The sequence below is a fragment of the Excalfactoria chinensis genome, chromosome 1 (assembly GCF_039878825.1).
Source record: "Excalfactoria chinensis isolate bCotChi1 chromosome 1, bCotChi1.hap2, whole genome shotgun sequence".
Classification (NCBI taxonomy): domain Eukaryota; kingdom Metazoa; phylum Chordata; class Aves; order Galliformes; family Phasianidae; genus Excalfactoria; species Excalfactoria chinensis.
In genome coordinates, this window is record NC_092825.1 from 66,772,360 (window position 1) to 66,916,538 (window position 144,179).

General features: G+C 39.0%; 2 protein-coding genes across 5 annotated transcripts in view; one reads left to right on the plus strand and one right to left on the minus strand.

The window, feature by feature from the left end:
• The first annotated feature begins 8,327 nt into the window (after window positions 1-8,327).
• On the plus strand, window positions 8,328-83,239 carry ARHGAP8 (Rho GTPase activating protein 8). 2 transcript variants are annotated; one of them, XM_072346018.1, is made up of 13 exons: window positions 8,328-8,460; window positions 28,208-28,319; window positions 30,829-30,966; window positions 41,305-41,392; window positions 43,215-43,370; window positions 46,109-46,195; window positions 49,256-49,354; window positions 50,499-50,609; window positions 59,736-59,809; window positions 71,392-71,469; window positions 72,122-72,250; window positions 75,446-75,549; window positions 82,790-83,239. In XM_072346018.1, the coding sequence occupies exons 2-13, from the start codon at window positions 28,283-28,285 to the stop codon at window positions 82,985-82,987; spliced, it is 1,299 nt and encodes a 432-aa protein (XP_072202119.1). In that variant the 5' UTR covers window positions 8,328-8,460; window positions 28,208-28,282; the 3' UTR covers window positions 82,988-83,239. The 2 variants fall into 2 exon arrangements, with proteins under 2 accessions (XP_072202119.1, XP_072202127.1); XM_072346026.1 differs by having other exon boundaries at window positions 43,215-43,346.
• Window positions 83,240-92,421: 9,182 nt separating this feature from the next.
• Window positions 92,422-144,179, minus strand: part of PHF21B (PHD finger protein 21B) — a 158,272-nt gene continuing 106,514 nt past the window's right edge. For all 3 annotated transcript variants that reach the window (XM_072326395.1, XM_072326394.1, XM_072326393.1), the window contains 11 exons: window positions 134,799-134,891; window positions 121,341-121,691; window positions 119,044-119,166; window positions 114,039-114,090; window positions 107,584-107,660; window positions 104,969-105,023; window positions 101,845-101,867; window positions 100,336-100,494; window positions 99,270-99,345; window positions 98,237-98,340; window positions 92,422-95,028 (listed from right to left, as the gene is read on the minus strand). In XM_072326395.1, the coding sequence (XP_072182496.1) occupies window positions 94,804-95,028; window positions 98,237-98,340; window positions 99,270-99,345; window positions 100,336-100,494; window positions 101,845-101,867; window positions 104,969-105,023; window positions 107,584-107,660; window positions 114,039-114,090; window positions 119,044-119,166; window positions 121,341-121,691; window positions 134,799-134,891 (1,338 nt within the window). In that variant the 3' untranslated portion in view covers window positions 92,422-94,803. The remainder of the gene's footprint in view (window positions 95,029-98,236; window positions 98,341-99,269; window positions 99,346-100,335; window positions 100,495-101,844; window positions 101,868-104,968; window positions 105,024-107,583; window positions 107,661-114,038; window positions 114,091-119,043; window positions 119,167-121,340; window positions 121,692-134,798; window positions 134,892-144,179) is intronic.

The window sequence follows — 144,179 nt, forward strand, 5'->3', positions numbered from 1 at the left end:
TATATGTATTCCAATGGTCTATGAATACCTCTTGTCTTCTGAAACCTGTTGTTTGTTTATGAAGATAAATCAATTTAAAATTAGCGTGATGTAGGGCATTGCAGATGAGGTCCAAACTTGATGCTTGTGTTCTAATGTGCCCTCTTCATGGGATGCTGGAAACTCAAGAGGAGTTGAGTGGAGCAATGGGGCGTTGGGCAGCTTCTGAGTCTCAGCTTTGTCCTTTTGTATGATGTTTGCTGCCTAAGCATACCAATTTAAGAGTATGGTAATTCAACTTTCTAGAAATTTCTGGAGTGGCTCACATCTTCTCTACAACTGCCTCATCTTCCTTCAACTCCCTTCTAAATGATGCTTCTGCTCTCTGTAATTCGTGAGAGTACTGATTTTTTCTTCCTGCACCTCAACTCCTTTCTTTTCAGCTTGTGGATGCGTAGTTAAAAAAACTAGTTCCGTATGCATAAGCATGTCCAGAAAGAAATGCTATCAATACCACTGGGTAGCAATTTGTCTTTTTGCATTCTTTTTGGTGATGCCTTAAAGAATTTGCATGAAGAGAAGACAGGTAGGCATTAAATGGTGATGAATGGATACCCTGGCTTGAACACGAAGCAGTAATCTCAGCCTGAGTGATGAAGCTGGGGTGTTAAATCGATTCCTATAGAACAGTAAGATGCGTGCTCCCAGGGTACCTCTTCAGCCCTGACTGATATTGCTGTTAGGGATGCATTTGCAGGGAAGTGCGGTGGATGTTTAGGACCTGCTTCAGTCAACACAGCCCCATAAGTTTCGATGGAACTCTGCCGAAATAAATGAAGGCCAAGTTTTTTACACCACCATTTACAGCATGCGCTGTTTGGATGAAAGAGAATCACAACTGTACACTGCCTTTTAAAAATATTTTCATTCTTGAAAGAAGCCTGATTGACAAAGTATATGAACCATTGAATTATAAAGCAACAGATTTTATTCAGAACACTCTAAATATGCAAATTTATGGGAGGGGAAGCAATATTCTTATTCCTATTTAGGATGGGCTTGATAGACAGAAATAATTCTCTTGTCACTCGTTACAGAGAAGAATTATTAATTTTGCTTTGTCTGTGGAAAGGCAAAAGCCAGCAATCATGTTACAAAGTAGGTTGCATAAATTGCTTGACTTTCAATGCCTCTCTCTCTATCACATCTTATGAAGAAGAAAAGATTTCTTAATGGTGCCAGGTTCCATTATAACAGTAGCACAACATAGTTTTAATTGACGCACACTATGTCTTAGGAAAATCACAGGCAAACTCCCTGACCATTCAATTACCATATAAATAAGAATGCACGTATCTCCTCTCATATCAGCATCTTCCTTTTTTTGTTGTTGACAAAAATATGTTAATGGGTAAAAGCAGCTTTTCATTTGAATAATGACTTAATGCTTCTGTGAATTTCAGATGGTGGATTAAGCCCTTTCTTTAAAAGTTTGCAATTTCCCTATAGTTCACCAGCTGTCTTTGCTCAAGGAAAAAGAAAAAAAAAAAAGGCAAATGAGAGGCTTCAAACCTCAGCACCTGCTTGGGTGATGCTGTGGTTATATATCTGTTTAGGGAAATGAAGCACACAAGTCCTTTGCTGTCTTTTGTCCAAAAGCCTATCATGGATGTGAGACAGGAAAAAGAGAAATAACATGTGCTTTATGGTGTAGGCTAATTTTCTCCTTCATGCCTAGCCAAGAGGAGCTTATTTTGCATGTACATGCTTCAGGTTTACAAGATTTCCAAGGAATCATGTTACTACTATCATCTGACCTTATGAAAAAAGAGGAAAGAGGAAAGGAATTACATGCAGGGCAGTTAGCTCAAAATTCAAACAAGCATTGCTGCTCAAGTCACCTTCCTATTTAAGGAAACAAAACAAAGACAACACCATGCTCCCCACACCTCATTTCTGAAGTAATTTAACCTTGCACACTGAGTGTTTAGTAGGAGTTTTGAGCATGCCAAGGAGGGTTAGAAGCTGCTTTAAGGCTGAGCCCTGTCTGAGTGGAGCGTCAAATCTGAAGTTAAACATTGCAATATACAGTAAGTAGCACAGGCCTTTGTGAGTGGTGATCAGATTAAATCCACTGTTAAGGCTGCAGTCCTGAGTCAGCTGTAAACAAGAAAGCTTCCACTAGATGGAAGGCTCTTCTTTCTTCTTTCTCCTCATCTCTTCCCTCTACTCACTGAGGCTCAGACCTGAAATCCACTGTGCTCTGATTGCACACCCATGTCACTTGGGAAAGCACTGACATTACATTGACAACTCACTCTGCAAGGGCCAACTGATTTTCAAAAGGTGTACTTAGCACATCTACGTGAAAAATCCAATCTGTTAATTATTAGCTCTGAATGATGTCAATATATATGCAGGTTGAAAACAGGAAAAACTCTGGCCCTTGCAGAACAGTGATTTGTTCCTCTCAAGTGAATTCCTTAATGAGTCTATCCATCTGATTATGGGAATAAGAATCTATGTTCTTTTGTCTCGCTAGGGAGGAAAATAATTTACATTGTAGTATGCGTAAGGAATGGTGCCGATGAAGGAAGTTGTAAACAGATACCTATACTTGTATTTGCTGCTGTAGGCTTTGCTGTGTTTCTCTCCTGAGGATTGTTATTGTAATAGTTGTTCTATAGTACAAGGACATCTTTCATTAGTTTAGCTAATCAAAGGGCTCTTTCTCAGGTCTGTCCTGGCTGTGGCATAAGATTTAGCTTACTCACCATCCTCAACAAACAGCAAAAATAAATAAATAAATAAAAAAGGGTAGGATTCAAACAAGCGCAATATTGATATATATATTGATATATATATTGATATATATATTGATATATATATTGATATATATATATCTATGTCTGTAAATTTCAATTTAGGTTATTTTTAGACAAGATCTGAATTTTTGGTCCACTGAAAATATACTTGTATTCCTAATTTCATACATTCCACTCTAAAAAGCAAAACAAGATACTCCATGATAGCACACACTGAAGATGCAGCATAATAAATACAAGTCAACAGAAGCCATATGGAACATGAATAGGATTGCCTTGCTTTGCTGCCCATTATTATCTTGGTCTAGTTCCATATGGTGACTGAGCACTGTTTACATGACTTTGATGTGTAGGCATCTATGTTATTGGAATTGTTAACCAATTAATAAAAATCTATGGCCATATGTGCTGATACTACTGTTTGCTGTTTTATTTGCATTGGAAACTGATTTGGGAAGAACTCCATCCTCAGTTCTGTTCTGATGATAAAGTCCTTTTAAACAGAGATTCTGCTCACGGTTGAACTTTTAATTTGTGGTTAGAGAGCTCTTGATGCAAACTGATGCAAAGCTCTCGGTAGAAATTCAGATCCAAGTTGTTAATGACCTGAAAAATCCAGATCTTCATGGTTCATAACTTGGGAACAAATTCTGATTAATGAATGCATGTCAGAAAGTAAAGTGTAAGTCATCGCCTTGCATACAATTTAGAAAGGCGTTAAATACGAAGTAGAAGAAACTCATAGGATTCTGAACAAGTGCTGAAGAAATTGATAAACCAAATCTGGTTTCAAGAACATTCATCAGCCATTGAAAAAAATTGGAAGGGGATTTAAATCTCACATGTTGGTAGAAGACCAGCTCTTTCACTGATGCCATTAAAATCTTCATAAGAGGTAGATTCTGTCATGTTTTCCCACCAAAAAGTGAGCAACTGTTTTGATGCGTCAGGTTCACACTGTAAGTCAGTGCCTTGGCTGGGTGAACCAATGTGCTTCTTACAGAAGTCTTATGGTTGCAGAACAAATTTCTCATAAAAATCAATATCTGTGATCTTTCTTCATCGGCTGTTATTTATCTCTTCCCTCCAGGAATTTTCAGCGCTGCTCACTTCACTTTTTGTTTACATTATTTACTAAAACAACAAATGTATTTGTACAGCAGCAGTTCAGCAGTATTTGTGGGTCATCCAGCACTACTTTGCAGTTATTCTATGCATCATAATATTCCATGCATGATTTGCCAGAATAAATAGTTTTACTGCTTAATTCAGTAACGCTAACCCAGCAACTGAGAATTTGGCCCACATTAGCATTTATCTCCTATAAAAAGGAATGATACTGAAAAGAGCCTGTGAAATCACCGAACTGCAATCACCATAGCTCACTAGTGCTAATTACCATGGAATTTCCTGTTTGAGGAAATCCAACTGTGAGTTCATAAACATGTGTGAAAGCAAATGGAGAGGAAAAACAAGATTCAGACAACTCTTCAGTCGCTTAAACGTTGCTTTCAAATTGCAGCTTTCTTTTTGCATTCCGTTCTGTTCTGCAGCAATGAAAGGCTCTGACAAGCTGCAGGAAAGGGGGAAGTATGAAAGAAACAAAACCTGAAAACAAGCAGTACTTTTTTTTAATGACGTGTATTTTATTTTTACTCTAAGTGATATAATGGGAATTTCTTCTCACTTTTCAAATTATGTTTTTGCTTTATTACTCTTACAGTAGCGCTGCACTGCCATTGTAGAAAGTGCAGATAAATACAAAGATTACTGCTGAATATGGAATTTGTGTATTTATGTTGCATTCATTGTGGTAACTGACACAATACACATCATAAATAGCTAACAATAAGAGACATGGTGCCCTGTATTAAGTTATGTTTTGTTGTTGGAAGGCTCTCATTTGAAACAGTCTCTAAAGGAAATTTTAACAATAGTGAATTATATTCCTTAAGTGAACTTGTATATAAATTATAGATTTACAGATGACAAATAGCATACATTTTGTTCTTGTTCACATGAATTAAAAGGCTGGGGTGTATATATGCATTTAAGAGTCACATTGGTTACATTCACCCTTATCATACTCCCTTATTTTGAAGAAAAAAAAAAGACTGTATGACTTAGTAAGCTTAGCCTGGTAAGATGTCAGAGCAATACTCAAAAACATAACTTTGCTGGCTTTGTTGATCTTTCCTTCAGTTGGCGTTAAGTCAGATGCCCTCAGGGCTGAGATTTATCTTAGAGATTCACAATGCAAACCTGTTACATTTTGAAAGGAAACCGAGGATGTCCCTTACCAAGTAGAACCCTGTAGTATGATATTACAACAATATATCATCAAATTTGCCTGCTCTGATGAAACTAATTCTATACTTTGCTTTAGATCCTGGCTACAGAATATTGATCACCTACTAGTGCAGTTAAAGCAACACAAGTGATATACACCTTACAAAGACATTCAGCCAGCAGAAGATGATGAACGACTGAGTTAACACTAAAGTCTTCCAGTGATGATCCTATAATCCTTGCAGTTATCACTGCTCTGATTTGAACTCTGCTGCTCAGGAGATCTCAGGGACTGGAAGTTCCCCTCTTCAAAATTTCTAGATAATCTTTCTCTAAAATTGAGCTCAGACTCAGAGGTGGGTGCCCATCTGATGCTCTCTCTAACCATCCTATTTACTCAAACACACAAAAAGGCTTAGAGGAGAATACATACATGTCCGTATTTGCCTTCCTTCCATCCTGTTTGTACTACAGTTCTGAAGAATTAAATATCACTCCCAGCAGGGACCTCACGATGGTTTTTATCATCTGAAAGAAAGCAGCCTGGAGTCTCATGTCAGTTGGGAAGTAACTTCAGAAGTGTAAAATCCATGGAAAGAGATCTCTAAGACCAAAGTTATGCAAGAGAAATAACTCTCTTTGGGCTCTGTAGGACAAACAAACTATACTTTTACCCATGAATTTCACTTCCACACCACATTTTGTGACAGCAGTCGGATACAATTGGACACAAGCAAAATGATTTGCTTTAAAATAATAAGTTTTATTCCACATCTATTAATTGGAGGTGTTCATAAAGAAGAGACTAGAAGCATTGGTTTTCAGCTGCTCTTTTGTGATTACAGACAAAATGTTATGCATTTGAAACATATGCAAAGCAATCTTAGGGCATTCAGGTTGCATGCATAAATCCACAAAGGCATGATGGTAAATAAATCTGGGCACCATGCAATTTGAATGCAAGGTTTTGCAAAAGAGACCTCTGAGGCTGTCTTTGAAGCAAAAAACATATATAACATTTGGCTTTTTCAGCCCGAGGAGTAAGTCCAAAATCAATCACAAGCATGCTGAGCTTTAATTTTAGGTCAGACCTAGAGGACACAACAGCTCAGGAAAGACTTGGAAAAGTCTGGAGACTTTTGGGGGGACCTGGTGAGAAAAGAAAGCAATCGAAGCAACTACAGGCTCTTTTATCTGAACTTATTAGTACACAAAGCTTTAGAACGAATGTTGAATGAAAAACTAATTAAAGATGTGGAAGTAAACACAAAACTTGTTAAAATGCAACAGGACTCCACCAAGGAAAGAATATACCAGACTAAGCCCATATCTTTCTCTGATAAATCATTTTTTCAAACAATGAAAATACAGTAGATCGAATCTATCTGGACTTCAATAAAACATTAGAGAGGATGCCATGCGAGAAAATATTAATTAAGATGAAGAGATGTGGATGAATGTAAGAAATGAAAAGTAAGGACAATAGTGTGAGCTGAAAGGGAAGCTCTGGATGGATGTTCCTATTGCAGTTCCATAGGGACCGATCTCAGAACTAATCTTAGTTAAAATTTTATTAGTGACCTTGGCACAAAAACCAATGAACGCTAATGAAATTTGCTGATGACATGAAGCCAAGACCTACTGTTACAACAGAGAATGACTGAAATACCCCATGGAAAGAATTCTAGGAATCTGTGGATAAGAGAAAGAAATGATATGTAATCTAATGGCAGAAATACAAAGTTGCACACTTAGCAGAAGTTCACAATAATTTTAACTTTGTGGGGTGACTACTGAGAGGCAGATATGAGTTCACAGCGAGCTGCTTTTTGTTTGGAAATGTGGCAGAAGGGACATACAGTGTAGCTGTAGCCATAGGGGGATGTTGCTCTGGCTGTACCCAGCCTCTCCTCTACAGTGGCAGCAAGGAAGGGGAGTCCAGCAGCATTTTCCTGGAATCATGGAAGCATCTGGAAATTTGTGACTCAGTCAAGTGGTGTCTTGGTGCCTCTTTTTGTGTCTTTTTTTTCTCCTTTGATGTATTTCAGCTCACTTCCTAAACCCCACCCTCTTTCTGGCAATGACCACTTCTCATCATGAGTACGAGGAAGCACTTTGAAAACAGAATGGCTCAGGCAAAACTGGGACAGTTTAAGCTTAAGTCTTTTATCTTTATTAGGATGCTAATGGTACTTTGGTATCTTAATGGCATAGAGATGTCTGTTAGATGGCTAACAGACCTCCACTACATCATGACCCTGAGCACATCCAAATGGTTTTTAAACACATCCAGGGATGGTGACTCAACTACCTCCCCAGGAAGCCTATTCCAGTGCTTAACAACCCTTTCTATAAAGAAGTTTTTCCTGATATCCAACTTAAACCTTCCCTGTTGCAACCTGAGGCCATTTTCCCTCATCCTGTCACCAGTGAGAATCATAGAATCATAGAATCACCAAGGTTGGAAAAGACCTAAAAGATCATCCAGTCCAACCATTCACCTATTACTAATAGCTCCCACTAAACCATGTCCCTCAACACAACATCCAGTCTTTCCTTGAACACCCCCAGAAGAGACCAACCCCGCTCTTGCTGCAATCATCTTTCAGGTATTTGAAGACAGCAGTAAGGTCCCATCTCCCCTCAGCATTCTCCCCAGACTAATCAGCCTCAGTTCCTTTAGTTGCTCCTCACAAGACATATTCTCCAAACCTCTCACAAGCCTTGTTGCCCTTCTTTGGACATTCACTGCTCCCTACTGTACTCAGATGGCAACTCCCAAAAACTAAATATCTGATTTTTATTTTCCCCTCAACAACAGAGGTATTAAAATGAGATTAATTTCCATATCTTGCTTTTGCATCCCGTTTTATTCTCCTACTCCCCTCTGGACTAATACAGTTAAACTCCAGGCTATGTGAGTGTGGATCTAGTACGGTGATTGACCCTGAGGGGCAGCAGCAACCTCAGCCTCAGGCCTCTTGCCAAATCCCGCAACAAGAAGGGAAAGCGAAAGTCCAGGGCGGATCTGAGACTTTGCTGTACCTCTGCCTACCCCTCGGCCACACTGGCTCTAAGTCGCCCCGGGCAGACTCTCTCCCCGCACACCTCCGCGGGGCACGCTGCCGGCCTCTCCCGCCCTGCGTGCCTGAGGTGAGGGCGGCCGCCTCGAGCTTCGCCTCCTCCAGGGGGCTGCAAGCTCCGTGCCCCGGATCCGGCCTCGCTCCTCCTCCGGCCGCCCGCAGGTGAGGCCGGCCCCGGGGCGGTGCTGCTCTTGCTGCTGCTGCTGCCGCCCGCCCGCTCGCCTCGTCCCGTCCCGGCCTGGAGAAGCACCTGTAGTGCCCGCCGGCCCCACCGCCGCCGCCAGGTACGTGAGGCCGGCACGGCCGCCCGGGATCGTAGGAGGCGTGGGCAGAGAGGCTTTGAGCGGCGGCCCCGCCTGGCTCCTGTCCTCGGGAGCCTGCACTGGTTTTCCCCGGGAAGGGCAAAAGCAGCCGGGAGGGAGAGGGCTGTTCGCGTCGAGCTGTAAGGATCCGCGGAGAGCTGTGTGGAGCCTCATGTGGGTATATGTGTGTTCAACCAATCCCTGGGTGGGCTTCTCTTCCCAAGGACCTGAAGTGAATGTGCTGTTCTTCGGCAGAAGGTGGATCGACGGCCAATTGGTCTGGGATTTCCTTCCAGCCTTCTTCCTTGTGTGTGTGTGTGTATGTGTATGAGTGTGTGCTGTGCAGTGTCCCATGTGCCCCTCGGGGACACGCGAGGGGATGTTTGCAGTGAGAGCTCTGCCAGGGAGCTGAGGAAGTGCTGACTTTGAGCCAGCCTGAAGTGGAGGTTTGAGCACATCCCTTCTGCAGGGCTCTTTCATTTTTACAAGCTCTCACAGTAATAGGATTCAAAGGTCACGATGAGGAAGGGGGGTTATGCCCTAACCTCCAGTGGGGTTATGCCCTAACCAGCAATATATGAGGCTGTTGGCTCATTGGTCTCAGCACTGAGCTCTGTGGCTGTTTACACAGGGATATGACTCAGTTTGGGAGGATTCTGTACTTCCAGAACGTGTTGTCTGATGGTTGGGGGGTGAGTTTGTGCTCTCGTGGTCATGCCTGCTGATTTTGTGGGAGGACCAAACATTCTGCATGTGAGACCCATTTCAAGCCTGAAGCTCACGTTGCTGTAAAACATCACTGGGAAAGGGAAAGCGCTGGTAAGATTGCAGCGTCAGATGGTTGTCTGGATACCGCTTAAACTGTGGGTGTAGAAACCTGCAGCACTGTAACTAGAAGCCATAAAATCTCATACAGGATGTCTCTAGCTGTATATGCTGCGTTTTTAGGGTTTTCTTTCCTCCTCGTTCTACCAGCCAATTGAAAAACTGATTCTTCTTCATTGCTACCATAAAATGTGTATGATTTGTTTGATTTTTCAGTGTCGCAGCATATTTTTCTACGAAACCATAAAGGCTGCAGCCTTGAGTGACCAAAAAACATGATATGCCGTTAAGATCTGTATCATTGTGCATGTGCACAAGGGGCTGAATTGCTCTTGTCCGTGAAACTTCCATTCTGACATGTCCAGCTGTCCCAGTTGGTGGTCCTGCCACTTTATTGCCTGGTTGGATTTGCAGGTAGGAGCAGGGCAGGGTTTAGCTGAGGCTGACCGAAGCTCACAGGAGCTGCGGTAGCCCAGAGTGCAGTCTGGAGCTGGTCCAGCGGGGAGCTGCTGCCAGCATTCCTGCAATTCCTCCCCTACAGCTGCCCTTGGGAACGCACCCTGGTAGAAGTCATCCATCCAGAGGCCGCAATTCAGCGCAGACAAAAGAGGCCAAGCTTCTCATCCTGTGCCTGTGCTGTAACTAAACAGTTTGCCCCAAATCTGAGGGAAAAGCCCATTTCCAGGTGGATGTCTTTCCCCTTCCCACAGATTTCAGATGACACCACCAAGGCATTGCAGTGCACATCAAAGAGTCTCCTGTCCTTTTTGATGTGTGTTGTGTGTCCTTTTTGATGAGCTCTTAGTCTGTTACTCGGTCCCTGTGCTGAGTGATCACTGAGCTGCTTTGGTCTGGTCTGTTCCATGCTGTAAGTCCAACCTATGTGGCTGGGTACAAGAGTGAAAGCTCTTTCCTGAGCAGCACTAAGGGGCCAGAGGCTGTAGGGAGCTCTCCTCTGTCCCTACACCTCTTCAGAAGAGAGGTGAGCTGTGCTTCTGTAAGGCATTTTAGGATCAAAGTGTGACTTTTCTCACAGACTTGTTACTAATCTTTGGCATGTTTTCTAAAAGAACATGCCGTTTTATCTCAAATTCAGTGCTTTGCTGAAGAGGGTTTTAAAAAGAACTAAAACAGACGAAGATTCTGTAACAAAGTAAGTTCCTTTTAAAAGTTGCTTTAACACAAATAAGTTGTTTGTTTCAGTGGCTTCAGATAAAAAAACATAGCAGTAGAACTGACTTTGAAATGTGAAATGAAAGTGACTTCCCTTTTTCATTGTTAGAGCAGGAATTCAAAAAGTAAATAGCCACAGTGAGATCTAAACTGTGCTTTTAAGTTCTTCTGGTTTGAATAAATGTTTAACAGTAGTACAGCTACAGGGAAAACGTGTAAGCGGTACTTTTATACTGCTCTTACTAAACCTTAAGCTTTTCTTTAAGTATATGGATTGAAGTCATTGTTTGGTAGAGCTGAGTATATATTCTGTATGCTTACATGGATTTTAAATGTAATGTAGTTGTGGTTTTTTTTTTTCCCCTTTTTTTTTTGTTTCTTTATATTTTTTCCTTCAATGTTCAAAGTCAAAACTGACCTTGATAAAAAGTGTTTGTGTGTAGTATAGCTGTAAGCATTTATACTGCTCTGACTGGTTTGGTTTGAGTTTGAAATTCAGCTATAATTGAACACTCATTCTTTGGTAGACATTATTGCAATTAGAACTCCAATTTTGTTTAAAATGTATTTTTTTTCTTAAAATTACAGATGTTTCACGTTTTTGTGGGACTTAACAGACTCTTATAATGATGAAAATAAAGACAGGATAAATAATGTTGCCTCCAGACTGTGCAAGTAATAGACCAAAATGTTATTGTGACTATGGATGCACCTCAGAGAGGTGGAAAAGAGGGGATCCAAGCAGCCTAATGTTCACTGTGTCTACAGTTGAGGTTTCGGATTTAGAGTCATAGAATGGTTTGGGTTGAAAGGGACCTTTAAGAACATCTAGTTCCAACCCACTGCTATAGGCAGTGACACCTCCCTCTAGACCAGGTTGCACAAACCCCCATCCAGCCTGGCCTTGAGTGCTTACAGGAAGGGAGCATTCGCAACCTCACACTGCAGTGTCTCACCGCCCTCACAGTAAACAATTTCTTCCTGATATCTAGTGTAAATCTACCCTCTTCCAGTTTAAAACCATTTTCACTTGTCCTATTATTACCTACCCTCACAAAAGGTTGCACCCCAGCTTTCCTGTAGGTCCCTTCAAGTACTGGAAGGCCACTACAAGGTCTCCTTGAAGCCTTCTCTTCTCCAGACTGAAGAGCCCCAACTCTCTCAAGCTGTCTTCATGTGGGAGGAGCTCCATCCCCTTAATCATCTTTGAGGCCCTCCTCTGGACCTGCTCCAACAGCTTCATGTCTTTCTTGTGTTGGGGGTTCCAGAACTGGACGCAGTACTCCAGGTGGGGTCTCACGAGAGCAGAGTAGAGGGGCAGAGACACCTCCCTTGACCTGCTGGTTACACTTCTCTTGATACAGCCCAGGATATGGTTTGCCTTCTGGACTGCAAGCACACACTGCCAGCTCATGTTGAATCTTTCATCATTTCTTGCCAACTTCTGCACCAACATAACCCTTTTCCAGGCAAACAATGCAGCCATTATAGCAAGACACACCTCTTACAACCTTGTGAGCCAGGCATGTCACACAAGCTGGAACTCCCTTTGCTTATGAAGGAAAAAATAAACGATGTTTGTAACTGGCAGCTTTCTTGCGCATCTCCTGATTTCATTGGTGCAGCTGAGCTGCAGAAAAGAACCAGATATTTTTATGCCCAGGAATGTGAAAAAGTGTAGGTAGGATTTATAATTAAAAAGAAAAAACTTAAGATTTTTTGTGGGGGAAGAAAAAAAAAGAAAGAAGAAAGTTGTTGGGGCAGTATGAACATTTTAATGATAAAAAAATACTGCAAAAAATTAATTTGGAAAATGTGGGTCTTACTCTTTGATTTATTGTTTTTATTGTTGTTGCTGTTGTTGTTTTGTAAGGAAAAAAAAAAATAAAGGAATAACTTCAGAATATGTGAGTGAAAGTACCGACCAAAGAAATGTTGGAGTCAGCAGTGACTAACCAAAAGGCAATAAGAGAGCAGAAAAATTGTTAAACTAATGCCAAAAGACCTTCATTTTAGAATCATTGCTGGAAATTACTGTAATAAGGCACAAATTCTATTCAATATATACACTACTTAAGCCTGACACTTTAAAAACTGGCAACCGCCTTTTCAAAGAGAAAATTATAGGAAAAAAAAAAAGAAAAAATAAAAGCTTTTGATTCATCAAAAGAGGGGCTGGCAGTCAGTATTACCAGTATGCCCTGACTGAAACTAATATAAGCTCTTCCACTAATGCTATAAAAGATAAGGTATGTTTAAAAGAGACCTAAATGTAATAACTGACTTACAAAAGCTGATGTAAGAAACAAGAATACTTCAAGGAAGGAAAGTATTTCTTCTCAGCTTTTTCTGGAAGTCTTACCTTGTTCATTCTTTATTACTGAATGCACTTTATGTGATATTGATGCAACCAATATTTTTTGAGATTTTCTTTTCCTCTTCCCACAGTCTGTCTTCTGGAGGCATAATCTTTGATCTATGATGACAATAATTTTCACAGCATATGCAAACAGTGACTAAAGATGGTGAGTAATAGCAAGAGCAGATGATCATGTGAGAAATAGCAATCCTCTAATCTTGCGAATGTGGAATATGATGTGTCAAAGCACACATTCATAAGAAATTTAGGATCCAGTGAGTGCTGCCATTTACTATCCCAGAGACTGCAAGTGCCTCTGAGAATCTGGGACTGTGTGTCCAACAGGCTCTGGGAATTAGTGGCCTGCACTGAATTCTATCTTCTAGCAATTATTCTGTGTTTTCATTAGAGTGGTGACTATACTCATTTTTATTTGATTCTCAAGCCAATTCTTTATGTCACGCTACTCTCTGTATTCTTAGTCCTTTGAAGAAAAAATCATCTCTCCCTCTCTGCCTTTTGGAAACCCTAAATATATAGTCACTCCCTTGAGATCTTTTTCTCATGCTATATCAGAAATGAAGGTTGTATTTGTTTTAATCATTCAAAGAACATGGCAGATCATAGAATCATGGTATGGCTTGGGTTAGAAGAGATCTTAAAGACCGTCATTCCCTTGGCCTGTACACATATCTGGGATTGCTGTGATCCAAGTGTAGCTCCTTGTACTTGGCCTTGTTGAATCTCACTAGACTTTCAAGATTGCCCAGGTCCCATTGAATAACATTCCTTCCTTCTGTTGTATCGGCTGCACCATTTAGCTTGGTGTCATCAGCAAACTTGCTGAGAGTGTGCTTGATTCCACTGTCTAGGTTGTTGATACAGATGTTGGAAGAGCAATCATCCCAAGATGAACCCCTGTGAGATTCCACTTATTACCAACCTCCAGCTGGACACAGAGCCATTGACCACAACACTGTGGCTGCAACCATCCAACCGGTTCTGTATCCACAGAGTAGTTAACTCTTCAAATCTCTTCAACTTAGAGATAGAGATGTGGTGTGGGACCATGTCAAAGGTGTTGCAGATCTATCAGTGAAAGGGAGTAAGCTAGAATTGGTTCTGAGGGAACCATCCTGTTAAATTTCTTACAGATTGTCCCTCAGTAAACTTGTAGGTAGTCTTGAAATTGTCTAAGTAAAGCTTTGTTTCATGATCTACAAAGTGTCTCATTGGAAATTGTTGCCAGAGGCAAAAATAGATTTCAGATCTTTGATATTAGCTCTGAGACAATGCATTCTGCTCACCTCTGTGCACAAGCCTTGTCTCTGTGAGTACAGCAAGGGGGAAGGGCAATCACCAGCAAGGAGGGGTGGTTATTCAGTGCCCGTGGATAATGTTTCCCTATGCAGAAGCCTGTAATTAAAAATATATCTTATATACAGTAAATTTTTAGCCTTACATTTTATGTATGCTGTGCAGTGCTTGTATTTCTCTAGGCTTTTCAAACTCTGAAATCAAGCCTACTGGAGGCTTTGGGCTTCCTCTTTTCCCTGGCTGCCACAACCATTGAGGATTATATTGCCTTTGGCACAGTGTTGCAGGATCATGCTCATAAGGGCCAGAGCTTCAAGAGAATTATTCACCAGGAATTTCTTGTAGGGGATAGTTGGTGTCTGTTCTCACCACAATTATCCAAAACACGATGATCTTGAAGGTCTTTTCCAACAGAAATGATTCTGTGATTCTCAGGCATTTATGGTGCCACTCAGCTGGCCACCACAATGCTCATGCAGATAAGAAGGTGAAACTTCGGGTAGGTTCAAACAAAGGATGCCCAGGAAAATGGTACAAGGTCATTCCCAACTCCCACTCCTTCTCCCCCTTCTGTATTAACAGTGTTCTGTAGTGTCACTTTAGGCTCCAATTCTGGAAGCTGCCCCAAACTTGAGAAGCCACTTGCTAGAGTCTGAGGCTGAAATTCCTAATTTTGGCATGTATTCTTCCAAGGAGGCTTTGAGCAAAGTTTTTACAATGCAGGCTGATCATTACAGCTTCAGAGGATACTGAAGGTCCCAGCTTCTCATTTATTTCTGGCTTCGATATATGATAATCTGGACACCACTGTAGCTTTAGATGTACATCTGTTTAATATTGCTATGTACCTTTGCATGGATATCATGCTTATTGTGACCTATTGGATGAAAAATGAAGAAAACAAGGTTTTGTTTAATTTTGCTGTTGTTTTTTCCTGAAAACTATTCCATTGGTTTACTGGGTTTTACCCTGTGTTTAGAAGCTGAGAAATGAGTTTCAGCCTCTGCTGAGGCTGAGTGCCACAGGGAAAGAAAGGTGACTCACAACAGAAGGTGGACAACTTTTGAATACTTCAGAAGAGAATTTTATAGTAAGAACTGATGCTCTGCTTGGGACAAAAAAAAACAAAAACAAAAACAAAAACCAACCTAAAAAAAAAACGTTGAATGTGTGATTCTATCCCTGCTTAGCTTGAGGTCAGTGTGAGTTATGGTGCTGACTGATTTCCCTGGGGATGAAACCTCATGTTGTCTATGCAGGAATGTCACTAAACTGGTAGGTGAGCTTTTAGGTTAAACTTGTAAGCTGGGGAAAAAAAGCAGTGCCTGAAGGCTTAATATTATCTTCCCTGTTCCAGTGTGTCCACTGGGTGATGGGAGTGTTTTTTGTTGTTTTTTTCTTTTTTTGAGCTTGCTTGGTGGTAAGGAAATTCTTTTGAGACAGTTTGGGTAGCAGAATAAGTTGCGGTTCTGTTTGCAGCTTTATTTGTCTCAGCATCTGGATTTATTATACATACTGTTTTGCTTGACAGAAAGATTAAGCGGACTTGACAAACTCACAGTTGTAACCTTATCTTTGCAGTCAGAGCCCTACTAGTCATGATAAAAGGTATGCTGTTAAGATCTACAAAGGAAAATACCGAAGGAAAAATGGAAGGAGGGGGGGAAGAGAGAGAGAGGAAAAGGAAAAGAAGAAGAAACCCATTTAATTCAATAGGTGTCTGCAAGTAGAGCTGTAGAGTTTGGATGTAGTATCATACTGCATACTAGTGTTATATAAATTCAAGTGATATAGGTCTTTTTTTATGAGTGTCATAAGTTTTGTTCTGCATGTGGTGGCCTCACTGATTGTTTGCTGATACCTGATGGCTTCCCATCTATAAATATTTAGTGTTACACTACAGTTAAATCGGGAAGATGAACTGCATTTATAGGAACAAAAAAATGAGTAATTTTGAAGCAATCAATTATAACTAGCTTCACATATCAAATTTGTTTCTTATTCCCTCTGACTACCTGGCATGCTTCATTTTCTTATCACTTAAAAAAAAGCTTATCTTCCTTTTGTGTAAGACCAGTGCAAAGGAATTAGTTATGTACTGAAGAGACAGTGAGGATGTCTAAATACAGAATAGTAACATCTAGGTACCATTAGAAGTATCACCTAAAAATAATTGTAAACTAAGGAAAAATCTTATGCTCAATTGGAAGGGGCAGTAAACACTGTCAAATGTTTTGCTATGCTGATGGGATTTCCAGAGTTAACACTTGCCTGTCACTGTAAGCGAAAACTTACCTAGTAAGTGGGTGAGAATGTTCTGTATTTTGCTTTGTTTGGTGCTGCATACTTTTAGTTGACCTTCTGAGAGAATGGAAGGACTTTTCATGCTGGCTCTGAATTCTTTTCAGGATTGACATCTAAGCCACTTCTAAAAAAGGTAAAGCTGGTTTGAGAGACATCTAGAATAGCTAATTCTTTAACTATTAATTTATTAATTTATTAATTGTGGCCAATTAATATTGTTTACAATTAATTACAGCACAAATACCAATCTAAACAAATTTTTTTCTTGCCAACCAAGTTGGTTTTGTTTCATAGCATTTAAGTTAGGTGTTTGCATTGCTGGGAAGAGCTATTATTTATCTTCAATAAAGACTATTGAAGAAAAAAATGGAGATTTACTGAAAAGATTAAGTTTTAAGCTATATTAAGTTATGACAGCTATAGAAGAAAATTCTTGTCTGACAACATTATCTATGTCCTACCGTAGCATTTATTTGTAGTTTGTATATTCTTCTCTACTGTATGTACTTTCTGCTTTCCACAGCTGACTTAGCTTTGTCCTCTCAAATCTTTCTCAAACTCTGCACTTTCTTGTTTATATACTTCTTATCAAATATTTATTAAACATATCAGAGAGAATATTGTTTGAAGGTGCATAAAATGATAAGTTTCTGGGTGCACAAACTTTTCTTTGAGGTTACTTGAAGGGCTTACAGCCTGAAAACTTACCAGGTTGTTTTTTCTTTGTCTAATAGTAATAATAGCAATAGTAACAGTAATAATAAACAGCAGCAAACAACAACAACAAATACATAAGCAAAAATCCATCTTTCCATCTATTCCTTGCTTCACTTCAGACCTTCACGTCGTTACTGTTGCAGTAGTTCTTTATACTGTAGCAACACAAATGAATACTTCAACATAGAAATAATATAGAATTTCTCAAAGTTTTCAATTTTTGTGATGTGCTACAGGGAAGAAGAATAAATAAACAGTATGGCCTTGTTGGGTAAGTGTGTGTAAAACTGATGCATTTGTATCTTTAGATTTATGTAGCAGTTAGCACACATATGCTTGAAAGTTCAAAAAGATATGGATACCAACGTAATTCAAAAAGATGTGGGTACCAATGTTGTTAAGTCCATCTTATGATCCTTTAGTAGCGTTTCATGCAGTCTAATGGACTAGCATGCCTCATTCCCTCAGTATCATACAGTTGTTAGATTTTGTACATTAGAAGTAGGATTTTTTATCTTCCAGATGTTTAAAATGTTGATTATGTCTCAGGATGATGCTTTGTGCATGCTTGTGGTGTGCAGCTAAAGATATATGGATATAGAAAAAACCTTTAGATAAGGTGATGAAGTGTTCAGGGTGGAAGCCTTCATAATGATGCAGTGGTCTCACAATCATTTCTTACCAAATATGCATGCAAGCAAACTGCCCAGCAATAAAAATTTGATCTAGCTTATGCAGTGATGCACAATCCCATTGCTGTCAAGTTAGTCAAAGTACACGGGGGCAGCGAGAAGACATAAATTCTTGTTTATGTCAGCATCGGGAGGGCAGGAGATACTAGATGTCAAATAAATCTTTTGGATGAAAAGCTAACCTGCCAGAATTTTTTGAGCAAATTTGAATTCATAGAGTTCATTTATGCTGGATAATTTCTTTCTTTCATGTGACCTCAATTTTTCTGATCTGGTACAGAGAAGTTGAAGGTCACATTGCATCACTGAACCGTGCTATGAGATGTTTGCCATGCAGATTTTAACTAGGATTTCGAAGGTCTGTATGCTATATCAGGCAAGGGAATTAAATCTCTATAAAGTATAGACATAGTGAATAAGAAGGAAAAATGAACAGGAAGCTTTTTAGCTACATTTCAAACTTCAAATGTTACCTACTATATTTTTTACCCAGCTGTTACAATTTACTGTGGAAAGATCTGACTTCCCCAACTCCCTCCCATTTCCTTTTATATTTCTCTTTCTTCCTCTAGTTTTCTGTACTTCATAGTCTTTGATAAATGTATTATTTTGCAGTTTTTCACCTACAGGAATTCTTCATGTTCTTCCATAAGTGTCACCTCTCACAAATTAATAGCTTTGCTCATAAAAACTGGCAAATGAAGTATTTGTGACCTTGTAGTGAGTTTCAGTAAACATTTTAACGTTGTCTTTCAAATTCCAACATTACAAAAACAGTAGCAACTCTTGAGAGATAAAATTATTTCTCATTTTTTGTTCAGTTATAACTCCAAGACATCTAGCAGGGGAGATGTTTTAAAAAGTAAGATTATGTGGGTAAGATGTGCTGATGTAAGTAAAGGGGAGCATTGAGGTGGACTAAAAATGAAAGTTACAGAAAGAGTTGGGGATCAAGGGTAGAACTTATCAGCTATTTTTGCAGCTTGATTATATTGATATTATAGAATATGCAAACTGGTCTGAGACCTATAACCTTCCTTTGCACAAGCTTGATCAATGAGTGACTTCTCATTAGTAACATCTGCTAGGCTGCTTGGTCAACTGTGCTGACATCAAGCACTGAACACCTTTGATAAAACACTACCAGGCTTTATGGTTCTAAATTTCCTGCCTTTCAAAGGTAGTTATGATAACTTACAAATCTGCTTGGAAGAAAGTGTTTGATCTTATTAGTTGTGAATTAGTGGAGAAATAATTATTTCAGGCAAAAAAACCAAAACAAACAAAAAAAAACAAAACAAAAAACCAGCACTTTAGTGCTCAGATGAAGAGCTGGTCCAGTGTAAACAGCGAAACAGAGGAATGTTATATGCTGTTCTCATCATTTTACTTGATTTTGAATTGAGATTTGTAGCTAAACATGGTCCCCAAATAAAAAGGCTTTTGGAACTCTTCTCCTTTGCTGTAAAGTCCTGTTTCATTTTGGGATATCTAGGTTATGGGAGGGATGGTGGTAAATTGGGTGAACTACAACCACATCTTGACAAGGACTGGAAACACTGGCTCTGTGTTATTTAAAAACAGGAAGAATATTAATTTATTTTATAAGCCCTAATTTATTCCAGCTAGAGAAATCCCTGGTGAATAATTATGCAATTAAAAAAAACCAAAACCTTTTTATCATAATACACCAACCCTTTGTCCAGTAAGTTGTCAGATTAATTTAATTATAGAATACAGTCTTAAAAATATACTTGTCTGCAATTGAAAGTGTTTAATCCCTCGAGACAGAAGCTCTGGTTAAACATGAGTTCAGCCAACATAATTCTGCCACATTAGCGTGCATTACCACTTACTAATTCAGAAAGCAAGTTCCATAGATGACTGATCATTAATGTTTATTATGATTACATTACAGTAATTTTGTTTAGTCAATAAACATTTACACTGAATCAAAACATGGTGTTGTAGTGTGTCACGTTGCAACCACTTATCCATGTTCAGATAATTTTGCTTTAACAATACAGCAGGCATACATGGCTTTCTGTTAATTGGTTACACATTAGGCACTTTTTTTCCATGTGCTTGCTCTGTGCCAGATGAACGAGTGGATGCGATAAGAAAATAGCTGCAGTGTTTCAACCACAAAAGAGCATTTCCAGAAGCTCCCTGCTAGTAATGGGTAGAAATAATCCCTTTACTTCAGTGCTTTTAGAACTGGGAATAGCTGATACATGCAGATATTTCTACTCAGTAGAGAAACAATTTATATTTCTCTCTGACATGCTTAATTTTTCCCAGCAGGGAAGCTGAGGGTGGAGGGTAGGGGAGGAAAGACTTTGCAAAGGAATGGTCACAGCAAGTGTTATACGGGCAGGCACTTTGCAGTACATTTTGGGATTATCCCTAGTGTAGATCTGTGAGAAGATGTTTTCTTAAGTTAGCAAGACCTATGTGACATCCTTCACTATTAATTGGGAACTATAAATAGTTCCCCATTTTGGAGGAAAGACGGGAGGGAACAGAGTTGTTTTAACAGCTAATGGGGCAGTCTGCGTCCCAGAACAACCTGTAAAGGATGTTCCAAGTTGCACCATTGCTGCAGTAGGGGCTTGATTGTCCTGCATGAGGCAGTAACCCTGTGCTTTCATATCTCTGTCCTACTCCAGCATCTGTACTGTATTCAGTAATTATGTTCTAATTTTGTGTGTGTGTGTATTTGTAGGAAAAAAAAAAATACTTTGCTCTCCCACAGGGTTCTGTCTGAGGGGAGAAACTGTTGCCAACAGCATCCGGACTTCTCATTTCAGGAATGTGCTACCCTGCATTTATCATCCTCCTAGCTGGAAATATGCTTTCTTACACAGTGTAACAATTTTACTTTATCTGTTTTGTATAGAGTGGATGATCGTTGTAAATGAATGCAGTGTTATTAAATATTTCACACTGAAGACATGTAGTCTGATTGATCACTGAAGTAAGTGCAACATTGCACGTAAGCATCTCCCACCTTCAACATGATTACGTTTGTGTTCTAAACAAGGTCAAACCAATTGGGGTTAAGAGTGTTTCAAAATTACATTTGCCATATTTGATAAAAATGTTTACATTTACCATATTTGATGAAAATATTTACTGTTTCTGTTATTCAGTTACTGGTCTCTGCTATCTGTACTGCTACACACCCACTGGATGAATGTAGAGTAAGCTTCATATTCACTCTGCTAATAAGAGATGCAAACTGTTTGCATATCAGGTTATGGAGCCATTAAGTGTCACCAAACACTATATCACAAATGAAAACTGTTTGTTGATTAGACAATTGCAGCTGTGGCAGCCAGTATAATTGTAAGTGCTAAGGAAATATAAACAAATGCATTTACTCATTCAGTCAGGTTTCACCATTAGCAGGTGATGTAATGAAAATATAGAGGGATAAATGTTTAAGCTTCAGACATGCAAGAAGCTCTAAAATAAGAGAAGATCTTCCTGCAAACTTCAGGGTGAATTCTGCTCTAGCAGATAACAGGATAACTGTAAGTGATGTAGAGAACTAGAGAAATATTTTACTTGTGGTTACAGGCTTGTCTCCCCTTTGTTCCTGCAGCTTAGGTAGTTCACTCATTCATGTACAGCCCAGAAACTCAAAGTCTGCCTGTGCTGGGAGAGATGAGGAGAGAGGAGTTTAGGCAGAAGAACCTGCACATCAATAGAGAAAAGAGTGAGTTGTGGAGAAGAATTAGGCCAGGATAAAGGATCTAGGAAAAATGTGGAAAACAAGGATTGTGGTTAAAGAAGGGAAAACAGGGATGAGCAAAAAGGAAGGCTGAATGGAGAGAAGGAAGAATGAGGATCTTGGTGGATGGGAAGACAAAAAAGCATGGTGGGAGCTAAAGAAAATAATCAAGAGCAACTTGAACACACACAGGCACTGTAGGTGACTGTGTGTCATGCACCATGGAGTTGAGGACCACCAAAGTGTCAAATAATAAGCACACTCTTCACACTATTTGCTATGCCAAGATGGGACGTCAGCTGAAATTCCTATGTGGAACTGTGCTGTGCTGGGGGCTCTGCTATGTGGAGTTGTTTTCTGTGATCCAGGACAGTTGCATGGATGTACTCTGAGTGTTAGAGCACAGTCTTACTGTCAAGGTGGCATTAAAAATCCAAAGAAACAAAGCAGTTCAGTTCATGGAGGCTTTAGACAGTTATAGAATAATGCTTCAGTGTTTACCCCAGAGTAAATCCTGAAATGAAAAGAAAAGAAAAAAGAAAGGAAGAAAAAGAAAGAATGAGTGAAAAAAGTAGCTGCATGAACTTGTGTTTCTTTCCAAATCTAGGACATTTAACATCACAAAAAAACACCATTCTCCTATTTTCAAGGCACTGAATGAATGAGACTAGTAGAAAATTGCTTTCAGAGAAATCAGCACTGTTCGATCAGTATGTAACTTGGTGTGATAGAGCACAGAGACATGTGACAGCATGACTGTCTTCCTTTCTTTCTGATTTTCAAGGCTGTGTTGAACCCTTCCATCCTTCCTTCCCTCCTTCCAATTTCTGAACTGCTTTTTCCCTTTCGAATGAATTTTTAATGGAAAGTTTGGAATTTGTATGTATTTATCCTCTCTTCACCAAAATCAATGGAACATATTACAACAGTAAAATTAATTTGGGAATAGAATCCAAATGGAAAACATAATAAATGAAAGCTGTTTAAATTTTCCTGATTTTCAGGGTTCAGCACTCCTTTTCACCAGTTCTGATGTGTGGAAGTAATAACAGCATATTTGCCTTTCGCAGCTTCTAATTATGCTCACTTTGCACAGAATATCTCAGTGCTGTGCAAAGCCCAAGACACCACTAGGAGGCTCTGTTCACTGCAGGTAATGCTGGCTGTGCATCTGGCAGCCTAGCAGAGCACTGCAGCCCAGCTGCAGGGTGAATCTCTGCTGTCTCTGTGGAAGAAGTCACTGCAGTGAGCAGGAGATTCAGTTTACTTTAAGTGATTTTAAAAGCAATTCCAGCCATCTCTTCTTCTTTTTTCTTTTTCTCTCTTTTATTCCCTTCCCCCCCCTTTTCTTTTTGTTTTTCTATTTTATTTTATTATTTTATTTATTTATTTAATTTAATATATTCCATACTCCCCATTTCTGCTCTGGTTAGTACAATGCAGTTGGATTTTGCTGTATTTTCACCTGCAATACAGATCTCAACTCCACTGTTAAGAAGTGGTATTTTTAAACTGTGTGCTGAATTTCTCCAATGTGTTGCCTGTGAGAAATGATAGGTAGATAAAAAATATGAAATTAAAATGCAAAATACTTGTAACTAATTGCTGATGAAAAATATAGACTTTGAGTTTAGTACATTGTGCAAGGAGCACACTAAGAGAAAATATGCAGTGCAGATAACATATGAGAAGGAAAGCAGAATGTTTTGAATACGCTTTCCACAAGTACATTATGCACTCAGTTCCTGTGGTTTTGTGTTTATAAATTCCATAGCAAAGTTACAGCAGCATTATAAATAATAAAATAACCTTCTGACACGACTTCACCTCGTTTTGTAGGCTCTATTTCTCAGCAAATACTAGCATATGAATATGTCTTGTCTCATCAAAATGTAAATTGCATCCTGATGTTACATGATGTGCTGTGTCACACCTTTTAAAATAAAAAAAGAATATCCATGGGAGGAAGGAACATCAGGAAAAATATGAAGAAAAGTTCCACTATTTAAATTTGAAGAACATTTCTGAGAGCTGAATGAACAAAAAGTATGAGCATGAAAGGCATCTGTGCACTGTCAAGTGTTGTGAGGAATCCCTCACCTTTGTTTGGGCTATGTGTAGAAGCAAGCTCATTGCCAAGCAGTTTTCCTTGTGGCTGCCTTCGTTTAGGATAAAGTGATGCTCGTTTAGGGTTGTCAGTGAGTAGAAAACTTGCCTGTGGAGGGATATAGGATCCAATGTTTTGTAAAATGCATCCGAATTTCTATTATTAATAAAGTACTTGTAGTTTGGTTCTTTTGGGGGGCTTTTTTATTGCCTTTCTGGTGGGGTGAGATGAGGGAAAGCACTAAATCTGACAGCTTGCTGGGAACGGGAAGGCCTTGTGAGAAGGGCTGTTAAGGAGATTACGTTATCTCCCCAGAACAGAGAATGCTGTGGTCAACGGGAAATCAATTTCCGAGGGTGCTACAGTAAATTTGTCTTGTAACTGAAAACTTTCTAATTGCTGCCCCAAGGGAACAGTAAGCTGAAAAGCAAGCAGATGGTTTCTCCTCCTTTTCCCTCCTTTGATTCTGCCTAAATTACTTCTAGCTTCTCAGTAACTTTGTGAATTAAACGTTTGCAAATGCTTAATGCTATCTTAGTTGCTCTCACTTGTACAGTAACTTTGCTGCTCAGAAGCCAGATGTTGTTCTGCAAGTTCTGGGAGATGGAGCCTCTACTCTTAGCTGTAGCATTAGTAATTATTACGAAGGAGAAAATAAGTTTTATTCCATGCTACACAGCAGAAACGTTACATCTTATTTCTTGCTGTTTTTTTTTTTGTTTGTTTGTTTTTGTTTTTGTTTTTGTTTTTTCCCTTCAGTTCACAGAATCACAGAACCGTAGAGATTGGTAGGGACCTCCAGAGATCATCGAGTCCAACCCCCCTGCCAAAGCAGGTTCCCTACACCAGGTCACACAGGTAGGCATCCAGGCGGGTCTTGAATATCTCCAGAGAAGGAGACTGCACAACCCCCCTGGGGCAGCCTGTTCCAGTGCTCCGTCACACTCACCGTAAAGAAGTTCTTGCACACATCTGTGCTGAACTTCCTATGCTCCAGTTTCTGGCCATTTCCCCTTGTCCTGCCCCCACACACTGCTGAAAAGAATCTGGCCTCACCACTTTGCCCCCCACACCTCAGACCTGGATCAGGTTTCCTCTCAGTCTTCTTTTCTCAAGGCTAAACAGTCTCAGTCCACTTAACCTTTCTTCACAGAGGAGGTGTTCCAGGCCCTTCACCATCTTTGTGGCCCTCCACCGAACTCTTTCCATTGAGATCCATTGAGACTTTTGATACTTGTGGCATCTGAAAACATCCTAACGCCAATGATACAGCCTAAATTTTTGTCACTTACTGTTTTATTTATGATTTGTGGATAATATTAGAAAGAATGAAAAGGCCTGGCATAAATACTACAGAAGTAATGCAGAGATCCATTGTGTTATTAGGGCTTTGGAGTATATCTGGTTTTGATTAAGGGACTACAAAGATTAAAATGTGATGACGGTTTTCTTTGTTCTGAAAGTTTGTCTGTGTGTGAGTCTGTGAAGAAGGAATGGCAAAACGTAACAACCTTTGTGTTGTTACAAAGATCTTCTTGTGGTCAAGCTCCAGCTCCAACAAAGTGCTAAAAGGCTGGCTGGAGTTCGAGGACATAGATGAGTGGAATAGTGAGTGGAATGTGGGCTGTGGTTTTAATGTGGAGCCTCCTAAAAACTTCTCTGTGTTGATACTATGCATTCCTTTGTAACGTAGTTAAAAAAATAATAATAATAAAAATAAATTTTAAAAAATTAAAAAAAAGACAAGGAAAAGTTCAACTTTCCTGACCATATTTTGCAACTGTATTTTGCTCCAAAAACACATTTTTATTAAGTTAGATTATATACTGATGTACCATTTGCTCCTTGCCAGCACTGGTAAATCTGATCAGATACATAGATCACTCTGGAAGTAATGCCTCCTACTTGTTTTCATGGACAATACAGCAGATGCAAAAACTACAATAATACTTTGATAGAGCACGTTCTCTGCTCCTAAACACTGTTTTTCAACACAGTCACCACCATTAGCGATGCATTTTTGCCAGCAGTGGAGAAGAACCTGCATACTGTGCTCATAAAAGTCTGCACCAGCAGATGATCCAGCGTCACTGTCACCACTGCTGCATTGCACTACTCACTGCTTCACTCACATGCACTGTTTGGTCTCCATAAACATTCAGCAAGTGTTGATGATTGTCAATCGGTGCATTTTTTTCCACACAGAAAATTTAAATGCCACACTTTTGCTTCATATGCACTTCCATGTCAGACACCAAACTGCCCCTCTGCTGCCGTCCGTCAGATGGCAACAAAATGTAGTAGAACACTGTTAGGAAGGTTCGACTTCTATTGCCATGCTACCAACATCTGCTTCTGGTGTCATGGGCTAACATAATAATGTAGGACGCATTACTTTCGGAGCAGCCCTCATGGTACATCAATTACACGTAAACTGCATGGATTAATTACTAAATCATCTAAAATGCCTGTCACAAGTTAGTTGCTAAACAAAACACACAGTATTCACACTAGTTACTAATATTTAATTTTAGTAATGTCTAAATACCACTTCAAGAAGCAATAAACACATTAATCACTGTTTGGAATATCAATCACAAAGTATTTAATTGCAACACAATTTAAAATTGACAACAGAGTTGTCATTTTGAATGTCATGTGGTAAAATTAACATGAAATAAAATATATCTGGCCCAAAATTTCTTGCATTTTTCGAGAAAGTTCTTTTTTCAGTGAGAAAATGCAAAAATTTCTCTTGAACTTAATGGGAGATTTTCCTGCGTGTGTTCTCTTAATTTGAGCATTTCCTGTAAGTGAGGATAATTATTTTCAATAAGAAATAATAACTGTAGTATAAAATAGTTGCTTGGTGTTTTAAAACGTCAAAGTGATAGAACCATATTCGTATTTTATCTACAGTGAAAAAAGTTATGGAAATGCACGCTTGCCTATTAGTATTGCATTAGTGTAATTACATTGGATCTGTGAAATGTGTTCAAAATTTATAGAAAAGCTCCTCTAACCATTATAAGCTCTCATAACGATTGTGATGGCTAACAGGTACTTGTTTTACTGTAGTAACTGCAAATTGCAGTCATATACAGGATGCAAATCCATTTCCTTTTTAGAAACCCAAAATCAAAGGATAGAATTAGATAGTGAAAGCCAGATTCTATCCAGTTCATGTACTGTGGTCACTCAAAAGACTGATCCTTCTTCAGCCATATAGATAAAAGCATCCCTATTGTTAAGCAGATGATTGTTTGTTTTGTTGATGCAATCGTCTATTTTATTTCTTGAAAACTACTTTCATATCCTTTCTCTGGCTAGAAGTAAATGGTTGTCATCTAGCTTTCAGGCTGGTGGGTCTGGAACAAACATCCTTAAGCTGAAGGATGTACAGAGTGGGCAGGCAGGCAGACCAACCTTGTTGTTTTGGTGTGCTTTTTTTTTGGCCTAGGATGATTTCCCAGTTTCAGTTCATTGAAGCAGTGGTGCAATACATAACCTCCTGACTGAGAAGAATGTATTTGTGTATGCATTTTCTCAACAACCAAGCCATAAATTCACCTATGGTCCTTTTAACATGCTTAGATGGAATCAAACTAGTATTTAACAGGTTTTTGCAATTAAATTTGATGAGTTTGAAAAGCTCAGTTTCTCTCATACCTCATATCTGAGTCTGTTTGGAGCAGCTGCTTGGGAAAACAGACCTAAGTTGTATTCTTAGCTCCTGATGCACTCTTTGGGTTACTTATTATTCTGTTTACAAAATGCTTATCTAAGTATGTGATGAAGAGCAGTGATTAGGTACAGGAAGTGCTGGCATGGTGGGTTTTTTTTTCAGTTTTATGTATGTTAATGCTCACTTGCAATTTTCATGAAGCCGATGCGTGTGCAATGTGAGGTAGGCAGCACTATCCTGTAATAAAGCACATGCCTGCAATAGAAGTGACTTTGGTGTGAGAGGATGGAGTATATGTCTTTTGCATCAGAGAAATAAAGAAGATAGAAGGATTCATGTTGTTTCTAGAAGTGAGGTAATCCTAAATTCTGTTGTTAGTCATGAAAATGTGTAAATACGTTTTGTAGAAGAATCCCTCACTCCCCAGGTGGCCGAAAGTCTTATTATGTGTAGCCTTCTGGTTTGAACTGCTGTTTTAAAATACTTTTCTAATGCTCTGTGTTATATATATATATATATAACACATTACATATAATTATATAATCTATCTATATATAATTATATAATTTATATATATAATAAAATTTATATATAAATATATATATAAAAATAAAAAAATTTATACATAAATATAAATATAAATATATATATATATATATACACATATATAAAGGTGCACTAATGCAGACAGCCTTGTTCCTCAGCAACAACTGGGCAGGAGGATTTGTGTCATTTTTATTCTTTTCTTTTATATCTGTGTACTGTGTAAAATGCACCACACTGTGCTGACAGCTTCTTTTGTTTATTTTTTTAGGCTTGACCCGAGGACGGTTTCATCCCACAAGAATCAGCTAGCAGGATCTAAACAGGCTTCTTCCTGAGGGGAATCATGACTGAAATTGACTATGAGAAGTTAGCCGAAATAGGTAGATATTTTTTATTATACTTTAAATGGTTTCTGTGTAGAGTCACAGGTGATTTAATAGAGCATCTTGAGTAAGGAAGAGGCTTCACCAACGTTTTGTAATGCTTCTTGAAGCCATCCAATATGAGTTACAGCCACTGTACTCATGTGTACCCTATTAAAGCCATTAGAGTTGAAGGTTAGTTTAATACATGCAGCTTTTATGAATTATTGGTAGATGTTCCCAGTGCAATTCTAAGCTATTGGAATATCACCATCTTCACATATTGTGGCACAAATGGGAGTCATTACTCCAAAGAGACAAGTATTGAATGGGTATAGAGATTGCTGTATTGCATGTTATTTCCAAAGATGTTAGTTGCAATGAGCAATATGGCCGTGGCATTAGAGGGCGTATCATTTTGAAAGATCGGTGTTGTGTATGTTGGGTTATTTTTTCCCCCCTGAGTTTTGGAGGATTCCAGGCTAAATCCCAGAACAAGAATCGTTGTGTTGTTGTTTTTTTTTTCTTTCCCTCCCTTCCACCTCAGTTTCCTGAACTTCTACTTAACTCTGATCTCTCTACACCACAACTTTCAGCAACAAGCAATTTTCCAGTCAGTTTTGGAAGCTCTCAGTCAGGCCCTTTGTCATCTCTTCCAGCCAGGGCTGAACAGCAGTAGCAATGTGCGTGGTAACAGATGATCCTCTGCTATGGCTCATGAAGCAGGGCAATAAACTCCTGGCACTGAGTGAGAAAAATGGAGCTCAGGTCTCCCTCAGTCTGGAACACTGAATCTTCTTTTTTATTTGTGTATATTAGGAATTGTCTCTTGAGCTTCAGTCCTCTCATTTGCTCATGTGGAGAGGAGGAAAAGAAAAAGAATAAAGAATTATTTTACTAGGTTAGTGTTAACTAGCTTTTCAATGGTTAGTGACTGCTGCTGTGACTATTCTAGTCCCCGTGAATAACTGCAGTAGAAATGGGCATGAGTATCTTGCTTCCCTAGCTCTTTGCTGCATCTCAAAGGCAGGTAACTTTCTGGAAGCACGCCTATTGCTATGCATAGTACAAAATGAATTTTTACAGAAGGGATTGCCCCCAGCCTCTCTGCACTGAAGACTATAGATAGCATTTCTGTTGTTTTTGCTGTTTAATGTAAATGCGCATTTCACTTTTAATAAAACTTGTCAAGTTTCATTGGATTCTAGTGAATAGTTCACAGCTCTTGCTTTATAACCCCACCTACCCACATTCTCTATGTTCTTCTCTCTCTTTGTTTTTGCTGTTTCTTACCTTAAGTGGTTAAGTGTCCAGAAGTGAAAATTTACTAAGCAAAACAGCATTTTTCTTTTTCAGATTTGTAGTGTGACCTTAGAGATATAAAAATGAAATAAAATAAAATAAAAATTTGGGTATGGGTTGTGTTTGTATTATTAATCCTGGTTCTTAAGGAAATAGAAGTCCTTCTTTAAGGTGAAAGTATACATTTATATATATATAAGAGGTGGATGATGTACAGGGGGAGCTGCACCCTATCAGAACATTAGTTTTTCTCTTTACATGTATGTTTTCCTCTCATAAGACATCAAGTCATTTGTGTGCCAGTGTGACAGTATAATGCTATTTCAGTCAGTTTTTAGAAAATATCCACTTGTGTAGTTCAGCAACATTAAAGACAGCAATTGTCCCAGAGTCTGTTTGTTTGGATTGGTACTTTGTTTTTTTTTCCTTATTTGTACTGAGCAATGGTTTGGAAAAAGCTTTGGGAAAACAAACCAAACCAAGCTCTGGATCAAGACTGAATAACAATGAGTTGATAATTTTAGTGTGAAACAGATTTAACTTGAGAATCTAGTCCAGAAATAAAAAGATGTCCATGGATTTCATTGGGTTTTTTAGCTGGTTTTTATATCTAACCTTGGCCTCTAGCCAACGTATGTGATGGATAGAGATTTGACTGTCTCACCTACTGCAAGTTTGGAACGTTGAATTCACACTGGCTTCAAGGAAATTGTAGATTTTGATGGAACTAAGATGGAAGTTTGTTGGTTCTTCAGCACCTTTGTGCAAGGTATCTTCATGCAAGTTTGCTTTCAGAGAGTGTTATGGAACAGCTATCAATGCACATTAGCATACTGAAACTTTGACTTCCCCATTAGGACACCCTAGAAGTATAAGGGATGATGTAGATGGATAAAGAAAGCAGATTGTGAGAGTGTAAGAAATGACAAGACAACACTAGCAGTCGTGAATAGCAAGGTCACAGCATGCCAGCTGTTCAGCCGTTGTCAAGATTTTTATGACTATCACAGCAGATACTATTTTTAAGGAAGACGTGAAGGTTGTTTTGAGTTATTAAAGGGTTGTTTTTCCCACACATGAAAGTGGGGAAGGAAGAAGAAACTGCTTTGAAAATATATCAACTGGTGTTTTTGTCTGAGCTAAAATTCAAGCCTTCAGTAATTAATCAGAGTCAAAAGTTTTTCTTTGTTCATTAGCACTTACACATTCTTCCTTGATTCTTTAGAACTGCAGAAAGATGAAGCAGAAGATACACAGTCGGGACAAGATAAAACATTTACACCTCTACCACTTGAGGATCCTGAGCTAGATATCAGTCATCCCTACTATGATGTTGCAAGACATGGCATCATCCAGTTAGCAGGTACCTTTGGACAAAAAGCATAACTTCAACACAGTAAACCCCTTAACAATATTTTCTCACTGTACTCCTCAAGGTGATGCATTGTAATTGTACTGATGGTTTCAGTCTTCATCCTGAAAAGCAGCTGAATAGTAAAATGTGATCCCTGGCTTTTCTGGAGACGACTCATGAGTGAAATGCTTGAGCTTAATCTTGTTTTAAAATATAATTGTAAAAATATACCATAATTGAAGGCCTAACTGTGGCTGCAACAGAGCTGTACTTTGTTTTGGTGATAAGTTGTTTTGTTTTGTTTTTTAAACAACCTGAAGTGTTATGAGGCCACACACATAATCATTTTTCTAGCTTGCTCAGGAAAGGGCATGCAGCTGAAGAGATATGGACTACTGCATAAAAGCTAATAAAAGGCAAAAAGAAAACCACTGACAAAAATTTTAACTGCATTTATCACTAGACTCTGTTGTGATATGGAAAGTAACTATGGTTAGATAACATATTTGAGTATTGGTTCATTTGGTCTTTACAGTTCTTTGTATTTAGAGTATTTTGGCAACACAGAACATGCAGATGCATGAAATAAAATGCATATGTATGAAGTGTATGCCTGTAAGTATATATTGCATGTCATTTTACCCATTTGATTTCATTTTGGCATTAATGCTTTTATTAATGTAATATTAATCACAATACTCAAATACAATTAAATTGCACAGTAAGATGTAAACAACAATATTTAATATGGCTTATCCTAATTAAGTCTAAGATTGTGTTATATCACGCACAGCTTTTGTCTAGGTTTTGATTTTTCTGGAAAATGGTGAACTTTGGTTATATGTATTTACCTTCCTGAATTTGAACCGTAAACAGGATGCCATCCAGGTCAATATGAACTTCAGCAAAACCAGTTCTCAGAGGAGGTTTGATTGAATAGGGTTGTGCAAAGAGTTGTAAATTACTTGTGATTATAGGAGAGTTTTACTCATAGTAATGTCTCAAAGCTAGCTATACACAGGATAACAATTAAATTTTACCTTCATCAAAACTAATTCTACAACATAAGATTAATATCCATAAACAAGGGAATAACAGATTCACATTCTTGCAACTCAATAGCTGCTACCTTTTAATCCAGTAGGATGTTTCTCACTGAGGCACAAGTTTGGGGATGAAGGAAATACTAATATGAAAGTTAGTAACAAAGTCACTGAAATCAAACTGACAGAGTGCGAAATAGATGTGATAACAGACACACTGGATACACCAGAGTTACTGTAACTGTCCATCTAAGAACCTCTCCCATCTGCTGTATCAGGCAGTTCTATATGATCATAGCTAGTGTTAATTCTAAAGGGTCTTTGTGTGCTTATCGTGCTTGGAGTAATCACTGTGATTTTTGCAGCTGCCAGGTGACAATCCTAAGCCTGGGTCTGTATTTTGGAAGAGCTCCTTTTCTCTGCCGGTCTATACTGGAGGAAAAGAGGGCAAATTAGTAGCCTTAATATGCTCAGCCTGAATCACCAACCCTGCTGATTTTGAAAAGAAAATAAGTAATAGTTTACAATTCAAATATATATTTGAATACAATTCATATATATATGAATACAATTCAAATATATATTCAAATAGTTTTGAATACTGTGCTATTCAAAACCGGTATCTTTGATAGTCTTAGACTTACACTACCATTTGTCTCAGAGGAGCTAAAACAGTAGGGGAACTCAAAATGCACCATCTCATTCATTTTTTAATTAGATGGTGAAATATACTGGAACAGCAATTTTTAATCTTTTCCACACTTCTACTGCTGGTGAAACAGAGTACACATGGTGGGGACGAAGTGATAATTACCCTGTCCTTTCCCAAACAGTCTCATCTGCTTTCATTTCATGTATATTCCTTCTCCTTAATCCTGTATTAGAGAATGGAAATGTGCTTCAGTGCAGTCTGGAGTGGAAACCACAGTGGTTTTTAGAGACCTTCTGGTAGTGGTAGCATCCATTGATCATTTTGGAACTTGCTCTGTAACAGTGTTTGTTTCTACTACTGTATTCTAGCTGTATTCTAAATTTGCTGAAATGTTAGTTTATCTGTGTTGGTTTTCTCCTTACTACTCTAGTCTTTTGTAGGGAAAAAATGTCCTCCAGCCTCTGTCTAAGCTTAGAAAAGAGTGACTTTTGCTGCCATTTCAGTCAGAAACAAGTGATGGGATTTTGCAAACCTACAGGACAATTAAAATGTGAAGCACAAACCAGGAGCCATTCTTCAGAATGCAGTGTGTGCCCATTTAAAATAATTCTGATGGTAGAGTGCAAGATGGGAACACAGAGGTGTGCACATGAATGCAGAATATAAGAAAGGTAAAATACTATCCAAAGATATGCTTCACCTCTGCAAAAGGAGACCTCCTTGTCCCCACTGTTAACGAGTGGAATCAGGTTTGGATGCTTTCTGGATTTACATTCAAGAGAGAAAAAAAAAGATGAGTTCTTCAGATCTCCTTCTTATCTTAGAAAAGGTCAAACAATGCTTTTGACATGAGTCACTTTAAGGTAATTTGTACCTAGTTTATAATGATTTCAATAATCTCTGAATAAGATAAAGTATAATTTCAGCACTTTGAATGCTTGTTTTAGAGGAATTCTGAAAGCTGCTCATTCAGGTTTGGTTCTGTGATTGAAAGACAATGAGATTATTGTTTGAAGTGAAAAAGAAAAAAGAATTTAGGTGAAAATATTGGCAGTGATTTACCCATCTCTTTCTGTGATCTAATTTCCAACACTTATTTAAAGGAAAAAAAAAAAACAAAAAACAATGATTCCTCTTCACTTCTCATAAATTGACTTCTACTTGCTTTCTATAACAATAGCTTCGACCATATGCAAAGGAGATTTCTGTGTTGTACTTATACAGTGTGAAATCCATCACCAATAGTTCTCACTAAACCATGTCCCTCAACACAATGTCCAAACATTCCTTGAACACCTCCAGGGTTGGTGACTCCACCAGTTCCCTGGGCAGCCCATTCCACTGCCTGACCACTTTTTCAGAGAAGCATTATTTCCTAACATCCAGCCTGAACCTCCCCTGGCGCAGCTTGAAACCATTCCCTCCAGTCCTATCACCAGTTACATGAGAGAAGAGGCTGACCCACAGCTCACTACAACCTCCCTTCAGGTAGTTATAGAGAGCAATAAGGTCTCCCTTGAGCCTCTTCTCCAGACTGAACAATCCCAGCTCTTTCAGCAACTCCCCATAAGGCCTGTGCTCCAGACCCCTCACCAGCCTTGCCCTTCTCTGGACATGTTCCAGTGCCTCGATGTCTTTCTTGCAGTGAGTGGCCCAAAACTGGTCACAGTACTCGAGGTGCAGCCTCACCAGTGCTGAGTACAGGGGGACAATCACTTCCCTGTTCCTGCTGGCAACACTGTTTCTGATGCAAGCCAGGATGTCATTGGCCTTCTTGGCCACCTGGGCACACTGCTGGCTCATGTTCAGTCAAGCATCAATCAATACCCCCAGGTCCATTTCCTCTACGCAGTCACCCCAAGCCTGTAGCATTGCCTGGGTTTGTTGTGGCCAAAGTGCAGGACCCAGCATTTGATCTTGTTGAACCTCATCCTGCTGGCTTCAGCCCATCTATCCAGCCTGTCCAGATCCCTCTGTAGGGCCTTGCTACCCTCAACACTTTCAGCCAACTTGGCGTCATCTGCAAACTTACTGAGGTTGCACTCAATTCCCTCATCCAGATCATCAATAATGATATTGAGGAGCACAAACCCCAGCACCAACCCCTAAGGAACACCAGTCATGACTGGTTAGCAGCTGGATTTAACTCCATTCACCACCACCTCTTGGTCTGGCCCTCCAGCCAGGTCCTTACCCAGCCAAGAGTGTACCTGTCCAAGTCACAGGCTGACAGCTTCTGCAGGAGAATACTGTGGGAGAGTGTCAAAGGCCTTACTGAAGTCTAGGTAGACCACATCACCAGCCTTTCACTCGTCCACCAGACAGGTCACTAGATCATAGAAGGAGATCAGGTTGGTCAAGCAGGACCTGCTCTCTGTGAACCCGTGCTGGCTAGGCCTGATCCCCTGGTTGTCCCAAACATGCTGTGTGATCTCCCTCAAAACAATCTACTCCAAGGATTTGAAAGACTGGTTCTTTGAGAAGGACTGGCCACGCTCTTCAAGCTTCCGTTCATTTCCTTTTCATTTATGATTTCCAACCAGTGTGTTAGAAATTGATTAAAATCGTGTTGTGTCAATTAGACTGTGGAAGAAAGAGTGATGATGTAGTTTTTGTGTCTTAGTGTCATTATGTAATTCACTACTGTTTCTTCTTAAAGTCACAAATCTTTATAATTTTCAGTCCATCTCAGTGACAGCTTTCTCACTTCCTGCAATACCTCCAGGAGCAGACCCATTGTGTGTAAATTGCAGTGCCAAAATAAAGAGCAAGGTTTACGGCTTTTATTCTTGAAAGAAAATAAAATGGACAAAGTCTTATTTCCAAAAGATGTTCCTGTAATCAGGAGGTTTGGTGTTATTTCATAAATTATACCTTCTTGTGGGAAACAAGGGGAGAGACCTAGGACTTCCAGGTTCTCAAGAAGGACTGAAGGCAGTTTTCAAGAAGAAAACTGAGGACTCTGTAACTTATTTGCAGCTCAAGAGCAGACATTAATGTGGGCTTTGCACTTTAGGAAGCCTGTCCTAACCATTTGGGTGTTGTCATTTTAGAAACATGGGTTCAAATCCTCCAGGTAAAAACTGAAGTTGACTTTTTCCCCTTGGAGACAGTTTTCCTGTTGTTTCTTTCTCCAACTATTTTCTTCAGAATGTAAAATTAGATGTATTGATCTTAATGGCATTTCTTGCTTTTGAATGTCAGGCTGCAAGCAATAGTGTCACTTTTAAAGGCAGGACATGGTTAATTGCATCAAAGTATCTGGAGGTGTTTTCATGTTGAGTCTGAGAAAATGCAGACTGAGCCAGGCATACTTGAAGTTAGCGGTTGGCTTCAGGAATGGAATTTAACTGAGCTATATTTCAACAAATTTTATATACTTAATGAAAAGTATAGAGAAATGTAAATGTTTTATTACACCAGAAGCAAGCTGTCGCTTCACTGCCAGCTGGCCTGAAGAAAATGTGCTGTGGCAAAGCATTTATCTTAGGCAAAAGTGAGGAGAGAGAGAGTCCATGAAGGAATCTCTGTTGGGTTGTCTTTTTTTCTGAAGGGAAGGTGCAAATGTAGGAAATCTCTGAAATACAATTTCTTCTTTTAAGGAAATCATGTGATCATATACTTGATTTTAATTACAATTTTTGCACCTTCCAGAATTAACGAGGTGCAGTGTGGGTGCAGTCCTCTCACAGAAAGTTGGTACCTAAATTATTGGGTGAACAGGAAGGGAACCGAGTAATGAACACAAAAAGAAAACGGTGTGAAATCAAAACAGGTTGACTTTTGGCACATAGAGTTGGTGTCACTCCCATTATATATTTGGGAAATCTAATGTCTATTCTAATGGAAAATCAGTCAGCTCATTATCACATTTTTTCGCCACTTTAATGTTGAAGTATTAAAATATCCATTGTAATGTGCTTTCATATGATCAGTCAAGGTAATCAGTGCTAGAAAAAGAGGACTCAGATCTCTACATTAGCTTCTACTGCTAGTGTTGAGACTCAGCTGTGTCATCAAGGCTATGTGCTTCTTTGCTGACTAAGAACTTTGCCATTATGGATGGGCAGAGACCTACATATCATTAATTGTGGGCATATTTACTATCCATTACTCATACAGTGCGAAACATAGAATGTTAGTAATTGCTTTATTGTAACCCCTGATTTCCCCAAGTCACAGAGGACAGGAGAGACCTTGAAAACACAGTTTATCTCACCATTTAACACAGCACAAATGAAGTTTAAGCTTATTTTCAGTAACTTAAATTCTAAGAATGAAACGTATGGGAGTAAATCTTTTCACTGTTGTTGCAAGTCCCCTGGATTTTGATGCAGCTTCTACTCCCATTTCTCACTGAAACCAAAGGCAGAAGTTCATTCACTGTTCATGTAGGATCATTCTGTGCTTTCATGTGATAATGACAAGCTTCAGTGAAATAATATATTTAATTTCTCTAAAATAGTGATGTTTCGCATCATTAGAAGAAAGGCTTTTAAAAACTCACAATAAAATTAAAGCATTGAAAATCTCTCATTTTTAAATTGGAATGAACTGTATGATTAGAAAAAACTTTTTGTTTGCAAGATGAAGTAAGTGCTGTGCCATCCAAATTCTTAATTAAAAAGCAGAACAATTCATTTTCCCACTTGCCCTCTGTTTCTTACCATATCTTTTTTTTTTTTTTTTTCCCTTGGCAATGCAATGTTTGATATCAGAAGTGATGTATGAATCATATCTGCTTCAGAGAAATGCACACAAATAATATTCCAGTATTTTGTATTTTAATGGGCATAAATCCTGTTCTGGATTCTGCATTACACACACCCCACTTTACTCATGAGGTGTAGAGAAGGAGGTTGGCTTGGAAGAAATGATCTTACAGGAGTGATTCAGCAGAGAGCACAGCTGATAATGCTGAGGCTGAAGTCATCTTTCTATTTACATACTTTACCTATGAATGTGGCTACTGGATACCAAGTGAGGCAATATCCTTGTACCCATAGGCAAATGACATATCAGACAGTTTTTGTCTGTGAGAGAAGGATTTCAGCCAAAGGTTGTGTGAAGAAGATGAGAGCACAAACATAGAGTGGGCTGGGGGAGTTTAGGTGCTCAATCAGTTAAGGAACTCTGTCTTTGGGAATGCCTCTGGGACAGCTGGAACACAAAAGCAGTGTAGAAAGATAAGGAGGAGAACACAGAAGCATGGAACAAGTCGTCGTCTAAAGCTTTTCAGTAACCTGGAATAAAATATATTAATATGAAACTACATTTTTTACCTGAAAGTCAATCCCCAAGGGGCAAAACTGAAATTGTTGTGGGTTGTTTGTTTGTTTGTTTTGTTTGTTTGTTTTGTGGGATATATGCATGCATGCTCTATGCTGATTTAAAATCAACATGCTTTAAGTAATGCTCTTTGTTAAATGTGTAGATAACTGATCTTCCCACGGTTCAAATTACACTTTCATGTGTTTGGGCATAAGTTGTATCCTCAAAATTCTGGGCTTCAGCGTGTTTCAAAGTGTGAAGCAAATGGACTAGAGTGATGTGAATTTTGCAGGGTGCTCAGTCACAGCCCTTCTGGTAGAGGGCAAGGCAAACCTACTTAGCGATGGATCAGCACTACATGTGCCATTTAAAAACTTTTATGCTTATCAAAGAATTATTGATGCCTATGTGAAAAGAACACCCTCTTTTATCAGTTGTCATCATTAATGGGAAGCTAGCACTACTTTATTTAGCTTTTAGTCGAGCTGAGGTTCTCATTAACCATTTTTTATTGTGGCTGTTGCACATACAGGTATATAGAGTTGCAGAATAAGGTTCTGTTTCCTGCTCTTCTCTTAGTTTTGGCAAAGCTGTGATTAGCAGAACTAGAAAACCTTACATGTGTTCTAAGCATATCTGTTTACACTTCTTTTATAAAGGTAGTTATTTTATTCTGCCCTTTAAATCAGGCAGTGGAATGTAACCAACAGTAACAATTAGTGACTCATTTAGTAATTTAACTGGAAACATTTTTACATTTATTTTGCCCATAAAAATGATTGCCTAGCAAATAAAATATTCCACAGTGTACTGTAAAACATCAGTTTTTCCACAAACAAGTCATGATTTAGAGAACAATCTTTTATTAATGGTTTAATTTAATTTTAGTACATTGTTCATATTAATGCCTTTCAAATTATAATGCCTTTGTAAGTGCTCTGAGAACATCAAATAAGACATTTTAAATAACTTCAGGAAATGAAATTATTGCCTGTTGAAGAACAATATACACACTTACCTGAGTACGTATAATCATGTTGTTGTGCATAACCTTCCTTTAGCAGTGCTCAAGCACCTTATTTAATGTGGGAATCAGAATTTATTATTAATGTGGTAAGAGGGCATCAAGCTATGGTGAGTGAAAAAGCATGTTCAAGAAAGATAGCAAGAATAAGTAGTAAGCCTGAAAGGAATGGAAAACAAGAAGCAGCCAGCAGAGAAAGATACATTTTGGAAGTAAGAAATACAGAACTAAAGTGATAACTGCTGAAAGACAAGCTGAGTTAAATCTTTGAAGGATGTTAAAGCAAATAGCAAAAGGTTCTTTGATTGTATGAAGAGAGAAAAAGGAGATAAATGATCTGTGAAATCGGAGTGGAGTGGATTTTAGAGATAATCCAGCTATAGTTGTCAATTTAAATGAATAGTTCATCCCAGTTTTCAGTAAAGATGGTGTTGATATTGTGTGCCCCCAGTGGCGCAGTGGTATAAGCTGCTGCTTGCGGCACTGGAGGGCCCGGGTTCGAATCCCCCCTGTGGCGCAGGGGTAGAAGTGCTGCTTCGCTGCACAGGGGGCTCGAAACCCGGGAGTTGGACTCGATGATCTCTAAGGTCCCTTCCAACTCGCACGATACTATGATACTATGATATGATGATACTAGAAAATCTTTGAGTCCTATTTCTGATGTTCATCTGCGATTCATTATCTAATTCTTGTCACCCATGTTCAGGAAAGAGGCATTCAGATTGGAGTAGTGTAGAAAACAGTGGGATTGGAGAAGGGAAAATTTTAAAAGAGATAGAAGATGTAACATGTTCATAAGCAGTAAAATAAAGGCTGAGAAGTGATTGTTGCCTAGAGATTCCATCAGAGTTTTAAATAGTAATGGAGGAGAAGAATGGTTCCAGCTAGATGACATTGTCACACAAACAAGCTGGTACAAACTTGCTACAACTTTTAGAACAGAACTGAGGAAAGGAGGTTGCAAACTATCGTAGCAGTGAGCAGTAGGGAACAAGAGCTGGAAAAATTAACTGGTTTTCAAGGTGGAGCCTGACAAGTCAGGAAGGGTTGTGGGCACAGTTCCTGGTGATGACTCAGGCTTGGAACTGGTAATGCAGAAGATGTTTCCCAGTCAATATTCATAAGTCAAAAGTTATTGAAAGTTAATCTTGTCTCTTCTATCCTTCTTCCCATATAAAACAAAACAAAACAAAAAACAATGGTATACCATCATGACCTCTGTGTACGTGGGATAGAAACTGGGTAAAGCAAATGCAAGAATGTTTTTTTCTTGATGTTGAATCTATTAGCTGAGAGTAGCAGTCTTTTCCTAAGCAACATAAGGCAAAGAATATTTATATAGTTGGTGGATTTTCATAAAAAAATACATGTTTCCAAGCTGGCAAATATTTTCTCATTCAGGTTGTATAATTTGATCATCTTCAGCTGATCTAGTTGATAATACTGATGTTGATTCCAACAGCTGAAGCTGTTCTACCCAGTTTTCATAGAAATGTTCATATGTTTTATCTGTTAAGTTACTCTGTTAAATCTTTAACTTTCCTCCTTTCACTTCTTTGCTTTTTCATTCCAGCTAGATACCTATATTTTAAGATTTTAACATCTCACAGTCTTCAGTGCAGTTACCCTCAATATGATCATCCTAATACTTCTGAGTGTGGCTTTCTAGATAGCAGCATTTGTTCATAGGGTGGGCACTGGCGTCATCACCAGCTTTGTCCATACAAGCAGTGGGTAAAGTGTCATGAGCCAAAGACTGCAATGAACTTGAGTGCCACAATACATGCTTTGCTGAAGGGATTAAGGGATGCAATCTTGGTGAATCTTCAGGTTATGAAAAGCAAAGGTGATTGCCCTGTTTCTTGTGTTTTAAATGAGATCTGAGCATAGTGGTGCTTTTGGAAAATTATCTAAGAAAGCTTAAGCTGATAAAATAAATAAATAAATAAATCTGACTGTTTGACACAGAACTTGTTTGTTGTGGAACAGCAAGGCATGACTTCTGTGACTACTCCAGAAAGAAAGACCTAGATTCTTCCATGGTTAAATTCTACAGAAGGATTTAGACATTCCTTTTCAGGAACTGCACGCTACCAGCCATGTTTTGAATAGGCCTTTCTCGGCTTAGTTGGCCTCAGTTGTTCAGCAGTCACATCATTTTACTGCCACAGTGGCCAAATTTATTTCTGTAGGCAGCATGTGATTTGCTTATGAAGTTTCACAGTGTGTTTTGTGTAAAGATGAGAAACACAAAGATTACTCCAAATACCAGAAAATATAAACTGCTCCCTCAGATCAATGAAGTCTCACTGCATGAATAAATGAGTGTTGTATTTACTGTCTGTTTTGTTCACCAGGTGATGACAATTCTGGAAGAAAGGTGATTACCTTCAGTTGCTGCCGTATGCCCCCCTCCCACCAGCTCAATCACACCAGATTGCTGGAGTAAGTTTCTCTCAATCTCCTGTGTGGACTGCTTTGCATTCACAGAATCACATTTATATGTGAACCTCCTTTAGCTTGTTTCCAGATGAATGAGTTTGCAGAGAGGGAGAAGCAGGAGGCAGCGAGTGAAATGGAAAAATGATGCACTTACTAGTGTTAATATTAAGTCAATGAGATGTGGATGAAACTGTCAGTTACTTCATCTGGAATTTTGACTAGAGGAAGTAATTCACTGTGTACTCAAATTAACTTGTTGTTTTGATTTTATTTATGAATTCTGGTGTTTTAAAACAAAGAATTTATGATGAAGACCAATGGAAAAGGACTTCTAGTATTTTAGCGCTATTTATATATGCTCTCATGGATGACAAGTTTGACTTAGTTTGCTATATTTCATTTCCTAAATCACCTAGCAATAACATTTTGTTATTTATGTTACTGTTTCCTTTTTTATAAAACAACCTACATCAAGTGCAATATTATTGTTTAAGTCTCTTAAATCTCACCTTGTAACAAGCAGCTGATTGTACAAAAATATTGGTTCCTTCAAAACACCCTGAATTATTTTTAGAAGTAAAGGCTTTCTGTAGGCGATGTGCCAAGGAATTTGCATGCTGTAAAATAAAACATGAGGCTCTCTGTATGTCAAAGTATCCGTTTAGATATATTTATATTTTGATGACACTCTTTTTGAAAGTCCTGAATTACTGTTGATGGTAATAACATTAAAATACTGTTTAATACTCAATCTGAGTATCAAAATAGTATTATATAAATAGCAATGGCATTCCTTGTCCCAGACTATCAGCAGCCTTAAGGTTTTCAGTATGATAGATGAGTAAGCAGATCAGTAAGACTGTGGGAGTACAGCATAGCAGTGAAGTTATGTGCTTTTGCATAGGTGAATACTCAATGTGGCCTTGATGCTTTCAGGTGGCCACAGCCTAGTAAGTGTCACATGAAACTGTCTATTTACTTGAATGAGTGAAGAATAATATCTGGGGATCTGTCGCAGAATAATAAGATAGCATTGCGAATGACATGAGAAAGTTGAAATCTGACACAGCGAGAGATGAGGCCAGATTGTACTCCTCCATCATTGCTTTATTTGAATCATTGAGCTGTGTAATAGACCATACAGTGTTCTCAGTTGTAGGAGAAAAGGAAAAGTGTCTTACACTATACCATAAAAGAATCAATGCACAGAAATCTGCTTATAAAACATATACTTTATTTATATACTTTTATTTCAAGATGGGATAACTAGAGTAGTTCTTTAAATTAGTTTTAAAGGAAATGATCTATGAATGTAGTCCCTACAAAGCAAACAAGAGAAAGGTGAACACATTCAAGCAAAGTTTACAGTAGCCAGTTGTAATTGGCAGTAATTAGAGTTAATGGATTTTTCCAAGAATTTAAAATCTTTTAATTTGAGAATAAAAAAGACGATGTATCCCTTATTATTTTGAAAGGTCAAAATGACTGTGTTTATTTGGCTAATAGAAAGGAATTGATAAAGACAAGAAGAAAACAAAATAAAAGCTGCTGTCAGTTAAAATGTATCCTTTAAAATATTTGCTGAACAACACAGTCACGTATTGCCTTCATCTTTTAGTGATCTGTGAGTACCATTGTTTTTGTAACTGTGGTGAAATTATTGGTAACGCTGCCTCTAAAACAAGATGAACTCATTTGATAAATAGATTGAGGAAAGCATGAATCTTCAGTCGTGAATGTTCATTGCAAAAACAGTGCATTTGCTTTCTCAGTTAAAAATCCCCATCCAATACACGGTCTTAAAACTAAAATGTTATCTTTTCAGGTACTTGAAGTATACTCTGGACCAGTATGTAGAAAATGATTATACTGTTGTCTACTTTCACTATGGCCTGAAGAGTCTGAATAAACCATCGCTGAAATGGTTACAAACTGCCTACAAAGAATTTGACAGGAAGTATGACTCCAGAATATTTGGTTGGTGTGTGTGTGTAAAACGTCTGTAGCTAATGGCTGAGTTAATTTTACCATTACAAATTCTTGTAATGGCCTCAGTCTGTTGGTTCTCTTATAAGTGTCTTCTGTGCACTACTAATGAGTGTTGTAGGTGCTGAAATGATTATCCAAAGTTATACAAAGACTTGGGAGCAAGAACTGAGCCATCATCTCTCTGTGCGCTATTTATCAAGAAGCCTGTGACACCTTACCAGCCATCATTCTGGATTATCTCACAATTCTTTTTTTGAACCTTAAATCTTCTCAACTCTAGGTTGTATATGAAATAGGGGATCTTAGCAGACGGTTTCTCAAAATACTTGCAGTATCCGCTGTTTGTTATATGTGAAGCACGAAAATGACCCCTGTGCTGGTATATGCCAGTCCTTTGGGGTAACAATGATTGCTGCTGACTAATATGTGGTTGGATGGGTAGTTGACTAGGCCAGAACTCCTAGATATATAGCTTTTCAATAGAGGAAATTGAGTTCTGAAGTTTGTTCTTTGAAAACAAGCATTCATCAGTAGAGCTGGAAGTTTCTATTGAAATCAGTTAGGCTTTTACTTGTTGACAAGTTATTAGTTGTTTCACTTGTTTTTGTAAGTTGGCCAAAAAAGGATGACATAACTGGAAGTAGAAACATTCATAAATGGCTTTTTCCTAAAGTGGAAGTGTAGATGTGCCTCTGTGTGTGTGTGTGTTGGGGGGATGAATCATATGTGCCTGATTTTTCCAATCTGGGAGCTGGAACAAGAAGAAAATCTCCAAAAAGACACTGTGGAAGAGGTTAATGGGTGTTTCTAGATTAAAGTGCAGTGTAAACACACAAGATGTAACAGAACTGTGTACCACCCTGCTTTGAAAATGGAAATTCAAATATGCAAAACTACTTTTGGTTATCTAGTGCCTGAGCTCAGAGTATTTTGAATTTCACCCAGTAGCATCCTGAAACCCTAGAACACACTATGCAAGAAAACAGCAGCCATCCGAGCTGCAGAGATGAGCTGTCATATGAGGTATCTAACTGCTTTAATGAGAAACTGATATTGGTTCAACAACTGATAAAGAAAGCTTGTTTTTGCTAGTAGGCTTCTGTATATGTTTGCTATAATGCATTTCTTGTTTGTGGGACAGAGTAAGGAAAAAAAAAGAACAAAGGATCTCCTATATTTTGTCTTCAGTGAAAAGTTTGGGCTATAATACTGTTTTTTGCAGTACTTTGACTGTTCCTGAAAATAAATCACTCTGTGGAATTGAAAGCCTACCGTATCATATTATTTTCCTTCTGGGACAATCCCAAGCTTAATTTACAGTAGCTGTATAGGAGAGGCAGTATGAGGGGCAATATCTTCCTCAGTTTTGTTGCCTTCTCTCCTGCATATATCTCAAGCACACAATTACATCAGAAATCTCTTTTCTTCGTTTTCACTCTGTCCCAGAATGCAAGAGAACCAAAGACGATCAGATAATCGCACGTAGCTTTAAAAAGTAGGCAACCTCGCACCCATCATTTTACTCACAGCTGGAGTTCACAGCAAGCAGTCACTGAGAAGCTCACAGCAGTATTTACAGTCCAGCATATATGTTTAGCTATACTAGCCAGAGAGAAAAAAAAACAAACAACCGCCCCCCCCAACACACACCCACAAACACAAGAAATAGTACCTTTCAGACCTGTTTGTGTATTTTGAGGGTCAGAGAAAAGAGGAGAATACAAAGGAAGATTACAATTAGATAGTATCATGAAAGGAAATGTTCAACTGGAATAATTTCAAGGTAGTAGTTCTTGGTTTTAAGGTTTACTGCAGGAATTCAGTGAAGTTTTCTGGGCATTCGGTTGTAGTTCAAGAAAATATGAAGTATGTAAAATTCCACAGACGTACAGGCTTATGCCTTGTGCTTTGAGATGAAAAAAGACTTCAGTAAAGTAACTTAGTTGCTTGGCTTTTTAGTTTTTATCACTGAATTTGAGTTCTTATTACAGCAGTACCTGTTGTGCAGGAGTTATTTGCTTGGAGCTAACTTTGCAAAGCACCAAGCAACAGTTTTTATACAGAATATATGGAGACACTTGATTGTGGGTTTTCTCAGTTTCATCTTGGAGTAAGGTTGAGTAAGATCAGCGTGTTCCTGTGCTGCCTAGTTTCCATTTCAGTTTCAGCCTGCTAGAATCTGTTATGTTCTGTTATATAACAACATGGAATCAAGCAATGGAGAAAGGTTTTGTTTTAAATAAAGAGGACCGTCTGATATAAAACAATGGCTTCAACTTTAGAAACGACTACCAAGACAACATAAAAGTAGTGAGAAAGAAGATTAGGTCTTAATTTCACACCTGAAAATATATACATTTTCTCCTGTATGAAGCTCCTTTATGGAGAAAATAAAGAGATGGAGTCTGTTTTTAAGACTTCCTTATTCTCTCAATTCTTTTTCAGGTTGTTTCTTCTCATAATTTTCTTCCTTAAGACAAAAGATATTGGTTAGGTTTATAATAGTGTTGGAATATTGTTGTATCATCAAAATAACCTTTTTTACATTATTATTATTTTTAATTAAAAAATCATTTTATGTTGAGTTTCTCCTGAATTGTCTTTTTAATGTATTTGAATAAAACAGTATATGATATTCCTGTAACAGTACCTTCCATTCAGTTGTATCTATTCATTTCTATGGTCTATGATATTCGAAAATTTTCTAACAATTTCCTTTTCTTTTCCTAGGTATAAGAAAAACCTTAAAGCACTCTATGTTGTACATCCAACCAACTTCATCAAAATTCTGTGGAATATTTTTAAACCTCTTATAAGGTACTTGGCAGTTTTCCTGTCTAGTTTAAAGATGATATGTTCTCTTACTGGTTGCTTTTAAAAAGTTTGAGTTAAAATATATCAAGTTACAGCACAACACTCATTTAAACTGGCTTGAACTAGTTTGTATGATGCGCTCAAGCTTGAGTATGCATAACAGGGTAGAGGGTTTTTTTCCTTCTAAGATAATGCATTCTTAATTGATAAAAGGTTCAGTGGTATGTTAAAGTAAATACTACTTCAAACATAGTTATTCTGTGGACATGAATGACCAGTCCATGACTGGAGTTACTAGGTGATATGGTAAAGCAAGTAATAAATGGGTAACCTTTGGTCTGATCTCAAGTGTTGAGATGAATAGGATTGATACTACTAGTGTGTTCAAAGTTAATGAATAAGCCCTGAAGTGCTCATATGAATTTGAGATAGGAAGTGTAATGATAGTTATATTTTACTAGAGGATTCTTTTCATTCTAAAAACTAATGGTAGCTACAAGAAACCAGCGATGATGGATGGACTGGAAGTTGGTTGGACTTTAGGTTTTTGCTCCTGAACTTCAAAGTAATTCTACTTTCAAAGTAATTCTAATGTATTGCAGATTATATTATGAATGTCCTCAGAGTTGAAGGAATAAAGCAACTCCTGTCATCTCCTCATCAACTCCTACATACCTAGTTATTCTAACTCACGCTTTCTGACTATTTGTTTAATTAATTATAAAGGGGAATTTTAAATTTTAGACAGATCAGAACATGCAAGAAGCATGTGAAATTTAAGGAAATGCAGTTAGATCTCATTCTGTAACGTCTCGTTCGTTAAAATAAGAATGACTGTAGATATTTATTGTAACTGGAAGTAAGATAAGTGTCAATAATCCAAGACATCCACTGGTGAGAAAACTGTGACAGAAGCAGGAGGTGCAGTAGGAATCCATGCAGTTCAGGAACTGTATGGATTTTCTTTGTTCCTGGTTGGCTGTAGGATGGCTACTAAGAGTTTTGTAGAAGGTTTCAGAAAAAAAAAAAACAACAACCCAACAGTCCATAACCACAACAAACCAGCAGTCATGACCTGTTTGAAGATGACTCAGGCACAGCCAACTTTTTTCTAAGAGGCAGTTGACAGTGATTTGTGGGGTGCTGAGAAGTCAGCCTCAGGCCAAGGGAAGAAGTGGAATAGCGAAGGACAGCTATTGCCTGAGTGTAGTCAGCCTCTGATCATACTGTGATGTGGAATCTGTGCTGGCTCCAGAGTTCGAATGCACTTGTAACCCTCCTTGCACTTCAAACTTTCAGAGTCCCTTCAGTGTTCATGATCTTTGCAGGGCTATAAGGCAGATAAACACTGCTGCTAATTCTTAAGAAATGTAGATACTTTTTTTTTTTTTTTTTTTTTTTTTTGTTGGAACACTATGATACACTGGCATTTAAATCCTTACTTTATAGGGGAAATGGTTTTAAGTTGAAAGAGGGAAGATTTAGGTTGGATGTTAGGGGGAAGTTCTTTACTAGGAGAGTGGTGAGGTCCTGGAACAGGCTGCCCAGGGAGGCTGTGGATGTCCCGTCCCTGGAGGTGTTCAAGGCCAGGTTGGATGGGGCCTTGGGCAACCTGATCTAGTAAATGTGGAAGTTTGGTGGCCCTTCCAGGCAGGGGGATGGAGCTTCAGGATCCTTGAGGTCCCTTCCAACCTGGGTCATTGATTCTGTGATTCTTTTGGATGTAAAAATGGGTGCCCTTGATAAACTTAAGCATGCATATACAGCACAGAAAATTGAAACCAACATTTGTCATCTTAGATACATGATCATCTTGTCCTTCGTAACGTCCTGTTTTCATAGCAATGTGCAATTTGTGTCGTACTTGACTTTTAGTACTGCGTACCTGGATACTTGGGTCTAACCTGATAGCACTCTACTCCTTCTTTGTGTCCAACAGAAACAAAATTGTACATTGGTAATAATAGTATTAGCAATTATGGCATAATAATAACTAGTATTATTATGACAAAATAATTGAAAGAATTAATTAACTCTGAAAAGGTCTTTAAGTCAATTACAGAGAATTCTTCATTAGCTCATGGCTTACGTGTGATGTTGAAAACCCCTAAGAAAGACAAGCTGAAAAATCTGTAGTTCTATGCAAGTGGACTGATATCTATCAGTCACAAAAGCACTTGTCTGTTGGCAGTGTTTTGCACTTTTGACTTGAGAGCTTCCAAAATACCCAAGTGACTTGCATTTGTGTCATTGCCCACTAGAGGGAGTGTGCGTATGCTTGTTTGACAAATTACTGTTGAATTCATTACTGCGAGAGATTTTTTTCTCCAGTTTTGCTCTCAAAGTAATCTGCAGCGAAGTACAGTTTCAATCAGGAACGCCTACTATTTGTATTGACAATTCATTACAGGACAGACGCTTTGTATAGCAGAAAAATATGAAATTAGTTTGGACTGTGCCTAACTGAAACTCAAAACCTAACTTGCGATCCTCCTTGCATCAAATTTGGAAGTCCATTTTGTTCGGCTCATCAAGAGAGCTTTATTGTTCAGCAGCTATCCAGCTCTTTTCAGAACAGATAGATGTGATGATCCTGCACTTCAAGGACATACGCTATGCATTCTTTGAATATCTTGCCTGTCATTTGATACATTATGGTCTGTGTCTGTAGTCCCATTATTTTGTGTTTTGGTAGGAAGGTACCTAAATAACATAACCATTGTGTTGGCCAGGCAACAGTTTCTCCAGTTAACAGTTATTTTAGTGAGCTTCCTAATGCTGTGTGAAAGCTGTTTTTCAGTGGCTTTTAAAGCAGTGTTTTTCATATCTATGCAAATCAAAAAACATTCAGACTAAAGTCAGTTATTTTTATTCAAATCAGACTCTCAGGCATGCACTGTATATGTTTGATCATACAAAATGAAATACATCTCATGTCTCCTGCTGCTTCAATTACAGTCTAATTTTGAGTTGCGTCAGCACTTACATTTTTGTAACAGAAACTAAAGCCTTCATAAATGCTTCTCCCATGCTGATTTTTACACTTCTTTGTAATTTTTTTAGCCATAAATTTGGGAAAAAAGTCACCTACTTGAACTATTTAAGCGATCTGAGAGAACATCTCAAATATGACCAGCTTAATATTCCTCAAGAAGTCATCCGGTACGTGGCAAGTTTCAAATACATTGTCTCACGTTTTCTCAGGTACACTTGTGTTATGTTCGCTGTATTCCAAGCAGAATCTAATCCCATTTCTTCAGTGTTTGAAAGTTTAATTTACCTTCCGTGATTGACTGGATTTAATTCTGAAATTTGTATTGCCATGTAAGATGTCCTGGAGTGTGTCACATGTTTGCACAGGGGAACCCTATGTAGGTTTTTACAGGTCTGAAGCCTCCACATCTCAGTTGTGGAACATTTACTTTATATAATTGCAGCCTCAGTGTGAGTGTTAACAAAACCAATCCACGTGTTGCTGCTTCTTATGTGTATTGCATAATGGTCATGGGCAAAAATACAGTCACGACTTCTTTGCTTGCATATTGTAATGGATTGAGTGACTTCCATTTATGAAGAGCTTTCACAGTCAGCAAGGAGTTAATTGATTTTGAATTCTATGGATATGTCTTGTTATCAGATCCACTACTTTTATGTGATATGTGTATGTGTGCTAGGGAGGAGTAATGGAGAGAGGTGTGAGAAGGAAAGATAAAGAAGTACATTGGGCTGGGATTATCAAGTGCCAGTATTAGTATCAATAACAGTCTTTTCGACACTACTATTTACATGGAAATGCTTTGATATACTGACAGGAAATGATTTTATGTCAGTGCTGAATGAAAGTAACTGGAAGCTTTGATTATGACTTACCGATGCCAGGTGGGTTTTTACACACCATCTGAGTAAATAGGGAATAACTGGAAATACCTTAGAGCTCTGAGGTTATAAATTATATTGCATGGTTGAAAAAGAGAGGAGAACTGTATTATGAGTAGCAAAGAAGCTAGAATTTTGCTTTTAAATTATAGAGTGTTCCTATTTTTTGGACACATTTATTACTGTACTCCATTGGCTACAGCAAAAAAAAAACAAAAAAGCTCATTTTTGTCTTGCTTAAGAATTCTTCAACAAATACTGCTTAAAAATTTCCCTACTACTTTAATTATAGTAAACGTAAATTCTGTAAGGCCTGTAGCATATACACTGTTGTCAGGAGTTCAGCATCACAAACAAAACTGGTAGCTGCTCATATATGTAACTTGTCAGCTGTGATGCACAGAAAATCAATGACTTTTTGTTTTTGCAGACATGATGAAAATCTTCGGGGGAAACACAAAGGAAAACCGCCACCTGTGGTTAAGGTTCCTCCACCAAGACCACCTCTACCTACTCAGCAATTTGGAGTCAGCCTGCAATAGTAAGCCATGAGATTTCTAAAATATAACTTTTCTATATGCTGCAGCTTTCTGTAATGTGCAGGTTCACTAGACACAAAGCATGCAGACATTTATTTTAGTATATGTTTAGTTTCTCATTACCTTTGAAAGCCATAAAGCTATGGGGTTAGGCAGTAATATTTATGAATTTGGGACAGGTCTTACAGTCCCTGGTACCTGCCTGGTCTTCGTGTTTGCAGTATCTTTGGGGTAATTAGTGCTACTACTGCTGCAGTTTTTCTCTCCGTGGGCAGAAATTTGCTCATAAATGACAGTCCCAAGCTCACCTGTTGCCAGTGGTTGCTGAAAGATAGGAAAGTGTTTTGGAGATACTGAGGTGGATAGCAAAGCTTCAGAGTAAAAAATGGCTGCAGAAAGTTAAAACGGATGCGTTAGCCTTTATATATTTTTGCTTTGTTGCCCAAGTATTATTCTGATCAGAGCTCTATGAAATAAATACACTCTTACAGAAGGGCCCTCACAGCTGTTTATGTAAATTACAGCACAGTATCTGGTATAAAAATGATTTACTTAACACAAGGAATGGAATAGCAATATACTTTCAAAAGGCAATTTTGCTAAAAACAACAAGAACAAAACACAGGAGCAGACAACAACAACCACAACAAAAAGCAAAGAAATGAAGAAACATGAAAAGTAACAACAGCAACGAAAACTACAAAATCTTCTAGCTTCCGACTAAGTCATTTCTGTCAAAGACATGGAAAGCTATCTCGCTATGGCTTCTTTCTCAAGAGCAGCTGGCAAATGTTCACATTTAGAAAAAAACAATTTAGTCTGGTTGACTTATGCACATTTGGATTTCCTCCCACCCCAAAAGTCTGCTTATCTCGTGCTAATGATTCAGCTTTAAATGAGATATAAAATATAATTTTCCCCTGTTAAACATTAAACATTAGTCCTCTGTGGAAGGCTTGATATTAGAACGATCAATATCTATCATATAAGAGCTGCTATGACATTAACTTTTATGATACCTCTTTAGAATCCAACCTAACAATTGAGACATCAGTAACTCGCTTCCTTAATTCAGAAGATATCTTTTAGGTGGACTCCACTGGGTCATTAAGAAGGACAATGTTTTATGCTGCTGCTCCAGTTGTAAAAGTCGGACAGCTTACTGGCATCAGGGCATGTAATTTCTTGCTTCCAGTCCATCCTTGAAGTCCAGTAAGTTCTATCTAACCTTTCACAGCAAACAATGTCCTTCTCATATGCCTCAGCCTTCCTGAGTATAAAAAGAATGGTAATCCTCTACAACTTCAAAATGAGAAATAAATGAATTAATATATGCCATATTTATGAAGAAGGTAAAGCCAATGGAGGAAAGAGAATGATATGTGTTGAAAGCTTCTAAAATCTGAACCAGAAAGAAGTATTAACTATTCTCTTGATGAAACAGTTGCTTTTACTTGTTCCCTCTCCTTTTATGAGTTCGATAGACCGTAATGACAAAATTTGAATGACATCCCAGGTATTTAGCAAAGATACAGGTTTGAAGCCTTCTCTTAGGTAGGTGAGGCTCTTTCTGTTTCCTGAAAAGGCTGCAGAGTGACCCAGATTTTGTTTTGTATGGGTTTATGGGAATATGTGTGCTGTGTGACATGTATATCAGTACTGTCAAATGGAAACAGTATTATCAGTGATGCTATTGAGAGCAAGTTATTGCCACTAAAGGACTATTTCTTGTGGGCTTCTGTAGTTTAAGAAAAAAGAACATTAAGACTCATCAGTTTCAGCACCTCTGGAATGATAATCTTTAATTAGGCAGTTAAAAGATGGTGAGTGGATTACCCATCCAATAGCCTAATTTTGATCAGATGATAGACAATGTTATCCCAATGTCTTCTGGATGTGGAAAGTAGTAAAACCCATATCCTTTTGAATGTTCCTCTCTGAAAACATCAGGCAATGCTGTTGTCTGGACCACAGTTAGCAGCCACTCATAAGGAGTATGGGTAGAAAGAATATTTGGTCATTCCAATCGTGTGTGTGTGACTTTATAGCAGCACACTCTTAGGCATTTAACTTCTGTCTCATAATGTCAGGTAGATACTTTAGACATTTTCAGGGTGTTTCAAAAATTTGTGTGTACTAGTTTTTATGTATTCTGGTTATTATATTTGTAGAACAATAGAGGGAACTTTAGAAATGAAAACATTTAAAAGAGCTTTTTCTGTGAGTCAAGGTGCTGTTGTTGCATGGTGCAGTGAAATAAATGAAGCTTTAAAGAGGAGCTCTGAATCATGTGCAGAGAGGAATTTGAACAGTCAAATCACTGTTGGTACTCTCTGTAGGCACAGATCAAACACATGCTATATGCAGAAAGGAAGATAGATTACATAGTTATCTGCCTGTAGTCCCAATTTTACGAATGCCTATTAACAGAAACCTGTGAAGGAACCCTGGATCTTGTGCAGGAGAGGACTTAATTAGAGCAACTGTTTTTAAAGGGAAACATTTTTTATGATAAATGCCACTGATTCTCTCAGCCTGTTCCTAGATGGTATGTTTGAACCTTACCTAGGAGAGCAGGACAATAAGATATGAAACAGATGCAGTAGATCAGGGATCTGTTCTGGGCTGAGTCACAGGAATTCATTATCCCATTCCAGCTGTTCACACTGTGCTTCCGCAAAGATCTTAACCCAACTTTATTTCAGTTTAGGAATTTCAGTGTGTAACTTGTTACTGGGAGATGTGAATTTGATGCCTGTATTATTGTGAGCTCCTGTGAGGATTCTGTTGTTTGTTCTTCTTAACTGGAACTGTTTGTTTTTTAACTGGAACTTAAGCTCATGATAAATGAGCTTAAAAAAGGCAGTTAGATAATTAAGAGGTGGCTACAAGATTTATTTAAAGAATGGGAGACACACAAAAAAAGGGGGTGCTCTTCTGAGTTAATCCTTTGTGTCTATGTGTACAGAGCAGACTTGTCCACTTGGCTGAATGTCTTTCCAGGGTGTTTTTTGCCTCCATCCTGGTTTCTCTGAGTGCCGAATTCTGCCTGTTTCAGTGGTCCAAAATACATTTAAATATTTGATCTCATGTGATCCTCTTAAAAATGTAAAATAAAGCAACTGATACTAATGTTCATCTTCATGGGCATACCTTGCGAACACTCCTGAGGAAATTTTGCCCACCCTTGTTTTTTCAGTCATAATTTAATGGGAAACCATGCTTCTGTTTGACAAGAACCAGTTGGTAAAATATTTTGTGTGTTTATTGTTAATTATGTCCTTTTGCGAACTCAAGCTTCTCATGTGCAGAGAGAGCAGATAAAGAACCATGAGGAAAAAGTTTAAAGGTCTATCAAGCCTCACATCCTGCCTCCAACAGAGGGTAATAGCAGAAGCTAGCAAGGAGTAGTGTTAGAAAAGGGCAAGTGTACAGGGATGCACCCTCTGCTATAATGCTGTAGTCTGTAGTTACTCCTAACTCACAGAGAATAGCATTGCAGAGCTATGAAAATTACTTTGTTGCTCACCAGTAGCTATAAGTTTTATGAATCCAGACATTTAAAGAAGTGCTCATGTGTTGTGGTCATAAAGCAGGATTAGTTTTGTATTCGTTCTGCCTGGCTATCTTCACACAAAAAATGAAGAGCAGCAGGAATTAGCTATTCATAGTACATCCTCACTACTTTGCACTGTGAGTCAAGGTAAGAAAAAAAAGTCATTTGTAAAATGTTGTGTTTAAAAAGGCAAGAAAAAAACTGGGACATCCTCTACTTGTGGTGTTGAGAAAAATATGGATCAAATGCACAAATGAAGTTTCCTGCATGTGCAAAACTTAAAAAGAATTAACAATTGACTGTGTGTGCCAAGCTGAATCACCATCTTCCTCTGTATGTGCAGTGAGCTCCTGTGAACCTCTGTTGCTGCGCACTATTGCCTCTGTAATCAAGGATGGTTACAGCTGAGCTCCGGCATGGAACACAAAGCTGACCTTGACTAGCTGTTGACATTGTTCTGTTTTCTCTGATTGGTTTTAAAATCTAAAATGAAATATCATTTGTGGGGAGACAAGGAATGCTTTATTTTTGTATTTATTGCCATGGATGGGCAGAGAGGGCAGAGGAAAATGCACAAAACTGCAACAACTGTGCAGCTTTTGCTTGTTAAATTGTTGTCATAAACATTTCAGGGAGCTTTTCTTTTGGGCATAATCTTTCTGCTTGTGCATGCTGGGCATGCGTGACCACGGAGGAAGAATGCATTCGAAACTGAATCTCAGCATGTCTCAGCAGGGAAAAAAATGAAAAGGAGAGGAAGAGGAGAGAGAGAGAGAGATTATCAACCAAGAATACTTAATGGCACTTCAGAACAATGTGTAGAGGCCTTTTGTGATAACTGTCCACAGTCTAAAAATGAGTCATTGAATGTATGACATTGCAGTAACTGATCACATATTCTGCAGTGAAGAGTACTCATTCTTTCTAGCCATTGTGTTTACTGAAATATATCCCTCTTGAATCTAACATATTGTTGCAATATGATTCAGATTTGTGAATCAGTTACAGAAGACTATACTGTACACTGAAATGCTCTGTTTTGTCTTCCTCTCTTAAGAAGAAAGCATAAGAGATCTCTCATTTCAAACTGCCTGATCTCTAAAAGCAGTTTGCATTGTCCATCACAGAGCACAGCTGCTCATCACACCATCCTGAACGAAGCAAGAAAAATGCAGGTTGTTTGACAGGATCCACAAAAGGGAAGAGAGAGGTGTAATTTCATTGACCTCTGGGCTGCTCTGATTTACATTAACTGAGGTAATGCCCCTATTATTTTCTGTCACCTTAGGTCCAGTAAGCTGAACAGTATGTCCCACATTATACAATGTTGTGAAAATACACATTCTGGCTTTCTCAGATGTTGAAAAAGCAGAACAAACCTTTGCATTTGATTTTCAGTGAATTTTCTACTCTATTTTAAAGCACACTTTATCCTGAGATCCTCTTTCATGTGCTGAGATGTTTCCTTCAAGAGAAAAGGATGCTGCCAAAAACAGCAAATGTGCAGAAACTGGATTTTTATTTTTCCTAGAGAAAGAAAAATGATGCATAGGTTTTATTATTACAAATCATAGCTCAGTTATTTGTTTCACCTCTCTGACAGATAGGCTAGTGCGCAGCAGGAGAAAGTGCTGTAAATAATCAGTTTGCTATTTATACACTGAAATGAGGAAATGCATTTATAGGAAACAATAATAATTAGAAAACATTTATAAAAATCTGCTGGGTTGCTATTTGTTGTCTCTGGAGTGAGCAGCTGTAAGAAAGCAAAAACAATCCAATCAGTACAACTTCAGAGAGGCTGAGAATGGGTTCCATGAGCTCAAATTGTCAATAATAAAAATGTAACAGCTTCCGAGCAAATTAAAGTCTTGATGATGTCCCCATTGAAGTGATTTAAGCTTTTGACTGATTTTAATAAAACTTGCCCTATAAGTTTAAGGTACTTACTTGGACACACAAAACAAAATTATTTGATGGACAAGGAATGTGTCTTAACTGCCGTATTACAAAAGCTATAGTGTTTTTTCCTCTTGTCTTGATTTGCTGCAAGCTTTTTTTTAGTGGTATCCCAAACTTGACCTTGAAATTGGCCTCATATCCCACATCCTTTTCTTGTTTAGACACTTTTTGGGGGTTAACATTTCAACCTTGGGAGTTTCAACTTTGCATGCAGTGCAAATAACCCTCTGAACCTCCTTGTTGTTTATTAGTGGCCTGTGGAAAAATTGCCTGTGCTCTTCTATTTTGGGTTTGGTTTGTTAGGCAATAGCAATCTGCTGCAAACAAGAGAATAAATGAGTCATGAAAGAAGCAACCATGGCACATGGCTCATGTGTTCTGTGCTTAGATGTCTGCATTCCTTCTGTAGGGGATGAGAGCTCACGGCATTGCAGCACAGATGCTTTTAGATTTTTCCTCTCTGTGGTCTATATGGATATCAGAGAGAAGCATAACACAGGTTTCAGAGCTGTTCTTAGAGCACTGCAAAAATGTATGGTTGTAGCACTCAGGCTGGTTTTCCACTCTGAAGTGTCACCAGCACATGTGAGACTGCTCTAAGCTCACTGAAGGTAATATTGGAGCTGGAGGGAGCAGGAGAAGCGTGGTACTTTGGGAGTGACAAAACTGGTATCCTGAAAGTGTCTGGGAGGATTTTGCTACTGGGATGTAATTTCACTGAGGTACCTGATTGTCCCTGTGGGGAAGACGAGGATGCTGCACTGAGGACTAGGCCATAGATGTGGACCTAGAAGCATTTCAGACAATGATTGTCTCTAGTTAGTGATTTTTTTTCCTAAGATGCTCATGGCCTTTGGAGTAGCGCTCATAAGAAGTCTGTGATAATGAGAAAGACTGACATTGGCCTTTGTCTTATAAGCCAGGTCATAAATCTTTCTTCTGGCCATTGCCAAGTTATTATGATACAGCAGAGAGTGATTACTCCAACTAGTCCAGTACTGTTTTAGATTGAAATTAATGGCACTTTGCCAGCGTGTAAAGACAGCAAATTGTAGCATTCAATCTGAAGCTCCTACTCGTAAACTATAGCAAATTATGAGAATTTCTAATATATGAAGGTCAAACTTCAGGATTATCCAAATTAAACTCAATTCTTGCCATTGGTCTTTTACCTTCCACCAGTATGTTGGTCAAATGACTAAAACTATTCTGTTACAAACTTAGTATGTGACACTGGATTGTAATTTCTAGCAGAATTCCTATATCTGCCTACATTAAAGAAAATCCCTCTTTCCTAAATAGTTTCTGTTAGATGTACTTACAGTGATGTTTCCACAAATTAGTATTAATACGCATAGAGTGGTATGGAATTTTATACATTTCGGTGTCTGGTATAGATACTTTGTTGAGTAAGAGAGGGGAAAAATGTTGAATTGATTGATATTTTTAGTCATATTTTATAGGGAAGCTATGGACTTCTGTCAACAAAATTTACGTAGGAACAGGGCTCTCAGAAATGCTACTGCTACTCAGAAAAACTACTGCTACAAGCTTTTAGAAATCATTGCCTGGAAGGAGAAGAATTAAAGCATAAAATCAGTTTTGTGTTGTTTTTGATCTGCTGATGCACCTGTGAGAGTTTGGATGGTGATTAATTATGAGTTATCCTTAACATTATAAGGAAATTTGAGATAAAGAGGTGAGGAGAAGAGGTGAAAGTACTACGTAAGAGATTGAGATGACATAGGGAAAATGATCCAGGACTACTTGGTGAGAAAACAGAGGACTTAGGCTACAAATCCATAGCTTATCAACTTTGTTAGTTCTGCAGCTGAAGGAACAACTTATTCCCTTTCCAACAGCAGGGAGGTCTAGGTCTTCGAAGTAGTACAAAAAATGGCACTGATGGCTCAACACTGTGCCTCTGCAGTGATGAGTGAGATCAAACTGCTTGGTGGCGTATTAATTCCCCTGTCAGTTTATGAGTAAGAGAGGTAAAACCGTAGGGCAAGTTGGTGACTAAGTCAGGATCCTGAAGCTTCCCTTGCGAGGAGCTCCCCCACCAGCCCTGTGTGTGAGCCTGGGGTGGCCATCCTCCTCAGATGAGTCTCAAAACTAAACAGTCTGCATGTCTTCTTCTACCTCCCTTCTTAGGCACAAGGAGAACAAAGACAAAGTAGAAGAGCCAAGGGCCCCTCACTCAACAATTTCCCTACCCCTTCACACTGATGTTGCTGTAACATTTATTACAAATTATGTTTTTACGTCTAATATAAATGCAAAATAAAATCATTGATGGCTCATTCCATGCAAGTGTTGTGAAACTGTATCTAATACAGGTCAGTTAGTCTCAGCTGTTTTATATTAATAAAATATTAAGTGAGCCTACACAGAAAGAGAAGAAATCACACTGCTTTGAGAAGAAAAACTCTTAAGACTCATCCTCTCAACAGTCACAACCACATCCAGGAGTGCTAGGTGTGTTTAACATGCTGTGTGTATCGTTTTGTGTGAGCACCTTGCGCACTCTGTGGAATAACCACAGCAGTTGCAGCCTCTCATAATGCAGCCTTTGTGTTGTTTTGTGCTGGTGCTTTAGAGCTCAACAGTGAAGCTGGTCACCTTTTAAGTAGGACATTAATTTTTTCACACAAGTATATTTGATTTTTACGTTAAAATCTGAGATTCATCCTATATTTTGTTGTTGATTCCTATAAAAATGTTGCAAAATGCTCGACAGATGCTGTCTTTTTGTTATACTTTTGAAACTACTAGAGACATGTTTTTAGATAATTGTGGAATTTTTCTGTGCTTTCTAGATTAAGGAAACACTATGTTCGATTTTTTGCCTCAGCTGCTCCCTCATGAAAGGAAAGGAAATCTAATTTGTGAAAGTCATTCAAAGCATTTGTAATCTCAGTCTCACTGCATCACTTTGCCTTCAAAATAAATGGTGCAATATCCTTTTATTTATACATACTCTGTGACTTAAAAAGGGAGAAATGACAAAGAAAAATCTGCATGATAAAAGGCTTTTAAACTTGCAGCTTTCCCCAAGTCTGTTATAAAGCACTCCATGCAAGCTTTTTGTTTGGTCTGCTTCTGAGCTGCTTTCAAACCACTTTCCAGCAGCAGCAGTGTGCAACTGAATGCAGGCAGCACCGTCACTGCTGTGTCACCACCCCATCACTGGGCACCAACCAGGGGAATGAAACTAAAGAGGAAACCAACCTTGACTGGAACATCTTACTGCCACTCTGCCTTCTGCTCCTATTTGGTGCAGCAAACAGCCCTTCTTTATATGCGTTGCCTTTGTGGTTGTACAGTTTTTCTAGCAGGAATAAAGCATTTAGGAATGGCTCTTTGAATAAATCTCTTTGGCTCTTTCTGCACCTCTTGCAGTTGTGGAGGACTATTGTGTTTGGTGCAGGCACCAAGAAGTGGGCTCCTTGATTTTTGGAAGGAAATGCATGCTTTCAAAGTCCCTTAGTTTCTTCCTGAGACTGTTCTGCCTTGTGTTTGATTCTTTGTCTGCCAACACTACTTAAAGGCTGTTACTTTTTCTTTTTTTATCTGTTTTATTTTTATTTTTATTTTTTATTTCTAACAGTATCAAGGACAAAAACAGCGGAGAACTAATTCCCCCAGTAATGAAGGAAACTGTGTCCTACCTGAAAAGAAAAGGTGAGTTCTCTGTCAAAAAGGGGTGTGTCTTTCAGAACAAAGATAGCAGTAGGTAATCCTCACTGCCTGATTCAGCAAAGTTTATAGCTGCAAGCTCAAAATGAAGGATGTACTCAAATCCTGAAGATCTGGGTGGCAATTGAGCATTGCCGTGAGAGCTTTGATTGGTAGAGAATAATTTATTGTCAGGTTATTGTCTCAATACAAAAAATAAAAAATAATTAAAGAAAAAAAAAAGATTATGGAATAGCAAGTGAGAGAAGATGTCTTGAAATACACATCGCCAACCCATTTCATATTGTGGCTTTTAAATAGAACTCTCAGTAAGAACCAATAAGAACTTCTGTATTTATGGAACTCATTGAAGATAATGCACTTTGTAGGAGTGTTGTAGGCATTAATGGGGCAGAACCTTGTTGTATTTGGAGGGGGGGAGATGTTGTAGGCATTTAGCGGGAAGTCTTCCCTTCACAAAAGACTGTTACTGGCATTTTCAGGCCTTTTGACTGCAAGTCATATCTATGGTTTCAATGTATAGGGATACAGTTTACAGCAACCTTTATTTAAAATGAGAACATTCAAAACTTATGTTCAGAAATCACCTTCGCATACAAGGAAAAGAGGAATGTACTTTGTACTGCCGTCTATATGGTGGTCTCCCTCGTGCATACCCTACCAACACAACGGAGGAAGGAAGTATCAAGTTCTATCTGTAGGGCAATCATGCTGTGTTCCCAAGGCAGGGAGAAAGGGATAAGGCTACTGTTCTGACCTTCTTTTTTTCTATATAATATGATTTCACATTTTCATCCCCAATCTTGAGGGTGATAAGAGTAACATTTTTATACTTCTTCCTACTCCAAGGTGTTAGAGTTTCAAGAATGTTCATGAAATCTTACAGTACCAACTCCAAATATTAGATGCATTTATGTTACAGGTGAAAGGAAAGAAACCAGGCACAACACAGCTATATGACTGGTGCAACACTACTGAGTGCTAAAACTGGGATTGATTCCTATGAAGTACGGTGTGAATTTTTAATAGATGTGTCAGTAGAGGCAAGTGAAGAAAATCAGAATGTTTGGTTCTGGAATTTTTTGTGGGGATGCAGGTGACATTGTTGTTTGTTTGTTTTTTAATTGAACATCATTAGTCCTTAACATGCTATTATTTTTGGTCAATGTTTAAACAAATGTTAAGGACTAACATGATTTTTCTTAAGACAGAAACCAGGCTCGCAGCTCTATATTCCTGTTGTATCTGGTAGTTTCATCTGAGGTTTTCCTTGTTTAAAGAACTGTTTGTATTGACAATGCACAAATACAGAACACAAATTTTGAGTAGGTTATTGTCATCCATAGAGAGTCCCAAACCTATACCCCACAGTGTTCCCCATCCTTAACTGCATTCTTGAGCTGCTATTCTGACAAGGTATATTTTCTTTTAAAATATGTTTAAACGTGTTCGAATGTGCTCGGTGTTGATTTCTGTTTGTTTTAACTGTTGTCACTAGAGTTTGATTTGAGTTTATTTGAACCTTAAGAGAGAAATATCAAACATTTTTAAAACATGCACTGAATAGGCTTCACATTTGTGAAAAGAGAGAGGAAGGAATGTGAAGAAAAACATTACTTTTCAGCTGTGTTGCAGATTCTTTTGAGAAATCTTGGCTTCATTTGTATCAGTGCAAGATCACACTGGTTTAAATGAGGACAAACTACACAGCATCTTTCCCTCATTGTTGGACTGTGCTCTTCCATATTTTAGTTTCTCCTGTAGTAAATAAGAACATTTTATTGCACATTTTATTTTTGTTTGTTTTTCATACCTTGCATGAAGATTAATTATGTGTATAGGAGGTTAAGAGGGAGATCCGTTGCAGTGGATACCTGCTTTCAGTTCACAAACAGCGGAGCATAGCTTTTGTAGGCTTCCTTGTGTACAGAACAGCCGGCTGCTAGCCTACTGAAATTGGTGATTTATCTTCAAAATACCTGTACCAACCAAAGGCCAAGGATTGGAGTGGCGCCAGTTTTGCTATTCAAGGTATCTACTGATCAGCGGTGCATGAAGAGTCCCTAAAAGACTTAGTTGAAGGCCTCTAGGTCCTAATTCAGCGTTCCACTAAAGCTCATAAATGTGTTCTGGTATTCTGTTTGTGCTGCTTCAGGCACCCTAAAGATGAAAACTTTTCAGATGTAGCTTGTTTCAAATGCACTGTTGTTAGATGTGTGGAATGTAAATAGTTCACTACTAAGAATGTTGAAGGCAAGTGACTGGCAGCTTGAGACAATCCCTGTAATTATAATTCTAAGTGGATAATTAGAATGTGTCTAGTGGATCAGTGCATGCCCCATCTGCAGATGAAAGCCAGGTTTTTCATGCTTTAGATTGTTATGAAACAATCATACTTACGTACATTTAGCTTATCTTAATAAGCAAACACTTCTTACTCACTAATCCACAGGAGTCAGGAGAGCAAAAACAAGGGTGAGCATGCACTGATATCACTACTTCTTATGGCTGTTATTGAAAAATTGAGTGAAAGTTCAATCACTAAACATGTCAATTGATTTAAACTTCTTTGTAGAGAGAGGACAGTTTGCTTATCTTGCACTTCCTTGCACCTGTTTTAAGATTTTAAAGGAGCTGTATTTTGCTGATGACCAAAGTTTCATTAGTAGCTTGTTATGATTGATCAAAAAAGGTCTACTTCTTGTTATTATTGATGTTTTTCTTGATGTTTTGCCTCAGCAATTACAGCAGTATCAGATACTTCCATCCCATCATTTTTTGGGTCCAGCTTAGTTTTCTGAAGCCACCATTCCTATCACACAATACAGAAATTTAAAATAAAAACAAAACAAAAGCAAATAATAATAATAAAAAACAAAAAACAAACAAACAAAAAAAACCAACAAAGTTTCAGTTTTCATGGTTGTGATTAAAAAGAAGATTTGGCTCAAACTAATCATTGCAGAATGTCACTGAGAGGAAGGCTTGTTATTCTGAAAGCAGTAATCCTTGGGTTTTCTCAAAACATCTTCTTTTTTTTGGCTAAAACTCCATCTATTCAGTGCAATATCAGCACAGTTTGTGAAGGATAGTCTCTGAGGATATTTCAGAACAAAAGCCCTCGTCCTACTTTGTGCATTTGTGCAAGTTAGTAGCACAGTGATGCTGAGCACTGATCTGTAGTTCAGTCTCACTCTCCACTAGCCAGCCTGTCTCACTTTTCCCCTTCTTTTTGGTAATTTTTGCTATTGGTATTCCACATCATAATATCATGTGGAGCACAGAGAAGAACTACATGTCCCAAGGGACCTCATGGTCAGAGAGGGAAATACATCACGGAAGTGATGCTCGCTCACTCTCTCACTGCCTGGCAGCAGGTATTGGGTGTGCTTCCAAGCCATACACCTTCAGTTTCAAAGTAGGCTTCTCAGTCTTTGAAATCTCTCTCTCTCTCTCTTATTTTACTTGATTTATTAGCCTCAGTTTCAACTAGATTATATTATATTGTGTTATCTTGCATTCCGATATCACAGTTAGTAAAATAAGTTTTCCTCCTTAGATTGTTGCTGCTGCTCTGTTTGTTTCTTTGAGCCCATCTCCCATCTCCCTACCCCTCTCCCTTTTCCCTTTCCATTTTTTGGGGCCGAAGGTCCCACAGGCCTACTGTCCCCCTGTCATAGACATAGATTGATCTAGATAACTCCATGACAATCCCTTAGCCAGATTTCTCAGTCAGGGAGACGGTTTGTCAGGTAGAGCATGTGCTGACATTTTCAGCCAGCTAATGCTTGAAAGCCAAGTACCTGCCATGCCAAGACTGTTAGCAGTAGGTGATAGACATGCATTTTTTTGCACTTGTTTATAAGTGTGCAGGTATCTGTAGTACTTGCTGTCTGCTCTGATTTAAACTCTTTATCTAAATCTGGAATATCTCAGTTCTGCCATCAGCCTCAGCGCATGTTGGTTCTGGTGCTGACAGCCCTGGAGGCTGACTGGCAGCATTCTTTGCACTCCAGACGCAGCTGTGAGTGCAGTGAAAACTTCAGCTCATCTTCCAGAAGTGGCAGAAATTCACTGTCATTATCTTTTCCATTCGATTATTGGCATAGTTTCCATCCCTGTAGAATTATCAAGGGTTTTTGGTTTTGTAGCTGAGAGCTTGCTCTATCAAATAGTATTATCGTGGTCTTTGTATCTGTTGTAGTTTCCATGGAAATAAATAGGGTGCATTACTTCAGAGTGACCTATGAAGCAAGTCACCCAATACTACAAAAGCTTAGCAGACAAAAACCTTTGCATCTGGTCATCTTCTGGACCAAAAAGAAAGAAGTTTTCTTAATTTCAAAAGCCAGCTGATGATTTAGTTAGGCCTTAAAGGCAAGATAGGTTTAAAAGAGCTCATCTGTGAGTAGATCTTCATAGTAACCAGCAAACCAGAAAAGTTTCTTTCCTGCTCAACCTCTTAAAAACTTGCTTGTCTGTCTAGTTTAGGTTTGGCCTGAGCTTACACTAAATAAGATTTTTGTGTACTACCCGATCTCTACTGTGCCTTGAGAAATTACCTTGCTTAATGAAATATTCACTCTCTTGTCAGAACAGTTCATAAGTGTTCATAACCTGGTGTCATTCCTTTGGTGGATATAATCTTCATGCTTTGCCCACAGGTCCTTTTCTCAGACAAACCCAGTTTATGTCACATGGCAGTCATATTTTCTGTGGCTAATATGTCTCCACATGTCCTCAGCAACCTACTTAGTTCTGAAATGTGTTGCTGATGGGAGCTGTCTCTTCTAACTGGCTGTTTTTGTAAGCAGGGATGTAAGTAATAATGTGCTGTGGAGGCTGCACCTTTACATGACCATAATGCTTGGATATGAGAGTGGCTGCAGCCACTGGTGCTGCCTGCAGCATCCTGGCAGGACAGAGGGGACTCACAGGACAGAGGGGACTCACAGCCAAGTGCATTGGGGGCTGTAGGGCTCAGATGTGTGTTTTTCCTCTATGCTTAGTTAGGTGTCTCACCACTTCCTTTCATGCCCTTTACTTATGTATCTTTTTGTTCTAGTGATGTAGTTAACTTACTCTTTATTTAAACGTATCATGAGATATTAAAAGCTTGGTGGAGCGTGAGTGTTGGTTTGGTGTCTTGTTTAGAACAATGTTAATGCAATTCACTATATTCTCTTAGTTCTTAAACTGTGCCACAGTTTGAAGGGACTAACTGATACACAGTAAAAGTGAAGATGCATGGCAAAACCCATATTCTGTGAGTAAGCACCCCTACATCTGGAGGTCACAGAGCAGTTTTTAAAGGAATTTTTGATTTGTTATAAAGGTGGGTGCAACCTGTACTGTTCTGACCTTTATGAAGATATTAAATAGATTACAAAGGGCAGAAATATTCCTAAAGCCTATCTGAAGTGGTAATACACTGCCATTTTTACTGACTTAATACATATTACCAGTTTAAAATGTAAAGATAGGATTATTATTTCCAATGCAAGCTTGCAGAGGTGCAAACTCTGTCCTTGTTTGTGTTCTAAACAATTTCAAACCAAAACTAACCACTAAAATTTGCTAATGTTTATGTTCTCAAGAGTAGGCAAATAAGGAAATGGCTACAGAAAATTGCACAGAAACATAAGAGACCATTTGAGATGAGCAGCAGCTTGGAAGTAATGGAATAGACCAATAAAGTCATGGTGAAGAAATTTCTCTGCAAAATTATAGAAACAAAATAGATAACTGTCCCCTAAAGGAAAGTAATATCACAATAGTGATACATTATTGTGACACATTACTGAGTCTTTCTCTCTTACCTGATCTCTTTCGTCTACTGCTAATGTTTTGCAGCACAAACATTCTGTTCCGTGTTCTCTGATAGTACCACAGGAGAGTCCTGGGTGATGACAAAGACTCCCAAATGCAATGGTAATAACTGTGCTGTAGAAGTTTAATAATGAAGTAGTAAATGTCCTGTAGTATGATTATGGTGGCAAATAAAGCTGTCCATCATCTGTTAGACAGCAAAAGCAGTGATAAACAGCAATTAATCTTTCCTCCCTTTTCTCTTCATGAAACACAACAAATCTTACTGATGGACAAAATTTTGGTTCAGTTTTTTAATGTAAATGAATGCGTCCTAATGGTGAGTCAGAATGGGTAGAGATGGGTGGTTATACATTCTGAACATGTTTGGATTGCTGCAACTTAGCAAGCTTACCTCCTGGCCTCCACTTCTTGTAATCAATCAAATATCTTTAAAAAATGCAACACTAGGAAAGCTTGACATAGGTCACATAAACATTTCCGAGTTCTTAGCCCTTTCAGTTTTGATGAGAGAGTCTTTACCTAGGGATCATGGAGATGATATACATCTCGAGACCAGTTCATGTGTCATCAAATAAAAATGAACCATGTAATAAGCATTTTGTGTTTTCGATGCTCAAACATTGTAAATAAATTATGTTCAGAGGTGCCAAGTGTAAACTGAGAATATTCATTCATAAATCCAAAGGCTGGACTGTGCTGTTCAAAACTGCAAGGACGCAAACACACTTTGGATTCTTGGAAGTATGTACTGTACTAAATCCTTGCTGCTACAGCTGTGCCATAGGGCTGGAACTGTACTTTCTCTTTCCCTCTATCCTTGAGTTTCTGTACCATCTTGCAGTGCAAATCATTTACAAGCTGCAGACGTCATGATCACTTGCTCCATATTTGTTGCTTAGTGTACAGGGAGACTGTGTAACCCACTATGAGACTGTGATGTATTCTAACTTTAAAAAACATATATCCCAAATTTATCTTAAACATAAAAATTCTTAATTCCTACCACTTTAGACAACTAAGAGATTACAGTGAATGTGGACAGTTAAAATATGATATATATTAGTCAGCCTGTGTGGTAGAAGTAAATTAGTTCTGATTTTTAAATGGGATTCTTATTAGAATTGGGTGATGTGGAAGCAGAAGCCTGAATCTGTGACTAATTCCAAATCAGGATGGACTCTTTCTGAAACTTGGCAGGACCAACAATTGGAAGAAACATTTCCAAACTCAGTTTTCAATAGAAAGAATTCAGATGCTCATTCATTGCTGTTTCCCTTGTGAAAGCAGATGAATTAACAAAGAATTTTGATGCCAGATGATTGAAAGAAAAAGAATGCAATTTTCACATCTCTCTTTCTTTGACAAGTTTTCAGCGATGTGTCAGCATGAGCTGCTTTAATTTATCTGTTTTGATTTTCTGTGTTTTTCCTTTGGAACAACTGATTGGAGAGGCAGAAGGGGGTTAAGTATTTTTAGCAACAGTTTATTAATTCAGAGTGTGACACAATTGTGTCACTGCACTGTAAAATTTTGTCTACTATGGTAAAACCCATCTTATTTCAGTGTGGAATGAAGTGCCTGTCTGTTTTCATTTATGATTACTGACATTTAAATAATTACTCAGTTAAGTTCTCAATCTCGGAATCACTTTTCATTGAATACAGATAGCTTCTTCTCTAGTCATATTATTATGGTTTTCTCTCTAGCATTTAATATTTAAAATACAATTTTACTCACTTTCGTCCAGAGTATTTAGGGCAGGGTAGCAAAATTCCACTAATCTCTTTATCTGTCTGTCCACCTATCTGTCCATCTATTTATCTGTTTTTATGCACAAGGGACATGGAGCAGTTTGTGTTATCTCAATAGCAGTTCTGCAGCATTGATGGAATATTTGACTGATGTGCAGCTGCATGTTTATCAGAACTACTATTAACGCCAGTCATCAGCTAGCAGTGGTCTGGCAAGCACTGTTAGTCTGATTGTTAGTCTGATTTTTGTATTCTCTATGGTACTGGTTACTCATGCTTTTAGCTGCACAGTAGTTCAACTTGTACACAAGTATATATATATATATTATTTCGACTGAAATGAAGAGGTAGCTGATATGAATTGGGCTGTAAATAGAATTTGACTGAAGAATTCTACTAACATAATATTGAGTCATCTATGTCAAAACACATTCCTGAAAGGATAAAAAAGTGTGTCTTAAAGTGCAATGACCAGGATTGTCTTCAGTCAATTTTGTTTCCTAATCCTTTAATGCTGGTGGCTCTGACATGAATATTGTCTGCAAAAAAGAAGACAAAGTGATTAATTCCACTTTACTGGGGGCACCTGGTACTAAACCGTGTTTAATTATGGTAGTACCATGAGCTGATTTTTCCCTGCTATTGGCTGAACAGGAGGAGCTGAAGCCAGGGTTGGCAAATGTATGTCCTAGTTGTGTGTCAGGCTGAGTACTTACCCTGCACAACTGAATCACTGATAAAAGGCTTCAGCTCCCTTTACCCTTTCCCATCCCTTATTAGGAGACTGCAGTTGGGGGCATATGCTAATATACTTTGGATTAGATGATGTGGGAAATGCTGTGCAACACTGTCATTCAAATGCCAGGCCCTTTCCAAAGTGCAGAAAGCACTGAGAGCCAATAACAGGCTTGCAGTCTTCTTAAAAAGGAATCCCACTCAGTCCATATGTATCACAAAGTAAGAAAAAAATAATTGCAGAAGGCCTTTCTACACAAGCTCATTGTTTTCCACCTTCAGTAGCATTATTGCAGATGACTCATATCTCTGTTTACTAGGGGGCTGAGGGTATTACCTGTGACTTATTAAAAAATCACTGTAATACATTATTTTCTGTTTTAAGCATTTTTATATGAGAAAAAAACCTGTAGCAAGTAGTAGTTTTTTTACTTGAGAAAGTGCATCTTTATTTACCTCTAACAATTGTTGCTCTTACTTACATTTAATTAGTCATGTCACTTGAATAGGTTGTATATGTAGATATCCACAAATGTAAGCAGTAGAAATACCTGCATTGGTATTTAGTTGTTACCACCTGTGGCAAAACAAATTACAGCATATTGATCCGGTTTCAGCTGTTCTGGAAATTTAATTCTGAAATTACCACAAATTTCACTCGTATCCTACATTTCTGCAAATGAGGAAATAGTTGTTTTCTCCTCCCAAAGACTTCCAAACAACATATCCAGCAAGATCTTGCTGTTATGTGCCATTACAGTAACACTGATGGGATGCAGGACCAGACAAGTACAGCTGCTGTCTGCACTAGAGATTCATGTCTTTAATTAGACTCTTGAAAGTACAGCCAATAAAGGAATACACTTGTTAAAAATGGATATTTATTACACTTTAGTTTATACAGCGAGACTAACATCAGATTAAAGCATTAACTATTAAACCAATTCCTGGCAAACCAAATTGTAAGCATTTATAATGTCCATCTTCTGAAAGACAGGCTTCTACAGAAAACCTGCAGTCCACTTACAGCCAACATAAAATTCTACTTTGTAAGAAAATACTTTCTAAGAAAATTATTACATTTTTTGTTTGCTGAGGGCAATGTCTTGACAAGCTAGCTGTTCAGAGCTGCCACTTACAAAGCCGTGCCTTTAGACAGGTTGCTCTATAAATCTAATGGAACAGTTTTACTGCAGTGATATCATTTGTAGTAACTTTATTCAATTGAATATGATCTTGTGGAGAGTTAAACAATCATTCAAATAGATCACAATCACCATCCATTAGGTTCCTTCAGTAAGCACACACATACCCTTCCTCATGTAGTATAAGATTTCAGACACCTTCCAGATTTGAAGGCATGAGCTAAAGTTTTAATATTTAAACTGGAGTTTAAGAGGGAACATACATCTTCAGAAAAAAAAAAAAATAATAAGGTGCCATATTAAGTTCCAGATAAACTTCTAATTCTAGTGAATGGGGCACTTTTAAGTAGACCTAGGGTTTCTTTGCAAAAGTATCAGAAACCTGTTCAAAAATTTACTTCAGTAGTACATTATCAATCCTTTTAGTATACTGAACTGAATTCATATGAACAGTGCTTAATGCCCTTCTATCAGGAGGAGGTTGATTAAGGAATTTTGCATTTATTAGTTTTTGTGTACAAAATATACTTTTCTATGCAACTTGGGTGAATTTACAAGAATGACAGTATCTAGAAATAGAAGGAGGGGGAATGGCCTCAAGTTTTGCCAGGTAAGATTCAGGTTGGATGTTAGGAAATACTGCTTCACTGAAAGAGTGGTCTGGCTCTGGAACAGGCTGCCCAAGGTGGGTGGTGGAGTCACCAATTCTGGAGGTGTTCAAGAAACATTTAGATGTTGTACTGAGAAATATGGTTAATAAGAAATATCAGTGATATGTGAATGGTTTGACTGGATGATCTTAGAGGTCTTTTCCAACCTTGGTGATACTGATTCTGTCCTAGTATGTTGGTGCATGTTAGTGCATGATTCCAGATTTTTCTCAAACACCATAACAACTCCTGATGATGCAAATAGATGTGCACATAATTCAGTTGAGATACACAAGCATAACTTTTAGTCTGACTACTTAGCTGCTGAAAGATTAGCATGAAAAAATAATGAAGTCAATCATCTGCTCTTCCACATTCATGTAAAGAAAACAAACGACAGACTCTTCAAGTCAGTGGGTGGTCTGCCACCCTTCTCAAAAAGACTGCTATTTTTGCTATGCTTTGTCAGAAAGCCTAATATTTTAGATGACTGTGTTTCCAGTGGGAATCTCAAATTGAAACTACGTGTGAACCAAATTGTATTTCCTACTAAGTGGAAGGAGCAATACAAACCAGAGAGGGAGGCAAAGAAGGAAAGGATGATTTTAACAAACTCAAAAGCAAGAAGTACTGCATGTCTCAAAAAAGTAAAACTCCTTGTCCCAACACTGTTTTGCATTATGAATTGAATAACTTACTTTGAAAGCTATTATTCAATTTCAGTACTTGATTGTAAGTGGTTTACTGATATTTTTCGTCTGCAGCTGAAAGCAGATTTCAGTTAGTCAAAGACATGAAAGGAGTATTTCAGAAATGCCTAGAAAGACTAGAATTGCGTATTTCAAAATACCATGGGCAGGGAGTCTCTGAAGTCCCATTGATTTCCAGAGAGAGGTAGAAGAAGCAGTGGTCTGCTCTGAAGTACCTTAAAAGTGGGGAGACCAATATCCCTCCATTGGTAAGGACTCTTTAATCCAAAGATGATGTAAAGCATCCCCTAGCTTACATCTTGTCTCACCCACTGACAGTAGTAGGAACTCAGGAAATTCTTGCAAATACTCTCTTTAGCTTACTAAAGGCTTTAAAGGTGCTCAAATTAGAACAGCAGAACAGCAAGTGTGGCTGTTTGTAGATAAATCAACTGAGGGTGAGGTACGTAAGCAGCCTGGAGAATCCTAATATTCGTTTCTGTGTCAGGAGGCACAATTGAAAACTACTTTTAAAGAAAAAAAATATAATTGATGTGACACATAAAATACTTATGGAAAGGTGGTAGTACTTCTATGAGTGGCATTAAAGAAAATGCTTTAGGCACTGCTACAATATTTTGTACAGTTACTGTACCAAGCGGGTTTGTTCCCAAACCTTCTTCCTCTGCTCTGTTTTCAACTGAATCTGTGAAGTAAAACAAGAGTGACATCTGTGACTGATGGGACGTTAACTGTGTTTTTCAGGACTACAAGTAGAGGGCCTCTTCAGAAGGTCAGCCAGCATCCAGACTATCAAAGATGTTCAGAAGCTCTACAATCAGGGTAAGATACCATTATAAAAGTTGCCACAGGTTAATAATCGCATGAGGGCTTTATTGATCTTGTCTCAAATGATGAAGCAGAGATGTTAGGTATTTTTTTTTAATAATTAGTTAACGATAAAGTCATTTGAAACCTAAAATACCATAATAAGAACACTAGAATGGAAGCTCAAAAGATAGCTTAAAGCTTACTGAATAGCGAGTCATCAACTGATGTCAGAGTTTGCAAAACCTGTAGCAACTGAAGAATGTTGAGGTTTGAGTCAGAAATGGTCTGGCTTCTCAGACATTTGTGTTACCTCTGTGCATTTTGAGAATGCCAAGTATCATGCCTTTGTGTCACTTTGCCTCTGGTGTTCTTCCATGGCTATGGCAAAGGAGTAGAATTTTACATAATAATTTATGAAATGTAATGAAGTCATTTTGAAAGTCAGTGACTTCCCCATGAAGTAATTTTATGGTATGCGTTTATGGAGAGGGTCACTTACAGCAAGATTAATAAAGCACTGAAAAATATGAAGAGAAAATTGTAGGAGTTAGCAGCTTATGGAAAGCCAGTGAGTATCTACTTGTGGTGTGAAAAAGCTTTTGTACAGTAGTTTATAGAATAAGTAAAACATCTGATTGAACACACTTTTTTTCCCTCCTTTTAGGCAAGCCTGTAAATTTTGATGACTACCATGATATTCATATTCCTGCTGTTATCCTAAAGACTTTCCTTAGGGAACTTCCTCAGCCATTGCTCACCTTCGAGTGCTATGATTCTATTGTTGGAATTACCAGTGAGTATCAATCCATTTCTAGGAAAATTCATACAGCTAATTACACTGAACCTTACTAATTCACTGTTGTTTGCTACCCATGGCTCAGTTGTGCGTATAAAACTGTATTAGAGCCTTCACTGCAGTGATTAATAGACAACAACATCACCTTTACTAGTACAAGGTGGGACTACACCCAGAAGAGGTGCACAAAGTATCTTGTCAAGGAGTTTGAAACTTCCGGGTCAGAATTTCTGCTGTTTTGCTGAGTATCATGAAGGCTCAGAAAGCTGACATGTAGCTCCATACTGGATATACAAGGCACCTAGCACCTTCACTGTTCTTTTTTGGGGTTTGGCTTAACCTTCAGTACAAAAGTACAAACACATATTGTTAGAGAATGCTTTTGTTGATGTTACAGACTCTATTATAACTATGGTAAATAAGTTGTTATCTTCTCTATCATTCTTCTTGTATTCTCTGTATTTACACTGCCTGATACCCTGATACCAGTGTTCACTCTCATTGTTTTTTCACTCTGTGCATTCGCAGGGATGTAAGAACAAATAGTCCTGTGACTAGCAAAGCTAGTGAAGCCTGGATTTGCACAGATTTCCACCCCAAACATGAACTTTCCTTTGTCTTCTCTAATGCTTAGCAAGAACTGATGTCACACTGCAGCATTTTTTTCATGGTCAGGGCATTTTTATGACCTGCTCTCTCTACCCAGTTACCTAATTCCACAAAATGCTTAGGCATGTAATAGACATTGATCTACTCCTCTCTCAAATCTGATCTAATTGTACCAACAGTTTAAATGTTGGTGCATACCAGCAGATGGATGACAGATAGCACAATAGCAGAAGTCTATCCTCTATAGGAAAGCAACTTGAAAAATCAGTCCTTTGGACACTGCTCTCCTCTCTTTTTTTTGTCAATCAATTCTCCCTGCTGGCAGGGTGGGGAGAATAAAAATCTGCTTTTACACACACACACACAAAAGTTCCTGTTCTGAAATTACTTTTGTTACAACTTTTGTGGGTCAGAGCTGTGAACCCTGCAGTAAATTGGAAAGATCTTTTCTCAAAGTCCAAGTTGCTCAAACAAGAAATGTCCAAAGTTTTTATGAATATTATTGCCATTTTGAATACTACTTTGTCATATAGGAATTACATACTTAAATATGCAGTGATTAGAAGTTTGGTAACTATCTGCAAGAATTAAAAGATAACCTAATGCATTCTGGATTTGGGACTCCCAACCTCTTGTCAAATATAGCTCAAATTACCCTGAAGGCTAAAGAGTTATGGCAGGCAAAATCAGGCGCATTTGCACATATGAAGTATTTTGTCAAAATTCATTAAAATCAAAGATTTGTCTATCTACAGAGTAGCTATCTCAGCATGTTTAAAAAAACAACAATAACAAACAAGTCTCTTCACAGGTTGGTTGTAGAAACTGAGGGAATAAGGATAGTCATTTGGAAGTATGTAAAGAATAGATGAAGTTTGGAAAAGCAATAGTGGAATGAGAATTTTTATTGAATTAATCTTCTGTCCTTCTCTACTCTAAGTTACCTTTTGCTAGATCTAACTGAAGAAAGAAAACATCTGAAAGGAATCTGAGAATGATGCATTGTCCTAGTAACGCTGAGATTTTTTGCATAGAAAAGCATCTATGAAGCTTTCAGTCCATGTTATTTTTGTTTATTGGTGTGTTAAATGTTGGCAAAGTATGTTTTTGAAAGATGCAGTTAAAGAGAATTTCCCTTTGGGCTTTTTTGTTAGGTAGTGTTTTGTCCACTATCATTTCTTGATACTATGGTGACATCCTACTTTTTAAAGATGCTAAGCCTGAGAGACATTCTGGACTACAGCAAAGTTATATTCTCTGTGAATACAGTGCAGAAGGGAGCTTTGAAGAGGTGTGAACGCAGGCAGCTGTGTTGGGTTGATTTGAAATTTCTCATTCTGACTTCTGGAAAGCAGCGTGTGATGTATCTCTTATATCTCTTAACCTGCAAACCCAGGCATACACTACTGCTGCTCTACAATACTTTGAAATTATTGTGAAGATTTTCTCTTCAGTGTCTCACCTGAAGCATTCTTACAAGAGTTATTGACAGGAGCTTGGAAATAAATTAGCCAAGTGACTGACAAAAATAAAAGAATAGAAATTCGAAGCTCATAGTTTTCAAAGAACTTCTTATAGGGCTGTGAATGCTGCTAATGAGTTCCTTTGCCCAGTATTGCTGCACTTCCTGAATTATTTACCCTGCAGAAGGCTGACAAGAAAATTCTTGTGACTCACATTTTTTGTCTTACTGGAACTGATAGCTCTGCAGTAGTAAAAATATCAACACAGCTCACCAGGGCATAGCTTCATGTATTTAAATCAGAGCTTAAGGGACCTTCTAACATGCTGGAATTTTGTGCCCACAGACATACTTATATGAATCTCTAGCTACGTCAGGAAGAGAGAGAAAAATGGAACAAATGGAGAAAAAACATTAGCACAAATGAGCTGGTTAGGTCAGATTTGTAATCATGAGTCCTTTTCCCAGCTAGGTGTTAAACTTCCAGTACTAACATTATTAAAATATTCCAACAAAAATAACAATAATTTAAAAAATCGTTTGGAACAACGTTCAAAATGTATTGCAGTGCTAGCTTAATTCTCACCCAGACTGTCTCAGTGAGTCTGGGGACTGGTTCCAGTTCTGCCCACCTGTAGAAATGTGTTAATGAATCTGCTTTGGCTCATCTATAGAAAATTCTTACTCACCCAAACATCCAACTCATTAATCTTTGAGAAAGAAGAGTGTCCTGCAGCATCACAGAAGTGTGTTTGAAGTTAGTAGAGTGACAGAAGAGAGCTTTGCAGGACTGAGTCTCAGCAAGAATAAAATCAAAGTATAAAAGTAGAGATCCGGACACAAAGCATGAAGAGATAACAGGATTCAAAACAAGACCTTGTCTATTTCACTGAGTGGGGAAGTATTCTGGAAGTTATGTATGAGAATACTAAATATGATAGGCTTATTCTAAGAGACAGCCCAATCTTCAGTCATGGGGATGGACATTGATAAAGGTGATTTTTGTGGTCAGTTATACAGACAAATAGCTGAAGTAATTCCAGCTGATGTAAATAAGGTGTTATTTCTTGGTAATAATTTGATGCTTTTGGGTTAAATTAAGACTGACTTTGATATTGCAGGTGTGGAGAGCTGCTTACGAGTAACCCGATGTAAACAAATCATTCAAGGACTTCCTGAACACAATTATGTTGTTCTGAAATATCTGATATGCTTTCTCCATATGGTGAGTACGTAGGAAAAAAAAATCCAAAAGTAGAGCCAATCATTTCTTTAAATCTAATCCAGCTTGGTGTTAAACAGTGGTCTTAGCCATACAGACACCATGAAATTCTTTACATGTAAGAAGTGCTACTGTGTGAATGTAAGTGAAACTGCCTTCTCTGGAATGTTTAAAAGTCCGCTCTCCTCCATTACCCATTCACTGATGTATGTTTTAGGGACATTTTTTTCCTATTTTGGAGTGGAAGAATATTAAAATAGTAGTTGTGTAACTTTCAGTGCCGCAGACAAAGTACATAAAATGATTTTTTCCTAAACTTTAAATTTTGGCACCTAAAACATTAAGTATGTATTTGTGTCACTTTAGAGAATTATAAAAAAATATTGGCGACATTTAGGAAAGTAATCAGCAAAATATTTTATATTTTACTTTAAAAACATTTTCCTGTTTAAAATAGCCTTTAATTCTGTAACTTAGTACGTTCTCAAAAAATATTTCATCGTGTCCTTTAGCAGCATTTTGGAGTACTTCAGAATAAATGAACTATTTTTTAACTTGTTTTTCATATTCCAACAAGTGTGGGAGTTTGGGGAACCTCAATTATAGTCATTCTGCAGTCAACCTAATAACATCCTGTTGTTGCCAGTTTACGTGCAGAAAAAGACAGTAATAGGAGTGTAATTTTTCCTCCCTCCCACCTAATTCAATGTATTGCCATTTTCAGATTGCATTTTTCAAGCCCAGGTGCCTAAAATTGAGAATTCTGATATAGCTAATGTCTAAATAAAAGGATCTAGCTTTCAGAAGACTGAAGAGCCCTCCAGAGTAATGACAGATATGGAGTGACATTTGTTTTCCCCCTCATTAATTGTTATTGGGTTACAACTATGTTTGCACATATTCTAGCCATTAGCGTATTTCAGAAAGAAGGATTTATTCATTTATTTATTTATTTTTGTACTGAAACATTACAGAAAATCAAGAACAAAGGAAGCACATTGATACGACCCTTGCACAGACAGCACTTGCAAGGTTGTTGTAATACCTACATGTTCATTTACTGTTCCTTAGCTGAACTCTATTGCTGTTAAGAAAATCCTAGTGTCATTTGCTATTATTTTAGCAATTGATATATCTCCTCAGTATTGTGTAAGTGACTTTGTTCCAGTAATAGATGGACCATCTTGATGCACTTCTTAAGAGCTGAGCACTTGAGATGTTAATGAGGTGTGCAAAAGTACGACATAGTGTTTTCTGTAATTGGGCAACAGAACATAGCATTATTTTTGAGTGTTCCTTGTTATATAAGGCAACATGTCAAATTGATGTTAGTGCTCAGCTCTGCAATTTTTGCTGATCCATAGCTTTTCTTCTTTAATGTCTTGGGGAATATTTGCATGTGGAAAGGTCAAGGGAATGTGAAGCAATCTTGAAGCTAGAGATTTCTATTCACTGCAGATTAGTGCACTGCACAAGCTGACACAATTCAAATGTAGACTGCTCTACCACTAATCCTAGTTCTTACCTGCAAGTATCAACCTTCTTACATACATGAGCCAATTTAATTCTTCCATGAGATCAACCGTGAGTAGTGCTAGAGGTACTTGTGGTGATTTCATGAAGTGGAATGAATTGTAATCACTGGATGTAGGCTTTGAATACTGTAAGCTTGATACAGGCTTGTGGAAGAAGGAAAAAAACAACAACATATTTTCTCTGCAGTCTCAGCCCCCCCAGCTGAATGAAATGACTCCTTTTACTCCAAGGGCACTACAGCAAGAGAGTGCAACGTCTACAGAAGTAAAAGACTTGCATTTCAAAAATAGGTCCACACTTCTCAACCTTAGACTGGCAGTTATTTTGCAAGTAATGAGCCCAGTATGCTGTGAAAGGTCTGTGCTGTCTCCACTTTGCAGTGCATGTGGCTGCTAGATAGGGATCTGCAGCTCCAACATGAACTGAGGTCTGTAGGCAAAATCAGACAACTAGAAGTGAGGGGCAGAACAGCTCATATATTCCCCATCTCTATACTTAGACACTTCCTTCTTTACTGTATCTTTCTATCCTTTTATTCCTGCCTGATGAAGAATAATTGTGGCTGACTTGCCTCAAGCAGCTATTGTGAAACTCTGCCAAATTCAGAATGTCAATCTGGAGCAACCAGAAAAAAAAAAAAATAAAGAAACAAGATTTTGTGGCCTGTGAGCTACATTTCAGATCTGAAACTGAAGCACCATGGTTAAAGCTAAGTACAAGCTGGAGGAGGGAGTGGGGGAAAGAAAAAAAAGCTCAGAATTGCTTTGAATTAGTGTTGTATTGCTTGTCCAATTTAAAAGTGTAATTAGCACCAGTAAAGCTTGGAGATGGCTGGGGAATGGGTCACTTTGGGACAGATTAGATGACTAAGCCTGATGAAGCAGACACAAGCAGTTGGCACCTCTGCACAGTTAGAAGTGAGTTGGGGATAGAAACTTGTATTTCCAGTACGTTTTGGGGGATATTAAATATCTAGTAATTTTCTTCTGAAAATGTTTTTTGGGGTTGCGTTGATGATTGTGAGTACGAAGTTTAAAAGGTGATGATGTCCTTATAATTTTAAAATGTATAGTAACTGGATGTTCCTGCCTTCTATCATTTCGCCATTTAAGTTTATTATGTAAAATAGTGGCAGACTAGTCTCCCTCCAGCAGTGTCCATGAGGGTGCTTGAATTAATCTATGTTGAATCCAAAAACTGATACAGTTTTGCTTCAGGAAGCTGACTCTGTGCATGATGGACAGGTATTTTTACATTTGTTGATGTGGCAGAAATCTTCAGTGTTTACTTTCAAGTATTAGCGTAGGAATTTGCAGATTTTATCTGAAGGCTAGGAAAAAGATTTCTAAATGTCTTATTTTCAGTATAAGCTGTAACTACTTAATGATTTTTCTATACATGTCGTAGTTAAAGAGAACAACAGGCTGGAACTGTGTAGGTCTTTCTCGTCACACTTTTCTTTGATGTTCAGATGTCTCCTTCAAAGACAAAATGTAGATCCTTAGAGAATTGTCTTCTATTAGCTTATGAAATTGATAGAGCAAGCATATTCTCACTTGAAATGGCGACAGTAATTTTTTGATGGAATCAAAGAAAGAGCCTGGGGGGTTAATCTAAATGTTAAATATATCGTTTGTATTTCTTAGAGCATGTCTGTGGACTATGAGCTACTTAGAAGAGACCAAAAAGTGCTGATCTTGGATGGTCTTGTGTGGGAAGAAAATACTAACTACTTATGATAGTGCTGTCAATGGAGTGGGTATGACTGTGATGTTTGAGAAAGAAATATAGCATTGGAGTGCTCGAGGAGTTGAAGTAACTTGAAGTCAGATCCCTTCAGGGAGGGGCAAACCATTACCATTGTTATGAACAGGTGATGAGAGTCTAGAGGGCAACTCTGCTGAAAGGGATCTGGTTGTCAGTAAGTTGAACATGAGTCAACAGCATGTCCTGACAGCCAAAAGGGCCAACTGTACCTTGTGGTGCATCAGTCACAGCACTACTAGCTGGTCAAGCTCTACTCTGCTCTGCGCTGATGTGGCCTCGCCTCAAGCACTGTGTGGAGTTTTGGGCACAACAATACAAGAAGGGCATCGAACTATTACAGGATGTCCAAAGATGGTGGAGGGCTTACTGGGTAAGATGTATGAGGAGTGGCTAAGGTCTCTTGTTTTCTCCAGCCTTGAAAAGAGGAGGCTGAGGGGAGGCCTCATAGTGGCCTACAGCTTTCTTAGGAGAGAGGGAGTGGAGGGAAAGACTGATCTCTTCGAATCATCAAACCATGGAATTGCTTAGGTTGGAAGGAACCTTAGAGATCTTCTAGTTCCAGCCACCACCATGGACAGGGTTTCCAGCCACTAGATTAAACTGTGCAGGGCCCCATCCAACCTGACCTTGAATGCCCCTATGGATGGGGTATCAATGACTTCTTTGGGCAACCTGTTCCATTGCCTCAATAGCCTCTGTGCAAATAATTTCTTCCTAACATCCAATGTAATTTTCCCCTCTTTTAGTTTAAAGCCATTCCTGCTCATCCTATAATTATTGGACTATGTGAAAATTTGGTCTCTCTCTCCTGCTTATAAGCTCCCTTGAAATATTCGGGGATTGCAAAGAAGTCTTCTTCAATCTGAACAAGTCCAGCTCCCTGAATCTTTCTTCATAGGAGAGGTGCTCCAGACCTGTTGACAGTGACAGGACCTGAGGGAAAAGCATGGAGATGCAACAGGATATGATCAGTTTGCATATTAAGAAGTCTACTAGAGTTGTTGATGGGACAGGCTCCTCAGGGCAGTGGTCATTGCCACAGTCTGACAGAATTCAAGAAGCATTTGGATTGTGTTCTCGGTACAGGGTTTGAATTTTTGTGTGGTCCTACGTGGAGCTAAGAGCTGGAATTGATTATCCTTGTGAATCCTTTCCAACTCAGAATTTATATCACTCTTTGAAATGGCTTCTTTGCTTGCAGTTCTTGTTGAGACAGCAAGATTATTGTGGAGAGAGAGTAGTTTTCAGTTGCACTCTTTTTCTCTAATCTGCTGAGGAAAGGTTTGTACTGCAATTTGGAATAGAACAACATGCAGTGTCTTCCTTGAATTCCTGAGTGTCAGGCTAATTGATGGCTCACAGACAAGACAGTGTAGCTCTGCCTCAGATATAATCACTGTTTCATTTTATGTTATGTATTTTCACTCTCAGGGGAGAGGCTGTGTCATGGGTATTTTTGTTGATTGTTTCAACATTGTCTGCCTCCTTGAAATGTTCATGAAGTGATATTGAACTGAAAGAGGTGGTTTCATCTTGGGGTTAGAAACATTCTTTGTGACAGCTGACTGAGAATTAAAAAAAAACAAACAAAAAACACAACACTAGTTCTATCAGCAAGATGCAGTGCTGTTGCTTTGGACTGAGGAACTGGCATTTGAAGGAAGCAGCTAGTTTGTGCTGAATGTGTTTCAGCTAGCACACCAAGACAGTGCCTGCGCATAGCTGGCAGGATAGTGTGCCAGGGAACACCCCTATAAACCAGGGGAAACACTACTGCAACTTGCCTTATCTATACCTAAAGTACCTCCCCTAGGGTATACAGCAGATGTGTTTGCTTTTATGCTATAAAAAACACCAATGTGAGGGGCTGCAGCAGAGATCTCACATTATTTTTGAGACTTCCTAGTGAAAGAAATGCCAAAAATAATTTCTAAGTCATAGAGGCTGCTTAGCAGAACATTACCCTCTATGGATGTAGACACTTGACCTTAGGGCCAAAACACATTCTTAACCTTATCGCATTTAGCTCTATTCAAAGGCCATTTTCATCAGGATTACACTTATGTCTGTGTCTCCTTTTTAACAGAATGATGATCGTTGTTCTAATTATTTTCCCTTTTCAGTTACTTTGGTAGCAGTTTAGTGTTTGCTACATTGCTGTAGTACAATGAACTCTTCTTAGAGCTGATCTCATCTGAAGCATATTAAATGAATGAAAGTAGCTTGCTGGGTTTTTTTTCTATATAGTTAAATAGCGTGTTGAGAGCACTATGTGAAGGTCAGCAAGCTCTATGAGGTTCATACTTGAGAGAGAATGATGTAGGTTTTGCATAAGGTCACAGAGCAGGCATCTCTGTTTAATCTGATGACCCTTATTCTCACATTGTGAACTCAGTCCTCTGAAAAGGTGATTATAGCAACAGTATGTCCTTATTAAAACTCCCTTCCTTTACCCATCCCTGCTTCGTGACCTTAAAATCAATTGAATCTTTTCATATTTGTAGTGCTGTGGTATCTCTAACGGTCTAGGTGGTTAAGGCAAAGATTGGAAGGAAAAATAATACCTCTCACTGAAAAAAAATAACGTGGTTAGGAAGAAAACGCTAATCTTTTGGCATTTATGTGTTTCTTCATGTCTCCTAAGGAAAAAAAAAAAGCATCCTCCATGCATATCTAAGGGATTTGATATTCCCTCATGGCTGACCAAGCAGGCTTCTTGCTAGGTAGAATTCTGAGCAGCTGGAGACAGAGGGAAACAAAACCTGTGTTACAGAGTAGAGGGAAATTGTATATATCTGCTTACACGATTGTAGCATTCATTAGATTTTTCCTCTTGTGCCATCGGACTTTCCATAATGCTACTAAGCTTTCTCTTTGGGAGACACTATGGAAAAGCCAGAAATGGAGAGATTCTGAGAAGCACAGTATTTTTCATTCCTGTTGTAAATTACTCCAAATTGTAGTTCACAGGAATATTTAACTGATACTTCCCCATTCTATTCTAGGATGTCAACTTCAGAGCAACCTGTACATCAGAGATTAGACCGCATTACAGTTACAGACCATATTCTTACTGATGATGAGCAACTGCAGCCGTCAGCCTGGGAAGAACTGGCTGAATTACTAATGTCATAGAAACATGGAGTAGCTTAGACCTTAGAGGAAAGGCCCTTAAAGGTCGTCTTGTTGCAACTCTTCTGCTATGGGCAGGTTTGCCAGCCACTAGATCAGGCTGCCCAGGATCCCATCTAATCTGGTCTCGAATGCCTCCAGAGATGGGGCAACCACATTTAACCACTCTGGATAACCTGTTCCAGCACCTCACCACCCTCTGAGTAAAAAAATTCTTACTAACCTAATTGCACATTCACAGATATATTTAGGACACATCGCTCAGGTAGAGAGCAAAGTTCAGTGCTGCATGTCTTCTCTACAATTCATTTTCACTTCCATTGCATCAGGGGAGCTAGGGGGATGTGGAAGCGTACTTGGAAGTGAAAGTCATGCATCAGTGGGAAAAAAAAAAAAACAAACTTCTAAATCTTTGCAAACAATTTCAGAATTCTGGAGTTTTTTTCTGTAAAGGACATAGCACAAGCAGATGGAATAGATGTTTCTGCTATCCTTCCTTGCCCTCCAGCAGAAAAAACAACAAATTCCATATAGAAAACCCAACACAATTAATTTTCCTAGCATAAGGAAGCAGTGCAGGCTTTTTGCTTGACTTGACATCTTTTATTGTACTTGAGGGATATAGACCCTGGTGGCCCCATTACCTCTCAGCTGCGTGGTCAGTCCTCAGGCAGTTAAGAAGCCAGTGATGTACATGTGGTTAGCGTCTATGCTCATCACTGGCTTATTCTTGATATGCTCAGGTCTTCTGTCTCTTGGTCACAGGGTCTGTGCCTACAATATAATAGTTTATGTTTTTATTTTTCAGGTGTCACAGGAGAGCATATATAACAGAATGACAGCATCCAGCCTGGCCTGTGTCTTTGGCTTGAATTTGATCTGGCCATCTAAAGGAACAGCCTCTCTGAGTGCTCTGGTGCCTCTGAATCTCTTCACTGAACTACTAATTGATTTCTACATGAATATATTCAACTCCCGAACAGTGCCTGGTGAGATTTTACCTTAATGCTCCCAGAAAGGGAAATGAAGTTTGGCTGCCTGAAGGAAAGGTCTGAGCATCTCAACTGCCAGAGCAGTTCCTGCAAAAGACATTTTCAATCCTATACCTTTCCAAGTACCAAAGATGGTGAGGGAAGTACTCTGTTGCATATATTCTCCTCTCCTAAGAGAACACGTACAGGTTAAATATGATAGGTTAAAGTGAAACCCCTCATTAAACTTCAGCAGTTCTAATACATTAAAAAACAAAACAAAACAACACAATTGTGGCAGTAGGTGATGCTGTTATTTGTTTAAGGATCTGAACACCTCACTATATGATGTTATTTACTGGGACCATGCAAAACTAAGTTCTGGACCACTCCTGACTGTACAGTTCTTTATTATTAATATTATTACTTGAATACATGTTTGTTAGAGATTTCTGTAATAAGTTAATAAAGATTGAATTGATTTTTAAGATGCCAACATTTCTAGAACTATTTTTCCCTATATTTAAGTGCCCTGTTTTATGCAGAAGAGTACTCTCAATGTTTAGGCTGCATGCTTTTGCAGTTTAAGTTAATAGAAATTTGTTCTTCAAATTGATTTCTCTGCAGAGCATTAACAACAGCAACTTGGCTAACATACCTAATGCCATTTGAACGCCTTTAAAGTCTACTCTTAGTCTCAATGTGAATAATTAGCTGACAAAAAGGCTGTGTTTCCTTTCTAACTGTGCTATTGATATTGCTTGTATTTGATGAACTCTAAAGCACTACCCTTTCATCGTTTAACTCTGATTAGTAGTGGGTTGGTGTAATGAAGTTATCATCGTATTTTCCTGCAAAGCAAAAGCGAATTAACCAATGGTATGAGAAAGGTAATCAGTATTTTCCCTAAGGTTCAGATCTTCCTGCTCCTGTACAGAACCACAGAAATAGAGGGACTTCAATAAAGCTAATCATCTCTGGAGAACAATTTAGCCACCCTCTTTTCTGCAAGCACAAAGCCTCTTTTTGTCCTGAAAATTCTAGTTGCTAGCTGAGGGTTTGGCCATCCTTTCAACAGTTAAGGGGTTCCTCCCTATGTAACAAATGCAACCAGACCTTATTTTGCTGCATGAAGATTATTTGTTCTTCTCAGGAATTTGGGCAAATAACCAAGCATTCAGAAGGCTGTGGCCTGCCGGATCTGCCAGGCCTTCTTTTGCCCAGTAGATGTCATCTATTAGCATTAGACAGTTACTAAAATTTGAAAGATACTGAGGCTTTAGGGCAAGTCATATTAGGGCCAAATCTCACATTATAGTTGTGTATTTTCCCCATGTCCTCAAGTGCTCTTAAAGGCAGTTTTTTGGGTTTTGAATATCTGTGAGTAATAACCGCTTATGATGACTCTATTTAAATCTAAAACACTGCGTAATACAAGAATAATTAACACGTATTCATGTCTGTTGCATTTCAGCCAAAGGATATTGCAAAGGACAGAACTGTCTTGAGTTTTTTATCTCAGCTACTCTCGGTTTTATACCTGAGTTATCAGTGACAGCATCATAGCTTGTATTATGGAAAACAGATACAGTTCTGCTTGGTGCTGTGCAATGGCTTGGCAGCGCAGCTCTGTGAGCAAGCAGTGTGTTCTTACTGAGGAGGAATTCTGCCTTGAGCCATTGGCTGAAGCTAAGGATCATCAAAACTTGAGCATTTTCCCTTTCTCTGTCCTTGGTAAAAATACCTATGTGCAACACAGCTTTGCTGTCTGTAAAAGTAGGAAAAACTTGGCATTAGAAAACTGCTTTGGGATAAAATGCTGACAAGCATTATAAAATTATTATTTTCCGCTTCCCATGTTCTATTCCAAAATTCCAGCAATATCAAATGTCATTTTGAATGTAGTAGTCTTCAAGTTGTGCTGCAATATGTGAATGTGTGTACTGGATAGTTCTAACATACCCTGTGGTATGAAATACTGAGGTCCTGGAAGCCAGCTTTGCCTGGTGGGAAAGGCGGGTGCACCTGATAGACAATTATCCAATTTACCCTAGGCAGGGAAAGAGCAGGTACTGAGACTATGAGCAGTGAGCATCCTTACAGAAAATATGCCTGCCTGCAGACACACTGCAGAACCAGAGTCACCCCCTGGGTATTGGCCATGAACTCCAAACTGTAAGTCTTCCTTTGGGCACTTTGTAAACAATCATTTCCTAGTGATTTATAGTTCCTCTCGTTTACCAAACGAATAGCAAAACAGCGATTTCTCCTTTTTAAGGTTGCTTCTTTCTTTAAAGAACAGATAACATCTGTTATCCCTTGGTGAAGATAAATTGATGCTGCTCAGGAAAAATAGAGACCATAGTTCTGGTTGCCTCTAGCACTGGTGGAGCAAAGTAGAGCCAGGGGACTGGGTGCTCCCACTCCCCATCACCTTCTTGCTTCCCTGGAAGGCAGCAGTGAGAAGCAGTGAGTATGGCAGTGGCTTCTACCCTCACCTTTTCCTGACAGCTTGTCCATCACAGAGGAGGAACTTTTCCAAATCAAGTACCAAACCCTCCCAATGGGGTCCCAACTCCATCCCTCCAAGCCTAAAGGAAATGGCAATATCCTACATCTGCTGCAGAAGCTCCCCATCTCCATCCTGAGAGCCAGATGTAACTACAACATTAAATCAGCTCTCATGAATTATTCAGCAGGGTTTGGAGTGAATTTCATGTTAGAGAAATGTATGTTTCAAATTTCCTGACTCTAAGAGGAGTCCTGGAGGTGTCCCCCGCAGTTACTTTGATAACAGTTTCTCTTTACAAATGATAATTGCACGATTCGAGGTTTTGTACCGTGTGGCCTTGTGAATTCTTCTCTCATATCAAAGAACAATTTTCGGATCATTTCCATAGCAAAAAGGAAGTGATTATGGAGATAATCTGTTGGAAACACACATGCTGGATTTCAGCTTAAAACAATAAAATGCAGTCATGGAATGAGAAATCGAGTGTTACCAAGCTGACAATATACAGAGAATAAATTGCCAAAGCATTTTAGTTTACTGAGCTGTTAGGAGCTGAAAATTGGTCCCAAGATTAGTCTGATTATCACGGTGCCTCTAGCAATGAGCACTGAAGGGGGAAGGATGTACTTTTCTATCCTGAATCTATAAAGAAGTGTAGCAAGATTGAACAATATGTCATTAAGCAAGGGTGTCCTTGCAGATCTTAGCAAAAAATTCGGTACGTAAATATCCTTTACATGTGTGCAAATGATCTGCAAGTGCATTCTGCACTCTGTGAGCATCAGAGAACCTCTCGGAGCCTTGCAGCCTGGAACATACTCATCCAGTCATTATGATATTGATAACTGACAAGCCTGGTATTTTGTTGAAGTCAAATCTGTGCTTAATTAAGGAGTCCAGTTGAACTTACAGTGGGATTGAAGGTGTAATCATCCCCCTTTATTGCCTGAATAGTTTGTCTTCATTACCATGGCAGATGCACCATTTTTCAAATGGCAACAGGGGTGCTGGAGGGAGGAATCAGAGTTACCTATGATTTCTTAAATCAGAAGCTCATGTTTAGTGGAAGATCTATAGGAACCTCACATTCCCATCCTTACTCTATTCATTTCCGAATATTTTTACCCATAAAACAGAAGTCAGAAGCCAATGCATCTGCCTCGATGTAGGCACATCTCCATTGAAGATGTGACTGTGAGATGTGTGAGAGTCACGTGTCCAATTACACGTGTGGCTGGCAGATGAAAGTTGGCATTTTGCCTTTCCCACTGGAGTAATACTCACTGTCACCATCAGAGTGGTTTGATTTCTGTCTTTATCCGTGCACACGCAGGAAAACTGCTTCAGTTTATTGCACCTAATTTATCAAAGAATCCCAATGTCTTTCAGCATCATCTAAGAACAGTAGGGGATCAGAAAGTGTGGGACGCCACAAATGTTTCCTTCTTGCTCTCAAGCTGGAAAGCCTGCGAAAGCACTCCATTAACCAGGGAGATTTCTTTGTTCTTTGGTGGCTTCAGCAGTTAATTGTCCTGGAGACGAAGAGCTAAACTTCCAAATACAGCCAGAAAATATAACCTTTTCCATAATGGTCCTGTTGGCATTTCCCAGAACTGTCACATTGTGGAAAGAGCTGTGGTTGGCCTCTCAGAGGTGGAGATGCACAAACCCATGGTGGAAACGGCACGTAAATCCTCCTACTCCTAACTCAGATCTGTTGTCTTTAGCATTGTGAAAGCCACGGTAACTGCACATGGAAAGATGGTAGCCCTGCTACCTACAGAAAGGCAGTTTTTCTTCCAATTCTTATTTTTTGTGCATTGCTACTTTCCATCACCATCTCTTTTGGGATGGCATCACTTGGCTATGCGCAGTGTTGCAGTCACTGTTCAGAAGCAAGGAGGGAGCTCTCTGGAGCCAGTAGAGATGGCACACACAGTTGAGTGAGCATTAAAGGTAAGTACTTTTGTGATCCTGATTTCTCCGTGTTGTAATCATCTTATGGAAACTGCCCTAATGACTGTTGGTCTGCCTGCTCAGAGCATGAGTCATAGGGTGAGGATTTGTACCTACAGTTTAGAGCATCTAGGTCTGCTACCTGACCTGAATGCTTAGGTGGCAAAGCTGCTTCCTCTGCCAAAGGGAAGTGTACCCCTCAGAAACAGAGCCCATGTGCCAACCAGTTGGTTTTCTTCTGCTTCAAACCTCAGACTGACTCATTTTGAGCTACTGTTAGCCCAGACACCAACATCAACCTTCTCAAAGCTAATTAGAAATCGGGATTTCTGGCCTTTTGGTTTTCCTTTCTATTACATGGATTGAATTCTCCAATGATGACTTTTTCACCTCCCTGTTTAATCATCCAGGAAAGCACTTTACAGCCTGTAACTCTTTTGCCATGAAAATTATCCACTTAATTAATGAGACAATAAAAAGCAATTGTAAAACACACCAACCAGCATCATCTTTAATCTCTGAACTAAATGTCTGTGGCACTCATGTAAGAGTCTTTAGGGGGTGGTTTTCCATCCCTTCACCTGACACAGAAATATAGAAATAATAACATTGATTAATTTTCTATTTCAAGAACTTCCAAAAATCCCACATTCTCTTTAATTCTCTTTAACTTCACCTGCCAAGGTTGTCTTTTTTTTTTGGAAGCAGTCTACATGTACTGGGGGTCAGCCTTTACCCCCACATACATGGCCTCTGTTGTGTTTTTGTGAACACAAAAACCATTTGGGAAACAATCAGAATCATCTGTCTCAGTACAGGAGCTCCGCCAACTAATTGGGTTATCAAACAGCAGCAGCCAGCACCCCCAAGATCCCTTCACACGGTCTCTTCTACATGAAGTGCTTCATTGCTGCCTCAAAACAAATATACAAAACAAATATGGAATATCACAAATCACAGCCACCTTTGCAGAAGATTACAGCACCTAATGTCAAATGGCTGATGTTATTGTGCAACCTCTCTCAGCTATTTTTCAAGAGTCTTGGAAATCTGGAGAGGTCCCAAACAACCAAAAGCTGGCCAAAGTTCTAATTTTCAGGAAGGAAAAGAAATAAGATACTGGTATTACAGGCCTGTCAGTCTCATTTCAGTGCCTGGCAAAATTATGGATTTGGATTATGGATTTTTCTGGAGCTACTAAAAAATGCCTGAAAGACAATGCAGTTATTGGTCACAGACAACGTGAGTTTACAAGGGGAAAATCTTCTTTAAAGAAGAGCAATCAAAGCTGGCGAAGGGACTAGAAAACCAGTCTTCTGAAGAGTGGCTGAGGGAAATGGTACTTTTTGGTCTGGAGAAGAGGCTGAGAGGAGAACTTGCTCTCCACAACTATCTGAAAGGAGGCTTCAGCAAGGAGGATGTCAGTCTGTTTACTTAAGGAAACAAGTGATAGGACATGAGGAAACAGTTTCAAGTCTTGCCAGGGAAGGTTTAGCTTGGACATTAGGAAGAATTTATTCACAGGGAAGACAATCAAGCATCGGACTGGGCTGCCCAGGAAGGTGATGGAGTCTCCATTCCTGGACCTATTCAAGAGATGTATGGAAATGGTACTGGGGAACTTAGGTTATTGACTAGACTCAGTAAATCAGATTGCTGGTTGGACTCAGTGATCTGGATGGTCTCTTCCAACCTAAATGATTCCATGGCTCTATGAAGTCTGAATAGATCTTTCTACTCTGGCTTGTGGTTGAACTCTGGGCAGTGCTGCAGAAGAAGGCTCTCAGGTACAGGGTGCTTGTGAGCAGCCCAGGTGTTAAAGAAAGTAAAAGTAAAAGGCTTCAGCACAAGAACAAAATGTATTTCTTCCATTTCAAAATAACGTTTAAATTCAGGAAGATAACATCACTGTCTTCTGCACCAAAAGAGATTTTACAAAGTAATGTAAATGAGAGGATGAAAATAATCAGAATATTTTTAGCGCTCGCTCACCTGCCATGACACTCAGCATGCTCCTGCCAGAAAGACAATAAACACCCCATTCTGTGACTGCCACAGAATCTCAATTTCTCAGTATAATTACTACTTGAAAGCTAACAGGCCCCTACTCCCTGCTTGACGGTGTTTTACCTGTTGTCCGCAGCCATCACAGGGCCTGGAAGTGCAAGCTGGGAGAATGAGTGAGTGGTTGAAGGCTGCTGCAGAGGCAATGGAGATTTTCTATAGGAAACAGCTGTACTATGGAAGACAGTGCAGTAATAGAGATGGAAGCACCCACAGATGATGTCTCATGATCACTGTGTTGTGGGGTGGGGAGATTTGGGATTAAACATGATCTGTACAGAACTAGTTTAACAATAATGTATTAAATTCTTCATACTTCTTGCATTAGACTGAGCGCACAGGTAAATATAAGTGCATTTCCCTCACAGCAGGCAACCAAAGTTAGAGTCTAGTATCTCCAAATATGAGAATTTTCCAGGTTTTACTCTGTTGCGACCAGGCAAAGGGAAATGGTTTCAATGGTGAGTGGGACCCTTTGCAGACATGAAGCAATCAAAAAAGAGGAGAAAGGTGTAAAACGCAGCCAGTGACTCAACGCGTTTATTTGTAAGGCAATTTCAAACAATGACAAAATGTCTGTGAGTTACACACGTGCACTTCAGACAACGCCAAATTCAAACCAGACCTTTGTTGTTCTCAGTTTGTTGCCACCACCCGTGTGCTTGTTTTCTTTTAGCTCAGACAAAGCAACAAGATTTCCCTAGCCAAACAAAGCAGGAGTGGCCCCAGAAGGCAGATAGAGCCAACAGAAGTGCAACATGTGGGGATGTGCAGCCGCCAGGTGAAGGATACTCAGCCCTGTATCTGACTGACCACGGCACAGCCCTTTCTTCTCAAGCAGATACAGCTTAAGCCACAGCCCTGGGTTTCAGTACTGCAGTGCGCACAGGCAGAGGGAGGGACAGATGTAATTCTTGATGATCTGTTGGGCTCACCGGTGAAACGATTCCTGCAGAACTCCTCAAATGAAAAGTAACAAAGCCATGTGCGGCACTGATTTTCAGGGCAGTGCTTTGGCCATGATTCCAGCCCGGCATCCTGGTAGGTAACAGCAGAGCAAGAGCAAATGAGATAGAGCTGTCTCCACACAGAGTGGATGAAGCACAAACACTGACACGGTCATGTCAAAGCTCATAGCTCAGCAGATTGCTTCATCAGCAGCAACCGGACTGCTGGCAGCGGTCAGTTCTTTTCCCGTACGGATCCTGAAGGGAAAAGGCTATTGCCACATCTCCATCCTGGAGATGAAATGCAAAAGGGAATTTTGTGTGGTAAATGCTTAATAAGCAAGGCTGATAATCAAAGGTTGGGGTGTAGCGTTTCTGCTGCATTTAAACAACATAGAAGTTATCTGCAAGCCGCCATACAAATGCAAACAACAACTTCAAAGAGCAATTGCTTTCTTCTCCCTGGCTAGCATCACTACACACCTGTGTACGCTTTGTAGTACTTTTTTCCATCTTGACAATTTAATTTTTTGTTTGCTCTTTTAAGGGAGGGGGAAAAAAAAATCACAAAAGTTTTGCTTTAATGATACGCACCATGATGAACTTGAAAGTGGCTCACAGAAGCAGAAGCTGGCATTTCTGTTTGCGCCAGTCAGTTGCTAGTGATTGATCTTGGGAGCCAGGCTTCATTTTTCTGAGCAAAATAAGCTGCAGCTGGCAAAATCTGATTAAAGGGAGCAGAGTTTCATCTGATGTGGCTGTTGCCACTCACTTCAGCGTAACGTCTCGCTTTAACTACAGAGGACTTGCCGAAGACAGAACAAAAAGTATGCATCAGCTTATAATGCACCCTTCTAGAATTTAAGTGTTACTAATAGGACATCAAACTGATTGGAAACCAGCATGCAACAGTACGTCAATGTGTAGAATAAACTATGTAGGACAAATTCCTATGCAGAATGTACTCCTGTACTCCTATATAGCTGTTATGGAGTTGGCTCTGTCATCATCAAGTGGAGGCCTAAGAACAGAAGCAAAGCTGCTAGCTGGCCTGGCACTCCTGTTAAACCTAGGGCGTGACACATGCTGTCATTGATTGTTGCATAAATATAATAAAAATGTGTCTTTGTGACTTCGCCCCATAATTTTTGTGGATTTAGGGCATCCAGATGTACAGCGGCTTCTCCTGCAATGACACAACCTGGAGACATCCTGGCATGGCCTAAAATTGCTGATGCTCATTGTTCTGTTCTCCAGAAAGGACTAACACTGCTCCGTGCTGCTTCCCAAGAGTTCCTTTTCCTCTCATTTCTGAGGAAAAGGCAGCAGCGAGAGAGGGGGAGAGTGGGCAAAATTACATTTGAAGAGGTGCAAATATAAAAGTGACAAGCTCAGCAACAACACGTTTCATTCCAACAGCTATTTGCAGAGCAGCTCCTCCGCGAGATAACTAATGGCATGTGAAAAGGTCCCATGCTCAGAAAACAGTCTGTCATGTTAAAAGAAAGAGCTCTGGAGATTTAAAGTGTGGTGCATCTTCAGAAATAACTTGTATTCGGAAGGAGAGAACGGGAACCCCACAGCTCCCAATTCTTGTCAAAGCTGGAGCCCAGGGCCGCAGCAAGGAGCATGGCAGCCATCAGCATTTGTACAAATCTCCCCCAAAAACTTACTTTAAATTACTCTCTAACATTAAAGGTTGGCATTAGCCTACAAGTCTTAGCAATTAGCATATTAATCATTATGGCAACACACAGAGCTCTGTAATTGACTCCTGTCCTACAGCACAGAGCAGGGTTCATGAGTTAAGATGGAGGCAGGATGACGACAACAATTTCCTATTGCAAATCCCAACAGGCACTGCTGCTCCATGTGAGCATTATCCACCATGGTGGGTTTTATGGGACTTTAACATTGGCTTGCTTTCCATTTTGTTTGTTTTGTTGAAATTCTGCCCCTTTCGTCTGCTGGATGCCAGAAAACTCCTGCATGGGATCTAATCTATCATTCAGGGATTTAGAAGTGGCTTGGCAGAATGGGCTTGCTTCTCTCATCCAAGCATTTGCTCTGAAAGCACAGGTCCAAGCCTAAAGCTGCCAAGCTGCAATTAGAGATGTGACATGTCTTTGGTTTGCAGCATGCCTCCTTCCAGCAGCCTGCAAGGAACAAGGGCTGTGCTGAACGCCATGTGCACCATGGATAGAAGAAGGATGGGAAAATCAGCAATGAATAAGCACATCATTGACTGCTAAATTGTCAATCGAGTTTAATGCATCATAAAGAAGTAAAACTACATTGGCATATTTAAGACAAACACTTTTTTTTTTCTATGCACGCTATCCACTGGACAGTCCCCTTTTCAAAATAACTACTTTTAACAGTCCAAGACACTTCTTCAGAAATTCTTCACATACTCAACCTTTCACGCTTTTCATTTATTTTTTGTCTGAGAAGGAAAGAAAGAAAAATCATTATACCTGAAAACATTTACATTGCAAGCCACGTTAGAATGCATAATAGGCATACAATAACCAATGTATAACAATTGTGTTTTACTTAGTTCACTTTGTTCATCGATAAAAGAATATAAAAATCTTGTTCAACCGAGTGTTGTGTATTAAAATAGATTTGTATAGTACTGCACAGTTTCTCCCGGAGTTGTGAAAATGGTTGAAGGGACCATGTGCTGCCTGGTGATGGGCGATGCGAAAAGCCAGTCCCTCGAGTGTGGGTGGTTTGTTTTTGTTTTTCTAGAAATAAAAAAAGATATTCGGCACCATGTGATATGCTGATGTGAGAGACTAGCCTTGTGCCGTGCTCTGGTGGCTTCTTGCTTTCCTCAAGTACCTGTTGCGCTAATTGATGAAGAGCTCATAAGCAACAGAGGCGATGGCAGCTGGTGGGGGTGAAGCTGAGACAACCGGGTGCCCGTCTCACACCCCATCCAGCACGAGGCTGGGGAAGACGGGTGGACCCGTGGGGTCAGGAAGACTACAGGTGAAACAGCAGGCGTGTGAGGGCTTGCCAGGCCAATGCCACGCACTTCCCAGTGTGCTGTGAGCCAACAGAACCTTAAATAGGAGTCAAGTTTCCAAAAGAAGAGGGGAAAAAAAATAACAACCAACAAACTCTTATAATTTGCCACAGCCCGTCCCTCCCCCAAAGCTCTTGATATTTACTCAGTACGTGAAACAACCCCATGAGGCAGTTATTACTTTTTTTTTTTCTTTTCTTTTTTTTTTTTTTCCTGTTCCATTTTGGCAGATAAGTTCCCCAAGCAAAAAAATAAAGAAAGAAAAAAATAAAAACAAAATAAAAACAAAAACAGTTTTTTTTTTTAACAATAAAAACGCAGTACAAAAAATGGGAAGTTATCTTTTTTTGGCATTTTATCTGTACTGGTAAGAAACAGAAAGCAGAATATTTATTTGCTTTGTTCTTTAAAATAAAACCCAAAACTAAAACAAAAACAAAACAAGAAAAAACCCAAATGCTAACAAAAAACCCAAAAAATAATCAGTTTAAAAACTGAAACCCGATCTGCCAAAGATATCCACTATTATGGTTTATGCTAAATCTTGCACAAAAAACTCCATGAGAAAAATACACCAATAGCAAAATAAGTAAAAAGGACCTGCAAAAAAGTAAGGAGTTTTACAGTCATACTTCTTTAAATACTTCGGAACGCATATACAGAAGCATCAGCATGAAAATACTTCAATATTTTACTAGAAACGCTAACTTCATACAGTTTCTTTATTTAAATATCTGCAATTCTCAACTTTAATAATACTGGAAAAAGAAAAAAAAAAAAGGATCTTTTGTTTCGAAGGCTCTGTGAGTGTCCATTCTGCTCAAAGCGGCCCCAGCTTCAGTCAGTGGAGTCAATGAGGCCAACCTTGTTCCTCTGATAAAGAATCCATGTCAGGTCCTAAGTAGCTCAGTTTCCTTTGACATCACCGGTTTCCCTCCCACAAACAGCTCTCAGCCCAACTACATACCCACTAGCTCACTAACTCTTTCCCCCCTTAAAGCAGAACTGCAAAACTGCCTGCTCCCCACTAAAAAGATATTCCACTTCCTTTCTATCGGCCATGCTCCTTCCTGCTCATCCTGCCATAAGTACATTAAGGCCAACATAACAAAAAAAAAATCTCATAAGCACTGAAGATCTCGGCAAACAACGCTGCAGTGCGCTGCGCTCCCTGGGAAGCTGCCGCCACAGCGACTACAAGTGGGACCAATGGGCCTGCAAGTTGCAATGCATACAAAGCCCGAGACCGCTCCTTCCTTCTTCTGTGTCTGTCCCCTCTCTCCTCATGCCTGGGTGCAAACTATGTCCCCCTTTTGCGGCTGTCCCATGGCAGCTTGGTCAGTTGTGGCCCTGTGAGTGCTGCAAGGCCTGGTGCATGGCGGCGGAGGCTGAGGAGGGCTTGATCCATGGCATGGTGAGCAGGGACGAGGTGGTTGTGGTCGTCATGGTAACCTGAATCATCTGCTCGTTTTGTATCAGTCTAATGAGGGTTCGGAGACGTTCCAGTGATGACTGAGTCCCCTTCTGCTGGGCTAACAGGTTGCTTTTTAGCTCTAAGCATTTCTGTCAAACAAAGAGAGAGAAGAGAAGGCTGAGAATGCGTTCAGATTGGTGTCAAACATCTCTCAAAACATCCTTTTGTGTCTTGAGTGCATGTCCTCCTCAAATGAAGTTATATTCTCCTGTGAGGAAGGAAAAAGTGAAACAAACAGGGCAATCACACGCACTGCAGCAACTGCAGCAGCTGTCTGAGGTAACAGCCTTCACCCATGTCCACATGCATTCAGAGAACATTTCTGACTGCACCCTGTAACAAGCTTCCCGCATTCAGAGATGTTATCAGCATAGGATTTACAGAAATAGAGTCAAAGGGGTTGGAAGGGACAACTGGAGGTCACCAAGTCCAAGCCCCTGCTAACACCGGTTCCCTACAGCAGGTTACAGAGGAAAGCATCCAGGCAATGAATATCTTCAAAGAAGGAAAATCCACAGTCTCTCTCAGCAGCCTGCTCCAGTGCTCTGTCATCATCAAAGTAAAGAAGCTTTCCTCCACGTTCATATGGAACTTCCTGTGTTCCAGTTTGTGTCCACTGTCCTTTGTTCTGTCTTTGGGCATCACCAAAAAGAGCTTGGCCTCATGCACTTGGCCCCTGCCTGTTACATATTTTTATGTTTTGATAAGAGCCCCTCTCAACCTTCTCTTCTCATGGTTGAACAGTCTCAGGGCTCTCAGTTTTTTCTCAAAAGGGATAGAGGGGGTTCCAGACCCCTCACTATATTTGTGGCCTTCCTCCAGACAATCTCTGTCTTTCCTGAACTGAGGACCCCAGTTCTCCAGATGTGGTCTCACCTGGCAAAGTAAAGTGGGAGGAGAACTTCCCTCAACCTTCTGGCCACACTCTTTCTAATGCGTCCCAGCATACCATTGGCCTTCTTGGCCACAAGGGCACAAAGCTGGCACATGGTCAACCTGTTGTCCACCAGGACACTCAAGTTCTTCTCTGCAGAGCTCCTTTCCAGTAAGTTATCCCCTAACCTGTACTGATGCATGAGGTTATTGCTCCCCAAATGTAGGACTCTACACTTGCCCTTGTCTTGCCTTCATCAGGTTCCCCTCTGCTCAGTTCTCCAGCCTGTCCAGGTCTCACAAAATGGCAGCACAGCCTTCTGGCATGTCAGTCACTCGTCCTAGCTTCATATCATCAGCAAATTTGCTGAGGGAGTTCTCTACATCCAGGAGATGATCCAAATTAAAATGTTAAATGAGATTGGAGCCAATACTGACCCCTGGGGAGCACAACTAGCTGCTTTACTGGAAATGCTTGGGTCTCTACATCTTAGACAACGGCACTGATAGCATCATGAGGAAACAAGTGTCACCATCATGCATCTGCTACAGATATTACAGAGCCAGTACTGTGAAGACAAGTTGTTCTCTTCAAACATTATGATGTCAATATTTTGACAGAAAACTTAAGCTAAGACCCTACTGTTGTACCACAACAGTCACAAGAAATTCTTTTACCTACAGGGTGTCCAAACTGTACCCCACCATCATTTGAAATATTTCATGCAAACCTACACAAAAATGAGAATTAGAGCAGGAGCTAAACAAAAGCATTTTGAATCTGCCACTTCTCCAAGAGGGAGTAAGGAAGAATCTGTAAACCTCCCTTCTCTCACCAGTTCTGTACTGCTGCCACTGCCATCTCATCCACTGCACATCATCTGGCTTTCAAGGGACTAAGTGACTGACCAAACAGCTGAGCCTGTCTGCTAGGTGGAAGGGGACGGTGGCCTCTAACATCTGACACCTCCTGGTTTCCTTCTCCCATTGGTCTTAGAGTCTTGGCAGTGATTTACCTGTAGACTCCTCCTCTTTGGCTACTTGGAGTGTGGGAGTCTAAAGCTCTGGGGAAGTGAGGAACGCTCACCTGATAGTCAAGTTGTTCAAAAAGACACTGTGTAGAGCTGCTCAGTGACTGGGTTAGACAAATGAAATCTCAGGTGAAAGATACACCACATTCTGCTTTGAACAAATAATACCATTCCACCTGGGGTATGTTTACAGCTTCTCTCTTTAATGTAAATCTCTGTCAAGGAAAATGTCAGGAATTAATTACTCTGCACTGAAATACCTTTAATTGCTTTTCTCCTTTCAAGTGGACATATCTCCAGTAAATACAAATAATTTACTATTTTAAAAAGATTCTTTCTCACTGAAAGAACCCAATTCTGCCTATATAGAAATCTTTTGACTTTGAAAGTACTGACATAAGCCCGGTAACTGAATCCATCCCCAAATGCCCTTTTTTCAATGAAAACCTCATGCCATTTCACTCTCCTAACCACAGAAGATATTTCATACCCCAGTTACTTCTTCATATATATGTTTGTTTCCATTAGTACTGATGGTGTCTATGCACACTTAGAGGGAATACTCCCCACTGTGATGTCTTTTAATAAGTTACTGCTTTCCTTTGAATTCTATTTTAAATGTGATAAATATTTTAGCATGCTTCCTCCGGCTAACTGCAGTGATAAAACAAGTAGTGACCAGTCACTCCTGCAGCTGCCACTTTGATTCTTCCAGTGTAAAGAAGTTTCAAATATTTATTGGGCCTGCAACACAAACTAACAGCTACCCCTTAAGAGTGGGCATGTGGTGAGCCAGTACCAAATAAGCTTCATCTATGGAGGACAGGGATTATGCCTGTCATAACTGCCAGATGCTGGCCTTCATAGCACAGTACATATGGGAGACATCTCCAGCCAACATTAAGTTTGAAACAAAATCATGGAGAAAACAGTCATGAATCTATTTTCACTCATGGAGAGGTTGTTACACCATTCAACCTCAAAGGCAAATAAGGACTGCTACTTTTACCTTATCTCAGCAGTTCTGGAACTGACAGACAAGCCACTACCACTGGAGCACACACCGATCTGGAGGATGGAAGTATCTTAATATCATTGGACAGATCAGAGCTGTGTGCCACACCACAAGGAAGACAGGTACACCTATGCTGTGTTTTTATGTCTACAGCAGGAATTCAGTCACTGGTGGTTTCTTCTCCTCATGCTGCCCTAAAAGCTTGCTTTTGCACATAAAGGAAGTCCATGTTTTTCCTCGGTCAGAAGAGCAAACATGCTTGAACTTTTGTAGCTTGGGAGCATAAATAACCTTCTAGCCACAAAATATCAGTTCTTTAAGCATAAAGTCTTTATAAACATCTCTGCAGGAGACTGAGTCCCCAGTCAGGAGTCCTACCTTCACTGCATTGTTGAGAAGTCGATCTTTTTCTTCTAACTGCCTGTGCTCACTCTTCAGCTCACTGCTTCTCTTTAATAACTTTCGTTTCTCCTCTTCTTTAACTGAAAAAATAACATTAAGGATGTACAAGTTAAGAAAAGGTAATATAGCAAAACTGTGTGCTTGCCAATACCAAGCATCTTTTTTGAAAGGTGAGTTTCTGATATCAGTAGCCTTTTGTTTGCAGGTACAGCTGAATAAACCTGGAGTTTCTGTTTGAATGGATGCATCTGTGTCAAGGGCTAGCACACAGGATGATCCAAAAAGCTACAAGGTGTTTTTGAGATGAACTAGAATTAATGATTGGACCACATATGGCCCCAAAGTGTACAAGAAAAAGGTGATTGATATTTAGGGACAGGTCAGCCACCTGGAATGGTTCAGGTTCAGTGACTCTGAGTGAAAAGCACAGACCATAACAGTGCCAGACTTCTGCAAAGCTCCTCCCAGATACACTGTAATGCCCAAAACATCCCATTGTAAGAGTGCAACAGGGAACAAAATGAGCAATCATTAATGTACAATCATACATTATTTGATACTAATGACTCTGATACCAAGTAATATCAAAATAATTAGAGACTGGTATTACTACAATATCTGAGATATTAGTCTTTCAGTGTGCTGCAGATCCAACTGTACATCCCTCCCTAGCCTGATCGTGTCTTTCTGCCTCCTAGCCTGACATCATGCCTCAAAATCCAATTTTCAGCCCTTTTACCAGGAAAGCACCACTTTCATGGCAGCCTGTTTGAAATTTCACTCATTGAAATTTCTCAGAGGTTGATCTCAGATTCCTCAAAGAGAGAAGATGGAGAAGGAGCAGAGATAGAGAAAGCAAGAACCTGCTGTTCTCAGCCATGGCTCCTTATGGCGCTTTGATAACTGGTCGTATTGCAATACTGCTTTAGTATCAGCGCTGCAAAGAACTCAAATAGTATCGACCATCATGAGCAGAGAATCCCTTCTCAAAAGCCTTGTCAATCCCTACCTGTTTTGTGAGTGACATAGGAGTGAACAATAGCTAGAGTTCCAGTCCATGGCACATTGTCGTCCTTCTTTAACACCTGTAAGCCCAGGAAACAGCAAAAAGTTAGGACTTTACAAAGACACACATTAATATTTTTCTCCCTTCAGCCTCATAGGTCTGTAGGACCAGCTCTAGTGCTCCTGTCTAAGAATTCACAAGATGAAAAGTAATGAGATAGTAATTTATGTAGCAGTTTCCACTGAGCCTTACTCCTTTCCACATCCCTAAACTGATCAACCAGCACTAAAGAAGGTAACAAAGCCTCTGCTTCCTGTTGCCGTGACCAGAAAATATTTCTCAGCCCCTGATCAGCAGACCTTCATGCTGTCAGGAGTAATGTGGGAGAGCTTGTCGGCTCACATGAAAATACGACTATGTAGATCTAACACAGGACCGCTCTGTTTTCTACAGCTTCATGCTAGAATTTCCCCTTGATATTTTGAAAGGGTAACAAACAGTAATCCCAGTGCAAAACACAAAGAAATCCAAGGCACAAAATCTAAGCCCCCACTCTACAATTTAGTGACACTGTGCTGTTTTAGTAATTATTTTACTCTTCCTGCAATCAGCGTTATTCACAGCAATTAGATAAATTAGCACTTCTGATCATAGCTATGATCAATAACTATCACCTAATAACCATGATTTAAAGAACATGATGTGGTCTCCTTACAGCTTTCAGACCTATTGGTGAAGCTTCTGTTTCTGGCAATGTCTCCCACACCCAAAATGCCTACATTTTTTGTTTTGCAACATACATATTTGTGGCTTTTTGGTGCCAAGGAGAAACAAAGAAAACGGAGGGACATTTTTTTTCTGGGACAAATCTCAGCAGATGTGATTATAGTGAGCCTAGGCACTCGCTGTACGTTTTAAGTCTGGTACAATAAAAATAACAGAAATAAATGCTGCAAACTCTCTGTATTACTCTATCTAATGTGGTCCCCAAAACTGCGATGTAGGTTAATTTAGTTTGGTGGTATACAAATCTGATGTTTCTCTTACTTTCTCTTCTTGGTGTGCTTACCTTCTGTTGGCACTTTGGACAGACCCAGACCCCCTTGGGGGCAGTTTTGAGGGGTGGGTCCAAGCAGTTGAGGTGATATGCCCTGGGACATGTGCCACAGGGCTGCAAGTTAACGCCACGCTTGCAAGCAGTGCAGTATTCATCATGGTGGATCTCATTCTGCAAGAGAAAAGAAAGGATGGCTTGGATCAAGTCAACCCACCAGGTGCTTGTCCCTGGGCAGCACTCACAAACAGTACTACAGCAGCCAGTCTCATTCAAAGACTTATCTACTTGTCAGAAGCACCCTGGCTCTAGAAGACAAGAGAAATAATGGTGTATGAAAGCAACAAATACAAACAAATGACCCAGAAGCAAGTTCCATACTTTATAAAAGAAAAAAATAAGAATCAAATTATCAAACAGAGCAGAGAATCAACTAATACAGTCAGATTGTAGCGCAGGAATTATTTCACTTGTTCTTGATAATGTGTATCTGACTCATTTATCACCATGTGTAGATCTATTTTGAAGCATGGGTCAAAGTGTGGATCACTTGTCCTTCAAGTCCAAAGCAGAAGGAAGCAAGCAAGCAAAAGTTTCTGGGGAAAAAGCACAGTTCCATGTTGTATGCACATTGCCTCGAAGAGCAGTTAAGAAAACAGCCTTTTCCTATGTACCCTTCTTTTGTGGATCCTCCAGCCCTCTATTCTCCCTGTAGTCAATTGTTTTCTGTTCATAATCTGACAACCTTTCTCCAACAAGACTGATTAACACTTTGTCTGAAGCAATATATAACATGAACTAAGACTCATCAACAAAGTTACAATGTCATGTAGTAAATTGCTATGCTAATGTAGCGGCAACGTTAATTACTCTTTGTATAATTAAGTGCATTTTAATAAAGGAGAGGCTGATTTTGAAACTCTCATGGTTTGTGAATCATTATATAAAAAAATCTAACTTTTTCTAGTACTTTTCCAGAAGGAAGAATAATGTTGCACCTCTGTTAATTCCAAAAGCAACCCTTTTTCATTTTTAGGGATATTCCTTATAATGTTTCATGATAACTTTAGTCAGACTTACACCTTGAATTCTAAATCAGTCCTGTCAAAGAAACAGCTCTCCAAAATACTATTGGTTTAAGATTACCTACTCAAAAACATCAAACTCAAGACTAAGAGATTTAATCTATACAACATATAATGGTCACTCATTTTTTATTTTTATTTTTTCTTAAAATGGGCATTAAAAGCACAAATCTGGACTAGCAATTTCTCTGGGGTGATTCTACAAAGGGATTAAACTCCACCCTTGCTCATGCAAGCCCACAAGATCCTGCCTCTCAAATTCTATCTCAGAGGCTCAAAGATTTAGTCAAATGAGAAATGTCTCACAAGAACAGTATGAAAGGCAAAGAGAACACTACAATCCTGTACCTTGATGGATACTACAGTAATCAGAAGAAAGCACTGAATTACACAGTGACGAAGAAAGACACTTGTATTACACAAATTTTGCTACACCTACCTTCCAGAATGGATCCTCATTTGCTAGCATATGGAAAAAGTGCAGAGAACAGATTAGTGGGAAATAACACATTGCTGAAATGAATGCCAGTTCTCAGCTATGGGAAGGAAAGGATTTTAGTCAAGCTGAGATGCAGGAGATCAGGGCATTGTCAAAATTCAGCACCAGAAAGTATTTTTCCAATTGAGAATTTCAAATTGACGTCATTGGAGCCCTGTGCCCAAAGGTCTGATACTAAAATGCCATTGTATGAGAAGCACAGAGTCTACTTGAAATTATCAAGAAGTTTCCTATGGATCTCTTCTCCATACATCATCAGTCTGGAAGCCTTTTCCTTAAGGACCTCAGCCTGCTGGGTAATGTACTGCCTGGCTGTGCACCAGAAAGGCACTTATGCAGTTGTTTAACTTGGGAAACAGAAGTGGTGCTACCAACTTACTGTTAAACCTATATAGATGTTCAGCTGACTCATAGCCCATACCCTCATATTTTTTCATTAAAAAATATTTGTGAAATTCATTATGTTTTAGTCCAAAAATAAAATCTGAGAAAATTTTAAAACATTTATGGGAAATGCATTGGTTTGTGATTTTTTCTGCTGACTCATAAGAGAACTGACACGGTGTTTCAGTGGCAAGCAGCTGATGGCCTTTCTTCAGATTGATGTGGTGACAGCCGAACTAGTATTTTGTCCCTAATTTCTTCAGCTCCCTCCCTGATCACAGCTAGGAACACAGCTGACCCAGTGTGCACTCACATGTACCAAGCAGCCTGGAAGCTGTACGTGTACAGGTGAAGACACACACTGTGCTCACACATATGCAAACACAGGAACATAAGAACAATGGAACAGCTTCAGCTAAGTTAGACCAAAGGCTACAGAGACCAAGGTCCTTTGCTAACAGCATCCCATGTTGCTGCTTCCAAGTCTTAGAGTGCAAGAACTGGGCATGCACAGCATAAATTGATTTTCTCGAGAAGTATCCTCCCATAGGCTAACAGAAGTTTATGGCTTTCCCTAAACTGAAGTTTGCATCTTCACCTTTATATTCAACAGCCTTAGAAGGATTGTCCTTCCATAAATTTGTCAGCTTTTTCCAACAATTGTCGCATCCTTTGGCAATGAGTTCCATAAAATCTGCAGATGTCACTTCACATATGCAAAAACACACACACAGATCCTTCGTTCTATGACACCATGATTACTCAGGGGACATAAATGTTATTCAGACAAACAAGGGCTTGGTAATTGAAGAGTCTCTTCTACAAATGATGTACGTCAGGGGATGCGACCTCATTTCAGGTAAGACATTTTCAGATAAATGAATCTTGATTAATTGACATTTTGCTGGAAATTTACAAGAATTGTTCTCCTCTGCATTTCTGGAAATGACAGTTGTTTCCTGTACTTCGAAGGGATTCTTTGCTTTTTTTCATTTGTTTATTTCTCTTTTCACTTCAGTTTTGATGTAAAGTTTTTGACATTTTAAATATGTCCAATTAAACCGAAGATGAATGTTTTAAAGGAGGGCTTTATAGCAGACAGGGAAATCAGCAGTCCACTACAGGCAGACATCTACACCTCTGTTATTCAAAGCTGTCTGGGGACAGTGACTGACTTCAGATCAGAGTTTAAACTTCATCTTGCACAACGGCACCCAGTGCTAACAATGCCAGGTGCATGTTTACAAGAAAAAAGCAAGTGCCAGGATAAGACAAATAATAGTTTTGATTTTACAATGAAACTGAGCCAGGGATAACATTCTTTCAACTTGGGCTCACATGAGCATGGCTCCTGCTAAGAGGCATGTCATCGTGGCTGCTTATTGCATAATAATCTCTCTGGTCCTCTGAGACCTCAGGCACTAGAGGAATACAAAAAGTAGGCCAATTGTCTGCATCTAGAACATTACATTTTTAATACAGAGAAGCACCACAGCATTTGAGTTGGTGATCTCATGGCGCAGGAATTCAAGGCAGGGCCAAAAAGGTGCTCTAAACATGACACTTGACAGGTATACCAAGAAAACCCCTGAAAAGATGTCTTGACTGGAATCTTAATTGAAATTACTATTGTAAATGCTCTAAAATCTGAAATAATAATTGGATCAGAAAAAAAAAAAAAGAAAACACAACAAAAACCACAAACCCCTGCTGTCCCTTACCTCTAATGCACAATAAAACCTAACTTAAGGCAACACAAGGGCAAGGGCAAGGACATACAAAAATTCCTCCACTGGCTTTCTCTGCTCTTTTGAAATGCAGCTCAAGCTTCTTGCTTTGCCTTTTAAAATCCTATATGGGTGTCAACTAAAGAATTAAATGGTACTGAGCGTTCTCTTTGTTTCATCTCCCACCTCTCAATACTTTGCCTTCTCTACAAGTTGCATATTGCTTCAGGAATGAGCTTCTTCACATGAGCTAATTATCATCTCAAGTGGCTCCTCTCAGCTGTTGATTCTCAAGGATTTTACCATGAAACTTCCAGCATCTGAAGTTCTTGTAAGTACAAGATCAGTAGGTATCTTCAAGGCCATCAAATCTAGTTTCATTGCTCCAGATCTTAGAATGAGAAAAACTGTGGGTTTTGGCCACTGTTTTTAAGGCAAATGGTAAGGTAAATTTCTAGCCTTTGAAAGTAGATAGCAGTTTCTTAAAGCTGACAAAATGAAGAAAATGAAAAGTCCAGAATAGCAATTACATTTAGATCCAATTTTCAATGCATGTTTTTAAGCACTTGATGCTGGCGATGCTGTCTTCTTGAATCAGTCCTCTCACTGCTTGGTGCTTACAGTGCTAGAGACCATATTTACCATTGATTGCAGGGACTTTGGACCCATTTCTACACAGTTTTGACCTTTAGCCTTATCTTTTTCTTCTACTTCTTTTTTTTGTTTGTTTGTTTTGTTTTGTTTTGTTTGGTTGGTTGGTTGCTTTTGTTTTTTTGTTTTTTTGTGGGGGGAAGGGGGGAACAGCATCTATATTCACTCCACACTAAAAAGTTCAGGGTTCTTACCCAAAGTAATATCTCATGGTATCCTATCAGTAATTCATATGAAATCCTACCAATAAATATTTAACACGTAATTAGAACAGTAGTATATTCACTTAAAAATATGCTTACCTCTTGTTGAAAGGAACAAGGGGTTATTCAAAAAATTTGATGCAAGACGTTTCCGCTGGATGGGAAAAGAAACCAGAATATCATAGCATTATTCAGAAGTGTTCTAGTTGTCTCTTACCGTTATACGCAGATAATTTCTATGAGCTCTCTCATACATAACAAAGTATCCAAAAGCCAGTTTAGTGTTTTAGATTATTCATTGCTAGCCCCTAACACAGCTATATAAACGATTGCCTTATTTACCTCTCTAACAGTTTCTTCATAGAGCAGTTTTATGTACATTAGATTTTATTAACAAGAGAAATGCAAATTGCGAATGTTATTGATTGCGTTTCAGGTTATGTTGCAGAGGCTGAAGGCAACAGCAACAGTAACTCCAAACCTAGCAAATAAACAATGTCTATAAAGGAAAAACTGCATAATAAATTTCTGCTGTGAGATGACATCTTTATTTGCATGTGGTGAAATGGCGATGGACTTCCCACCTGCAGAAACACATTACTACCTTCTATGACACTTGCCCACAGTTAACTGGAATATATTTTGCTTGCAAGCAATACATTAATGTCCAAGTTAAATATTTCTCTTTCAGAAGTTAATATGTAGGTCCTCTAGGAGTGGGTAGTTGTTTCAAACTACTAAGGTCACCAAAGAACTTCAAATTTGCAAACACAGCCCACTGGAAACATGACTGAGATGTTAATGGAGATGTAATGCAGTCCATCACCAATTTATCAGATTGTAAAACCTGTTGGTCAATAGTTACTTGGGCTTCAGTAACAGTCTACATAACCCCTAATTGTTCCTCTATGCCATCCTTGTACAGCAGGACTGCAAACAGTACCATAAGATGTTGTTATACTCTGCTTGAAGGAAAATTAGAAAGTTTTTGCTAATAAATGATTTATTTTGTGGTGCATAAACTGTTCTTTTATATATAGATACATGGCAGCCTGTTAATGAATTCTAAATTGATGTTTCTTTCTTCAAAAATACCAAGACTGAAACGTAACCCTTCCCAATGCAAAAAAACCAAACAAAAAAAAAACAACCAAACAAAACACCCCAACCAAACCAACAAGAACAACAAAAACACAAACCAAACAAATCAATCAACCAAAGAAAACAAACCCAGATGCTGACAGTGGGAAAATAATGTGGTATTTAAAAAACATTTTTAGGAAAAAAAAAAAAAGCCTCAAAAATGATATGCATAACATTCACAACATTCAGTTGAAGACACAAGAATGTGATCACATTTTTGTAATCAAGGAAGTCAACATCACCACTACAGAGGTTGAGCTCCTGCAGTTTTGAGGGGCGTTGGCAAATGAAAGTCTAATTTATATGCAATTCCAATTTAAACAATCATGAATTAAAGATCATTCTGTAGACTAACCGTAAATTAAACTGCACCAAAATGTCTGAAATGCCACAAAATATCTCAACTCACTGATTAGCAAATCAATCTGAGCAGCTAATTGATCAGAGAAAAACCATCTGCCTCCATTTTACTTGAACAGCATTCCCCATGGTCAGTATTTAATGACAGCTCCTAATGAGGACACAGCTGATCAGCCATAGAACTCTTTCACAGACATTTTTTTCTCCATGCTATCCCTCACTTTGCTTTTGAGGATATAATGTGAAGAACAAACTAAAGGTGTAGCAGGCCTCTTCCATCACCCCTTCTATCCCTGCTCCAAGACAGCTGAGTTTCTCTTGATCACTGATCAGAATACAACTACAAAACTGCTGCTTCTTAATAAACTTGCTGAGACAAAAAGGTTTTAGAGAAGACACTACAAAGGTAGCACTAGCAAGCCTACAATTCTACTGTGTTACACACTGTACGTATGAACATCAGTATTTGCTATGGAGAGGTGGCTGGAGAAAAACTGAGTAGTTCTGAATAATTAAATTCCCAGAGATATTCTGGAGAATAAAAATCTCCAGTTCTTTAAAAAAGAACAGTCAGTTCACAAAGAAGCTTGACTACACTGATAGTTTTCTTCTTATTTTTATCTGCCTGCTGTCTGCCAACAAACACAGAAATCTGAAATTTTGGCATGCCAAAGATTTCACATCGCTGATACCCACATACAGAAAAATCACTTTCTTTGGGCTTTAAAAACTTACTTAGAAAACAAAGGGATCTTAATTAAATGGAGGGCTGGCTGCGAATCAGTTTTATTTCTGTGGGAAGTTCAAAGAGTACCACCAAACTGTGGTGAAATGTTGAAGGTGGAATTTTAATGTGCTGAATAAATCTGTATTTCTCAGTTCAAAAACAAAATGCATGTTTGAAAACACTTCTGTTCTTCAGGTCTGATCTCAAATAGATTCCACATGAAATTCGTCCTTTTGGCCTTTACTAAAACCAACATGAGTTCTAGTCTCAAGCAAGGGATGTTATGGGGAGAAAATTTGTTGCTTAGCTACTGAGATGAAAATCTGTGTGTTTGTTTTTTTTTTTTCCACATCAGTATCTCTTTACAAGTGAATGCGTGCTTCTGCATTCATATCTACATTTGTAATAAGAAGCACTATTAAACATTTTATTGACATGAGCACAATGGCAAAAAAGAAAAAAAAAAAAGTGAATGTTCAAGTACCTCTGTTTCCAAGAGTCCACTGTAGGCTGGATTTGCTGTGCTTCTTCTCTTCCTTTCCTGACGTTTGCTCTGGATTTCTGATGGCACAGAAAGAAGCATAAATTGTGTATTTCTCATTCATCAGGGAAAAATTCAGATCTAACTTGTTAAGCAAGATGCTTTTACCCTCAGTCCCTCGGGCTTTATGTTCAGATTCAGTTTCTAAAGTGTTAATTGGGTTGCGGCAGCACTGATATTTGCTGCAGTTCAAGGCCTGATGTTAATAAGTTTTTCCTTCTAAGATTCAGAACACGTCATTTTTCTTTATTTTTCTCCTCCTTCACAGCGGACTTGTACTGCTCTACAAGATTTTCTGTGATAATCCCTCAACGCACACATTTAGCAATCATCAACAGAGATCTTTTAAGATGTCTGCTATTAACAAAACAGAGCATGTAAAGAAGTTCAGCCTTGAAAGTCATATCAGATGAGAGAACTGAGATCCTTTTAAGTTTTGTTGACATTACTTTTCCTCCACAAAGGCTAGAAAAAGCACAGTCAGAACAGGATGGCTAGACTCAGTTCTAACTAGGGCACTATGACTTATTCATCCAAAACACACAGCTTCACAGTCCTGAGTATGCAAAATGTTGCTGCAAGCCATACATGGCACTGCGCCACTGGAAACATCAGCACATAGTTGGTCTCACTGAACTGCGGTCCTGCTTTGAAAAGCAGGAAACACATAACTCTCTCCCACTATAAGGCAACACCTATTGAAGATGGCACTTACTCAGGACTGCACTTAGTTAAAATTAGTCATGTGTATGCTTCTGGAAACATGCACAGAAAGGAAGGGTGAATTCCTGGCCCACTGAAATCTGCAAGCTTATTGCTGTTTCATCTGAGCTAGGATTTCATTTCTGTCACATAGAATTTCTTCTTCCAGCTCTTTATGTCAGTTCAGAACAGCAAGATTATAAGAGTGTATTTTAAAGCCTATTTTTTATTTCACTAATAAAGTAAGAGCAGATATTAGCAAGGAAAGACATCCAACATCCACCCCATGGCATGAAAAGCCAGCCATATCCTGGGCTGTATCAAAAGAAGCATGATCAACAGGTTGAGGGAGATGATTCTGCCCCTCTACTCTGTGCTGATGAGGCCTCATCAGCATCTGCACCCAGATGTTGAGCCCTCAGTAAAAGAGGGATGTGGACCTGTTAGGGAGTGTCCAGAAGAGGGCCACAAAAACTATGCAAGGCACAGAACACTTCCCCAAGAACAGGCTGAGAGAGCTGGGGCTGTTAAGCCTGGAGAAGGGATGGCTCCAAGGAGACTCCAGAGTGGCCTTTCAGTATCCGAAGGGGAGCTATAGGAAAGAAGAGAGACTCCATAGCAGGGACCGTTGCAATAAAAAGACAAGGGAAAATGGTTTCAAACTAAAAGAGGGGAGAGTTAGATTGGATACAAAGAAGAAGTACTTTACAATAGGGGTAGTAAGTCAAGGAACAGATTTTCCAGAGAGGTGGTGGATGCCTCTTTCTTGGAGACGTGGATGGTCAGGCTGGATAGGACTCTGAGCAACCTGATGGAGTTGTAGACGTCCCTGTTCACTGCACAGGAGTTGGAGTAGATGACCTTTAAAGGTCCCTTCCAACTCAAAAGATTCTATGATTCTGTGGAGTGTGTGCAGCTAGCCTGATGCTCCATTTCAAAACGTATACCAAATGAATATCTTATAGGAAAGCTTATACTCTGCACTGAGAGATCCTGTTAGGCCGAATGTTCCTATAGTCTTGACACTTCCACTGTGTCTTGCTTTGAGCACATGTCCAAGAAGAAGAACTGGCAGGAACACTAACTCACCAGCCCATTAAAGCACCAGGAGCACACCCTACAAGACACCATCTGGATCTGCAGAAGGTCTGGTCTCCGCTGTATATGTCTGAAGTAGAGTCCCATCTCAGAATTTCCACAAAATTAGGAACATTGAATTCTAGTTCTCATTTTCAATCCAACAGTATGATACAGTCCAGCTGTCAGGATGCTTATGATGATTCCTGACACACAGTTCTGGCCTGCAAGCACCTTTTCCCATGAGTAAAAAATAGGCCATGTTATATAGTATATGGTGTGAGTATTACTGGTCACATCCTGAACATAGTATCACTAGGAATGAAGCCAACAATCTGCATGGATTTTTTATGGTTCCAGGATATTGATTTGAAACTTCTCATTCCCAAAGAGCTACTGGCTAAGCTGACGCTTCTTGGGGTGATGGATGTAGCAGAAGAAAATCATATAGTCATGAAAAACAGAGGAACAACCACTTGCATGCTCTGGATGGGTTTTTCTAGCACAGCTCAAGGCAAGTCTGATTCCCAGACTGATATGGGATAGACATATGCTGCCATGTGCCTCCTGAAGCTATGAAGCATTTCACTGTGAAGAAACGTGATGTAAAACTGTGCAGAAATGTGCAATAGACTCCCTGGATGCAAACCCTGCCAGCATGTTGTTAACATCCCCACTACTATGAGACCCGCAAAGAGGAGGCTCTTGTGTGGGTAATAGCTCTGTCCTACCATTAAAGTACTACCTGGCTATGAAGAAATCATCATTCTGAAGCTTCTAAACTCCACATCATGAAGGGAATATGGCATCAGCAGCTGGATGAGTGCTACATGTGGATCCATTAATCTGCCACAGAGCCACAGGAAGAAACGTGGTCTTGATCTTACAAAGGGGATGCACTCCAGTCCAAAAGTGCCAGGGATGTATTAGAAGAAGAATTTGTATGCCATGATGTTAGTAGACAGATAGGAAGTGGGCAACCACTGACTTTGGGCTTTGGTTCCAGCAGTACAAGCAAGAGCTGTGGTTTCTGCAGCCAGCCCCAGTAACCCAACAGTCAGTGAATCTAGGGGCTGCACCACTTCAGTATTCTCATGGCAGTGTAGGTAAAAAGCTGAAGCAAGGTCTGCTCGGACTGATTGCTACTCAAAGATTGTCACAGGGATGCAAGAGCACTGGTTTGGGACAAAGGACCTAACACGGCAGAGATTTCTGTGTGTCAGAGTGCACAGCTAGGCTGAGTATCTTCACGAGAAGCCCATGATGGATCTGTAGCTCTCTGCCCTTTTGGGTCCCAGGATTAAGAGAGAATTTATTTGATACATGCCCTCACCAAGGCAACAGAAATATTTGCTGGAGCCTGACCGACACATGTGGTACAGACCTGGAACACAGCTTTGGAAGAGGTATCGCTCTGGTGAAGAGATAAAAGCTGGCTGGGGGGGAAATGTAATCATAATGGAAATAGAAGGAAATAGAGAGAGACTAATGAACTGAAATGGCACTGGATGTACTCCACCCTGTATTGCCATCAGGGAGGGAGGGCACAATGTCAGCACTTCATTTATAGAATGAAGGAGTGCATACATCCAGGAACATTTCTATAAGTAATCACATCCAGTTAGACCAGAGGCAGAGACTGGTATACAATCTTTTGTTGCTTGCTGCCTGCTACTTCTGCTAAGAAGTACTGAGCATGTTTTCTCTGCTACCTCTTTCACAACAGGGCTTAAAGAAGTAAAAATAAATAGTTTGTTCTAATTGATTAAAACAATCCAGTAATATAAATGGAAATAATGGAAATATTTCAGCTTTTATTTATTTATTTTTCTTTTGGTAAGACCTGAGGTAAAGAATTATTTAAAATGTTTTTTTCCTTCTATCTAGGTTTTAATTTTATTTATTTATTTTAACACAGTGGCAATGCTGAAAAGTATTCTTAGAACTTTCAATGTCACAATCTTACACTGCAGCAAAGATTTCTTCTTCAGTTTGTTAATTTTCAGGAAGAAGGAAACCTAAGTGGTAATGCATTTGTCAGAGGTGAATAAAATTGAAGGTAGCTTTATGTCAGAAGCAAAGCTTCCACAAGCTACTGCCTTCATCAAAAAACACTCTGTGTGGTTATTGAATAAAGCCTGTAATGACAGTTTCTCTTCGTTGCATTCTGTATCCTGCAAAACATCAGTGGAAAAGGCTTTGATGATCATTTACTGCTTAGGACTGGGGATATGCAGAACAGAGCTCTTTTCCCAGCAAGGGGAAAGAACTTCCTCTGGAAGTCAGGTGGAAAGGCTGCTGGGCTGGTAGAGAAACCCTTAGAAGAAATGTATCACCACTCCTCATCACAAAATCAATGAAGAAAATGAAGAAAATCAGTAACACTGAGAATTAATGATACTGAGTGAATAGGCTTTTAATGACTCAGTCCTGACACAGTCTAATTCAAAAAATGTAAAACTGAGGAATACATTAGAAGTACTAAAATAAACAGAGCCGCATAATGAGCACTACCTTCTGATAAAGCACAGCGGCTGATAACCATAAATATGACACAGCACTAAAATAATAACCTTTAGCCTGTGAAAGCTATCAGGGTATTTTTGAGAGCTGCAGTCACCAACAGTCACGACAAAATACCCTTTCCATAGTAAACAGCTCTTGGTGAGAGCTGTTTATTTCAGGATAGTGAGAATATAAAAGTGAATTTATCTGCAAGAATTGATTCTGGAAAATAAGTATTGTAGTAGTTAGGTTCAAAATGTGCATCTCTGCACTTACTGTTCTGTGCCGCAAACAGAACAGAGCAGTTCTTGTCATTTTGAACATAAGCATTAAATCCATGTGAACAATTTATTAGTTCCAGTAAAATCAAAGAGCAAAGAATTATTCAAAACAAAAATCACTCTGTTGCAAGCATAATTTGCACTTCAGCATAATTTCAAATGTTGTCGTATTTTCCCTAGACAAAGAAAACAAGAACCAGTCATCATTTGCACTTTTAGGATTAAAAATCTTCTCCCAGAATTGCTGTGGCTTTTTAATTTCCATTTCAATCCATTACCATTAAGGCATTAAAAAGGCTGATGGCTTAAAGTTTTTTGCTTTCAAATTCTCAGTCACTGGGACATCAAATGATTTTCTGAAATGCAGTTTTAAAGAGGAAAGAGACAGAAAAGAAGAAAAAATTAAAAAAAAATAAATAAATAACATTAAAAAGCCCAGAATGTATGTATGGAAAAGGCTTTATAATTAACGCTCTATTTTCTCCAGAATTCACAGCCACTCTTAAAACCAGGCAAGAGAAGAACAAAGTACCTTATTAAAAAAAAGCTGTAAATAAGTTGGACTGAGGGTCCAAGTATCTAAGAATGTGGCCAACTCTAAAGCACATCTACATCCATGGGATGGGCAGTAGGTGTCAATTAACATTTCTGTTATCGGGATAACATTTCTGTTATCATTCTTGGCTGGCCTAGACACCAGCTTAGCACTCCATATATCAGTGGAATCTCACCAACTTGAAGCAAAACATATAAACCAGTGGATTTTTTCTTTAGCTTCTCTCTCTATGAGAATATGCCCATTCTGCCAAGAAACCCCCAAACCCGTTTAACACCATTGGCTGAACAAGTTCTTTTTTACTCTCATCTATATCCCTATTCAGAAAGACAAAGGTGAAGCAAAGAAAGGTACAAATCTGCTAACTCTTGCAAGGGTTTTTTTGGAAGAATGGAAAAGAAAAACAAACAGTATGTGATGGCTGCTTCTAGATTATATGCTGTTTATATGTATATATATCATTGTTTATATATATATTCTTGTTTTTATATATATTATTGTTTATATATATATACACTATATTCTAATATATATATATATATTATATTCTAATATATATATATATTATATTCTGTTTGAACACATATTCAGGGACCTAGGAAGGTTTGATAGCAACTCTCCCACAAGAGCAAGATCAGGCTCATGGAAGTCTGTTCATTTTGCCTAAATGAAAAGGAGTGGGAAAAGGAAGACTTGTGAGAGGTAGTTTTTAAATTCACTTAAAAATGCATAAAGCAAATGCAGAATTTCATTACTGTCATATACATTATTCTGTGGAACTCTAAAGATGATAGACAGTTAACTCAAGAAATGAGAGCATGTCCTTCCCACATGAAGATAGAAGGGAGAGCATGCTTGCTACAGAAGACTGCGATAAACTTTCAATCTTTGAATGATTCGTGCTGACACTTCAGGCAGACCAGCATTGGCCAGAGTCTTTGCAGACTTTCAGCTTCACTATCTTCCTTGGCAGGTAATTGACTTTAAAAGACCACCTTGACAGAATGAGCCCCAACACCAGGTCATGCCAGGTATGCTGCTGCTGGCTGAAGAGCCAGTTGTCACACCATGAGCTGTGTGATGAGATGGGAGGCAGAGCAAAACACAGACACCCATTAGTTTGAGGCTGAAAAGCACAACTGTGCATAAGCAACATTTTATCTGATCTTTACTTGCCCTTCTGAGGACAAAACCACCAATTTCTTTCAGCTGTGGAACAGCAGAGAGAAAAAATATCACTCAAAATCTGAACAGTGAAACAACACGTGCCATCTTACCTTCCAAATGTTCTGTGGTCACCAGTCCTAACGCTACCATGAAGGCAATTTTCTATGGAAAAAAAAATAAACGGGTTAGATTTTCTACTGTGACAATACTGGTAGAAGTAAGTAATCTTGCACTGATGGAATAAACCCAATAAAGGTCTTTTAGAAATGTCTATTACCTAAATGCATATGAAAAAGCAATTCAAGGCTTGCTTCAGATACGCCTGGTCAGTAATGCCCTATCTGTAGAACTATAAGTAGTGTTCAGAGACATAAGGCCAATGCTGTATGAGTACTGATGCTACATAGCACATGACTAAAATCCAGTCAATTCAGTTTCATATTGCTAGTTGCTTTGTTACCTTTTGGAGAAGTGATTGTGTATTATCACTGTCTGAACCTGGCATTTTTTACTGGATATGAGCAAGCTGTACTAAGAAAATATGACACACACTTTCATTGAACTTTACAATACTATACATCTGTTAATAATTAAGAAGACATTTGAAGTATAGTGAATTCCCCTCCTCCCAACAGAACAGTTCAGAAATTGCTCTTACCAAGTTACATCAAAAATACCACATGCGTGAACTACAAATAGGCACTCTGATACCTTCCCCCACTGGGGAGTGAACAAATACCTTGCACTGACAGTAATGAACTCATTTGACAGAGGGGAATATGATCTAAAATATGACTCATAATTCTTGTATATTGAATACATACAAAGCACATTTGGATATCAACTAATTTTCAAAACATAGCTGTGCAGTTATAGGGCAAGTACTAGTGCGGACTTACATTTTGTGTCAGTGATTTCTCTTTGGGGAATTCTTCCTGATAGAAAAAGTTCTGCTGAATCAGAAATTCCTTTTTATTCACTCTGTTTTCTTAAATGGAAAACTGAAACTCCGCTATGTAGCTCCTACCCAAACTGAACTGAACTCTTGGTTTTGAGTCAGATCTGGGATAACACGAGGACACCTTTCTAAGCTGTTCTGAACAGCCTCGTTGGGCCACATTACACAAGTGGCACTTTCACCAGGTGTTACTGCACAAGAGAAACGTTCTAACTTGAAAACCCAAGCTATTACGAGTCCAGGCAAGCCAAACTAACAATCCAACTGTGGCAAAGCACCCAAAGACCATGGGATGATATAATCATTGTGCTCACCCAAAATAAAATGAATAGGTTTAGACTGAACTAACTGGAATGTTTAGGTAGTACAAGGTCAAAACATTCTGTTTCAACCAGAGATTTGTCAAGAGAACACATTTTAACAGTCCCAAGTCAAAATTAATTTAACCTTCTTGTTTATGAAAAGTATGATGATTCAACTTTCAGCCCAGGATAAAATCAACTAGTAAGTCACTTTTGTGCAGTGGGTCAGTAAAAGTAAGCACATCCTCATTTTAGAAACGAAGAATCTACTTAAGAGGTGGGTTCTTAAAAAATTAGAGGGTGAGCATTGGATATCCATATTGTTCTTCCATCTGCGAAAATATCTACATTCAGGAGATGAACTAACAAAGCCATAAGACAGGAATACTGTCATTCCATGATCCCCTAGTATGTAATTCCTCCTATAGATATATATATATGGTAATTTAAAAACTAATCACCAGCAATTTAGATGGGACACATGCTACATTTCTACCCTCCATAACTTTGGTAATGACAAGCACATGTACATATGCATGTCACACCCTGATTTCATTAATGCTCACTCCTTACATGTCTAAAACACCAGCTACACACAGTGGGGATTCCACATGTGAAGGGAAAGATGAATATTTGATCTGAGACCCACTGTGAAGATCTGAGAAGGAAATTTGTCAATTGAATAGAATTACAAGCTTCTCTTCACCCCTACTGAAAGTAACTTTGTGGCAGGATACGTCAGCACTCTGAGCAGAAGTGATAGCAACATTGCAATACAGAGTCAGAGAGTTGGAATGGTTAATGTGAAACTGTATTTTCCCAGTGGAGCATAGATTGTCTGTTTTACCTGAAGATTAGGCTGTACAGGGAGCATGTATTTTCTGACATCTAAACTAACATTATTTGAGTACAGGAACACTTACTTAACAATTGTCTCTCTTTATATTAACCATATTCAAATACATATCTAATTAAATGTAATGACAGCATACTTGCTTAAGGTACAAAGAGCTTTCATAAATGGACTTGATAATTATCTCAGCATTAAAGAAAGGAAGCATTAGCTTTTATAGTTATTTGAAATATGGTATCTTTTTAAAGGATCCAGTAAAAGCTGCATTCATTTTAACAAGCATATTATATTAACAGCATTTTTAAAATGGCTTTTGCTATTTCATGCTCATGCAACCCATTGGATTCTACTCAAAATACTGCTTCCGCTGGAGTGCTTTGCTTTCAAGTACCACAGAGTAGTAGCAATGCAATGCTGTGTCTTCTCTGAGCAGGAATCCACAAAACTGATCCTTTAGTTTCTCCAGCTTTTTACTCACTAGCATTCAGTCCAAAATAGCAATGAGTATCTCTTTGTCCATGTTAGATAGGATTAAAATCCCCATTAGCTAAACAACCAGCATTTCTGACATTAATTTTTCTTAAAAAAAATAAAAAAATAAAAAATGCTAGTAGTGTACCAGAAACGTAGCATTTTACTGACACACAAAATGAAATGCAAGATGTTTCATGCAATTCTGACTGCCTCTTTCTGTGCTAAACTCAGTAAACCAAAAACAAGCAAAAAACACTAAAAAAAAATAACAACAAAAAAAAAAATAACAGGCACTTTTAGAAGAACTGCTTCCTTAATTTCTTGCTGGGGAGCTGTGTCTAGAGTTGGCTTCCCAGCACAAAGATCGAGTCAAGAATGAAAGACAGTAAACATCCTCAATCTCTTGTTTGTTAAGGAACTCAGGAACTGCAGATGGAACTCCTGGCTACTGGAAGGTCTGGTTACTTCTGGATTATTTATTTTAAGTTTTAAATGCAATTTGTTCAGTCCCAGTCTATCACAACAGACATTTATGTCGAGACATACTTCAGTTCCCTCCTCAGTTTTGTGCTTTGAAGACAAATAAAGGTGTGGAGAGAAACGCCTAAGTTACTTGTTTTCCTTAAGAAAAGCTCACAGTATCTTTGTTACTCTTTGTCTCAAATTTAATCATCTGTTAGACAGCCATGAGTGTGGTTAGAAATATGAAGTATGTCTTTTCATGAAGCAAAACAAAGATTTTTACAAAACCATTTCATTTTATAATTGCATGTTCTATTTATGTCATTACATGTGTTTACACTAATTATGTTGTTAGCTCTAATTATACTAATTGCTCAAATACATTATAATCAGCTAAAGTTTACTTACAAAGAACAAAAGAAATTAACTCCAAACCTACATATTTATGGCTGTGAATCAAATCTAAGAAGAGAAAAAAAAGTCTTACTTAAGGGCAGAACTTCAGCATCCTACCTACCCAGAAAAATGTGCTTGCTGAAGCTTCCTTTATGTACTGTAGGAACAACGGTGTTGGTTACAAAAAGGCAACCAAAGAGACCTTTGACACAAGGATATACTTTGTTAGCAATTTAACAGCAAGCTCATTAAATTTAAGAATGCTACACCAACGTGTGTCTGCAGTCACGCGGTCTCTTCCTGCATCCCTCTGGAAGGTATTCCTCAATATACTTTTGCAGTTAAAGGTAAAGAAAAGATGATACTTTTTCTAGAATTCTTTTTTAAGCAGAATCTATTAGCCTTTCTGCCTACCAGGTGCTGCACAATAATAATCATAGTATCACAGTATTGTGTGAGTTGGAAGGGACCTTAGAGATCATCGAGTCCAACTCCCGGGTTTCGAGCCCTCTGTGTAGCGAAGCGGCACTTCTACCCCCTGCGCCACAGGGGGGATTCGAACCCGGGCCCTCCAGTGCTGCAAGCAGCACTTTATACCACTGCGCCACCGGGGGCACACAATAATAATTTGGAAATACTTCCTTGAAGAGAAGAGATTCATGTGGTCCCACCATTCAGTGACAACGAAGATGCATACAAAAAGTCAGATTTTAAACTGGGGAGATTTCATAAGTGCAGTTCAGCAGGGCTTCTGCATAAAGCTGTGATATTTCAGGCCAGAAGTCACAATATTTATTCCTTAACACTCTTCTAAGTATACAAGCCTCTCAAAATGGTAAAAGGAACTAACACCACCCACGCTGCCCACATAACATCAAAAACTTATATTGCAATAGTCCTCTTAAACCTACAGCTCCAAGAATGCCTTCTTGTTACAAATATAAGACTAATAAGGATGTCATGTGATCTGAGTATTTCGACATTAGAAGGAAATTCAGCTTGTATAATTTCTTAAATTGCCTCGAAATTACACACAATCTAATTTGAATATATCTAATAAAACCAAAATGCCTGTTAAACATAGTCTTCATTTCTACATCTTCTGATTTGTATTTTTAATCTACATAGTAAATATAGTTCATGAAAGAGATTTAACCCTATGACTTGCTCTTTATTCAGAGAAAGAATGTGTACATGTTGGGTGGCAAGCACATAGCAAATGCAAGGAACTACGTTGCTACGCACAATCTAGAGATTGCAAAATTCACTACAAAGAAAACAAAAATGCAAAAGATCAGCTTACAAAAAGAAATATTAATTTGATCTCGTATCCAGCCAGTAAAGCCAGTGTTAGTTATTTGCTAGCATAAATAAAATGTTATCAACTTGCATAAACCTTTCAGAAGAAATACAACCATACTCATGCAAGATGCCTGGATCACTGTAAGACCTACAATTCTTACATTCTGTGACAATGGAAGCGCTGAAAGATGCAAACCAACTCTGCCAGAGCAGCTCTCTAGGGCAGGAATCACTCAATTTGCAATGAACCGCAAGCACAAACACAGTAATTATATATGCACGCAGAAAAATGTTTAGAAATGGTCCCTATAATTCAACCATACTGTAACACATTTTTAATAATAATAAATAATAATAAAATAAATCACCTCTGGATTTTCTTCCCTTTTCTTTTTGGTAGCAGTGGGTCCCTGAGCTGACTCTTCAGGAGGTTTCTTTGTCTCCACTTTACTTTCTGTCTGGGTTTGGACTTGAGGCTGAATAATGATAACCTAAAAGACGACATACAAATACAAGAACAGAATTCATTACCTGAAACTGGAATTTTCTGCCTGAAACTTTGATTCTACACAGAATGGTTAGTTGATATGTATATAGACAATAAATGCAAATCAAAAGTCAAAAGTATAAAAAACTGGATACCTATCTTAGGCCTCTGAATCTCTAATAAGCTTTCTAAAAATTAATCCTTACAGATGCATCATAAACTAGCAGCAGCCTAAGGGAGCCATTTGACATTAACATTTCTGAAAATCAGGACGCTCCGTATTCAGAGTGCTACTGAAGCTGATTCAGTGGCCTAAATTTACTATCAAGGTTGTCAGTGATTCTGAATTGTTTTCCTTTAATTCACTTCACAGACACACATAAGAGATGGAACTACTACACATTCAAAGTAGCAGCCTGACCTCAGTCATCCCAGTGTTATTTCAGAGTAAGTACACGTGGAGTGGAGGGAAGTCACTTTTCAGTAATACTGATGTAACTGAGATCAGAGTTGAGTCTTCAGTATTTATGGGTTCTGAGTGGTGGATATCCAGATTTGCATAAACAAAGTAAAATATACTTTTAAAATTAAAATTAATTTAGTTTTAGAACCTCAGCTATAGGAATTACTACACAGATCTCTTATGCATGCACCTACTATTATCTGATTTACTTCATAAGAATTTTCATGTTAGGAAAAACATTACCTCAGAAGCTATTAAATTAAAAGGAATGAAAACAATTTTTGATCCCAGAACTACATGTGTGACTTCACACCTATAATCGAAGCTTCATAGAGGTGTATGGAAGTTTCCCAAGGTCATCCTCTTGATGAAAGCTATTGGATTTCAACATGGAGTCTCTTCCATCTAATTGCTAACCTTCAACCAATTTATATAACTGTTAAATATGAGTACTTTATTTCCACGCAGTCACTCTAAAAGACTCAATAGCATACAAAGATATTTTTCAAACCAGTAGCCAGTTTGTATAAGAAAAAGAAATAATTTTAGAGAAGTATGGAAGAGATGCTTAGTTTTATTTATTCACAAACTATACTGCATCCTGAATTCTATGTTAGTACTGTATGAGAACCTGTGTTGCCAATAATATCCAGAGCAGCAGGATCCTAGCAGCAAATTACAATGAATGTCTGCTGGGTACATTGGCAGACTTTATTGAATCTATTTCTGGTACGTGAGTGGTGAAGTTCTTGTATTTCAAAGCTGAAAAACTGAACAAACAGGAAACAATAAATTTATAACTTGATTTTTTTCCTACTGGTCTGTTGATCAGTTTTGAAACCCTGATCTCTCATTTCATTTGGCTTGCCCCTGGAAATGTAGAAGGGAATGCCTGATTATTTGATACACTCCCCTGGGACCAGTTGATATAACTGATATCGCTATATAATTGAAGAGGGAGTCCATAGGAAATTTGAGCCTGCACAAAAATCAGGAATATTATTAATAAGAAACAGTTTAAGAAAAGGGAAGATCATAATGTCAAGTTATATACTGATGCATTTTAATCCCACTCAAAACAAGCTATATACACTGATAAATGTCTACTGGCATCATGAGTCCGGCTAAGGACATTTTCCCATTGCTTTCTGAATATTTCCTTTCCCAGAAACTACTGGCACTATTCTGTACAGGGCTGTGCAGGATGAGAGGGACAGGCACTTACTGGAAAGACTCCAATTGAGGGCTATCAATACACTCTAGCAGTTCTCTGAGGAAAGTCTGAGACAGCTGGACTTTGTCAGCCTGGAGAAAATGATGCTTCAGTGGATCTACTCAACATGTACAAGTCCATGAAGGGAAGGTGGACAGAAGACAGAAGTGGGTTCTTCTCAGTGGTGCCCAGTGCCAGAATCAGAACCAATGGGCATAAACTGGAGCAGAGGAGGTTCCCTTTGAATACTGGGAAGCAATTCTCTGCTGTGCAGGTGACAGAGCATTGGTTGGCACAGGTTGCCCAGAGGTTGTGGAGACTCCTCCTTGGAGATCTCCAGAAGCCATTTGGATGTGGAGCACACTGCTCTGCATGTCCCAGCTTGAGCAGGGGATGGAGCAGAATTGCCTTCCCATCTCAGTGATTCTGTGAGTATCCTGCCCACATCTGCATCATAATTCCCGTGTTTGGCAACTAGAAGGCAGCAAGAATCTGAACCTACCTTGCTGTCGGCGCTGATGAGGAGTGGTTGCACTTTGATGCTGTCATTGACCACAGAGACAGTAGCGCTGGTGCTGATAGGGGCTGCATTGCTGGGGGAGGTGGAGATGATGGCGTAGGCCACTCCGGCACTGCTCAGAGGTGATGAGAGAGGGGTAGGATCAGTGACGCTCTGTGCCTGGCTGTTAGGCGTCTCTACATGACTGACGGTGTTGTTGGCAGTGGGGAGGGCAGGGCTGGGGTTTTTGATGCTGACAACGGTTGCCTTTTGGAAGGTTGGAGGCTGCTTGGATGGTTGGTCTCTGCATGGGGAAATAGGGAGGCTGTCTGGAATCAGGGTCTTTGGCCTAACCTGAAAACAAAGTTAGACATTATTAGGCATAATCCAGCACTGTAATGGATAAAAGCTGCTTACACGCACTCTGCCCATTGACTAGAACTGTATTTGCCATGCAATAAAGGCATCTACAGAAACAAAAAGTTGCAACTCCAGGTTGCCAGCCATTCATTCACCTGTAGATGTATTCCCCCCACTCCTCAACTGAGCCATTTTGCAGTTCCTAACTCATTGCAGTGCTGAACAAGAAGGGAGAAAAAAAGTCAGTCCCTCCCTCTTATTAGCACACATCCATACAACTGTTACTTGAGCCACGTTTGGCTCTCAGTAAGGATGTTTCAGCCAAAGCAGAGACAAAAGGAGAAGAAAAAAAAAAATGCCCACAACTGCTGGACTTAATATCTTGTTGCTGTAAGTAAAGAGTTGATTCACTGCTGTGGGTGAGCACAGAAGGCACTTCCACGGATGGAGGGAGAGCCATTTGCCAGAGTTTGTGTAGGCTGCACCTTTACATGGAACAGTGAATGATAGCTGAAAACAATTGTTTCCAACTAATGTGATATGTTTCCAGTGGAGTAATTAATGTCACCCTGTCAACAGGGCTCTGACTGAACAACGTGGTAAGTACAGTTCTAGAACTGAAAATAAATAATTTAAACTGCTTCACATGAAGTTAACTTCACTCCTGGCTCATTCGTTAACACGGCCACATAAAACAGCTGGCTCCTTGTGTGCTTATTTCATCCTGTCACTTCTCGCACCTTCCATACTGTGAAACAAAATGACAAGCTGCAGCAGACAGGCACTGGAAACAGCTGCCTGTACCCTTCCAGTGCTGTTGCCTCCAACCTCCAGCCTAAGTACGCCACTGAATGAAAAGACAGGGATGTACTGAAGTAGGGAAAATCATCTTTCAGGGCTAGCCATCAACTTCTGTCAAGGAAGAGCCATACCCACATTTCAAGAACACTTGCAACATGTGTATTTCAGCTCTTTGTATTTCAATAGCTTGGCCCTCAGTTACCACTTGGCTCTAAGTTCAAATGAACAGGACAAATATGCATTAGAATTACAGTCCCTCTTGGGGGTGTATGAACTACAAGCAATTAAGGTAAATGGAAAGTGAAAATGCAAATTGAGCGAGGCTGGAGGCCTTGCCCAAGGTGTGGCAACAGATAAGCAACAAAGCTGGGAGCCAGGATGTTACCTCACAACTTCAGATTAACACCGAGAGGCCCTTCAGACTCAGCACAAAATGACTCAAAACTGTACTAAACTAGGACTAACCACATTCAAGATAGTAACCCAATTTATTTATTTATTTGTTTGTTTATTTTTGCTATTTTTCCTCTGTTCTGTGAGTTCAGATTCACATATTTAACATAAGGATCACTTGATTTACTTAGTCAAGATACCAGACAAACATCTTGTCCAAGATATTTGAGAAGGGAGTTTAACTAACTTCATATTGACAAATTCATAGTGATCAAATTTTCAAAAGCAGTGCCCGGAGGTTTGGTTTTAAACCATCACAAAAACTGATGTTTATTACATGAAAAACTGCCCAGTGCAATAGCAGCATGAAGCAGAGACAGACACTTAATGCACCTTGTTCATGTCTGGATCAGTCAATTATACAAGCAGATATTGCGATATCTATATTTACACTTTCATAACAATATCATTTTCTCTCCTGTACCTTATATAAGTCTCTCATATGTAAGCCTTCAACAAGCTGTTCATGCCTGTGTGCTCAGAGACACGTTCACAGAAATAGTGTCATTATTCAGAACAAGTCTGAGATGCTTGGCAAAACACAGTTAAAATGTATTCCCGTGGCCAACAAAACTGAAATTTAATTCTAAGTTGTTTGGCAAACTTCTAAATGTTGCTATTTCTCCTTGAATGCTTTTTAATTGTACATTAACATCACACCAGCTACCAGCAGAAATACTGCAGACACACAAGCAGATTAGCATATATACCGAAGGAGAGGGAAAATAAATAGTAGCTCTCTGATCAAAGACTCAGTGCAACAGTCCCTGAGATCTTTAGAAAAAAAAAATCAAATCTGATAACAAATCATTTCAGTAGTGTTTTTTTAGCCAAAAAACTGTCAGGTAGCCTATATAGATCTACTGTTATCTGTCACTCTCACTAGCGTGTTTATATTTAATCGAGCCTACTGAAAACTATACTGCTATAGATACTCTAACTCTGTAGTTATATTTTCTACACCATTACCTATATATATATCAGTGAGTGTAACACTTCTACAAATTTTATACATGCTTTTAATGCAATTATGCAAATTCTGCAAGTTATGGACGTGTGCATATGACTCTCCCATATAATAAGATCTTCTTGCCCATTCATACAGACTTAATGTTTCAGAGTAACTTATTCCCTAAAAACGCCTGTGTATTTATGTATCCAATACGATTTCTCAGTGGTACAGCACGAGAATCCAAGCTACTCTATGAGCCTATGAAGAATATAAGCTGGACATTTTCTGCCACCTTGTGATACAAAGGAGGTATAGCGGTCTTCCAATCCTAACGCTCTGCGAATTCCCTGTCAAGTTCATAGTTGTGAAAGCACGCTTATTGCAGAGTAATAACAAGAATTGATAACGGGAAAGTTTAAGGTGCTCCTAGCACAAAATAAAGTGAAAATAAATAAAAGTTTAAACAGTATTTCTTTCCACAGCCCACATACATGAATCCGAATAAAGAAAACATGCATAGAAACCTCTTCCCATCCACAGTGATCTAACACCTATGAATCACAGCAGTGAGTGTATGTGTTCAATAGTGCTAAGGGGGAAGATCTCTAGAGAAGTTTCACATGAACTGCTACAGCAACAAGAATAAACAGTGTGAGTTTGGAAGGAAAAGAAGAAAGCTAACGAATTCCTTCCCTGCACTGCAATGCTGTCTCCTAACAGTCACCAAGGAACTGGAGAAAAAATGGGAGCAGAGTATGGACCGTATTTTACATACAAGGTGATAAAAATCCTCTTCCACTGCAAGTAGCACAGGCTGTACAGTACCAGCCCCCACTAGAAGCCATGACAAGTAAAAGGTGCCTAAGTTTGGAAGAGGAGAAGCTAAGGGGAAGGCTAACAGACAGCATGTGTGTCACAGAGACAAAACTGCAACTGTTTCTCCTGTAGCTCAACCCTCCTCTCCTCAAATATCTTTCATTTAACTTCTGACAGCTGTCAAAACAGAATGTGATACTACCGGGGCTATAAATGTAGTAGAGGGAGAACTGCTTCTTGAATACAGTGATTTCACAATGCCACGTTGTTCTCAAGTTTGCTCAATAACCACGATAATAAAAACATTTTATTGTAGGCGGCAGCATTCAGACACCCATGGTATTTCTCAAGCAACCTGCAAGAGAAGATATTCCCAGAACTGGGAATTCACAAGGTGGCTGTCTGCTTTTCAGACTGGCAAATAACAGGGAGCCTGATCCAGTGAGAGGTGCAGAGTGCTCTTTTGTTCAGCAACCTCTAATTTCATGTATTTTAAAGAGTCTGAGTTCAGAAGGAAATCAGCTCTTGTGACTACCATGTCTTCTTGAGCATCCCATATCATTAAACTCCATCCAGATGCCCCTGTGTGAAGCCAAAGGCTTCCATTACACTGAAACATCGTTCCAGCTCTCAAGAGCAGAAATTGTTGCATACCTCAGAGGTGCACGAATGGCTAAGTGGCTGCAGTGTCAGAGTCTGGTATGTGTCAACACTGACAAAATCAACTGTGATCATGGGCAATCTATGTCCTATCAGCTAAACCACTCCCGTGCTATAGTAAAGTAAAAGTTCAAAAATAAAAACCTTTACAAAACAAGTCCTCAAGACCCAACCCAAGCAAATACGGGGGAGATGAGAAAGAAAACAGAATTCCTCCCGTCTCTGTGGGCAACGATACTTAGTCCTAAAGGACAGGACTTAATGAGAATAGTTATCTCTGTGCAAATCTGCAGGTTCTCTGAGAATTCCAGCAAATGCGTTGTCTTTGCAGCCCACTGAGAGAAGAAAGATAACAAGAGAACTTCAATTACAAAATCAAAAGAGATCATCATGATCCTCCAAGTCACAAAATGGCCACAGAATTTATCTGGTCTGATTTTAAGAGAAAATATGAAGGACTTCTTAATGATGAATTCATCACCAGCCCCAAAAAGCTTCTAATATATAATTATGTTTGCAACTGGCATTTTATTGCAAGGTTGAATTTGCCTAAGTTCAGCCTCCAGTCCTGGATCTTGTTATAGCTTTGTCAGCAGCGCTGAAAAGCCCTCCCCCTTCCCAGTGCTAGATATAAGCTGGATCGTGCTCAGCATCAATCAGCCCTTCATACTGGCAGCGGCGATATGTATGAGAGCAAATTTTTCAGCTCAACGCAATATCACATTGCCTTTGAGAGAAAGACCATTATTCACACTTTATTTTCACTTCACCCTTGTACTCGGAGCTTAAAAACAAAAACTCAAAATGCATTTGGCACAATTCATATGTCACAGAGGCAAAGTGCTGGGAGCAGCAGACAGAGCTTTCATTCTTGAAAAGCTTCAGAGGATCACGCAGAAAACATTAGCTATGGCTGATAAAATGATTGCAATATGGGGTAATTATAACCTTCACCAGAATGAACAGATGCACAGTGACTTCAGTAAAGCTGCATCTATTTATGCCAGCTGAGGACCGACTTTCTCCATCTTTTTCTAAATCAATAAAAATTGGGCAGAAAAACAGGTTCTTCATAACTTTACGGCAATGATACACCCTAACATCCAACAGACTGAAATAAAAGCATTTCTATTTTCATTGATTTTTAGTGTCTTCCTTGATTAGCTCCTGTTGACATCAGATTGGTCTGATCACAGACAAAATAAACACCATTTATTTTCTTGCCACAATGGCAAAATAATAATAATAATAATAAAAATCTCTTCAGTGTGCACCATGAGGAAATGCTGAGCAAGATGGCTCTGTTCAAAGAACCCCATCCCCACAAATTATGAGCCTCTCTTTAGTGTCTTCATCTATCCCTGATATAGGAGAAGAACCATATGAAATGAAGGGGGAAACTCAAGGAAGTTGTGCAGCCCATATTTCCGTTACCCTCACTGCTCTGGAAAGGGTGAACCAGGGAAGAACCACAGTTAGCACCTCAGAATGAAACCTTGTCTCTCATCCCACCTGCCATGCAAATGAAAAACCCAAGAACCACTCTGTAATATTTTGCCTTTATGTTTTTTGTTTTCAAATCACATGCACTGCATTGGATAATTTCCTCTGCACCACACACATACTGGTTTTTTGGCATTTCAACTTGTTAGTTACGGATAGGCAACTTTAGTGACAAGGGAACACGCAGGTAACATAAACCCCACACAATTTTAGGTCAATGAAAGTCTTTCATCTCATTTTTTCTTCTTCTTCATCCTTGCTTGATGCAACAGAAAGGGAAGTTTTGCTGAGAGTGTTGTTTGTGTTGGAATCTGCCATCTCTGCTTTCTGCAGATGTTGGTGGAAAGCAGCCAGGTGGAAGCTCTTTAATAAAAATATTATCAGTATTTCAAACACAAACTGCATTTCCACAAGAACTTGACTGACTTTTCCTAACAAAATGCACATTTTCTTCTCAGTTATACTGAATGTATTTTCTGGTTTGGTATCAGAGTTATTGAACTGATGATTCATAAAGTAGCTCTTTTCCATTTACAAAGGGGAAAACTACTATTAAACCAGCAAATTAAAATCAATATTATTCAAAAAAAATAACAAGTACGGGTTGAAGTTGACAAGGATTTCTGCTTTTTCCTTCTGCACAGCGATCCTGTCCTTGAATATACAGTTATCTGTTTGCCTCTGAGAAAAGAGTGCAATCCTTATTGTTAGGATTACAATAGAAATATAAAAGCTAGACTGTGATTAAACACACCAGTCAATAACTCACTGCTTTTTCTACTCTCTTCAGTATTACAAGCCAGCTTGCTTCTCCCTCAGATACTCATCTGTGATTAACTTGCTTCAACTTAAATACAAAGTGTCCATGAAGCCTTTAGACACAACCCAGTGAACATCTGTCTACTTTCTTTCTATCCTTATACATTTATGGTCGGGCTCCGGACCATCCCACACAGCTGGGTTTCCCTAAGTGGCATTCTGGTGTCACTTTAAGGATGGGGATATCACAGTTTAATGCCATCCATCACACTAAAATCTTTTTGTGATTCTAGACAATAACGTCACATTATAAGGATCTGACCAGTCCTGACTTGTCAAAACCAAAAAGCTTGATCTGGAGAAGCATGAGACTTCACCAGTGGAGGAGGTACAATGTTGAATGTTAGAATTGCTTTAATCTTTTCCTGGGGGTTGTATGGATACTTTTGATTCTTACTTGCAGATTATCATGGAGATCAGCCAAAATGTTCATGACGCTGGTTAGCTCTGAGGAAGTCAAGGACAAGTAGCGTCCAGTTCTTCTCCTTCACTACCAGCACAGATCAGCTCTCTCATAATGAACAAAAAATCAGATAGGGCCAACTGCCAGTACGCTGTCATCTGCAAGGAACAGTTCTAATCATAGCACCTTATTTATATCTTCTTCCATATTGGCTGCACTAGTGTAATGTAAAATACCTAGCATGAAGCACTCTGTATGCTCCAGAAAATTTGTGATTCTATCAGCAACACAGGCTGCCCATCAAACCTGTCCACAAGCAAGTCACCAAAATTCCCACAAATTGCCATATTTTCATCATGAGGGCAGTCAAGCACTGGAACAGACTTCCTACAGGGTGGCTGGTTCCCATGTCTGTCAGCATTCAAGGAACATTTTGACAATGCACTCAGTAACGTGATTTGAATTTTGTCTAGTCCCAAAGTGGTCAGGCAGCTGGACTCAATGATCTTTGAAGGTCCCTTCAAACTGTTCAGTTCCATTCTGTTCTGTTCTGTTCTGTTCTGTTCTGTTCTATTCCCATCCTATCCCATCACAGAATCACAGAATCACAGAATCACAGAATCACAGAATCACAGAATCACAGAATCACAGAATCACAGAATTGTAGGGGTTGGAAGGGACCTCTAGAGATCATCAAGTCCAACCCCCCTGCCAAAGCAGGCTCCCTACACCACGTCGCACAGGTAGGCGTCCAGGCGGGTCCTGAATATCTCCAGAGAAGGAGACTCCACCACCTCCCTGGGCAGCCTGTTCCAGTGCTCCATCACCCTCACTGTAAAGAAGTTCTTGCGCACATTCGTGCGGAACTTCCTATGCTGAAGTTTCAGCCCATTGCCCCTAGTCCTGTCCCCACGCACTACTGAAAACAGACCAGCCTCGCCACTATGGCTCCCACACCTCAGGTATTTATAAACCTGGATCAAGTCCCCTCTCAGCCTTCTTTTCTCAAGGCTAAACAGACCCAGTTCCCTAAGTCTCTCCTCATAGGACAGATGGTCCAGGCCCTTCACCATCTTTGTGACCCTCCGCTGGACTCTTTCCAAGAGATCCCTGTCTTTTTTGTACTGGGGAGCCCAGAACTGGACACACTATCCCATCCTATCTTACTAAGCTTCCCATGAAACTCTCAGTATGAAAGGAGGAGGAGGCCATGCATCTATGATGCATCATTACACAGAGAGAGGATTCAACCTTCTCCAAAAGTACAGAACATAAACTTGATCACTTTTGAGAACAAACATTTTCTGTGTTACTCTTCTTTGACAGACGTATACAGAGGCATGTAGCTAGTAGTAACATGCCCATTAAAAATAAGCAAACTGATAAAAGAAACGCTAACCAGAACACTCAGCTGCACATGCTTCTTCCCAAAGGGAAAGCATGAGAGAAGAAATAGCTTACAACAGATGTTAATCTTTCTGCTTAATACATTACTGGAAGGCGTTCCAAATACAGTGACAGGCACAGTATAAAAGCTTATATAGAATAAAACAGATTAACAGCTATATTTTTAAGGGCTACATTTTCCAGCCAGACCTGAGCAAACCTTCCCTTTGAAAAAGCAATTTTGTTTCTGTTTTCTGCATGCATACAGTCAGTGAATATTAAATATTACTGGAAAACCCTTTTCTAGGTTATACACATTAGATTATGCCTCTTTTTCCACTAGCATTCCAACACATCCCCTCTGAAGTGCAGAGGGTTATGTAGCAGAAAGGTGCACAACATCCCTCAGGGGATTATAGTCCTTTTCTCCTCTGACATTGTAATAATGACTTCATCAAATTCGATTGTTCCATACTCAAACAAACAATAAAGCACTTTTGTCTCTCTTGAACAATTCAGTTTAACTTCTGATACAGACATGCATATCAGCCAGCTTCTTTCTCAGCTTCACAAAGGCCAACTCACATTTAGTAACTATATTTTTTCCATTTTTTTTTTAATGCCTACGCACAGTCTTCACATATTACACGACTATAATGATTGTTTTAGACTTAGGATACAAGCAGAGAGATGCTTTGCCACAGACCAGTCTGTAAGAACATTTTTCCTGCCATTGCGCAGCTCAGGTGCTAGCTAGAAGGGTTGTTTTCCTTTCAAGAAATATTCCATAAGTACTGACACCAAGGAAGCCAGGAGTTGGTTTGGGTACACATGTGAAGAGAAGTAGCAGCTGTCAGTGAAACTGTGCTGATGATAAGTATGACAAGAAGTGTTATAAATGCAAATGTTCTTCTAGGTTATGGGAACATGTAGAGACCACAGCCTCTGGTTGGGCTCATGCTGTACCTGTGATGAAAAAACATATGGTAACAAAGCCATTCCTGCCCCAAAGCAGCCTGCAGCCTAGTGACTGAATGCAGATCCTATTGAATGACACACAGTAAAATCACTCCAGAAGAGAAAAAATAAGCAGCATTTGACAGCAGAATTGGCTAGGGTCTATTGAAAAACACACACATTTTATGTAAAACAGTTCCTGTTTCTGTTCACCACTAATCTACATGATAGTTCCACCATGGGCTTCTGCCACACAGCTCTGCACTATTCTAGTCAGGAATGCAATGAGCGCAGCAATCTCAAGCCTTGCCTTCAACCAAGAGTGGAAAAATAGGTCAGGGAAATAGCATTATAATCTGATCTAATTGCTCTTCAAATCATCACAGTCTCCCCATTAATTTCAACAAGAATTGGATTGGACCCAAATTACAGACTACAAAACGGGAGGTTTATTTTAGTACTTTCACTGCTTCATTGAAAATGCTCCGCTGGAAGAACTACAATTTATTTTTCATCCGCCTTCAGGTGGCTACACAGTGACTGATGTTTCTGTGTAAAAACTTCAAACCACACACATTTTCTGCACCATAGCTGAAAACTGGAGCCCTAGCCTGTCATGGGGCCATCCCTCCTTACAGTTAATGGGTGCAATCGAGCAGAGGAACATCTTGAGAATAAGAGTGCATCACCTTTGTGTTTTAGTAAAAGATCTCCACAACTTGCTTCTGAGAGTGAAGCGGAGAGTCTGCAGTTTAAAAACATCTCACTGAACTGGAAGCCTCAAAGGCCAATGTAAAATGAAAAAGATCTGGATTGTCCTGTTTTGCCATACGCTTTTGTGGCCTCAAGTCCTGCATGCAGGTTTGGGCATCATAATGTAAGAAGGACATAAAACTATTAGAGAGCATCTAACGGAGGACTGCAAAGATGGTGAAAGGTCTAGAGTGGAAGATGTATGAGAATCAGCTGAGATCCCTTGGTGTGCTGGGCCCAGAGCAGAGGAGCTGAGGGGAGACCTGATGGTGGCTGCAGCTCCTCACAGGGAGTGGAGGGGCAGCGCTGAGCTCTGCTGTGTGTGACAGCAACAAGGCCCGAGGGAACGGCATGGAGCTGTGCCAGGGGAGGGGCAGATGGGGGTGAGGGACAGCGTCTGCACCACAGGGTGGTCAGACCTTGGAACAGGCTGCACAGGGCAGTGGGTATGGCCTCAAGCTGCCAGAGCACTTGGGCAACACACTCAGATATAGGGGTTTGGTTTTGGGTGGTACTGTGTGGAATCATGAGCTGGGCTTGATTATCCTCCATGAATCCCCTTCAAGTTGAGATATTCTATTATTCTATGGAATTAAAATCACAGACATTGCAACTCATAGCAGAAATTGTATTTATTTGATGAAAACAAAAATAACCACGTATTCTGGAAAAAAAAAATAATAGAAAGTCTGCCAAAGAATCTTGTTTTAGCAAATAATGAATGCCTAAAGAAATATTGTTTGTATTGTGCAATGAAGTTGTAATTAATGTTTGTTTGTTCTCTCTTTAATAGCAGTACTGCACAAAGTGATGGGATTTTGCTGCCACTTGTGAATATGCAGATTTTGAATCTTCATTCCCCATATGGAAGAGCTCCCAGGGGGTCATATCATAAACCCATTCAAATGATCAAAATAGATTTGTAATTTGTATCCATACAAATGTGGAAAATGAGAAAGCTGCATGTATTGTTTTATGTAAGTATAGCTAAGTGCCTCAGTTTACTTGTACGGTGATTTTCTGGTTGACTGCATTGAGGTAAATCAAGAGCCTTGATGAGGAACAATGAAAGCATCAAAATATAAATATAAATATAAAGGGCCATATCCAGTCCTTCAGCCACTCCACAGATAAGAAGAGAGGCACATATAGACATGATTAAGCCAGTTCAAGAGATTGTCCCTGTACCTGATGCTACACTAGCACAAACTGCAGTTAAACTTAGCTGCTTGAGTAAGCAGGTACACATGCCAGTGGGCTTACTGAAACCTCTGCTGCCATGATTTCATTGCTCTTAGAGCTCTTCGTTACCCATTAGAAAAGCCAGACATCATTGCACAGGTAGAGAGAGGTTGGGGAAGGTTAGGATGCAGAACAATGTTCAGCCTCAGATAATATGCATGAATTTGGACACTGTACTGCTTCAGTCTTTTGTGTGATAGGCCATATTCCAGAGGAATAATGAATTCTGATTTGTTGTGAGAAAGCTGTCCCTTTAATTTGCTGCTACGAGGGCACTTGAGAAAGGTTTTAGCAGATACCATACTCATTCGAGCCCTGCTTGTTAATACGTTTGGGCGACAGTGACAAAGCTGCCTCTCAGAAAATCAGCCCTAGAATGGTAGCGCTGCACCACTAACTCAGAGCAAGGTGCGCAAGCTATGCAGGTCACCCAAGAGGGACAAAATGAGATTAGTAGTCAGCCTGCCCTGTAACCAAAACTGATGCACAGTAGCCAAGGGGATATGGATTGTGACAGGACTTGGTTCAGCACGTTTTTGAGCTCTTCCTGGAAGATACTAAACATTCCTTCATTTCTAAAACAATTTCAAAATGAAAACTTGATCTCTTTAAACATCAAGCAGAAAGTTTTGGTGGCTGGGGGAGTTCTCCTGCAGGAAATGGTGTGGAAATTTTAAACTTCTTTGCAGGCTTTGAGCAGGAGATGAACATATAGACCACGATGAGCTGCAGAAGAGACAGCTTGCAAGTGGGGGAGGCTATTGCTGAACAAGATCTAGGCCTGCGAAAACTCAGAAAACACATAGAACACAAGTACTCCTGATAATGAGGTCTTCTATGCAGCTGCATACTTTAGTTTTAGTTCTGATAGAAGTGAGATTGCTGTGTGGTTATTTCCAATGTTATCTGTGTTAAAAGAAAATCTAGTAAACTATGGCCCAGGGCTGCTGCAGAAGCATTGATATTTCATTAATACAAAGTGAAATTGCATAAACAGGCATGAAATTAAAGACTGTTCTAGAACACAAATGAAAAAAGAGAAATACAAATAATGCCATGAGTTCAAGAGAAAGATAGAAAGAAAACATATCATTCCACTTTTCTCAACTCTTCAAAACTGAATCTAACACTGAAGGAAAATTTTTTCTATTTAACAGAAGTATAAGAACATTGATGCTTCTCTAAGTGCAGCATTTGCAATGCCATCACCACTGCTAGAACATAACCTTAACAATAATTTAAGTCCCTGTTACGGGTCTTTCCACTGATCTTGAACTTCATCTATTTCCAGGAATAATCTGCTCATCTTTGACACCCCAAAATGGCAAAGAGTCAATGCGTCATTATGCCATAAGAACAGCTGAAAAGCAAAGACTCGAACTTGATAAGAAAACTATGACCTTCACGTTATGTTCACAGCTTTGTTTTCTATAAAATGTAATTTAAAGAGAGAATTTAAGAACTTTATCTTGAAAATACAAATACTCCTTCCTCCAGGCAGACTTAGTTCACAGATCTGCTACTAGATTCTGCCACTAAGAAAATATTGGGAAAATAAATAAATAAATAAAGGAACAATAGGAAGACCTAACATTGACTTCAGTGTTAGAAAAATGTTTGAATATGAAAAATAGACCTCTGAGGGCTATGCAAAGAGAAATACATCTGCACTTAATAATCATGACTCTGAAAAGATAACCACTGCAATAAGACACATGTTGAAAATGACATCTAATGCTTTTAAGGAGAAGGGCTGAAATGGGGAACAAAGTGAATGATAAGGAAAAACTATGCTGGATATTTAGAAAAGAAAATTCGGGTCTCAGACTTTGAGCATAAATGGCCTAATACTTTCACACAGACTCTCAGTCTGGTATCCAGGTTAGTTGAGACAAAACACTATACTGGGATAAAGAGAGATAAACTAAGTAAGTTAGTAAAATAATGTTTGAGTCTAAATCCTGAACAGAAAGGTTAATACTTCCACCTCCATTTTCAATCACAGATTTGCATGTTTTTTGCATCTATGATTTGTGATTCATTTTATAAAGCATAAATTTACAGTTTGCCATATGTATTTTGTTCTTTCACAATGAGTCTGAGTTGTTTTTATTTCTTATGACTTTTCATTGTGCTAACAGTATACTCCCAAAATATATCTGGTATTTCTTTTCTTCACAAATTGGAGAAAATCATAGCTCTGCTTTTCAACTCACTAAAGGTGAGTTGCCTAATAACATACAGGATCTACCAAATTTGTTCAGTCAAACAAGTGTGCAAACCTACACAGGCCTTGGCACCAGATGGGAACACAGCTGAATACATATAAAACAACGCATGGAACTGTATTTCGTACCTGAGGTAGCACTGCTGGTCCTTGTCCTGCCAACCTCTGCAAGGAGCTGACCTGAGGAACCTTAATGGGCACTGCAGTGATAGTTCCCAAAGTCTGTTGATAAAAAAACAACAACACAGAACAGTAGAACAAAGTTTAAAATACAGGTATAGCTTGCCCAGGATCTGTTCTACACAAAGGTTCCCTTCCCAATCCACTTGGAGTAAAGAGTTACTTTCCCTTCTCTTTAACTCACTTCAAAGAACTGTTCATTAAAGCCAGTGCCTTCCTGAAGCATCTTCTAACTATGAGTGCAAAGGGTGTGCCTCATTATTGTGCTTATTTTTTTCTTTTCTTCTTTTTGGTACACACAACAAACAACCAGGTGGCAGCAACTGAAGCAGTCTAGGTTTGTTTTCAGAAGATGCGAAGAAAGGTGAAAGGCACCATCACGAGACTTCAAAATGTGCACTAGAACAATGACGCATTACACGGTAGCCAGGGTCATAAGAGAAGTTCACTGGGTTGTAGTAAACATTAAGTACTGAATTATTAAAATGGAAAGCTATTTATAAACCTGCTTTAATGCACTGTAATATAACATTCAGCTGGGACAACTGTTTACACAGTGATAGGACAAGGGGGAATTGTTTTAAACTGAGACAGGGGAGGTTTAGGTTAGATATTAGGAGGAAATTTTTCACACAGAGGGTGATGACGCACTGGAACAGTTTGCCCAAGGAGGCTGTGGATGCCCACCTCTACAGGAACTCAAGGCCAGGCTGGATGTTGCTCTGGGCAGCCTGGTCTGGTGGTTGGTGACCCTGCACATAGTAGGGGGGTTGAAACTAGATGATCTTTGAGGTCCTTTTCAACCCAGGCCATTCTATGCTTCTATGACAGTATCCACTTGATCCGGTGCAGCAGCTTACCATCCCCCTTTATTCACCCTTCTCTTCAAAAACAATTTTCTTCAAAACTTATTTAAGAGATCTGATGTAGCTCCTCCAATGACGAAATAAAAATTGTTGTATTTATCATAAAGTTTACTTTTTAAGTAGAGAGCCTGTAAACCCAATAAATTGTTTCTCACTTAGGAACAGAGAAGGACACCAACAGAACAAGTAAAACATGCTTTTGTAATACCATCAAATGCACATAAATTCTCCCTCTCCCCCTAAAAATTCTCTGAGACTGTTCAGTCCCACTCCTTTGCTGACTTTTCATCCATCTATAGTGATATAGATAGAGGCATGATATCTATTTCAGACAGTCTGAATGGTAGATCATTTTCAAGACTCACCCACAAATGCTCCTGAAATACTGGATCTGAAATGTTGTAAATAGCTTGTACTTATTTTCTTCAACAAAAAGGATAGATAACTCACAAATTTAATGGTGGGTCTTAGATCTAAAGAACATCCCTACCTTTTTCCCTTTACTTTTTTCCGCTCACTGATCCTCTTATGCAGCTCATATTTTAGTTAACTGGCCAGTATTCTTAAGACAAGTTTGTATAACTTCTATCCAATGTTTCCTAATTGCTGTCATTTGTAAGATCATGGGAGACATAGTCACTGGGAAAAACAAACAAACAAACAAACACAAAACGAACCTGAAAAAATGTATTTGTTTGCTAGAAATGGCTAATAACAAAAGAAAAACAAGTTCAAGTGAATTTACCTGAATGTAAGCCTCCTCAGAACAAAGATATTGGATCACAGCCAGCAAAATAAAATATGCTATGTTATCGCAATCTGATAATGAAATTTGTCAATAAAAATGAAAGTATAATGAAGTCACCTCAAGCAAAGAGAGGCTGTGTTAGGACCGTGTTGATGAGTTCTTCTCAAACTTCAACATCAGTGTCATAAAATACCCTGCTTCATTTTAACTACAGTGTTTGATAAGAATACCACGCATTTTCATGCAGAATATTTTTAATAAACCTGTCACACAGTTTATATTTTCAACGTTGCTACTCTTTCCTTGAGATATTTTGTTGTGTGGTTTTATATCTTCAAGAAATTTTAAAAATTGCCAGAGTTGACCAACAAGGAGAACTGTATAGCTATAAGCATGCAAGATCATTTTTCCAGAGTGCTCATAGATTATCATTACCCCTCTGTCCATGCCCATGTAAAAATATATTCCAAAATTTGTCTTGAGACGAAGAGGGGAAAAAAAAACAACACAAAGCATTTCTACCTGAAAACACAAAAATTAGTAAGTTTTACCTTCCCACGTGAGTACAGTCAAAAAAGTGAGGAAGAGAAGGGGAAGTTTCCTTGCAGCTATCCCTAGAGAGTGACATAGGGGACAAAAACAGGAAGGATATAAAAAATATATGTATCTGCATGAACAGCTTGTTTGCCCTGTCTACCATATAATGGCCTTACACAGTGGGAAGGATGACATGAGGAATTCATGGTGGGAAGAAGAACTTGAGAATCCATCTGCTGTATGGCCTCTTAGTAGATGTAGCGCTACTCTCTGCTTTATATTGCCATGGGCTACATTAATTCAGCCCAGTTGTTTTGCTTTTATGATGAATAACAAAAAGGAATTTACAAACTCAAATTAGATAATCTGAAAGTTTATCACACAATATGATGTACATTTTCCCTCCATCTCAACACCGTTAATGCATAAAGTGAGCCCAAGTTTTCCCTGTAAACACCACAACTACTCATGGGCTGAGCATAGCCCTCTACTGCAAACCGTAACATGAAGTTCTTCCTTCAGGAAGGTCATGCTTAAAGTGTGGCTTAAGTGCTTACCTTCCCTATACATGCTACCATAGACCTTGAAAACTCATATTTAGATATTCATATTCCTACAGATACGACTGGATTTGCAAGCATTTTCAAACTGTCCAACAGAATACCTTGTATCAAAATCAGAAGTGCTGACACTGAATGAAACTGGGAATTGACTATAAAGATAAGAATCAAATTACTCAGAAGTTAGATAAGATGTGGTTATCAACTGGTAGGATGCACAAAAACTTCACATAACAAATCTCCTTTTTTGTACTACTTCAAATATCAATCTCAGGAGGAGAAAAAAGGAATAGAATGCCTCTATCCTCTGAGAAAGGAGCTCATCTCAGCCTCTAGGAGCATTGCTGTGCCAGTTCTGCTGTGTTTAAAAACACACAGCAATGGAGCTGTGAATGTGAATGAAAAGAAACAAAAAAATACCATAAAACTGCTCTACTCTGTTCTCTTGGCTTCACCTGAAAACAAAGGCAGGATGCATTGTCTGTGGGCATCAGAGGAATGAACTATCATTACTTCTGTCACCTGTGCCCTGACAAAATTCTTCAGATTTATTTTTCTGAAGTAGGAGTTCTGCAGCGATCTCAAGAGAGCAAAAACAAATGATGGCATTCTCGGGTTATGAAATTTTCAGTGACAAAGATGCAACTTACTGTTTACAAATGTTTTTATGGTAAGGACCTGTTAGTTAATATTCAAGCAGTGTCAGTGCATAAATCACATGGCTGAGGGGAAATTCAAAATTTTTATCTCAGTTCAGACAGGAGTCTATTTAAGAATCTATCTTAATATTCACTGCTTGCATTACTTTGTTATTGTCTCTCAGCATGGACAATAAATAGGTCAAGATGCTGTAGAAGCAGAACTCAGCAACAGAAAACCAAACCATTCCTATTACACATCTTATCTTTTATCTCACGGTACTCAGTATTACTGTCTCCATTTATAGTGATAAAAAAAAGAAAAAAAAAAAAGACATTTAGAAGCAAAATAATGTTGTAAGGGCTAAACTTTTGTACAGGTGGAAATCCAAGTCAGACTTCCTATTTCTAGTGTCTCATCCACACTGCTGATTAATGTCATCTCATCAGTTGATGCAGAGTCACATTTGACTCCTCTGTCTTTTAGGTCAGTGACAACTATTTTCACTCCCAAATTGTTCAGGCTTGCCACGCTGAGACAGAAGGATCGAACAATCATCACTCACTAATTCCACACCTCAATTTCCACCCATGCAGGGTTTTATTTTCTCCTTCCCTTTTTCTAATTTGTCCAAAGAGCAAGCTGGTGCACATTCTTATAAACCTTTAATTAACAAGCTGAAAAGACATTTTTCTGGCAATGCCTGACCTTTAAGCACTTTGTATGAATTTATCGATACCAGCAGAAACAATAATTTAAAAGGTTATTTTATGAGTGCTGAATAGTTTATGGCAGCACTTTTGTCAAGATAAACGAGTTTCTTATTACTACATTTACAGCTCTGAGCATTTTAATAAAAAAGGTCTATAAAAGTCAAAGATAACTTCAAATCTTTCCTCTATCTAAGTCTGCTTGGGTTTTTCTGCTGACCCCTGGAATACCTACAATGTATTAAGAGACCCAAAATGAGGAGTGATGGGGGGAAATTAAGAGCCAAGTTTCTATTTGCCTACAAACAAGCAAGTTCACAGAGCAGGAGACCTGCAGTCTAAGCTCTTGAGTAAATGTTACCCAGGAGCAATGTTCCGAAGGGTCACGTTTTGAATTGCAAAAACAGGTGAAGAGAAAGAAGTGAAATAATATGGATGTAGGTTGCTCCAAAAGCAATGCTTTCTATTTATTTCCATGTAAACTATATCAAATACAATAACAGTATTTGGTAGAGCACATTTCTTAGCTACAGAACAGTATTCTTCAAAATAGTCACTGCCATTAGCCATGCATTTTTGTCAGCAGTGAACAAGAGCCTGCATGCTGTGTCCGTGAAAATCTCCATGGCTGTCTGGAATGTGGCTTAGATTTCATGTCACTGTTACCAGTATTGAAATGCATAACCCACCACCTCACTGTGCTAAGATCCATGGTTTGGTCACCATCAACATTTAACACACATTGATGAATGTCAGTGGATGCCATTTTTTCCACATGGAGGAATTCAGTTGCATGCCTTTGCTTCATACACACTTCCATGTCAGGCACCACTTTGTCAGACTGCCTCTCTGCTGCCATCTGTCACACAGCAACAAAATGCAATGGAGTATTCGTGGGAAGGTTCAGCTTCTACTGCCATACCATCAGCATCACCCTCAGATGACATACCTCAAAAGTGAAGGAATTAAAGGACAAAAAACACATTAACCTTGTGTAAAAAAAAAAAAAAAAAAAAAAAAAAAAAAAAAAAAAAAAGGAAAATTTAGAAGATACTGCCAAACACAGCTAGAAAATAAAATCATTTCTCACCATTACTTCTGTTACTGCTCAGCAGCATTGCATCTATTTGCTGTATCTTCTCCTCCTATGCTTCTTGTGAATCAAATCAACACTGTCCCTTGATCCAGGCTCTCAGAATTAACTGAGGGGCAGAAGTGTGTAGGGACATTGGCAAGTGGAAGATATAAAACACAAAACAAAGAAGTATGGTACGGACAGAACATAAAAAATTTAAAGGACAAAGACTAGAGATGCTGAGCCAGAAATAGGGGTGAGATTTACATTGTTGGTGATCAGACTAAGGGCTGTATGTTCAGTTTTCTACTACTCGTTATCTTATGACTTAGTCAGTTCCTGAGTTTTTACATTCACAGTTGAGCTCCTTTGTGATTTTAGTGAACTTCTGCACCTTAACCCTGAGTAAATACATATAAATGTCTTTCTGCATATGAGTACACAGGTATGTATCTCTTTTTTACCAAAATATATTTAAATTTTAGTCAGCTTTGGTAAATAGATTTGTCAGATCATCTCTTGATATATTAGCTTTGAACTACAAATTTTTTCCCCCTCATTTGGATGCACTAACAAAAGCTTAAGGACCTGTTCCTACAATTCAACATCCGTCTAAAGTCATTTATGAGCTAGGTAGAGGAGTAATTTCAGCTTAGATCACAGACATAGAACTGTTAGCAGACACAACTCCACTCACATTCCTGAATTATGCCAGTACAGATGAAATCTCTGAAATCAATCCCTGAAGAGAATCAGACTTAGTGAGTCGCAGAAGGTTAAATAGCCATGTAGTTTCAAAAGCCTGCTGCTACAGCATGTTACCAAAATAAATACTTAACTTGGGAACATATGGGTTTGTTGTAGCTTAGCAGAAGAGTTCAAATTATTTGAGTTCAATTGACGCTGCATTACTGTATTATTTGCAAACTATTTTATACTGACATAAATACTGCAGCGCAAATATTGTGTTCCTACAATGTACTACAGAAATACTTCTTTTTTTCCTTAGGTACACATGCATCTTTTTAAGATCTAGGTCTTCTTCCCATTGCAAATAAGATATCTAAGCTATTAAAAAAAGTGCTTTTGTCTGTTATGTGTTCAATATTGGCAACAACAGTTTTACAGAATGGATTTTTAATGTGGTAGTGACAGGGGAACAGATTGCTATGGCAACTGCAAAGATGAAAATTCTTAACCTGAATGGATCGTCACTGAAGTAATTGCAGGTTTTTTTACCCGTTCTACATCCATTTTACAACTTGAATGCTGCATTCAACCTTGAGCTTGCTTTATATAAAAGCCAAGCACGGTATGCAACCTCCAAGTTCATTTGACTTCAAACTTACTGCGCCTTTGCTCAATAATCGTGGATAGTTACTGTTCTCTAGCTAACTTAAACAGTGGAACACTTTTATTTTTCCATATAATCATCCAGTAAAAGCACTGTGTGCTTAGAAGTAACTGAGATTTCTGCAAGATATATGCACATAAGTATTTTTTCTTTCCCTTTTGGACCAAACTTGTAGCAAAAATTCATGGGAATCATTCATGATGTTCAAAGTATAGTGAAATCTCTCTCTATGGTATTTCCAATAATCTGATGAAATAATGACATGCTTTAGTTTCACACTTGGACTGTATTCCAGATACTGCACTTCAGGCACAAATTAGGTGTAAGCAGCGATTTAACTGGAATTTCATAGAAATACAAAGATTTCTTCTCCAGCTCTTCAAAGTGTTTATTTTACCCATTTCCTTTCTCTCCACTCAGAACTCACTAACCTCACACACGTGCGCACAGGTCTTACTGTTTTATACTAGACAGTGAGAGCGAGACACTACCTCAGCGCGTTAAAACCCACCCTCCACTACAGCCAATTAACAGTGACTCAGGCCATGCCTGATGCTTTTGTTCCCAAGAAGCCTGCAACTGCTCCACTGCCTAATTCTTGGCCCAATAACCAGACCAAGCAGCACCAGCCATGGCATCTCTCTAAATCCCAAATCTGTTGTGAGCACAACCATGCAACCAAATTCTTCATTGGTTCTCATCAGCAAGGAAGTCCACAGGTGGTAGCAGAGCTAATTGGATATATCAGAGAGGCATATGCAGAGGGAAAGTAGAATTTTCTGCTGTCACCACAGCTCTGAGGCTTTTCAGGGCACCACTTAATCTACTGCTATTTCACAGTGTTCAGACTTAGAGAACTCTTTCCACTTCTTGCCACTTGCACATCCCCTTGGATACACAAACTCAGTTTGACAACACTGTAGACAAGTGTTCTGGCAAAGGAAAAATATGTTGCATGAAATTAATGCCTTTCCTGCTTTAGAAGCTCCATGCCTCCTTCCACAAGAGGATGGAGAGCTGCACCAAATACCTCTCTTTAAACACAGCTTCCATCACCTTATTTACTGATTAGCATCTTTTTTTTTTTTTTTTTTTAAGACACTGCTATTTTTATCAAAAGAAACAGTCAGCATTTTTCTTTAATCATTAGATAATAATCTAAGTTTATTTAAAAAGAAAGCTATGCAAACTGCATTAACATGAACATACCTATTCTGTGGCTTAGAGCATTATTCAGAAATCATATCCAATTAATTGTCTCCACCTCCTGCACAAATGAGTAAACTGAGCTGCACTACACAGCTCTGCTGCTGTGATCATACCTAGAGTATGTTGCACAGTTTATTCATAGGATTTGCTGTTAAACTCCAAAACTGTTCTAGGTTGATGTTGTTTTTAATGACTAATGCCTTCAAATCACTTACTCTCTGTTCACTGTCTCTGAAAGTATTTTTTCATTAAAGGATAAAGTGTAGGTACAGCAGAGCCTTGCTTCTTTCAAGCTAGTTCGAGCAGGAACAAAACCTCCAGCAGAGGCACGGCAGCAAAGGCACTGCTACTGCATCCCTATTGCAGGATATAAAGGCTGGGATGAGAAGGTGGTGGGAAGAAAAATAAAGGGAGAAATGACCATTGTTCTGTACTTACTGAAGAATCCCTGCCTGTTGGAATGGCCCACACAGGCTCTCAGCAGCTAGGAGAAATGAAGAGTGCCTACCACATCATTCCACCCAAAGGGCTTCGAGCCGCTTTAGCAGTTCAGGCTCTGATTTTTATTATGCATTCTTCAGTCACTCTGGAAACGCGAGGGGAGTGACAGCTTGAGACGATCTTATTGCTCACTGCCACACAGTCCTTTTTGTCAGACCCATAGAAGTGCTAATTCAGCTTGCTAACCAGCTTAAAGAAAGTTTTTTGCTGTTTGAATTAGGTGAGGAAGAAAGCAACAAAATGAAGGCAAGGGGAAGAGCAATGTTTCCTATTTAGGGAGGGGGAGGGGGAATAAGAAACACAAAAGCAGGGGAAAAGAGAAATGGCCTGACAGTGCCAACCTTCCTAAAGAAAGCAATCTATTTGATCAACTCAGCTATCGTGACTGCATGTTGTTACCAAAAGTAACCTCTTTGAGCATGAGCCTGGGGAAGGAGCATTAAGTCTTTGCCCCGAATCCACATTAAGCATGCTTAAATGTGACTGATCTTATAATTTTACTGTTAAAATAGTTAGAAGAAAGGAAGCAATAACTTTACCAAGAAATGTTCATCTGAATGTACATAACATCCCATAAGATTGCTGTATTTATTTTTCAGGCAGGCTTCTCAGCAATATTGAGCCACCTGCCCATCAACAAACCCAGTGGGAAATACTGCCTTAGTACAACATGGCTGAATTACTGTTCTTATTGAATTCTTAACTTAGGTATTCCACAGTTCAGGGACTGCAGCTGTGCAAAATCTTTGTAGTGTTATTTAGGTGCCTTCTTCTCATTAAAATAAATAAATAAATAAATTACAGTAAATAAAAGAAAAAGAAAAGAATACAGCACATTTTTCAGTTTTGGAAGGTGATAAACTCTATAGAATTCACTTAAAAATGTAGGTGATCCTTCAAGGATCCAAAAAGAAAGCCTGATCTTCTATGTCGATTTGTACAGATAGTAACTGGATTTGGCAAATTCATACATGAATGAACATACATACATGTAGAAACATATATTATACACTGTATGTATGAGAGTTTTGAATTCTGAGCTCAAGACAGTTCAATTCACTTCAGCAGTGTGGTATTTTTGAAGATCCAGTATAAATGTTTTGTTAAAAACAAAAGAAAAAGGGAGAAAGT

Bases quoted from the DNA above. Each gene is read 5' to 3' on its own strand.
- ARHGAP8 (XM_072346018.1), top strand. From the start codon at position 28,283: ATGACTGAAATTGACTATGAGAAGTTAGCCGAAATAG. The intron at 28,320-30,828 runs GTAGATATTTTT...TTGATTCTTTAG, and splicing joins TGAGAAGTTAGCCGAAATAG to AACTGCAGAAAGATGAAGCA. The intron at 41,393-43,214 runs GTAAGTTTCTCT...TTATCTTTTCAG, and splicing joins AATCACACCAGATTGCTGGA to GTACTTGAAGTATACTCTGG.